Source organism: Crotalus tigris, unplaced genomic scaffold, assembly GCF_016545835.1.
Source record: "Crotalus tigris isolate CLP2741 ecotype Arizona unplaced genomic scaffold, ASM1654583v1 scf7180000018700.580195, whole genome shotgun sequence".
NCBI lineage: Eukaryota > Metazoa > Chordata > Lepidosauria > Squamata > Viperidae > Crotalus > Crotalus tigris.
The window spans coordinates 403,687-547,865 of record NW_024097154.1 but is presented as its reverse complement, the minus strand read 5'-3'; the positions used below and the strand labels follow the sequence as shown (position 1 = coordinate 547,865).

The 144,179-nt window shown below is 35.9% G+C and overlaps 2 protein-coding genes across 3 annotated transcripts in view; both read left to right on the top strand.

Moving 5' to 3' along the window:
* Window positions 1-19,871, top strand: part of EIF3E (eukaryotic translation initiation factor 3 subunit E) — a 20,241-nt gene extending 370 nt beyond the window's left edge. The window contains exons 2-13 of the mRNA XM_039355614.1: window positions 1,960-2,074; window positions 2,690-2,807; window positions 3,614-3,656; window positions 5,257-5,361; window positions 9,488-9,613; window positions 12,012-12,136; window positions 14,363-14,489; window positions 15,927-16,028; window positions 16,548-16,657; window positions 18,277-18,379; window positions 19,155-19,289; window positions 19,707-19,871. Coding sequence (XP_039211548.1) covers window positions 1,960-2,074; window positions 2,690-2,807; window positions 3,614-3,656; window positions 5,257-5,361; window positions 9,488-9,613; window positions 12,012-12,136; window positions 14,363-14,489; window positions 15,927-16,028; window positions 16,548-16,657; window positions 18,277-18,379; window positions 19,155-19,289; window positions 19,707-19,745 — 1,248 coding nt within the window. The 3' untranslated portion in view covers window positions 19,746-19,871. The remainder of the gene's footprint in view (window positions 1-1,959; window positions 2,075-2,689; window positions 2,808-3,613; window positions 3,657-5,256; window positions 5,362-9,487; window positions 9,614-12,011; window positions 12,137-14,362; window positions 14,490-15,926; window positions 16,029-16,547; window positions 16,658-18,276; window positions 18,380-19,154; window positions 19,290-19,706) is intronic.
* A 14,252-nt stretch (window positions 19,872-34,123) lies between these two features.
* On the top strand, window positions 34,124-143,157 carry RSPO2 (R-spondin 2). 2 transcript variants are annotated; one of them, XM_039355613.1, is made up of 6 exons: window positions 34,124-34,391; window positions 35,110-35,420; window positions 91,630-91,818; window positions 101,855-101,998; window positions 104,721-104,909; window positions 142,374-143,157. In XM_039355613.1, exons 2-6 carry the CDS (start codon window positions 35,327-35,329, stop codon window positions 142,481-142,483), a joined length of 726 nt encoding a protein of 241 aa, XP_039211547.1. In that variant the 5' UTR covers window positions 34,124-34,391; window positions 35,110-35,326; the 3' UTR covers window positions 142,484-143,157. The 2 variants fall into 2 exon arrangements, with proteins under 2 accessions (XP_039211547.1, XP_039211546.1); XM_039355612.1 differs by having other exon boundaries at window positions 34,124-34,595.
* The last annotated feature ends 1,022 nt before the right edge of the window (window positions 143,158-144,179 follow it).

The following is a 144,179-nucleotide window of genomic DNA, read 5'->3' as shown; positions in this document are numbered from 1 at the left end:
AGACTTCTACTAAATAGCCGACTGGGCAGATCTAGGACAACATGCAATTCCGTTACTAGGATGGGAGACCACCACGAAATCCCAAACCCGTTAGAATGAAATTCAGCTGTTTCCCTTCCCCTTCCAATCGATATGCTTGTACAGGTGCCCAGGAAACTAATGCAGTAAACTACCTGTTATTAAGAGGTTTCTTTTGAACTTGGAGCCATTTCTGTATAATGGAAAGTAAGGCTTTTAAAGTTTTAGAAAAGGACCGATTTGAGATCATCTCCGTCTATGTAATATGGAAGAAAAACTGGGGTGGGCACGGCGTCTGGATGACGCATCCGGCCCGTGAGCCGGCAGTTTGACACCCCTGCTTTAAAGCATCTGTTTCGTGATCACAGGAAAAGACATGGCTGCTTTAAAATGTTAGGACCAGGTGCCCAAGCATACTCATTTTGGGGAATTGAAGCTGAAATATTGCCATCCTATTATTTTAGTTTCCTAATTCAGTATGTTATAATGGATTTGTAATTATTACAGTACAGAAATAACTATACAAATCTTAGGATACTAAAATCACTAGGCTACCAATCAAATAAAGTGACTGAATTTCATCCTCAGTTAAGACTTTTATCAAAGATTCATATGCTATGTCACTTAAATACAAAATCTAATGCATGTTTCATTCTGAGTTATTTATATTAAACTGAAAATATGTTGTTTTATTAATAGAATATGCTATCAGCTGATTTTTTGTATTGATACATCTATATGTAAATTTAATGTAAAGACAAAATATAAAAATTTAGAATCAGAACTATGTATGAAATTACTTGTGAATCACTGCAAAAAAAGTTTTCCTATAATGCTTACAGGTTTTAGGCATTGTTTAACCACAGGAATATATAATGAAATAGCTCTTTCCCCTGGAGTTGTGAATTTCCAGTGTGAGGCCATGACAGCTTTCTTTCTTTAGTCTGAGAACTAATATAAGGACAATATAAACTAATAAATTGTAATGTTCCCTAACTTTGTCCACCAAAATATGATTAGTGCTTTTTTTGGATACAGCTTAAACCCTGTGTGTTTAATTGAAACTGTATAGATTACATGTGATATGGTAATATATTAAATTTATATACCATTTCAACAATTCAGGAAGGTTCACAACAATCAAAGAAATTGTACAATAAAATCAATTTTTAAAAGATAAAAGATGGCAAGCATGATGAAGTGAAGGGACTTGCTTTACAGTTTAGAAATAATTCTTTTGATAAAAAACAATCATGATGGATGACTTGAAACTAGTAAGTTAAACTGAAAGCATGAAGTTAATTGCTCAGGTTTCTTGATTTTATAAATAAGATTAGAGAATTTTGCAAATCATGCCAGCTAGTTAACTCATAGGACTGTAATTGCATGTGGTATCATAATGAGTTCCCTACTAATGATTTTGATAACTGTCAGAGTCCAGTTTTACTAATATCAGATGTTGCTTCTTTATGTAATATGATAGGGATGCACGTAAACTAACACTACAGCATTGTGGCATCACAACACAAGGCCAGTTTCTTTTTTACTTGAGTCAGTGTTGTATACATGTCCCAAAGGGGTAGAGCTTGTAACATTGCTTTCAGCATTCTGGCAAAAGCAATAGCTATGGATACTGCCCAAAGTGATGAACTTGAGATGAGCAGCCATATAAATTGAAATAATAAAAATTAAATAAAGAAAACTGGTTAGATCCAATGTTAAATTAATGTATTTTTATTTGATCTATGTGATTTCTAAATTCTCTCCTCTTAATGTCTCAAATCTTTAAACTTGTAAAACAGATTCATAGTATCTAAATAACAGCTGGTTCACTGTTAAACTCATTGGACAAAAGGTTATAAAACTAAAGAATGGTGTGTTTAAAGAAACCTGAAATTAAAAGAAAACATAGGAATTCTTTCACACATATTATTTTTCCAGATATATAATGAAAAGGAACTACTACAAGGAAAACTGGATCTTCTTGATGACACCAACATGGTGGACTTTGCTATGGATGTCTACAGAAATCTTTACTCTGATGATATTCCACAGGGTATGTGATTTGCTTTTAAACAGAACTGTTGCAAAATCTGTAATCAGTCTTCACAGTTCAAATGAATAAAATTCATTAAAATCTTATAGTAAACTTGCAATTAAAAGGTGTAGAAGAAATATTCTATAAATTTTCCATTCTACAAATTTTCTTATTTATATATTCATTTGCATTTCCATAATCTTTGTGTATCTCCAATTGGGTACAGGTAGTCCTTGATTTACCATACCAGTTTCTGCTAATGCTAGAGGAACTTTAAAACAAAACAAAACAAAACAAAAAAAACTTTGGCTCAGTCTCAGATTGCGGTAATTCATGGTTTACACAGAAAACCAAGTTTTCAAATTGTGTTCTTCAAAAGGAAATACAGTAATAGTTCCTTTCTTGAAATGAGTGTCGCATTTTACCAAGCCCCAAATAATAAAGTTACATCAAGCTTGTATACAGTGTATCTAATTTGATGTTAAATGGTAACATACATGTATAATCTATAAATTTTTGACATTTATGTTTTTAGTAAATTGAAAATAGTTGTGAATGATGGAATACATAGTATTATATACGTATGCTTAGAATTAGAGTTTGCATAGATGACCCAATATATTTTTCATTCAGCCTTACGTGAGAAGAGAAACACAGTAGTTGCACAGCTACAGCTGCTTCAGGAAGAAATGGATCCAATTGTTAAAATGTTTGAAGACAAAGAAACCACACTTCAAATGCAGTCCACCAGGTAGTATTTCTACACATGGTTTTCTTTTGTTACACACATGAAATGTGCTGCTTTCCTTCAGTTAAAGCTTTTTTCTGTGGGTAAGCAAAGTGAATCACACTTAATTGAGCAAGGGTTTTTAATAAATATGCTTAAAGCTTTGGATTAAATTTAAATTTAGACAGCTAGCTTGGTTGATTAGGGTGCTGGCTTAGAAATCAGAAAATTGAGTTCTAGTTCTCCCTTAGGCATGAAAGCCAGCGAGGTGACTTTGGCTTAGCCAGTCTCTCTCAGCCCAACCCATTTGACAGTCTGTTGTGGAGAAAAAGGGGAGGAACAAGAAGAGAACTAGGCATTTTTGCCACCTTGAGTTATTTATAGAGTAATAATGGAGGACTAAAATCCAAATCACTAAAATATTTCTGATTATAAATAAAATAGGAAATAATGTTCAGCAGATTTTATTTAAATTGTGGGATTGATTTAAAGATACACAAGCAATGAAATTATAAGCTTGTATCTGTTTACCCATAAGAGGAAAGTAGTTAAGATGAGTGCACAGAAAATGTTAATTATATTTAAATATTTACTTAAAATGTTAAGTAAATCAATCCAATTTGTTTATATCCTGTCAAAATATGATTAATTGTGGTTTGTTGCATGGGTCAGTTCATCATAGTTAAGTGTTAAACAAGGCCACACTTGTTTTAAAGGAATAGACTCATTATCCATAAAAGGTGTAGAATGAATTAACTTTTAGTTAATTTTAATTTTTGAAGATTCCTATCATAGCCAATTATAGATTCATTAATTTTTATTTATTACAGGGATGGTCGGGTGCTATTTGACTACTTAGCTGAGAAGCACGGAGTATGTATTTACTATTAAATCTGTAAAACCAAGTTAAACTTTTATTTTTGTCTTGTTCTGTAAATGCAACTTGTGATTCTCAATAAAAAAGGAACAACATTTATTTAATAGTGATATTAAATATTCCTATCATTGTGATTACTTGTTATAAATTTAAATTTTATAATTTAGAAATTAAATTATTCTTGATATTGGCAAATAATGCCTATTATTGAAATTCTTTCAAATTATGATTAGAAAGTATTGAAATAATTGCTTTCTGAGCAGGCTGTAGAACTAATTAGTATTCTGAAATAAAATAATAAAAATCAGAATATAAAATAAACATTCCTATCTTCCATTTCAGAGGTAATCTTCTAAATCTCTGTCATTAATCCAATTTACTCACTTAAAGTATTCAGGATTATTCTTGCAAATCCTTTAAACTCGGTGGTAAACCACTTTCCAGGCAGGTTTTTAAAGACTACAATTTGCAAAAAATACAGACAGCCTGTAAACTTTAGTAAATAAGGATAAGTAGGTAAAGCAAAATAAGATGCCCTCTTCCAGTAACAGAGCATGAATAATTCAGATTGAATTATTACCCTAATTTATTGTGCTCTATTATCTGTCTAAGTAAGAGACTTGGAAGTTTTAATGCAGGAATACTCAGTATGTTTAGTTCATTTTAAGGAAAATAAATTAGATCCCAGCCTAATTGTTTCATAAAGTTCTTTTTTGCTGACCAAATAACTCATTGATTGAAAGTGTAATTATGTCCCATTCTGGACTTTGTATAGTTAAAGCTAGTTTCTATACTTGGTAAATTACTCTCATTTTGGTATTCCAGTATGTGGCCTATATGTGCAGCTTAATAAGATGATTAGTCATATTAAATGTAAGAGAAGTATAACAATTTTGAACATTTTTCTGTTAAAAAAATCATGCTTAATAAAGCATAAAATGTATTTGGGAGAATCTAGTACAAACTCAGTACAGATAGTCCTGGATGTACACCCTCAATTGGGACTGGAATTTCAGTTGCTAAGCGATGTAGTCATTAAGCAAGTCAAATAACCAAACCAGTTTAGTTGGATGTTAAGCGAATCACATCGTTAAATGAATCTGGCTTCATCAATTGACTTTGCTTTTTGGAAGCTGGCTCAGACTGTCGCAGATTATAATCACGTGACTGCAACACGCTGCAACTATCATAAATTCAAGCCAGTTGTCAAATGACCAAATTAGTATCATGTGACCACAGAAGTGGTATGATGGTCATAATTTCAAGGACAGGTCATAATTTATTTTTTCTAAGGCTGTCAAAACTTTGAACTATCCTTAAACGATTGTAAGACAGGAACTACTTGCAATAGGTTTCTATGTTCAGTCTGAAGTAGCAGGACAATGTGATGTGATATTGTCATTGTTTTGCCATTGTATATTGGGCTTTGTATTTGGGGTTTTATTCCTGTAGGCTGCCTGGAGTCACCATGAGGAAGTTAGGTGGTCATAAATTTCCTAAACAAACAAACAAATATCCAATTATAAATTTTTAAAGAAATGTTAAACCTTAAATATTAACCTTTTCTTGATATTGCTTATTTTTTATGTTTTACAGTTTAGACAAGAATATCTAGATAGTCTTTATAGATTCGCAAAATTCCAGTATAAATGTGGTAATTATACAGCAGCATCAGAATATCTATACTTGTTTAGAGTATTGGTAAGTATCTTTGTAGTATGCTTTTAAATTATGGTCCAACTTTCAACTAGATCTTCTAGACGTGGCTGTATAATATTAAATTCTACATAGACTGCACTTTAATTTAGGGAATAATTCATATGGGGATGTCTATTTTTGAGAGGATATTGTCATTTTATATATTACAGAAGTTTTTATTTCACTTTCTAACTTTAGATGGCTTATATTTCTAAACACTCAAAAGTACAGTTCATAATATCAGTAAAGTTTGTCAAATGTTTGTCTGCTACTTTTAGCTTTTGAGAACCACAACAGCATCTTCAGGTCTGCATGTTTAATTCTTAAGAGAAGTCTGGAAATTTTGTATTTCTGGCTTGCCTGAATAGAAATACTACCTTTGCTTTAAATAGAACAATTTCTATAGTTAACTAAACTAAAATTTTAAGTTTTAGGAAGCTTGATGGTTATTTAAAAATGTTCTTGATATAGTTAAAAGTCAGCACTGACTTGATGGCTGATATCAGTATAAGTTGATTACCAAATAAATAAACCTAAGGATTGTGCATGTTTGCATTTGATTCCACAAAGGTTTTCAGAGAACATAGAGCTAACTTTTTAAAGCAGGTTGCATTTTTTCCTGGGATTATGTGATTGCAGACAAGCATATTGAGTTAAATCAGAAGCACTGCACAGACTCAATAAGTAGCTATGCAAACAAGAAATAAAGATCAGTTGCGTAGGCTTATTATATCTATTCTTCAGGAATATATCTGTAGATTGTTTGATACATTTTGTTCAGTGATTGTATGTATAACAAAATTTGGTTTAAATAACATGGCAATACCTGTGGTGATGTTCCTTGTTTCCTAGAGGAACCTATCTACTCCTAGCAATGTCCATGCCCCCCACCCATCTCAGAAGTGCCAACTTCCTGACTTGCAAATAACTATGATTTTTAATATCATGAAGAAAACTAAAAACATAGGTATCCATCTTTTTAGTGTGGATTTATGAGTGTGGGTTATTGATTTATTTCTGATATTTCTGGTTTTCACTTGTTTACTTTTTTAGTACAGTAAAGTGTCATGTTAATTGGATTTTAGTTTTAGCAGACTTTGGATTCAACAAGTTTCTGTTCATAACTGCCCACAATTAACTAATGAAACTCATTGTATTGGAAATAATGTGGAAGATTTATTTCTGTTTCTGTTATATGCATGGAAATGACCTTGATTGATACAAATGGTGTTAATAATGCAAATAACATCTTTGAATATTTAATGGGTGTTTAATAGTAATGGGCATAGTACACAAAAACATCCAGAGGTTTACTATATGATCTATTGTGACTGTCTAGGGAGATTCTCAGTCATCTTGATGACCTGCACAGGAAGCTGACTATTTATCATAGATGGAAACATTTCTAAGAACAACATGTTTGTGTCCTACCTGTGTGTTTTCTGGTTGTTGTGATTCCGGCCTTGCTTTAGATTGACACTGTGTTTTGACTTGAATCCTGCCTTGGAAACGCTGGATTTTTCTTGCCATGTCAGCTTCCTAGTGGATTTAAGTTTGCCTGATGGATTTATTTTGTTTGAGAAACTTTCCAGTGCTTTGTGGAGTCTCTGGCCATTGCTCTGTGGACTAACATTGGTCTGCTCGTGCTTGTGGCTGGACTTAATTAGGACAGTGCTAGGTTTTTTGGTGAAGGGAATTGCTGGGGAATATTAATAAACTCACTAAACCACAGTTATGTGTGTATGTGAATGAGTGGGGCAGCACAGTTGTTTACAGATAAAGTGAGGCTAGTAAAGAATACCACTGAATTTAGCAGTTGCTGTTGAAAATTTGTTTGAGTTTCTTGGAAATCAATGTCCCTGTAGTGGACATTCTGCTGGGGTGTGTGTGTTTGTGTGTGTGTGTGTGTGTGCATATAGAACAGCTATTCTGCTGACTTCATCCAACGTCATCACCAGCAACAGGCGCCATATGCTGTAGATGATAGGCTTCCAATCACTACTACTAGGACCACACTCCCCCATATCCATGGAATGTCAGAGACGGCTGCAAGAATATTATCTGAGCATAACATTAGAATGGCGCATAGACCCAATCAGACTCTCCGAACACGGGTAATGCGCCCCAAAGAACCCTTGCCTATGAGTGAGATGCCATCAGTGGTATATCAAATTAATTGTAATAATTGCGCATGCAATTATGTAGGTGAGACCACGAAGCGTCTTCGGACGAGACTACATGAACATCAAACACCATGAGCAGCAGTCCCAAGTGTGGGCTCACACTGTAGAACACAACCACATGTTTAACTTCACTGAGGCCAGGGTCATTGCTCATGATGCAACAAAGGGCGGCCGTCTGCTAAAAGAGGCATGGCTATCCAACAAGCATTCCATCAACCGGCATATTGAACTGTTACCAGCTTATCAGACATTACGCCGGCAGATATCTTTAAATAAGAAAACTGCAAAGATGAAACAGCCACAGATCCTCACTAATACAAACAGGTCAAAAGAGGATCATATCCCTTCCTCAATAAACTTAGGGTCACAGCAGATGATTGAGGGGAGGCAGACGGTGCCAATGAGTGACAGCAGGGGATTTGGAGCCAACATGGACAGCAAGAAGGTAACAGCCAGCTGAAACGGCATCGCATATGCAAATGCCAGAAAAGCAGTCTGCTCAGGGCAGAATACACACTCCACATGGGCAGGGCGTGAGGAGAGGAGCAGGGTGCCTAAATTTAAAGAGCTGTCAACAAGTGCGACGGCAAACAATACAGCAATTAACTACAGGGGGGCGGGAGCTGAAACAATATAGCAATTAACTAATGAAACTCATTGTACAGGGGGGCAGGAGCTGAATAGACCGATAACACGCTCATTAGCCAAACGCTTGGCCTTACAGAGACTATAATAACATGATTCTCAATCCTGGCTAGAACTTTGACAATGTCAGCAGACACTGACGAAAACTAAGTTTTTGAATAAATACTTCAGTCTCGGTGATCTGTGTTTTAGTTTTTGAATATGAATATACATGAGACTCGTATCTTCAAAACTATTTTATATAGCAAAATTTGCCATTAGAGATCTTGTAATCTTATAGCGGGAAAAATAGCATTATGTATGTGCATTTAAACATGGATGGACAGATGATTCCCCTAGTTAGATGATTCCACTAAAGGACATCTATTACAAAATTTCTGAAGTGCATCTGTATCAATTTTTTTTATGTCTCTCGATAACAATATTTAGTCTGTTGAAGAAAGATTTAACTGTTTTTCTTTGAATATCAAAGCTTATGAAAAAATACTGCTTAGGATAGAAGTTTAAGCATTGGATAGTGCGTTTTCTTTTTTACTGTATTATTTCACATCAGTATTATTTGAATTAGTAATGTCCTAGTAAACTCAAATTTTATATGCATTTTTTCATTCTAAGACACGATGTTATTTATAGTCTAACATGGAAGTTGCATCTTTTTTTCCAGCATTTTTTTTAAAGTTAGAGAAAATGTAAGAATTGATCAGAAATGACCAAGAATCAAAGTATACTTTTTGAATGATGCTGCATTAAACTCTGTTATCTTTATTCAAAATGAGAAACATAAGTAGAATATTACAAGTGCCATTATATTACATCTTGGTTGAAAATTTATAATGATCCAATCAGTTAAACAGTTAGTGGCCTGTTTTCCTGTCTAGATTTTCTTCATTCTGATTAGGAAATATTTTCAGTAGAGTTGAGGTTTTACTAGTTAAGCTTTAAACCCTTTTAAATTACTGCGTGAAACCCCAAACTACACTGAAGTATTGTTAATGAAAAGATCATTATTGCTTGAATTGAAAATCCTGTGCAGAAGCTGTGGTTGCCAATTCTCCAGGCTTTCCTGTTGTTTTAATCTCCAGCTGAATCTCCTTGGAAATGCCTACTGCTGATTGTTTCCTTGAAAATCAAAACTGATTTGCTAAATGAAACACAGCCCATTTTCCCCAAATTGTGGAGCAAGTATGTCAATGGCATATTCTCTCTCTGCTGGTGCCAGCAAGTCTCTAATCAGAATGTTTGACCTAGAGAAATATTAAATTATTGCGGTTATTGTAATCGGATTCACTTATTTAAAACAGGTTCCATCAACAGATAGAAATGCTTTGAGCTCACTCTGGGGAAAGCTGGCATCTGGAATTCTGATGCAGGACTGGGATGCCGCCATGGAAGACCTTACAAGGTTGAAAGAGACAATTGATAATAATGTGAGTTTGTTTTTGTTTGCTTCGGGGGAAGACACCTACTGGATGTTGACATATTTAATACCAGCTCATGTTTCCCTCAGATATATTTTTGTGACTATGCTCTTCAAAGTCTGTTTCAGAGAATGTTTTCGAATTTTTACATGCCTGGAAAATGAGCTCAGTCAGTTAATTATTGATAGCCACTCTTAGCTGAAAGAAGGTTGGAGTTCTGCTTTCAGAATTTCAGGGCTAGCTCAAGTAGTTAGTTACCAGGAGGGTCCAAAAGTGTAAAAGAAGTATGCATAATAGTGCTTTCTGTTCCCATACTGCTTTTGTGCTTGGAACAGTATTGGAATTTTTTTATCTACTTAGAGAAGCATACCAAAATGCATTGTATAGGTAATAAACTGCTGTTATAGGTGAAAACAGAAGATAGTGCCAGAAAAGAGATTATAATATATTAACTATATATAAACTCAATCGAATCCTTCAAGATAGACAAGTATTTTGGAGTCGAACAGGCAAAGAGCAAGTAGAATTAGTAGGCCATACAGAATAAAGAATAGGAACAGGATAAAATATATTTTATCTTTAACATGTTATCCTTTCACACTTTCAGAATAGATTACAAATCAGAACATATTTCATGGTTGCCTTCTATTCCTTTTGGGGCATGTTAAGCAAAAAGAGTAGATCTTAAATTTCTTAAAACTTCAGGTCCATCAACAAGTTATAAAACTTATTTTTCAAGGTGGAAGAATAAAACACTTCTTTAAAAATGGAACATTTTCCCTTTTTAAAAAAAAAACTTTAAAGTTAATGCCTAGGAACGTTGAATACAAAGTTATTTTAGTTTAAACCAAGGATGTGGGCTATTTTGGGTAAATATTTCCAAATATACATCTTTGAAGATGCCAGCTGAATTTTGTTGTCCTTACCAAACTATCTTTTTAATTATTAATTGTACTTAAACGTATGGTATATGCTTTTATATGGATTCCAGGGTTGTTTTGTAATGATACAATTGCACTTCACTAAAATTTTTGAATTGGTTTCAGCAGTGCAGTCAAGCTCTTAGTAAATGTTTCTTCCTCTTCTCCTGCTATATATGTCCCTGAGGACAGTACTAGCCCTAGTAGTGTATTCTGGATCTCTCTGCACTCTGGCACACTACTTGTTTCATCCAAGCTGACCATCTGTATGTACTGCAGATAGCCCAGGCATTAGCATCAGAAATCTAATATTCTGTATCATTATCTTTGCGATACCTCACCAATGACAGAATGCAAAAAGATGTTATTGATTTTTTCTTGGCACTGAAGATGCTGATACAACCTCTAACACATTTCTGGAAAGTTTCTCAGTGTTCTTGACAAACCCTCTTTAAAAAATAAAAAAACTTCCAGAGAAACAAACCAAAACAGCCTGAAATTAAGCACTTCGGGGAGTAGAAGACATGTGTTAAATGTGAAAATGGATGCTGTTTGGCTTCCATTTCAAACGTTAATGTTTTTGCTGGTGTGGGAGCTACTCAAAAAGTACACCATGTAAAATCTGCCATTTTATCACCAGATTTCAGCAGCATAATCTTATGTTAGAGACCTACAAATGGAGTCATGCGAAGTCACTTATGGCTTGTTCATTTCTGCCATTAAGAAACTAATGGGAAAAGGGGCTCTTGCAATGGCTACTTGGTATTGGTTTAGTTATTTTATAAATTACATGGCTGCCCATCTCATATACATGACTCTGGGCATCTAACAATAAAAACACAATAAAAACAGTTAAAAAAAACAATAAAAACATCAATAGCATAACATAGCAGCCAAGAACATTTGTAACATGCTACATTAATTCAACCATAGAGTATGCTCCCATATACTGCCAGGACCTCTGTCTGTAAGACAAAGTCAAGTTTTTAATGCTTTGTGAAAGGTCAGCAGAATCAGAAGAAGTGTAATCTCAGGGGGATGATATTCCGGAGGCTCTTGTCCTTGGTCCCACCACAAGGAACTCTATGGTGGAGGGAAGAGACCATTCCTTACTTGCCAGGAAATAGGTAGACACCCCTGTGCTGGTTTCATTGCATAATGCAGAGTAGGGAAAGTAAAGCAGCAATAGTCTGTCCTTACAGTGAGGAATATATAGTATGTGAGCAAAATAATTTTAACTTGCAGCAATGTTCATAACTTGCTTTTTGTCACAATTTTAATATTAAAGGTAGAACATAAGTCAATTAGTTGCTTGCATTTTCTTCAATTGGAACATATTGCTTGGTACTGCTGAACACAGGGAACTGTTAAGAAGACCAACTGAATACTCTCTCTTAAGAAACATTTCTTTGAGTCCTTAGCTTCCAAATATCAAAACACAAGGTTTAATATTTAAATAATTCTAATTTTGGAAATCTCTTTTTCAGTCTGTCAGCTCTCCGCTCCAGGCTCTTCAGCAGAGAACATGGCTAATTCACTGGTCCCTCTTTGTTTTCTTCAACCATATTAAAGGCAGAGATAACATCATCGATCTCTTCCTATATCAACCTCAGTGAGTTATATTAAACTTACAGACAACATGGGTATAGAAGTTATTCCACACCTGAGCATATTAAAAGATTTAATGGGAATAGTTAAGAGTTATTGTATCTTTCTCAGATTGTTTAGATCAGGGGTCCCCAACCCCGGTCCATGGACCACCACTAGCCGTGGCATGCCAAAAACCGGTCCGCACAAACAAGCCAAGCCCCATCTGCGGGATGCAGGCAGCACATAAAACCATGCACCCTCTAGTCCGCAGAAAAACCTCTCTCCACAGAACTGGTCCCTTGTGCCCAAAAGGTTGGGGACCTCTGGTTTAGATCATGCAGGAAAAAATAAGTTTTCAATATATTTAGTTCTCAAGTCTGAAGTTCAGTTCAAAATGTTATCGAGTAACCAGTGTTCGTGCTTGTTGAGAATGCCGAACGTTGTAATCCAATTCATCTGGAGAACATCAGGCATGGGGAGCATGTAAAGAAGAATGTGCACTTAACAACATTTGACTTGATTATGGTATATTTTTGCAGTAAAATGTGCTATAAGATATGCATATTTTAAAAATAATTTACATGCACTTACATGAACACAGCCCCTCTCTGCTATTCATAAAGCAGCCCATCTTTTTTCTGGCTTCTGGGCATCCTTGAAAAAGCTGTTGATGATGATGCTGTAAAGGAAGTGACTCTTAATACAACTTTTAAACTAGCCACATTTTTTTCAGGCTCTTTTAGAAGCCTTGAAAAAAGTTTAATGACTAGCAGATATGTACTATGTTGGGCAATTCCAAAGAGCTATTTCTGAATCATTTTTACATTTTCTATAATCCTGTGGCCATTATTATTATTTTTTTAAGAGGAGAGTAGCTTTTTTATTTTTAAAAAAATGCAACTTTAGTTTAGCATAGGGTATAGATATATTTAATGTCTCTTACCAGAGGATTTTTAGTAATAGCAATCCCAGGGGACTTCCAAGAGATTCACAAAATTCAATTTGGGGCCACAGGGTTGTCAACAGCAATTTTATAAAATGATTTGTTCTCTTGTTCTCAGAATGGTTGAGTTTATACAACGGACTAGGCCAAAACAAAGCAAACTTAATTATTGCTTAGCATATCAAGAAACTGTACTAATAGTTATAATAATAGTTCCATAGTAAGGGACACTTAACTATTACTGCTGCTACTAATGTTAGTAAGGAACACTGGCTCATAGAATATTAGTAAATATATGTAGGGTCATGCCGAATACATATTTGAATGCCTCTTGTCAGGAAACAGTTCTTTGTTGATGAGCAAAATTGGTTAAATCCATGCCAACTTTGAAAGCTGCTAACAAAGCATTTCATAGATACTTCTTTTAAAAATAGCTGAAATTAGCAATTGATCTTTATCTTTTAACTTGAAGCTTTTTGCAATAATGTGATGCAGGACTCAATAAAGAAATATTACAGGTGAAAAACCTTTTAGTAGCATCTGGTGTAAACACAGAAGATCATTTCTCCTCTGCTTTGGTTACTGAAACTGTATTACATTTAAAGCTATCGATGATTTTAAGGAACACAGGCTATCAATTTCATTGAAATTGGGTAGTGATGTAAGTGTTTCATGAGGTAATGCACTGATTCACTGCCGTTGCACTATGTTCCAAGGGCATATGATTTATCATAAGTTGTGGCCATTATATCCAAACAATATGTATGATTTCATTTCTAGATTGAACATACTCAGTTACTGTCCTCCAAATAGTTATAATAAATTATTATGTACTATATTGTACGTAGTAAATATTTGAGTCATTCTTCTATCTGTAACTTTGTTTGCACAACGGCACTGAGCTCATATTTTGTGCCATAATTCATTGGCATAATTCATTATTAAAACTAGTGCACATTTTGTAGGCTCTGACACTTTAAGGGTTTTGAATGGAAATGCAACTTTCTTTAAAATTGTTCCAGTACTGTTATGTGTGCTGCATTTTAATTAGTTTATCATGGGATACATCTTTAGGTCTATAGAAAGTTTTAAGTTGGATTTGAAGTCCCAATTTTCTGATCATTACCTTAAAAAAAATCTGTTTCAGAGACTCAACTTGTCTGCTCAGTGCTTGCTTATTTAATCTCTAAATAGCCTTTGTTTGGCTACCATAAATATGTAAATAAATGGGATTTTTCTGGGTTCATAACAAATAATTGCATTCTAAATATTTGCTATATCTAAATAATACTCTTATTTATTCAGATATATTAATGCAATTCAGACAATGTGCCCACATATTCTTCGATACCTGACTACAGCTGTGATAACAAACAAAGATGTTAGAAAAAGAAGGCAGGTATTGAAAGACTTAGTCAAGGTTATTCAGCAGGTAAGGAATATGTACATTTTTACAATTACTGTGGGTTGCTCAAGATTTGTTTTAAGTTACTTTAACAAAAAATAAAATTTGAGGTTTCTGTGCTATAGGCAAATAAAAAGTCTTCTTCAGTGTATTTTTAATCAAAGGGGCCTTTACATTTACAACATTTGTATTAAAGGTAATGCATTAGTTTTACTGATTTTCATTGATGCATGTCCTTTAAAAATGCATTTAGGTACATACATTTTAGACAGGTGAACTAAAAGGTAGAAGCCCAAAGAAGCCATTTAATGTGTGGGATGACCATTAATAAATAAATAAAAACAGCCCCAAGGTGCCCTAGAAATTGTAACCTCAGATTGTGCCGCTTTCTCCCTGATGAAGTTTTTCTGTGCATGTCTTGTCTTTTCAGCAATGCATATTTGAACAAGAGATGATTTTGGGGTTAAGGACTCAAGTCCTAAGAGGAACACCTCTGCCTTAACTCAATTAAATTAGCCCTATCTTATCATGATTTGTTTCAGTTTACATTCACCTAGCACCAACTGGTTGAGTATTACCTCCAGATAGATATCCATATAATTCCTATCATTCCTACAGATGTTTATAGATGTGCTGCATGGTAAATGAGGGTATTGTGATCAAATACATCAAGAGGATTAGGTTACAAAAGATTAATGTGCCATATTTTTATAGTAAGCAATGCTAGATGATGATGAAGAATTAATATATTGCAATGATTCTGGGTGGTTTGCAAATTTCAAAACAAGTAACAGTACAAAAACAGAAAACAAAAGTAGAGGTCTTTTTTTCCTATCTAACTTGAATATAACGTGTTCTCTTGCTATTGATACCAGACCATTCTTTAAATATATCAGAAGCTAAGAAAGTGATGTTAGGATGTAATACCACTGCAAAATAATCATTTTATTTATTTATTTACTTGCTCATTATACAACATTATAAAAAAATCATGGAATAAGGCATGAAAAACCACTTTGGTATGGTTTCCAGGAAACATACTTAGAAAAAAAGTCCATGAAGTTAGCAGATTTGAACAGTTAAATTCATTATAAAGATAACATTGTCAGCTGTCCAGAATCATGAATTTGAGATAGGCAACCAAAGAAATTGAAATAATGAATAAACAATATATTTGAAAAAGAAATATGTGATCTTAACTGAGAGGTATATAATTTAAAGAGCACAACCTAAAATTAAAGCTATCCTGATAATGCAAGCCTTTTTGTGTTATGAATTTATAGCAAACCTCACTATAAATGTTTGTAAGGACACTGATTCATATTTAAACGGCCATTTTACCTTAGCAATACTTTAAAACTGATTTACTTGCTTTGCTCTGACTTGTGTTGCTATAAATCATATGGGCATTGAATATTTACATATGTGCTTACTATATTGTACAACTACTCTTAAAATATACAGGAATCTTACACCTACAAGGATCCAATAACTGAATTTGTAGAATGTTTGTATGTGAACGTTGACTTTGATGGAGCTCAAAAAAAGCTGAGAGAATGTGAATTGGTAAGAATCTTTTAAAAAAATATTTTAACATTTAAAAGCCAGTAAATATACTCTAGTTATATTTTCTCTGGATGTAGATACATATTTGAAGAGTTGTGGAAAATGACAATTAAACAGTAATAACAATTTGATGTCATTAAAATGGGATTTTTTAAAAAAAGATTTACAAAATTTATCCTGTAACAAAAGAGCACAAAGTTTTAAGTGGTTAAATTCTGAAACCAAGTCAGTAGCTGTCTTTATTTAAACTTGAGGTTAATGCAATATGTTTACAATGTTAAATTGCTTTATCCAAGACTATGTGAATAGATATCTCTGAAGCTCAGTAGTATAGTGCTTCCAACCTTTTATCAGAAGTCAAGGAGAATATGCTGCAGTATGGTTTGATTACCGTATAGAATTCATTTTAAGTTTTGGGTTTTGCATCTTGGAGGGACATTGTCATTTAAAGGAGGTACTTGCTTGCAACTAGTACATATAATCTTGGTTTCCCCCATTGCTCTGTCCATGTCTTAACAGGTTCTTGTGAATGACTTCTTTTTGGTGGCTTGTCTTGAAGACTTCATTGAGAATGCACGACTCTTTGTGTTTGAGACTTTCTGTCGGATTCACCAATGTATCAGCATAAAGTAAGGAAATGTGAAGTACATTAAAAATGTTAATTTCTAAAATCAGATAAATATTGTGGAGATACTTGATTAGTAGCTGAACTATCAAAAAAGAAAAATAGGTATACTCAAATAATCAGATGATTATAGATGATTCTAGTATTGCCTATTGGCTATGTTTCAGATAAGCTGGAAGCTTACAAAAATAACCTTTATAATTCTCAAATTAATAGAAAACTAAATAAAATGCTAAGTTGTTAAAAAGCCACAGAAATGTCATCTGCATAAAGTGTGTTAATAGGATGTCTATGGAGATTCTCAGTCGTCCAGGTAATGGTTGTCCCAAAGGTGCTTTTAGAGGAGGCAACTGGACTTTCTTGTTGTTTTTTGTTTGTTTTTTTGAAGACATTTTGCTTCTCATCCAAGAAGCTTCTCCAGCTCTGACCAGATGGTGGGGAATGGAAGGATTTATATTCCTTGCAGACAGCTGGTCATGTCTGCAAGGAATATAAATCCTTCCATTCCCCACCATCTGGTCAGAGCTGGAGAAGCTTCTTGGATGAGAAGTGAAAGAAGAAATCCAGTTGCCTCCTGTAAAAGCACTTTTGGGACAACTATGTTAACAGGACAACGAATGCTATTTCATATTACAGAGAACAAGATATTGGAATAAGTTTAGTCATGAAGTGACATCTTTGTAAATCTGGCCTAGTAGTTAAAAGCCTTCTTTTGACATTCTTAGGTCTCAGAACAAGTGATCTGTTAAAGCACATGAAAGAGATTTCTAATGCTTTATTGCTTGAATTAATACAAAACCTTCCTTAAACCAATTATTTCACCAGAAGCAAGATGGACATTCAGCAGATTTGTTATAGTTATGTGTTATTTGACTATTGGCTAAAACTATCTGGTTATCCTATTAAAACAAATTCCTTCACCTCTCACGAATATTTTTAAAAAATACTTATACACACACACACACACACACACACACACACACACACATTTACGTTAGCTGTACAACTCCAGTGGAGTCTGGGCGACAAATATATAGTCTATAGGATAACATCTAATTTGGTTTCACTGAGTATGATCTATGAGTTATCTGGTTTCTCTAAAAATGTGGATAGACCAAATTGGACTGCCTTAAGATAAATTGGATGAGCAACAAGATACACTTGTTAAGTTAAGAAATAACTGCTTGTTTTTATGACTACCTTGCTGTTTATTTTTCATAGTTTACTTGGCAAAAAAAATATAGGATTACACTGTAAATTTTAAAGTATCCTATTAAAGATCTGCAAACAAATAACTCTCCTTTAAGATATAAGTGATAGATCACTTTTCTTTATGGTACATTTAGAAATTTTAAATTATATTCAAATGTATAATTTAAGTTTTAATCTTTAGATTTTCTGGAAAATTCAAGTTTGATACAAAGGAACTTTGCCTTTCCATGTTTCCATCTTCTCTGGTTGATGTTGGTTCAGGATTCAAAACCAAACTGACAACAATGTAGGAATTGTGAAATAGAGTATTTAGCTGTTCAGCATAAATCACTATGATTTCAACTCAGGAAGTAGTACAAAGATCAAAATAAGAACAAGATTCTATTTTTTTTTAAATTTCTCTTTCTTCAGTATGTTGGCAGATAAATTAAATATGACACCTGAAGAAGCTGAGCGATGGATTGTGAACTTAATCCGAAATGCAAGGCTAGATGCCAAAATAGATTCAAAATTGGTAGGTTCCATGTAACACTGTAATCTGATTTAAAATGAATTCTTAAAACTCATTAGTTACTAGAACACAAAGAGTTACTTGTACTTTCTACTCTCTTTATGTGTATTTGATTCTGAGATGATTAGTATATGGTACCATCCTAAGATGAATATATAGTTAAGGCTTTGAATGATTTAGACAGTACTATGTACTTTATAGCTTTTTTCTAAAAATACAAAAAATGGTTGTCTCCATAAAAGAAATTAGTCATTAACTAAGTATCTCAAAAAGTTTGTTGCTAAACTTTGGCAACGAAGTGACAATGCTTGGGATATAGAGTTTTAGGGTGTTTGGTTTGGGGGAAAGAAGTCTGAAATGGGAGCTGATTGCCATAAGGAGACTGCCCATTCAATTCCCAGATTTTGTTTTAATGATTGCATGGTCTAAATTTTAAAGGAAGCCATATATAAGATAAAATGAAGTAAGGAATTAATACATTTGGGACAAGGGGTCAAGGTGGAGGTGAATGCTAAAATTTATTGATCTAGGTCGTCACAATGGTTTTTTTCCTAAATTGAGGAATCATCTGGCTATGCTTTGAACATTTGAGAGAAAATTACTGAAAAGTACTTGAACCTTTAAGGTACAATGTACTAATTTATAAAGAATAGCTTAGGTATTAATTTCTACCCATGAAAATCTATAAACCCTCCAGTTTTGAATGTGAGCTCTGCTGAGTATTCAACCTGTAATACCTTTGTGAAGGATTGTAATAAGTTTATGGGATTTCTTTAAGGGCCATGTAGTTATGGGGAACAATGCAGTATCTCCTTATCAGCAAGTGATTGAAAAAACCAAAAGCTTGTCTTTCCGGAGTCAGATGCTGGCTATGAATATTGAGAAAAAACTAAACCAAGGCAGCAGGGCTGAGGTAAGCAGATCTTTTAGTGTCTTTTTCAAACAATATTAAATGCAAAAAAGGAAGACAGTCTATAAGAAGAAATTTGGTCCAATTATCATCCTCAGTAATTCAAAGACATGTAAGTGCATATTTCAGAAAGATCAGGTGAAGAATTAAATTAATTGATACAAGCAAAATAAGGAAGATAGATGGAATTAATAGCTGAGTTTAAAAGGCAAAAAGTGCACATTGCAAAGGAATTTTGTCTGTCTTTTTTTTTTTTTTACATCCACTTCTTTTTATGGGATTCATGGTTGCCTTCTTTTGGAAAAATGTATCTTTTGATACACAAAGTCAACATGCTCTATAGCTGTGCTTATACTTGTTTCATTAATTAGGAATGAAAAACACTGTTTTCTAATTTTTATTTTTACTTTTTTTTTAAAGGCACCTAACTGGGCTACTCAAGATTCCAGCTTCTACTGAAATATTTCTAAAAGCAAAAGAAAACTTTCATTTGATTAAGATTTCAGTTATGTGCTGTTTTGAAAAGATGATAATTATGTAAAGTTTGCAGTACATATTAATCATAATAAAACTGGCTACTTTTAATTGCTTGGCTATCTTTAATTGAATTTGTGAAAAGGTTTTATTCAGGTCAGCAAAACTAGTGATTTCTTGCTTTAAAAACCCAACTGAAATTTAAAAGAATTACATAAATTTCAACTGTGAAAAGCCCATTGTGATATTTTTTTTAAATACAACACTGCTAATATTACAAATTTTCTCCACTTCAACTTAAAATGGTACCCATATTTTCAGTCAAGAATAGTCTTGCCTCAGAGATAATCCAGTAGATGTTTCACCAAAAACAAAACAAAACAAAAAAACAAAACAATCAAGGCTGATACAAGTTCTGCATGAGTCTGTAGCCAAAAACAGGTTGCAATGTTCATTTTTATTCAGGCTACCAATTTTGTGACACCATCTTTTTGGCTACTTTGGAAAAATAAATGGAGAGTACTTCTGTCAGTAACAGTTGTAATAAATGGCAACTTTATTTTGCTGGCTCGTCTCAGAATAGGGCAAGATTGGAGGACAAAGTTTCCATACAGCGGAGTCTATCTTGGGTGCCAGCAGTGCTTAGTGAGCAAGCACCAATTTTAATAACTTAATTTAATTTTAATAATTTAAAAAAATTAATACCGATTTTTCTATAAGCAAAACTTATATAAAGATTTTGTCTATGGCAATTTGTAATTCGGTTTCATGAGAAAAATAAGGTGTTTTTTTTTTAGGTCATTAAAATATATGTTATAGACTTCCAAGTCAGTTCTTTCTGTCAATGTTGGATTGAATACCTGATCCTTTTGCTGCATTAATAACTTAAAATGCACTTCAGAATTAGTTGCTTTGGCAAAAATAACGATCTAATAGTATACGTGCAATTAGCAACCTAAAATCTATTACATGGGTGTGTGTGGGTGGGTGTGTGTTCATGTACACCAACTCATAGTCATAGTTCTAGGTTGGATAGTGTCATCTAGAGATTCGATTCAAACTTCATTCCTTGTATAGCAAGGTAAACAAGAACTGAATCTGACTTTATAGCCCACAGCATTAGCTGCTCATTTTTCTGCAGTGAAGCATGTTAAGAAACTGGAAATTCCTCAGTCATTTGTAACTAAGCGATAAGATAGCTAGTTCCAAATAATTCTAAATTTTTCAAGATAATTACCTAAGAATAATTACAGGAACTTGGTAATGAATAGTAGAAACAAAAGTGGAAGCGTAAAATTAACAGAAATTTAGAAGAACAAGTGGTAAGCTGGCATATCTATTCACAAAAAGCTTGAAGATGACCCATTTTTAGAGAAAAAAAACTGCTACGGTTTGATTTAAAAGAAGAGTATGTAACTTTGATCAAGGGCTCTATTGAACCAGGTAAGTTCCTGTTTTATTCTTTAGCCAGCATTTTTTTTTCTCCTGTAGTAAAGTAAACAGCTCTGGGAAAATCTGGATATTATTTTATAAACAGATGTCCATATAAAGGGAGAACTTTGCAGTATAATTATTCTATTGAAAAATTTCTTGTTTCTAAAAATATTTAATTAAAAAATCTGTTCTTTTTTAATAAAGAATTCATAGCATTTCATATGATATCTTCTCTTTTTTGATCCACAGTAACATCGAAATTAACCACAGAAAAACATTGCTTTTCCCCCTTTGTTTTTTGTTTGTTTGTTTTTAGAAAAATCTTCAAGGGTATATTAGATCTATATATGGCTCTGAGGTTGCAAATGGGGTATTCTTTTTTTTTCTTTTGTTAGGATACATAAAAAGATTGGCTCAATATAAGATGTTAATTTGAACCTTTTAATTCATGAATAAAAAGCATTACAATTTTTAATGTGCTTTTGAAGCCTACACCTTTCAGTTTGTTTCTAAACGTGTGAGATGACAAGACAGCTGTTATCTCTACTTAATCAATAGAGACACAACCACAAAACAAGTATGTAACAAACACTTCAGAAATAATAACAGCTATGTTTTCTGGCAGCAAAAAGAATTAGGATCCCTGTTAGGCAATAAGCCTACTGAAGATTTACAAAATAGTTTATTTTTTAAAAAAATTTTTTTAACATAGTATCAGGCAATATGATTTAAAATCCAATAGACATTGAAGCTGATGTTAGTAATTTTACTTTATCTGTATTATAAAGTAATAAGGCAAATTAACATGCAGTGAGGCAAAAGCTGAAGCTTATAAGGACAAGAGACAGGTAACTGATACTTACTGTTTGTCAATATAAAGTTTTGGTTGGCTCTTTTTTTATCATCCGGCTTTAACTTTTTGCCTTCAGGAAAGGAAGTAGAAAAAAGTTTCATTTATTTAGCCATATGGTTGAAAGTTATTTGTGCTAGTATCTATCATTAACTAAAGTATAGAAAAGTTCTTTTTAAAAATATCCCTGTCTTTGCATGCAGCCCATGGGATATTCCAGGGTGATTATTCCTGTATTTTCAGAGTACATCTCTGCCCCCATAGGGTTTGCTCAGAAAAACTTTATAGAGGTGGGCAACACAAGGATCAGTACAATGACCTTTTCTATTGGACCTTCTTCAGTAATAATCATACTTCCATACATTAGGAAGGCTATGTTGCTCACCTACCTGTAAAGCCCATTCTAGTGGGCTGAGGTCTGAAATTATTTATTGCATTTTTATCCATTGCAGTTGCAAAACTCTCAACTGTTTATAGCAGTAAAGCAATTAAAAAAATAAGTATGGTAAAAGTAGAACTTCATGACATAATTACATAATTATAAACAATGCTTTTTAATTATTTGCCACTATAGTTGAAATGATATGGAGAAAATCTGTGGTTGCTAAGAATTGATAATGTAATGGCATGTAATCACAACACAATATCTACAGGTGTACTAAAAAGAAATGATGCTCAGAATCAACGTGAGAAATGCCAAGATATCCCCTCTTGGCATTTGTGTTGAATAACTTTTTTAGTGGAAACATTGTAGGTTGTCTACGCAATTTAAAGAGCTGGCCTAAAAATATTTTATCTTTTCTGCATCAATATATAAACTCCAAATATGATAAAGTAAGAAAAGTTTCATGATCATATTTATTTCTACATGAAAAATCTGATCATCTGTTTGATAAGAGTTTTCTGTATACAGAGATTTGTTTATTAACATGAATTATTTTCCTGAGTACATAACGTTCTTTGTATTTCTGTACACTGTCTGGATGTATGCTGGAGGACTGGGATAAACTCCAGAGAGATCTTCAGTGGGAGAAAGTAATAGTCCTTTATGTGAATAAAATACCATTTTGTTTTATGTTGAGTGTAGTTCCATAAGAAAAAAAATAGAACACCTAAGTATTGCATTGCTTTAGAGGAAGAGGTCAAAATCAATGCATATCCATTTATTATTTAAAATGCTAGCAAAATGTTACTTTGAAATGGAGACTCCTATAAATGGTACATTAACACTGGATGAGTTTAAATATTGTAAATCTTAAGTTGCATACTCTACAAATGGCTTGCTTAACACAGCATACTGAACCATAAATTATAAACCACAAAGCACATCACTAAAATTAAGCTAGTTATTGCATCTCTAAATTGATCTGGTTATGTCTGCAAAATTGAATGCATGAAGGAAATTATTTCAAAAGGCAGATCTACTTTAAGACTGAGATTGTGAAATGTGCTAAATAAGTAGTGCCTGTATATGTCCAATTGTGGTTTATTCAGTAAATCATGATTAAGTTATGCTTTGATATTACATGGCTGCTGAAAAGGAGAGCAGTAACTTTAAATCTGCTGTAATGAACTAATTAATAGTGAAGACTAAACTTAGAATCACTAAAAAAGAACATGAACAATCTCAAAATGTCTTTGGAACAGTGATTAATACATTAGTCAATGCTCAGTACTGTTAGATGTCTGGCACAGGAAGAAACTCAGTAATCTTTTCTTCAAAGTGCATGACCTTGCTACCAGTGGTTTTAATGTTCTACTGAGAATTTATTCAGAGCAAAAGAAACTCTTACAAAGCATTAAATGTTTCAGAATAGAGTATGGAACAGGCTATACGTTTTTAGAGAGTGGAGGGTGGAATCTTTTATGCTCTCTGAGCTGTTGTTTGCTTGAAGACACTGCATTACTAAACTAGCTAATATCAGTGTTAATGATTTGTAGACTTATACTCTTGCTTATATGCATTAACATGCCCAGTCAGTTTTTATGAGAATATAGTTTCGTCTTTGTAGTTCCTTGATTAGAGTATTGTTTTTTTTCAAGACAAGGCTAAACTACAGTTATGGACAGATCATAATATACAGAGAAAAAAGGAACAACTGGAGGACAAAGAAACTTACATCCCAATAAATACCAACCCAATACAGAAACTACAACAAATCAAAAAAATCCTCAATCACCCAACCAAGAAAGGTCAAATTACAAAGAAAAAAAAGGGAAAAAGTGGATAAAAAATAGTGGGTCCATTCTCCCACACATCTATGGAAGCCTAAAAATACACAGCTCAATATACATCTCATCCAATTGAATCCAGGGATCACTAGCCAAAGCTTTAGTTTTGGCATCTCATTGAAGAAAGGAATATTCTATCAATTCTTCATTACAATGATTCTTTCTCCTCACACACGCACACATCAAAGATCTAAGAACAGAAGATGAACTTGATTTCATTTGATGACAGCACTACATCCAGACAAGAACTAGAGAAGAATCTATTACATCAGTACAAAACAGCACATCCATTCTAGTCATATACACCAAGTGAAATACTCTGACTCATGGATCTTACCAATCTTTCCATCACTGCCTACTTTCAGTTTAATGGACAACTATACCAACAAATTAGAATCATATCCATCGCCACTCTCAAGATTCATAGAAAAAACTGATGCAGCATCTAGAAACAATAGCACTTCCACACATACAACCAAGAGTATAAATGACACCATTATAATAAAAAAAAAAACTATAGAAGACATATGGAACAATGGACATCATCTTTGAAGGAATAACACAAGGAAGAAGAAAACAATGCACTATCCTCCCTGGATCCCTTATCAGCAGAGGTAAACTATAAACCAAGTCTGTTGGAAAGCAGTCCACACTGCCATTGTAATTTAAAAAGTAGAATTTACCATTTAGTGCAGCGGTTCTCAACCTATGGGTCGCGACCCCATTTGGGGTCGATTGACCATTTCTCGGGGGTTGCCAAACAAGGCGATCTGCCATTTTTCCTCCTCGGGGGGCGGCGCCGCACATGCGCGGCACGTTTGTGTGACGGGGGTCGCCGTTACACAAACGTTGAGAAGCACTGATTTAATGAGTTGTAGAAAAAAAATCTGAAAAGGTGCTACCAAGTTCCTTCTCATGTTTAATAGATTGTATCAGCCAATTATATTTTATTCAATACATTATGATTAAGCAAGCCATGGCTTAATACAGGGGTGTCAAACTCAATTTCATTGAGGGCCGTATCAGCATTGCGGTTGCCCTTGGGGGGCTGGGTGGGTGTGGCCAGGGTGGGTGCAGCCTACTGGGTGGGCGTGGATGGAGTGGGTATGACCTACTGGGTGGGCATGGCCAGTTCTACATCATTCGCGTCAAGGGTGCCTGTGGGGGCCTGGGCAGGAGTGGGACAGATCTGAGGGTCTCTGGCAGAAGGGGGTGGGACTGGGGCAAGCGCCAAGGCATGGTGCATTTCCTCATTCATCAGAAAGGGTGACACCTCCCCAGCATGCACCAGGGGGCGGGACCAACATGGCAGGGGCTGGTTCCTCGCTGTTTCTGGACAGCCTTGTGGAGCTAGGACTGAATGTGTTTCAGCATAGATGGCCACCACAAAATTGTACATTGGCTCCCAGCCGGCCTGGGCCAGGGCCAAGGCAGCGGGGCTGTTCCCTTACTGTTTCCAGGATGGCTTCGTGGGCCACATGAAACCACTTTGTGGGCAGCATCCGGCCCCCGGGCCTTGTGTTTGACATGTCTGGCTTAATACATTGTTTTATACAATAAAACCAGTAGGTTATTTTATGGATCTGAGCTGTCCAATCATTTGCTCCTGCTATTTCTCCATACGATCTGAAGGCAGATAGTATTTTAGTGCTTATATATTTTGGGGGTATAAATCAAGTAACATTTGTAAGGCTGCATGATTTATAGATACAAGCGTCCATGTAATGGGAACAGGAATTAAGAAGCAAGCTTTTATTTATTTGTATTCCCCCTTTATTATTTTTTACAAATATCTCAAGGCAGCAAACACATACAACACACCTTCCACCTATTCCCACAGTTACTTTATCAAGAGTGAAAAGTAGACGGCTAAAAAAGGAAGAGGTAAAAACCAGCAACTCCTAAGTTGCATTAGCTGTCTGATAGTCCTTCATAAACCAATTTTTCTTTCGAGCCAATCTTTAGTCATTCTTCCTATGGGCATCATAGAATCTAAGCAAAGACTTCTATTCAATTGTTATCACAGTGTGTAGCTTATCTGCCAATTCTCTTCAAGAGTACAGATTTGTACTACATGGAATATATGTTCCAGCTTGAGACTGAAATGCAGTGCAGGCTATCAAAACCATTGCCTGCAGCTTCTTAATTTTCTTGAAAAAAAGAGAAAGAAGTCAAAACTTCCTTCTTAAGCTAGCTATCAAAGACATATATAATGGAAAAAATATACCTAACATTATAAGGGATAAAATACTTGCAGGGTGTTTGAAACAAAAATGAAATACAGAAACATTAAAATTAAAAAAAAAAACATTTACCAAGAGAATCTTTGCCATACATTCAGGGAAGCAACCTTGAAATTCCAGGGCTGCAGAAAACAGAAAACAACCAAACAAGGAGAATATCATGCATATTCAATCAAACACAAGGCTGCCTATTTCAATTTATACTGACTGGTATAAAGCAAATCTGAAAATTATTTAAACCAGAAATGCCAAAGCTGTAACAGCTGAATTTATATATGTAAAACAACCTGAAAAGCTGCAGTGTTCAGTAAGCCTTATCTTTACAAACCCATTCTAACCTAAAAATAGTGTTAATCTAATGGTAGACTAGAAGGATTTATCTTGCATAGTAGACCCTAAATATTTGCAATTTATTTTTTGTCTGAACCTATCATAGTTGAACAAACCATGACTTAAAACAACTACTGTGTGAAATTAAATGGACAAGGACCTTTATTGGTACCAAACCAAGTCAATCATACTATGCTAGGATTAGACAACTTTTCCCATTGAGGACCTTATTCCTGTGAGACAATATAGTAAGGAGCCAAATATATCAGTTTTGAGAAAACAAGGCCCTCCAAATCAGTTTTTCCACCTTGTAACTTTAAGATGTGTGGACTTCAAATGGCTGGGGAGTTCTGAAGTTGAAGTCAACCCTTCTTAAAGTTACTAAGATTGAGAAACGCTGTTCTAGACAATTTCTACATCCTGTATCATTGAGTGTTTGTGGCTGACATAGATTTTAGTTCACCAACTTCTGGAGGGTTCCAAGATTCTCCATTAGATTCTTTTTTTCCCATTATTTCTTCCGGAAAAAGGATTGGATCAGTTTAAAATTCAGCTCTTAAGTACTACCAGCGATACCAGAACGTTCCCCAACATGGGATTATCTAACTGTATGTACAATGGACAAAGTATTCATAGCAATGGCCAGGATGGCAAGGAAGCTTGGGAATTGGAATCCATGCAGGTTGGGGAAGGCAATGCTATTTCTGGGGAAATGAGACAAGCTTTCCTGATGTACAGTATTTGAATCAAATGCAAATATAGAGGACAAATGGCACTGACAGGTCTAAACACATATTTTAAAAGGATGAACAGGAGAGCTATTTTCTTTCTATCTTTAAACTCTTTCACTGAAGATGAATACATGATAATATAAAATACATGCTTGCAAATCATGTGTTGTATTTAGGGGAATTACATCAGCCATTAAGTTGTATTTTATATTGGTAATAAATCAATGCCTCATTCAGATGTCAGTGAAATGCATGGTATAATTTTGAATTGTATATTTCTTTTAGAACTTACAGGGATTTTTTGGGTTTGGTTGGTTTCTTACTATGTTTAGAAGACTGATTCTTAAACATTAATATAATTAGTGCCAGCTCAAGGTATCTAGCACTCCTAGTCCACTATGACTGAATCTGCCACCTCCCAGTGAGGTGAAGATTTGCATCTTTAAGAAAGATTCAGAAGGAGAGTGCCCTCTAGGTGCCCCAGAAACAAGGACTGCTTGGCCTTATGCTAAAGCTGGCTCTGACTAGAAATCATGATCATTCCTCAACCCAAGCAGGTTAGATCTCCATAAAACATGGTGCTGCTATCATCCATGATCTTTTCAGTACAAAAGAGATTGAATATTTCAATTGCCATAAGATTGGCATTGGGTAGGAATCCATCAGTGCTACTTTTTTTAACCTGGTTGCATTGTAATAGAATCATAGTTCTCTGTAATAGAATAATAATCCACAAATTGTGGCTAGCAATGGCTTACTGAATAAATCACAGTTGGATGTGGTCATGCAACACTGAGCCATAAACCATGGTTTAACTTACCCAATTTTACACTTATTAGAAATTTGCAAACTGCAATGATTGGGACATACTAAACATGCTAAAACAGAAGTGAGCAAATAGGGAATAGAAAACAAAATATGGCTAAGAATGAAGTGTAAATCTAGTGGATTCATATTAAACCATAATATGGATTGTTGGTTTTGGTTTAGCATGTGTGAATCCAGCCAAACATGGTTAATTCTAAAAACCATGGTTGTGGTAATCTACCCTGAGATTTATGAATAGAGTATGAAAAAAAAATTAAGTTGATGATATGGAAATCTGAGTGATTCTCTACCATCACAATGAAATATTTTAAATTATTATTGCTCTCTTAAAATGTGCTAATGATAAGATTCTTCTAGAAATATATTAGCAGGCCATCCAATAATTCTAAATACTTTGTCAAAACATTATGTCTTATCAAAGAAAGTACCGTTCATTGTGCAAAACTCCTTTCAAACTCCTTTGAGGATTATCACTTGGCAGAAATGTACATTTCATAGTCCCGAGGACTATTATAACCATTGTATTGCAAGGCAAGCCCCACTTTGGCATGGGCAACTCCCATGCTTTAAAGTACCTTAGGTACTTTCAGTTTGAATCTTCTTGTTAGGATAATGTTGAAATTTATATTTAGGCATGCATTTATGACATGGAACTGTGTGTATAGAAACAGTTTTTCACATGTACTGACTTTATGCACAATAAAGTGCATAAAGTGGATGTGGCTTCCAACAATATTAGGAGGAAAACCAAGTTGTGTGGCCCATACTTCCTCTGTCCCCATTACCTGAAAGCTTGGGCAAACAGATAATCTTTTATAACGCAGGTGTGATCCAAGATTAAGGCCTGATTTACATATTTGGCCTGATTTATACTTTGTTCTAAGGGATGATTTAACTGTAATTATAATACATAACAGGCCATAAGTGGAAGGAAAGATAAATAGAAGACAACTAACAGCAAAATAGATGGATTCAGTTACAATGATGATGGGTGCACTGTGGAAGACCAGATTAGGGACGGGACCTCCTAGACAAAAAACTATGTGGTCACTAAGAGTCAACTCCAATTTGACATACATAATCATCAATCACTTTGGGTTCAAAGCAGAGCAAATCCCCTTATAACTCAACCAGAAGATCCTTTCCTCACTTCATTTCCTCTAGATCAGGGGTGTCAAACTGTTGGCCCGTGGGTCAGATGCGTCATGGCAAAATCGCGCCCACCCCATTGCCAGCAATGGAAAAAAAGTCACGATATGTTGCAACACATCACGTGATGTTGTGAATTTGACACCCCTACTCTAGATGAATGGACCTCACCTTTCATAATTGCCAGCCAGCAAGATTACCCTTCTGAAGGGCACCAGGTTGGGAAGGCTAGAAATACACTTAGGGATTCATTGGATAATCCCATATTTTTTCCTGCCATATAAATATTAGTTAGAATATGATGCGACATGTGATGTGACACCCAGAAAAATGTGGCATACTCCATTTAATCCTCCAGGGAAAGATTGAAGGCAAACAAGGTCCAGGCAGAAGAACATCATGGCTCTAAAATCTAAGGGACTGGTTTGGACAAAACTCAGCAGCACTTTTTCATGCGGCTGCTGATAAAAATAGGTTCGCCAACATGATTGCCAACGTCCAATAACGGATATGGCACAAGAAGTATAAATATTGGTCAAATCACAGTAAACCACAATTTTGTTTATTTGGTTTTGGCTCAGTGCAATCCCATCCATTCTGGTTCGTTATACAGACCTTTATGGATGTTTGACAAATCATGGATTAACATGATGTTTAAATCTAGACTTACAAATACTTTGTATCAAATCTCCCATTGCATGGCTTGTGCATCTTTTTTTCCCCAAAATAAATACTATTTTTTTCATCTTTTAAATTTCATGTTAAAGGAAGACACAGAGTATTATATAACATGGAACAAATGTATGTCTGGTTGGAGACTAGAAATAATAGAGGAGAATAAATATGGAAAGGTCAAAAGTGAAAATATGTGTATAATAATGTATAATAATAATAATATGAATTATTCTTAATAAGTAAAACATGAAGGAAGAAAAATGTAAATAAGAAATAACGGGGCTATAAGGACAAATATTCTAAAGAAGAATAAGGGGGGAAATGTAAATAATAGATTACCATTATGCAATTGCTGTAAAAGAAAGGAGGAGTATATATTGTGTGTGTATGTGTGTTATGTTTTGCTTTGTTTTGTTTTGTCTTGTTGGTTAAAAATAAAAAAAAATCATGTTAATTGATTAATTTTATCATATTTTAAATATTTTATTTGTATGGCTGTAATAATTCCCCCCCCCCAAGACATGTAATCTTTTCATCATGATCCTGTCAGACATTTTTCAATGTCACAGCTCCCTCTTCTGAAAAATAACCATGATCCTTCCCCCCCCCCCAAAAAAAAACCTCCAGGAAAGTTACTAAGGAATATCATTAGCTTGGACAAGATGAAAATTTTAAGCCCTGCTTTTTGAGGATTTTAGAGGAATGAAATTTCCTTAGCCTCCTTTCCTCCTCACCCCTCCTTTTTTTTTGATGGAGTTTTTCAGAGATTTTAAGAATAAAACACTTAAACTCCCCAAATACAGAATGGTATACTTTTTGTGCTGTTGAGTTAGTGATGGCGGAGCTATTATTGGTTATGTAAAGATCCATCTTGGAAACTATTAACAGTATACCTAAGGCTTATCTTCCTCTTAGTCTGCATTATTTCCTTTGTTTTTATTTTTTCCTTCAACTGAGCATTGCTTAAATAATCAGGGCCTTTAAAGAACCAATGGTAAAAAAAAATATCTGACATTGTGCATTAGAGTTTACTATAGTTAGTTATCCACCATTCTTGTCAGAATAAAATGAGAAATTTAATAAATTCTTAGGATAAGACAAATTATCAAACTTAGCCCAAATTATATGGTGAAATTGTTCAACTGGCTTAAGGGAGACTAGATCCTGGCTGTAAAGTTCACCATGAACTCTGAATCAGCTACCCTTTCTCAGCCCAGCCATTTTCATAGGTAGAAGACAAAATTAGGAAAGACAAAGTCAATAAACTTCTAGAAGAAAGTGAGATATAAATGTAATAAATTTTAAAAAGTATTTTATTAGGACAAAAAAATAAGAATAGCACTGCTACATAATAAACCAAAATATTTATCTAGTCCAGAATACTATTCTTCTGTGGCTAATCAGAAGTTCCTGAGAAGCCAATAGGCAGGACAAAAATTTGTCATCTTTGCTTCACTGTCAGCAAACACTAGTACAATGATGGCGAACCTTTTAGAGACCGAGTGCCCAAACTGCAACCCAAACCCACTTATGAATCGTCGAGTGCCGGCTGGGTGTGGCCCATTGGCTGGGTGTGGCTCAATGGGTGGGCGTGGCTGCGGTAGTAATGGCAGACTGGGTGGGACTAAAAAGTTCAATCAATTCCAACTTTGCAATATATTTTTTTTTCCCGCGAGAAGTTGAAATTGACTAATTGAATCTTCTTTTTTTTGTACACGGTGACAGAAATCTATAGTGAAAAGGTTTTATAAAACCCAGCTGAAGGCTTAGGCCTGGGGCGACAACATGCGTGCCCACAAAGAGGGCTCTGAGTGCCGCCTCTGGCACCTGTGTCATAGGTTCGCCACTACTGCACTAGTATCTGAAATTCCTTTATTGATATTGAGGTATTATGTAAGCTAGATTCACACCTTGCCAAACCACCATTTTGGAATCATCATCCATAGACTAAGCTGTCTTTACTCAACACACTGCAGCATATTGAACATACATACTTAGCATAGTGTAGGAACTAAGTCATAATATAATGGATATATCATAGCACAATATAAATAGCCTTATTTCACGTCTATTTGTCAAGTTCCTTTGCAAATGCTCCTGTTTGGTGGACATCATGTTGATATAGATCTTATAGAAGGGAATTCCATAGATGCTTCTACATTTCCTGATATATTTTTCCTTATCTGTCTCAAATTCTTCACCATCAACATTACTTAGGTGATTCTGGATACTAGCTTTTGTTGTGCTTTGTTGAATTTGGTTGATCTTTAAAAAACTAAGCTAGTCCTCAGATGGAGACTGCCATTTGAAAAGTCACTAGAAGCTAAAGCTAAAGGTGATTTTTCAAAAGGCAACTGGACATTCTTTGTTTTTCTTAAAGACGTTTTGCTTCTCATCCAAGAAGCTTCTTCAGTTCAGAACTGAAGAAGCTTCTTGGATGAGAAATGAACTGTCTCCAAGGAAAAAAAGAAAAAAAAAGAAAGTCCAGTTGCCTTTTGTAAAAGCACCTTTGGGACAACTATGACGGAATTACTGAGAATCTCTATAGACAACCAGAAGCTAAGCTTTACCTGAGGAAGTCTCAAGTTTCCCTATACAGTATCTTTGTTATATTTCTATTATGTTCTTTTCTTCTCAGTTCCAAATGCCAAATATCAATTTCTTCATCAGGAATATATTCCAGCTCTTAGATCAACTGGGTTGCATCTCTCCTTTTCCCATTTTTACAAAGGCTTGTTGGCAGTTTATTTATTTAGAAAATTTATTGGCTGCCAATCTTACCTCAGGGTAAGCAGAACTGCACCCAGGACTGTTAGGATGGCTTTCCCCAGATATTATATTATCAGTAATGCTCCAGTTCCGATTAATCGCTAACATTTTACAAAGCACACAGCTAACTCTAAAATTCACATGTTGTAGGAATGGATAACATGAAAGGAAGAAAAAGTACCAGCTGCAATAATGAATACAGCTGACCTCCTCTGGCTATAAAATATACCAATAAGTAAATATATTTGTGGTTTTTATTGATTGTTGTGTGTATTTATGTGTTTCTGTGAGATGGGCATCCGTGACTTTAGCTTTTGCTCCTTTTCGGCTATCTAAGGCTACCAGATCTTAAGAAGTTCTGAACTTAAGAAGAGCTGAAGATGGATCAGACCTTACATTCATCTACTTGAGCATCCTGTACCCCAGTAGCTCCTAAGTCCAGGCTGGAGAGCCATTAAGCACCTTCCAGCAACCTCTTATTTTAAATGAGCTGACTTCCAGCTAATAACCGAAGACATCAATATGGGACATTGCAGGAGAAAAGCAGGATCCATTCATGGCAGATCAAAATCCGAAGAAGTCCACATTTTATAAAAAGGCTTGCAGCTCTCCCTTCCTAAGAGGCTTCCGTTCAGCTACTCCATGCATCTGAAGAGAGGAACCGTGGGTCGTGAAAAGTTAACGCTTCCTGTTACTCCTATGAGGACTGGCTGGCCATGGTTAGCTTGAGTCTCCAGGAAACAAGCCAGTCCTCTTAAAGCCATCCGTGCCGGCTACCAGGAGCACAGCCGACGGCAGCCCGTTCCACAGTTTTAAAGCTGCGCTCGAGGAAATATGGCATCCACTGATGCGGAGCCTCTCTGCGTTTGGACCTCTCGTCTAGTCCTCGCTTCGCTGCTCCACGCTTTGCGCTTCGAGATGCTCAAAGGCGGCCCCCCGTGCAGGCTCGCCGCCTCCATATCCCCTCCCCCCAAACCTCCGAGAGGGGCGAGAGAGACGCTCCGCGGTTGAGTTCCCGGCAGATCGTGGCTGCCCTTCGCCCACCTTCGGGAGCGACCCGGCTCGGAGGCGTTAGGAAGGCGGAGAAGCGGGCGGCCTCTCCGCGGCGGTAGAGCACAGCGCCACCTACTATCCGCCGCCGCAATAGCCGCGCGTGAGTGGCGCTCCTCGCCGAGCTGCTTATAAGAGAAGGGGCGCGAAGAAGGAGCCCGCAACTCGCCTCGTCTGCGGGAGCCGCACTTCGCTCCTCGACTCCCCGCCCTCTCGCCTCCCCGACCTGGCTCCTGTCCTGCGAGGGGCGCAAGGGCGACCGCGAAACCCCGGCGTGCCTCGGCAGTGGGGACGGGCGGCCCCTCTTCGCCCAACCGACCCACGTGGTTCCCGAAGCCGGGTCGGTTCGCGGCAGAGGAGCGCTCGCTTACCTGCGGCGGCTGGTGCTGCTCCCCGCGGCCGTCGCTCCGCCGGCTAGCGGTGGACGGGGAGGAAGACGCCACCTGGCCGGGCGGGAGACGCGCCGCGCCGCGCTGCTGCTCGGGCGTGGGTGCCTCGGTTCCAGCCCGGAGGCGTCTCCTTCGGGCTGCGGCAGCATTGGCAGGTCCGCTATTTCCAGCGCTTCTCGGACGGGGCGAGCGGCGCGGCGGCGGCGGCGGTTATTCGAGCCCCTCGGAGCTTCCCACGTATTTTAGCGGAGAGTAACCTTAATTTAAACCAGCGGGGTTTGCGCCGAATCCACGTGCACGGGATTACCGCTGCCTTGGAAGCGGAGGCGGCTTCCCGGGGTCGGGTCGCGCGCGGTCCTTGCCTCTGGCCGGGCGGATCTGCGGACCGAAACCAGACGGCACCGCCGACGCTCGTTGCCCTACCCGGGGTGTGTGTAAAACTCGCGGGGCTTCTTAGCCGCCCGGTCGAACTCCGAGCCTCTAAGGAGGCCGGGCAGCCGGAGCCCCGCCGAGTTGGAAGGGGCTCCCTCCTACGGCGCGCTTTGCCTCCTCGGAAGTCCTCCCGGTTGACTCCTGGGGCTGATCCTCCGGGCAGTCAGCCAGGAGTTGCCGTCTTAAAGCCACGAGTCTGTATGAATGTCGTGTTCTCAACCTCTCTTGCGCTTCCAGATCGGCCGGAGATGCTCGGAGTTGGCCGGACTCGGCGAAGAGGCTCGGCCGGCGTGCGAGTCTGAGCGGCTCCCCGCGCCGTCTCCCTTTTCGCCTGTCACCTCGCCGTCCCGAGAGAAGGGAAGGAGGGCGGCCCGTGACTCCCCAGCGCCGCTACCGGCGGCCGAATCTCCGCTTTTTCCCTGCCTGGTGAGTCTCCAGTTCCCGGAGTCGAAGGATGCAGTTTCGCCTCTTCTCCTTTGCTTTGATCGTCCTAAACTGTATGGATTACAGCCACTGTCAAGGCGGCCGGTTGAGACGCGGCAAGAGAGGTGAGCCACCTCTTCCTCCATCTCTGCCTTTCTCCATCCAACCGGCAGCTCATCCTTCCTTCCTTTGGCCTGCTTATCTCCCCTTTTAACTGGAATAGGTGGACTCTTCTTTTTAAGCTTTGATGTGTGTTTTAAAATTGGGGTGGGCTGGGTGGGAAGTGGACAAGGCTCCTAGAAGTTCTTTTTTCCTCTTTCATGGAGAAAGAGACCCTCTCCCCAGTCCCTTCCTTTAAAAGCTTCCCACCACAAAAAGGGGAGACCCCACATAGATAGAGGTTGTGCAACTTATTCTGCTCTTACTACTTACTCCTGTTTTAAGATTCTCTGTGGCTCAGCCACAAAACGATACCCCAAAACCCCAGAAAAAGTTAACAACCACCTTGTTGAGAAAATGTATTCTCTAAACGTCCTTAATTGCATTTGGTCCATCTGATTCCAATACCGCAGTCCTGCAGTCCTAATCTCTGGCTCAGGCTGAATCATATACAGTACAGTTTGCTCTTGCGCAAATGAAGCAAACACTAATAGAAAATATGTGCCAAGTAAATAGCCAAGCAGGTGCCATAGAGCCTTTACAGCCTTGCCTCTACCCCCCCAAAATTGGGATTGCAGGTAAAGATGTATGCCAAAGATGTATGCTTCAGGTTGAAATGAGGGATACTTGGTGCTCTTTGATCTTGGTTGTTTTCTTGCAGACATTTTATTACCCAAACTAGGTAACATCATCAGTGCTACTGTATGCTTGCCATTGAAATGGAATGATTTATCTCTGCCGTATGATCTGTTGTAATTATGGACATGTCAAATAATTATTTCCCCATATCCCACTTCCCTTTGATGCTTCTTGATCCTTTTGATATGTGTTGCAAACTGAAATGTAGAATAATATCTGAGGCTGGTGGGACTTATGGAATTATGGGGTGACAAGGATTCCAAGTAAATTTGCATGGCATTTGCATGACCATGAAGAAAGTGCAAGCCCCTCACAGAGGCAGTGGAAGCTCATTGCTGATAATGATTTTGCCCATCCTGTACTTAATTGCATATTCCCATTTTCTGTTGGGAGATCTGGCAAAGGACAAGGTTGGCTAGAATCCTGAATTAAATTGTAAAATATTCTGCATTTGGGTACACCTGTAAGAAATAGAAGGCTTCAGATATGAAAATACCATGAAGAGCTAATCTGTGATATTTTAAGAGAGCATTCGCAATATTGAGCATCATTTTGTCTTAACTGTGCTATTAAAAGCAGACCTTTCCCATGTTTTTTTTTCCTGAGGTCCTATTGATAGTTTTCCTCTGGGTTGTGCAAGCAGAAGATGGTCAAATTGGTATTTGACTTGAGAGTCAAAATGCTGAACAAACAGAGAAAGCAAATCCTCTATGAATGATAGAACTAGTAACTGTTGCCTTCTGCAGATGTTGCAACAGAATGTGGCATGTGTTGATTTTTGCACTTTGCTTCTCCATTGTATTTATAATTTCCTATTAAACTTTGAAGACTCCAGTCAAGCTAGCCAGTTAGTTGGATATAAAATTTATTATTGGTTCTGTCTATAAACTAGTGACTAATATCTTTATTTGCTAAAGCCAGGCTGAAAGTGTATTCACTGTTCTGTTTTTCTGCTGCTGCTGCTGTTTATTATTATTATTATTATTATTATTATTATTATTATTATTATTATTATTATTATCATCATCATCATCACCACCACCACCATTACTACTACTACTACTACTACTACTACTACTACTATTATTATTATTATTATTATTATTATTATTATTATTATTATTATTATTATAGAACTCAGTGCTTTGCTATCTATGTCACTTTTCCATCAGGACTGGCTAGCCAGCAGTTTACTACTTTATCATTTCCTACTTGCTTACGCTACATCCTAGGGTTTGACCCACTTCCTTACACTTTTAGGCTTGTTTTACAGTTGGGATAAAGGGAATATCTACTAATAATTCAAATAAGTTCTTTATGTCACAGTATTAAGTAGACAATAAAACTGTCAGGCAACTTCTCTGTAATGGCTCTTTTCACCTTCATTCATGTAGTTGTCTAGAAACAATTTTGAACATGAACAGATGACCATGTGCAACTGGATGGTAAAAACAGCAGTGACATTAGACCACTGCAGAAGCAAAATTCCACCTCCCCTTGCTATTTTCTGAAAGAGAATTTAGTATCAACATTTCATTCTAAAAGAGAAAATAATGTTGGTGACATTTTCATGATGGTGATGTTTTTGCACTGATTGAATTATAAAGTGGTCTGAGGGCATGTATGAATAGCCTGTTTGTGCAGTACAAGCCTCTCACTGATGCCCTGTAGCTACCCTGTCAGTTCTTGCACTTCAGTTTAACTCCTGGGTGGTGGGGTGGAGAAGATACATGAACAGCCAGGGAGACTTCAAGTGATGTCCAACAGGGAAGCTGCCGCAGTCCCATCTACTAAGTTCCATAGTCAGATAGGCTCAAACACACCAGCGAAAAAAGTTCTCAAATACCTTAAAACATTGGTAGAAAACAAATAAACAAAAATCTTTTCATGGTGAGGGAAGGTTTTTAAAAAATTGTAAGGCAGTTTGTAGTATATCATTAAACGCAAACAGTTCTCTGAAAGTATCTTTGACTAAAAATTGCATTTGTTTCTTGCTGTTTAGACATTAGTTGCCCTTAGAGTAGGAAACCCATATCTTTTCACAAAAAAGAATTTTCACATTGCAAAATGTGAAACAGAAAGTATGGGTTTTTTAAAGCTTCCTGTGTCCTTTAAATTATTCACACTGATTGTAAAAGTGCAGGCTACTTTATGATGGGATATAATATATGTTTACAAGGTCCTTCTGTCCTAGGATATTCATGTGGATTATTTAACAGTCACCTTTGGAGACCTGCAGTAATAGGTCATGTAGGCTGCAATGTCTTGCATTTTTTCCTTAAGATATCTGCTATATTGGAATTCTAAACCCATAATTTTCAGATTGACTCAGCAGAACAAACTGAAAGTATCCTATATTTGAAATACATCATAAAAGGGAGTCTACTATGTTTATATATTTCCTGGAATCAAGTTTCAGTTGACTTATTTCTGATTAAACACATCCAAGATTATAGTGTTATATTTCTAAAACAATAAAGCCACGGTATCCCAGCCCTTTCTATGAGTTGTCCAATTTATGAGATTACTTGTTATTGATATTAGACTGTTTGAATGGTCCTCCCTGCTGAAGACTGAAGAAGAGAAAGTTGTTCCTTTGCAATATTCTAGAGGAAATATTGCACACAAAATAGGAAATATTATCACAAAACTTTAAACTCAATTGGGCAATTGGCATTTTCATTTTGTGTGTCACTGGAAATGGAAATCATGTATTCCAATGATTGTTGGATTAACATCTCATGTAATAATGAGGCCAAATGGTTGTTAAATTATTTTCTTCTAAACTTAGTTGAAAGAAAAAATGTAGTACCTATGGGCTATGAATGTGCTCTCACAACAGTATATAATACATAAATTGAAGGCCATTCGCTCTTTCTCCTTGATTAATTTTGAGCCCGATAATGTTATGGGTTGATTAGGCCTTTGAAGTAATAACATTTTTTGACTTTGATTAAATTTGTGGGCAGATGCTATGAAAGCCTGTTTTAAATCTTGATCAGTTCTTTATCAGTTCAGTTGTTTTCTGCTAAGTTTTGAGCATGGGATCATTTGCTTTGTAGCTATTATGGTTACAAAGCCATGGGCTAGTTTAGATGAGGCTCCCAGTAAAGATAGCCACAAAGAGGAACTCAAACTATTCTTGATTATTGGATGCTACATTAATATGAAGTAGAAAAAAATGTGTCTGGTTAGTTTCTGGGATCTTATATCTGAAGTTGCGGTGAGACTGTGTTGCTACTACTTCTGTTTAGATGGCCTGAACAAGGCTTGTATTTGTTCAAATAAATCTTCCTTAGCAGCATACTGGGACTTTAGGAATGACATAAGATGACTTAAATGCTGTTTTGCTAGAACTACATTAGTCAATAGTGGGATGAGTTAAGAGTTCAGTTTAAAACAGATATTCATAGAAGCAAGGTAATCTTACGGCACAATACCATTGATATTTTAATGTTTCACTTAGTAATATATTTCTGTCAACAAAAAACTGCAGCTGGTGGAAGCGGCAGAACATTGCGACTTGCAAGTCTGTGTAGATCATAATGTTATACTTTTTATTTCAGTTGATCTTGGAAAAGGTTTGTAGAAACTATATATTCAATTTCTTACTTCATAAAGGAAATCTTGATTAAAACATAGTGGACATATAGTCCACCAATATTTTTCTTTGTTGGGTATTTCCAAAGCTTGACAGTACAATTTTCAAACCAGGTTGCTGTTTTATTTAACATGAATATCCCCAACTTGATGTCCTCAAGGTTTACTGGAGTGTGACTTCCATCATCTCCAGCATAGCCAATGAGATGTAAATTATAATAGTTTTTTTTTCCCCTCTTTAGAAAATGCTTTTCTTTCTTTCCATCTCCCCAATCCTAATTCCAAACTAAAGTTATTCAATATTTTATTTTATTGCAAATGACAGCAATTATACATTTTTTCTTTAATGAGCTGTGCTTAAAAAGAAATCTATATGCTGTATCTTTAATTAAATATGGAACTATTGTAGACCTCAGGCTAGACAGTAAGGGACGGTAGTAAAAAAAATCCTGCATTTTACAAGCAGGTTTAAGAACCGTATTGCAAGAAAACTGAAATGAATAGACATCTAAGCCATGTTTTGCAAATTATCCCCCTCCTTCCTCCCATCTCACTTGGAAAAAAAAAATCTCCATAAGCTGGTTTTAATTGATGCCATGTTCCCTGGTTGATCTTAGATGAGCAATTGTGCTTCTGGGATGAAAAGCTGGTCTAAAAGCAGTTGTATCCAAGTTAGCCTCTTGTTGGATGTTTAGCTGTTGGCCAAATAGAATTGATGTTGACAATTGACTTATCCGGTGTCTCTTTATAGTGTCAGTCTGGGCATTTGTTACATTGAATTATGTTAAAATGTGATGTGTTTAGCTAATTTAAAGAAATGAGCTTGAGGATGTTCAGGGCTAATTTGAGTATATAACTGGAATTGTGTGCAAATGTTAAAATGAAAGAGTAAATTTCCTGTAAAAAAAGCTCCTCTACATATACTTGCATGCATACAGATGCCCCATCTGCAAAGAAAAGTGTGCGTAATGGGATTTAGATCTACCCTGGCATACCACTGGGTCTTGTGTCCATAATGACTTTTTCTAAATGAAATAGCTTTCCTGGCATAGAGTAGCTCCTTGGAGAGGTCTCACCCAATTAGGAAAGGCAAGTGTATCATTTTTTTTGAAGTAAGGCTTTTAAAAAAGCATCTATTTATTTAAAAAACACAAAATATTGGAATATGAGTGGATTGGTATGTATGTAAAGGAAAATGTTTTTTAAAAAATATTATTCTGAGTAGTTATGGTGGCTTCACAATGTGCAATTTCTGCAAATAATCCTTTTTGTTCGTGCTCTCAGCCATATATTGGAGGGATTTTATTGAATTTGTACAATGTGTCGAGATATAGTTATATGGAGAGTTCACGTACATGTTATATTTTTTATGCTTGGCTGCATCACAGCCAAAGAGTCCTAGTTCAAGTCTGAATAGAAGGAAGTTATTTTTGGATGGTGAAATTTAGGATACGAAAATCCTAAATAGAGAAAACACTACTTTCTCACTGCTATTTTAAAACTTACTAATCCCATCATAGTTTTTCTTCCGAACAGGATTTCAAACGTATTTTTAATTTGTAGAAAAACAACACGAGAAGAAAAGGTTAAGTGTTCTCCTATCCTTTGGAAAGCACCTCTTCTTTCTTTCTTTCTTTCTTTCTTTCTTTCTTTCTTTCTTTCTTTCTTTCTTTCTTTCTTTCTTTCTTTCTTTCTTTTCTGTTCTTTCTTTTCCTTCCTTCCTTCCTTCCTTCCTTCATTCCTTTCTTTCTTTTAAAAAAGCAAGACTCTTTTCCATACATTAGGGTAGTGTTCTCCAAAGCGGTCAAGGGTTGATGGAACTATCCATTGTTCTCTATTCATTTACCATTTGTTGCTGTTGTTAGTTGTTGTTTTTAGTGAAACTAGTATTTCATTATTTTCATGTAATAAGTGGAAAGTGATGAACAATCTGTAGCTTCATGAACAGGAGGATGAGATGAAGAATTAGGAGAGCCTTTCATTAGCTCTCCTACTTAGATCTTTTACACATTACACTTTTTCTAGAATCATCAGGTCTTTGTCTTTGGGTGATGGGCACTTCCAGTTTGTTAAAGCATGGACTAGAATTGTAGAGATCTTCATGTGTGGAAGCTCATAGGTAAATTCAGGCCAGACATCCTCTTTTAACCCAGCACAATTCACAGACTCGTTGTGAGGAAAAATATGTCACTACCTGGCTCCGAGAGGAAAGGAGAGATATACCGTAACAAACATACACAGGCAGGGAATGTTATACGTCCCATCTCCTAAGGAGGTCCATATAGCGCAGGGGTCTTCAAACTTGGCCCTTTTATGACTTGTGGACTTCAACTCCCAGAATTCCTCAGCCAGGCATACTGACTGAGGAATTCTGGGAGTTGAAGTCCACAAGTCATAAAAGGCCCAAGTTTGAAGACCCCTGATCTAGCAGGACCAAGAAGAAAGGTCTTCTCCGGAGTGGCTCTTTACCTGGGGAACATCATCCTCATTGAGAGAAGATTACCCCCCCCCCCATACACTTTGACATTCTTTCCCAAGGCTGTGAAGACATGGCTTTACCAACAAGCCTGGGGATCCCAGAGTGAGAGGAACCCATCAAGTGGCTCATTTCATTGTTGTCACTAGGAAAGTGGGAGGTGATCACTTTTTAATTGCTGTTGTATTGGGCTTTTATCCTTGTAAGATGCCCCGAGTCACTGAGAATGATATGGGTGGTCATATACATTTTAATAAGTAAATAAAGATAAATGGAAGGCTGCTTCAAGATGCTATGTTTCGATTCAACATATAGTTTTACCTAAAACAATAGGAAACACACTTGCCATGAAGCACAAAAATAAAACATTCAAAGTTATATATAGAAAGAATACAATTACTTCGGTTTTATAAAACAGTTTAAAACTCCTGCATTTCAAAGGACTCTTCTTCAGTCTTGGTGTTTAAGAGCCAGGAAAAATAAAGGGTTAGGGAGGAAGAAGGGAAAAAAAGTGGCTGATCGGTGAACCGTGCTCCAATTTTTTCTCACCATCTTGCCTGTTGAAAGATTTCTGGAAACGGAAAGGTTTCAGCTATTTTGTAAAATGTCAATTGGCCTAATGTAAGTTTTGGCTCTGTGGATTTTGGATCATGCATGGAGTTTCTACAACTAGCATTTCTTGATTTCTCAGGAGGTTTTACATATACCGATCTCCATGATACATACTGCCGAAGCAGACTGAGCAATTTCCCCCTCAAAATTAGTTTTATAATGGGTTGGTGATTAAATAAAAACCTGCTTCCAGCAAGGGAAAAAAAATAAAATAAGAGGCATAGTACATGGAATATGGTGTCATGGTCAGCTGAATCCAACAACTATGGAACAAAACTTCTAGGATTTTGCTGAATCCTTCAAAACTGACAAATAAGTTTGGCATCCTTACTGCACTGAAATTGGTTTTTCTGTTTAAAAAAATATTATGTGGCAATTAGAAGCCACACTCATTTAATGTGTCAACACAAGAACTCTGTGGTTTGGCTTTTAAAATACAAAGTGGAATATAGAGGGAGACATTTTGGTACTGGAAGTGAATTTTGACTAGTCTGTTTGGCTTGCAAAGATGGAAACACCCACATTAATTATAGATTGTATTCTATTTTCACTTACCTGCATATAAACCTTAATAAGGATTAGTCTTGTTTTCCTATGCCTATAATCACCAGGCACTAGATTAATATGTAGGACAGTCTATAGACCAGGGATTCTCAACCTTGGCAACTTTTAAGACTTGTGGACTTCAACTCCCAGAATTCCTCATCCAGCTTTGTTGGCTGAGGAATTCTGGGAATTGAAGTCCACAAGTCTTAAAGTTGCCAAGGTTGAGAACCCCTGCTATAGACTCAGATCCTAAACCTCTAGATTTGCCTGTGTGCTTTTTAAGCTTACTGATCTTTGCTGCTAATCTATTCCAATGTTCCATTTACCCTACTGCCACCATTACAATTTAATGCACACCTCTTTTTGTTGTTAAACACAGTTGCAACAACATCAGACTCTTTATAGTGAACAAGCAAAGCATAATTGATGCTCTTAAGAGGTCATATTTCTTGAATGTCAGGTTGGGCTAAGTTACTGCATCTTGATGGAGCCCAATGCAGTTTTAATGATGAGGAGGCATTCTGCCTATTTTGATTGAGAAGCGAGAATCTCTTCCTCCACGGGATAGCTTTGATCCTTGCTTGCTTTCATTATGCTTTTCCAGAGGGTCTTTTGAAGTGTTTACAGTTAAAAATGATAAAATAATAAAAAATATAAAATAGTTTTTTTTTCCCTTTTAGGAATAGAAATTTCATAAAGGGATCACTAAGTTTTACAGAGGGAGATTCAAACTTAAAATGAGGGATTTCTAGACCTTTTAAATGGTGGAAAAAGCTCTTGGAGTACTCAGTCACTAGAGATTTACAAACAAACGTTGGATAGCCTTTTGACTGGGATGGTTTGAGAATTCCTGACCTGGGCAATTCATTGGACTAGAACAGAGGTCCTCAAACTTGGCCACTTTAAGACTTGTGGACTTCAACTCCCAGAATTCCTCAGCTAGCATGGCTGGCTGAGGAATTCTGAGAGTTGAAGTCCACAAGTCTTAAAGTGCCATGTTTGAGGAGCTCTGGACTAGAAGGCCTTCAATGTCATTTCCAACCCTATGAGACTATTTACCTACAGGTAGTCCTTGACTTAGGACCACAATTGGGATTTGAATTTTCATTGTTAAGCCATGTGATTGTTAAGTGAGTCATCTCACAACTGCATCATGCATTATGACCTTTTTTTTTTTTTGCCATGAAGGTCACAAATGGCAATCAGACGATACCAGGATTCTGCAACCATTATAAATATATTCTGTGGTTGCCAAGCGTCTGAACTGTGATCACGTGACTGTGGGTCACTTGCAATGCTCAAATGTGTGAGGTGTGGTCATAGGTCGCTTTTTTCAGCACTATTACAGCTTCAAGCGATTGCTAAATAAATGATTTGAAATTGAGAATGAGCTTTATTTCATTTTTAGGTTAAAGTTCCCTCTTTCTGGCAAGGAAGATGACACTGGAATGATTAAGAGAGATTTCACAGGAAGCAATGAATTTCTGTAACCTCTCACCCTTCCAAATATAACAGCTGATCACACCATCAAGGAAAACAAGGCTGATGCTCCTAGGGAAAAAAAAAAAAAACTCCAGTTAAAGTTTGGGAAGTTTTGCTGATAGGATTTCCTTTTGAATAAGCAAGATCGTGGCCATAGGGGCTGTGTTAAGTGCTTGTATGAGAGTTTGATTTTTGTTTGGCTTCCATTAGTTGTCAAAGACTCTGTCCTCCATTCCTGTAGGTGTCATGTATAAGATCATTATCACACCAGTGTTTCAGCTCAATATTAACAGTGCTGCAAGTGGGAGTATTAGCCTGAAAATGTAGCTTTTCTCTCCCAAACTAGGATTTCAAGATCTATATGGGTTGAAAGCCAGCAGACCAATTATGAAGAAAAGCCATCCCCTGACTCTACTCTATTTTGATTGCACTTTTCAGTGCTTGCTTTCCAAATTGGTTAATGCACTGATGTCTTTATGAATTCCTAATGCATTATTGGATGAGGGTTGCCTGGATCATTTTGCGGTCCAGTGGTGATGCTTGGGGAATATGCAGCCTTTTGATTGACACATCTGGTTGCAGTTCAACAAGTACTTTCAAAGAGCTTTAAGATGCTTCTTTTAATCCTCCTGTGACATGAAATCAAAATAATAGTAGACTTTGTTTCTGTATCTATAGATCAACCATATCAAAGGTGTGATAGCAATGAGTTCCTTGCTGAGACAGAAAACTACACTTTGAAGAGCTTCATTGAAAGTGATCTCTTGGGCTGCAGATATGAATCCAGAACTACAAGTGCTTTAAACCATAATATGGCTCGCTTAATTTTGACTTAGGTTAATGTGCAAACCCAACCGTTATAGTTCATAACTCATGTTCTGTGGTTTAGCATTATCCATGCATTTTCACATTGCAGTTTATTCATTAAATCATAGTTTTAAAACCCTGGCTTATTTTCTGTTTAGTTTTGACAGGGTCAACTCGGCTCCTGTGGTTTATAGGCAATGCTTTATATCTTAGCATAGGTTTCTCAGTAGTTGTTGTTGAGAGTTTGGGGAGCTGAGACTCCTCTATGAGAAGTTTGCTCAAACTGGGAAAAGTGAGTTTGCTGTTATATGTGAAGTAGGCTATTGTGGCTTCTTCAGCAAACTGATTTCAACCAATAACAGTTACGTATTGAAGTGCATATCTAGTCACTGAAAGCCAAATTAGTAAAGTATGGGAGGATATGCCTCCTTTGTGATGTGTCAATGATTTTATAATTATCATGTAAAAAAGTGTACCAAAAGTCAGACCCATAGGCCAATCAAATATGTTTGATTAATTAATATTTGTAATTAAGACTGTTTTTTCAGAGGAATTTAGATTACATAAGCTTTATTGTCATTTTAGATTACATAAGCTTTATTGTCATTTTAGATTACATAAGCTTTATTGTCATTTTTTCCTGTGGGCACAATGGCACACATTAAAAATGTAATTTAGTTGCTTCCTTTTAAAGTGTACACAATACATAACACGCATTTAAAACATGCTATATACAACATATGTACATACCTACACCCTTACATATAAATAACATAGAAATATTAATTAATTAATTACTGTTCATCTAATGCAGGGGTGCCAAACTGCCGTCCCGCGGGCTGGATGCATCATAGCGAAACCGTGCCCACCCCATTGCCATCAATGGCAAAAAAAGTCACGATATATCGTGACAGGTCACATGACGTTGTGAGTTTGACACCCCTGATCTAACGGAAGGAGGAAGCTTTAGAGTTCACAAGGTTAATACTGTATGGAATAAAGCTGTGACTGAATCTGGATGTTCTGCTTCGGATACCATGGAGACTCCTAGAAGGTAACAAGGAAATGTAGCGTACCTAGGTATATTCAGAGATTATGCTTTAAATAAACAAGAAATTGTTTAGAAGACAATGGCAACTATTCAAACATTTGATACAATACATATGAATTCCCTATGGGTGAATGTCTATGGAGATTGTCAGTCATCCTGGTCATGGTTGACCCAAAGGTGCTTTTTTCAAAAGGGAACTGGAATTTCTTTGTTTTTGGTTGAAGATGTTTCGTTCTCATCCAAGAAGCTTCTTCAGTTCTGCCGAAGCTTCAAGCAAAAACAAAGAAAAGTCCAATTGCCTTTTAAAAAAGCACCTTTGGATCCCTATGGTGACTTTTAATACAATGTGTACATTCAATTGATAGAGCTTATTGAATCAAATGCATGTGGAATAATATTATGTTTCTTTTGCCTTGTGGTTTTATATATACTAATATATATTTTGTTTCACTTGATTTATAGAATATACTCCCACCAGGGAGTTGACCAATATATTAAGCCAGAAATCTTATTTTACAAACAATAATGGCTGAATTCAGTTGATACTGGAAGTTTTAAAGAAGAGACTGGACAGCCATTTGTCTGAAATGGTATAGGCTTTCCTGCCTGACCAGGGGGTTAGACTAGATACCTCCAAGGTCCCTTCCAACTTTACTACTACTACTACTACTATATTCAGTTACGATATACTTCTTTACTTAGACCAATCAAGACTGATAGTAAAGGATTTAACTTAATATCTGAAGTCTGTAGGGTCTGGGTGGAACAAAACAGTTTGAGACTCAACCCAAGCAATATAAGTTAATGAGCTGAGCTTTATAACTGAAATCAGAACAGTATTGAGATGATGCTATTTCAGAAAAGCAGGTTTGCAATTTGGAGATTTTTCTGCATTTTCATATCCTGCAGGAACAACACTTTGAAGCTGTAGCAAAACTAATGTAGAATTCTCAGACTTATTCTCTCGCCAACTGAGAATATAAATAATACAAAGAGAAATAACTCAAGGTGGTGAACATACCCAACACAACTTTCTCCTTCTATTGTTTCCACAGCAACAATCCTATGAAGTGAGTTGGCTTTCATAGCTAAGGTAGGATTAGAAGTCACAGTCTCTCACTTTTTAGCCTGATGCTTTAACTACTAAACAAAACTAGCTAACTTGCACATTTGACTTGCACAATTCCCAATGAAGAATGATTGTGCTCACTGTGAAACTATATTAAATTTTAGCCCATTATTATTTCATATTGAACAATTTGGAAAGCCCTAACGTACATTAGCTAATTGAGGGGTAAAGTGGCTATATTATATCAGATCCACCAAATGTCACCAGCAAGCAGAACAAATGCTATCTTAGTACTATGTCCAACTCTGAAACTTGATTTAAAATAGTCCAGATTATCACTTTCTTCCAGGATACTCTACAGTTGCAATCTAATCACCTTCACAACAGCCTTCTCTAGAAAAAAAAGTTGTGGACTGAACAAAAATTGTCCAGAATAGTTGGACCCAGCAAAGATCTCTTGAAGAATGGATTCACCACCATCTCATTCATGCCTCTGAGGACAATCCCCTTGTTCAACAACAGAGAGTATAGTATGAATGCTTCAAAGCATCCATGAGGGACATAGGTCTAATAAACAAGTGGTCATTGAATATAAATGAATGTTTAAATGAATGCGTCTTTTACTCAGACTGTTTTGGTGGCCAAGGTTCAAAGCAGATGTCAAAGATTATGTTTCATTCTGTCATGTCTGTCATCAGACCAAGGCTTCCATTGCTAAGTTGGCTGATTTGCTTTAACCATTCCCCTCTCCCCAGGCTTTTGTGACAGATTCCTTGGATTTTATTACCAAATTCCAGATGTGCATGGCCATTGATGTTAGTGGATCGTTTACTAAGATAGGTCATTTTTTATTTCTTTCATAGAGCTAGCATCTATTCTGGAGGCTACCCAAAAGTCAGTCTACATCATGTTTCTTGATATTAAGAGTTAGTCAATCACCTCATTTTGGATTGTGGCTCTCAGTTTATGTCAATGTTCGAAAGTCGTCTTCTGCTTGTTTGAAAATTAATTTTCCATGTTCTCATTACCTGGAATTGGATAGGTAATTAGAGAAGACTATGCTGGATATTTGGTTTGCTCTTATTTCCTATCAACAGGACAGTTGGTCTATTGCCATTTGCAGAATTTGTGTTTAACCACACTCTGTATTCCTGGATCAGAATGTCTCCATTTCAGGCAGTTTAAGGCTTTAACCCTCTAAAAGCCCTGCCTGTAAAGTTACCCAGAAGTCTAACTTTCTGCAGGAAAGACAGGTGGCACAGTTTATTTTGGCCAAGGCTGCATACAAAGCTACAGCAGATCCTTCCCTGCAGGTAAACAGATTGGATCAGATCAGCTTTTGCTTTGCAATTGCCTACCTCAATGAAAGTACATCCTGAGTTCCACCTTTCTCTGCATGTGTGGGAGGGGCCTCCCTGATCCTTATTGCACTGCCTCCTTGTTCCTGTTACATTGTTCCTACCCCACAAGTTCACCTAAATGTGAAAAAGGAATTAAAGGTGGAGTGTATTTTGATTCTACAGGCAGAAAGAGTAACCTTGAATATTTGATACTTTAGGATAGCTATTCTGAGTCAGAGTGGACTTGGCAAGTAATAGAGGATATTTAGGGATGGATATTCATGCTTGTCTACTACTTCCATTTGAAATAAACCCACAATGTCTCCGTGTAATGCCTCCAGACTTGCTAGACCACAATCTCCAGGAAGGTGACTCCTTGCTCCTGGCCACCTCAGTCTCTCCAATTGTTGTTGTTGGGCAACAATGAGGTATAATGGGGAACTTCATCTAAATATTCCATTGTAGAATTATTACCTTAATGAGCTGCCTGGCCCATCTTCATATGAGGGAAGGAGAATGGATTTTGACAGGGGAAACCGCATGATGTAATGCCAGGTTGACTAGAGAAAGGGGAGGGAAATGAGTCCATAGAGAAAAGATAACTAAGTCTTAAGAAAGGAGAAAGCACGCAAAAGAAACTCAGACATTTCCATGTTGTTTGTGTCAAGCGTAAATTAATGTAGAAAGGCTTTGACAAGCTTTTCAAAACACTGTTGCAATACCCCTTAGCTGCATCAAAGTCCATTCCAATGGCCACTGCTATTTTCTGTCCTTGCCTAGCTCAGAGCAGATGACAGCTCTTTAATATTTTTTACCAGGGACATCTGGGAATGGTATATGTCACCTCTTGTTCCATAATGGAAGTAGAGCACTTATTTATTTTAAATCTGAGCTGCTTAACTTGAAAGTGTGAAATCCTACAATCCTGGGGTCTGTCCCTTTGGAAAACATTGCTGCCAAATTGTAATTTTTAGTGTAGGATAAAATTTAACATAGCCAATAAGTAATGCTATTCACTGTGTTTATCTTGATGAGATTTAAGTATAAATGAAATTGATTCAGAAGACAAATTTAGCTTTTGATTATGTTTTAGGGGGGGCATGATGGCTCAGTGGTTAAAAGATGCTGTGGTTGTCAGCTGGAAAGCTGACAGCTTGGGTTCAAGACCCAAACCCGTGCAACCGGTGAGCTTCCATTACTTGCTCCAGGTCCTGCCCACTTAGCAGATCGAAATGTGATAATAATAATAATAATAATAATAATAATAATAATAATAATAATATTGGAAGGGACCTTGGAGGTCATCAAGTCCAACTTCCTGCTCAGGCAGTAGATAAACACGAGTAGTTAAAAAGGTACCACTTTGGTGGGAAGGTAACAGCATTCCATGACTTGGCATATAGTCGTGCTGGCCATATGACCAAGGGTCTTTGGATAACTTTGGCTCCCTCAGCTAAGAAACAGACATGAGCACTGTCCCCTAAAGTCGGTTATGAGTGGACATATTTACATTTACCTATGTTTAAGGAGCAATTCCACTCATCCTAGGCGTGGCCTTCAGCTTGCAGAAAGCCACACACTCCTGATTTACTGTAAATGATGTATTTTTTAAATCCTTTCTTTATAGTATTGTACTACTCAGAGCTGCTTAGAACATATTAAACTAGCAGGAGCTGTAAGGACATTAAATTTCAATAAAAATACCACCAGACGGGAAGGCAGCAGATCTGCCATAATCTATCCATAAAACAGCAGATATTTAGCAAGAAAATAGCTGCCAGATTATAAATGTGTATACCACTGGCTAAAAAACAGCCAAAGAGAGTATGATCTGTACTTTAATGGGATGATGCTCCACAATGTTGGGACAACTGCTGGAGAGATTATCTCATGTTGCCATGAAGAGGTTTTAAGGTAATCAGACATTTTGAAATGTACTTGGAAGCAAATTGGCAACTAATAGACATCAACATTTCAGAAATTCCCTGCTTTATTTTGGAACAACTGCAATGGTACCAGCATAAATAAATGTATCTGTACACTGAGAACTCCTTCCTTTCTCAGACCACTTTCTTTGAACATTTTAATAGTAATGATGATGCTTCTTGAAAATGATATTTTGGCACTCTCGTTTGTTATTCCTTTCCAAATTTCCCTCCATCAAAAATTTTCAGGAGAGGGAAGAGAGAAGGGACTAGCAAATAGTCATCTTTATTTGACATATTATTGAAACATTAGCAGGGGAGCAAAGACAGACTTTTCCATTTTCTCAACTTGAATCCATTGATGGGTCTGATCTCAGGATGTTCCTTCTTAATAGCTCTTAAAGCAGCCAGCAAGTGAAGCCTAGGCCGTGTTTCAGCCAGCTGTAAATTGAGGCTCTTTGGATAAAATAGCATTAGGCCGTGCTACTTAAACAGACTCTGGACAGATGAAGGAGGAGAGGAAGGAAAATATTTGAGATCAACTGGATGTGGTCAAAAATGTATAGTCAAGGCTAGGGCTGAGCTACATAGTCCCCGGCAATTCAAGGAGGAAGGATTTTGTCCTGGATTTTGTCCATGCTACATTTCAAAGGCCTAATTTGAAAAAACACGTTTAGTTGTGTCTATTGTTTTTCAAAAACTAATTACAGAGATGTTCAAGGAGGAGCAAGTACACTTCATGTTTGTCCTTTGTTGTTCAGTTCTAAAATACAGCTAATATCCCAAGATGTTTTATTTCTGCTTCTTTACTTCCATTGTTCACTAACTTCAAAATGTTTCTTTTGTCCTCTGCAGAATCAAATCCTCTACATAATAGAGTATGTATGTGTGTCTTTGTTTTGTATATAAGCATGGATCACGATTTCTCTGGTCACAGCCCAAATTTGGAACATTTGGTTTAATTTAGCTGCCCTGTTTTGGCTACTTATGTTACCCTGCATTTGAGTTTTTACAATTTACCCACCAGTTTTCTTTTCCCCGGCTCTTCCAACCCTGCTGGCGAGTGAGCACAAATCTCATCTTTCAGATTGCCGTGCAGAATCTCCGTCTTCATTTCTAAGTGTTTCACATGCAATTTTCTAAATGCAGTTGAGACTCAGTGGTGTTCTGATGCTTGTATGTTTAATTACTGGCGCAAAAATGTCATAATCTTCACCATAGTTTGATTTTATTCTTTTGCTAATAACGTTTATGGTATTGTACATGTTGATGGAGATATATATTGTTTTGAAAACCCACATTCATCCTATGGCTTTCTTGTCCTTGGGTAGTTCTGTTAAAATCCATGCTTAGATCCTTTGGGCAAGGATTTCATTTCTTTCCAGGAAGCTTCCTTCTGTATCTTTGCTTCCACTTTTGATAGGCCCTATACTCAGCCCCATAAATTGGGGTCAGGCATATCCCTTGCTCTAGCTCAGCGGTTCTCAACCTATGGGTCGCGACCCCATTTGGAGTCGATCGACCATTTCACGGGGGTCGCCAAGCAAGGCTGTCTGCCATTTTTTACCCCTTTTCCGGTGGGTGCCTTACCTCCCTTGGGCTGGACCAGTTGGTGGCCCAGCCGGTAGTCGGCCTGCTCCGTCTCTGCCGCTTGCCAGCTATGCCTCGGCCGGCGCAGGGAGCGGCACCATGCATGCGCGGCGCTCCCAGGCAGGGAAAGTCCTCGACTTATGACCGGTTGGGTAGTCCTTGACTTATGACCGGTTTAGTCCTCAACTTACGACCGGTTTAGTCCTCGACTTACGACAGGTTGGGGTCGCGGCATTAAAAAGATTGAGAACCACTGCTCTAGCTCTACAACACATTCTTTCAGGTGCAATTTCCTTAATAGATTTTTCAGTTCTTAATTCTAGCTCTGAGTACAGTTTCGATTGTGTACAAGTAGTCTTTGTTTAACAATCACAACTGGGACTAGCAACTTGGTTATTAAATGAAAAATGGTCACTAACTGAAAAATCACATGACTATGATTATGATCTTATTTCAGTTTTTCTTTGCTTTATACTCCTGTGACAGTCATAAATACAAAGTTACTTTTTCATCACTGTCTGCAAATTGTGATTATCAGCAGATTTAAAAAAACACAGTGGACTAGTAATTTGAGACAAAAGGCAGACAAAAGAAGGGAGAAAGACACGAACAGGAGGCAACAATTAATATATCTCTATTATCAAAGGATAAAGAATTTTCCAGAGATATTGGAAATGATACTGAGGGTAACCAGCATCGACAATTACATAGAGAATAGTCTTTGGTTACTCCAGCCTTAAACTTCTTTTTGGATATAATGGCGGTAGAATAGAGATGGAAAGTAGAATGTCAGGTGAAAAGGTCTGTGAGAATGTTGTTGAGAGACAGGATGAGGAAGAATTGTGCACTAGGCAATGGTCAAGTAAGACGGAACTTAGCCTTCAGAAAGAATGTGTGTGTTTCAGAAGGGACCCTCCCTAGTTTCTTGGACTGTAAAGGTAAGGGGGGAGGTGCCCTTTCAGTTTTGTAAAATTCTGTTGCTTTACCCTTACAACACCAAGCTGGCAGGAATAGCCAACACTCCAGAAGACAGGCTTAGGATACAGGAGGATCTGGACAGACTTGAACACTGGGCGCTATCTAACAAAATGAAATTCAATGGTGAAAAAAGTAAGGTTCTATATTTAGGCAAGAAAAACCAAATATACAGGTATAGTATAGGGGGTACCTTGCTCAATAGTAGTAACTGTGAGTAACTTAAATATGAGCCAGCAGTGTGCTGCAGCTGCCAAAAAGGCCAACACAGTGCTGGGTGCATTAACAGAGGGATAGAATCAAGATCACGTGAAGTATTAATACCACTTTACAATGCCTTGGTAAGGCCACACTTGAAATACTGCATCCAGTTTTGGTCACCACGATGTAAAAAAGATGTTGAGACTCTAGAAAGAGTACAGAGAAGAGCAACAAAGATGATTAGGGGATTGGAGGCTAAAACATATAAGGAACGGTTGCTGGAATTGGGTATGTCTAGTTTAACAAAGAGAAGGATGAGGGGGGGACATGATAGCTGTGTTCCAATATCTCAGGGGCTACCACAAAGAAGAGGGAGTCAAGCTATTTTCCAAAGCGCCTGAAGGCAGAACAAGAAGCAACGGGTGGAAACTAACCAAAGAGAGAAGCAACCTAGAACTAAGGAGAAACTTCCTGACAGTTAGAACAATTAAACAGTGGAACAACCTGCCTCCAGAAGCAGTGAATGCTCCAACACTAGAAGTTTTTAAGAAGTAACTGGACAGCCATTTGTCCAAAATGGTATAGGGTTTCCTGCCTGAGCATGGGGTTGGACTAGATGACCTCCAAGGTCCCTTCCAACTTTATCACTATTATTATTAATACAGATAGTATTAATCCTTGTGGTTGGTGCTTCTTGGCTACCTCAAAGGGCAGTTAGCAACTGAGCCTACATCTGTTCTTCACCAAGAAACAATAACAATAAATTTGGTGGTCCCAAAAGTACTTTTCAACTGGACTTTCCTGATTTTTCTTTGAAAACATTTTGCTTGTCATCCAAGAAGTTCCTTCAGTTCTCTATTGATCGAGACTCTCCATAGAGTCTTGGTGGGTTAAGAGATATATCCAACAGCAACATAATAAACTTCATATTATCTTTTTAGCAGTGCAATGCCTACATGGCTGTACATCTCTGAGCTACCTGTATGCTGGCTCTGGATATGGGTTCACTCAATCAATATTAGAGAATACAGTCCCCTACATATATTGCCAGGATATCAGTGTGGAAGTGATCTATCAGATCTCAGCACTGATAAAGAGACACTAATCCCTGTAGGACATCACTATCATATGAATGTTGATTGTGTTAAATTTCAGTCAGTTTGACTTTTAAATTGTGATACACACATTTTCTTTATGTGAGAAAAGAATCTAAGTACACTTTAAAAACGTGATTAACAGTTGGAATCCTTATCCAACCTGTCCTTAGTTGTTTAGCTTTCAGAGCCAAATTGTACTAGAGGAAATTTGCTACATCAAATGTCATCTTGTTTGAATTTTTCTCCGATTTCCTCCAAAATGTACTTTAGAGTATCATGGCCATGTGAACTGTGTCCCTTGCAGCTTCTTAGTAGATAAGCACTGCTTTATATTTTATTACAACAATTTGACTCCTGATGTGAATTTGGGACTCATTAATTGTATAATGCAGTGCATTGGAGTTGGGAAAATACAGGATGCAAATATGTTCTTCATTAGATGCTCTAATACTATCCAGATATAGAGTGTGCATTCTGTAATGTGGTAGTCAGAATGTAGTAGGCAACTAGCAAATTGTTGACAAGGATCATCTGTTGTTCATTTTATTCTGGAGTCTGAAGGAAAAAAATAACTTGACGTTTGAGTGCTCAATATTGCTTGTTGCTGCTTATGATGACTCAATGAACAGAGTGGGAGTTGTCTTCCATATCAACAATAGTTGCCATAGTATAACAGGCTTGCAAATCAATTTCAGGGCAGCCCAACTGCTCACATAGAAATGAAGTATTCATTGAGAAGAACATAATTTTTTTTTAATCTTCTTTGTAGTGTTTCCCCACAAGTGCAGCATTCACTTTTTTTAATTGACTAAGTGTTGATTCATTTGGTTGAGGCAAAAATTGACTGACCAGGTTTGCCTGAGCCTGATGTCCTGGGCTGAGAGAGATAGACTGGCTGGCCCAAAGGCACTCAGCCATCTTTCATGACTAAGATGGGATTAGAATTCACCATGTACTGATTTCTAGCCTGGTGCATTTACCACTAGACCAAACTGGCTCTCTTTTGACAGGAACAAATTTGCTCCCTGTGAATTTCACATGGCTTGTTGTTGGCAACTGGCATATCTTTTGAAATATTCATTGTTGCACACCACAAGGAAAGAGTCATTTCAAATATTGGAACTGTGTTTCTAGAGACTGCTTGAGGAAATGTCTCCTAATCATAGTATACTATTAACCAGCAGGTCTATTAAATTGGCTGTAATGGGAATAAATATCTGTAAAGGTGGTTCTGACATAATGGACTGGATATGTCATCACTGCCATTTCCCACGGAAGATATTGTGTATAATATCACAGTGGCTTCCCCACAAGGAACAGGAACTGTTGAAGAACTGTTGAAGAACTGCTCCATTTCTGATCAGAAATATGGTTACGCAATATCAAGTGTTCAGACTCAAATTCTTTCCAGTGTATTTGCACATTGGCATCTGGTACTGAGAAATTTAAAGCCTTTGAATATTCTGAAGACTTGGAATAGTTGGTGACTCCCTCCTAAGAGGAATAAAAACTAATATGGGTTGGCAATATGCTGGCTCGTGAAATGTGCTGTTTTCTGTGAGCATGGATCAAGTCTCTGATGCTGCAGTTACCAAGACCAATTAAGAAGGAAAAAAACCCACTCCTTTTATTATATAATATATACACGGATGGTATCCAAATAGTTTCTAAGTAACCAAATTTACAGTGAATAGTAAAGATGTAGGCTCAGTATGTGGCAGCTGTGAAAAATTTCTATCTTAAGGATCATTAGGAAAGGATTGAAATCAGAAAATAATAATAATAATAATAATAATATAGTAGAGAAATAAAATAAAAGAAATGTATTTTTCTTTTTCCTACTTTTCCTACTTCTTTTTCCCCACACTTTCTAAACTTTAAGTTTAGTTTGTATTAGTTTTTTTTACTAAAAATGTTAATAATTTTTTTTTAAAAAGCAAAGGATTGAAATTAAGATGGCCACAAATTTTAAACAAATTTGTGATGTCTACATTTGGAATACCATGTACAGTTTTTGTTGCCATGTACAGGATATATCAGAGGCACAAAAAGTGTAGAAGAGGAGAACCGTAATGATTAGAGAACTCCCAACACCTTCCCTGTGAAAAACGATTGGAATATTTGGATCTTTTTATAGTTGGAAGGAAGATGATTAAGAGATGACATGATTGAGATATATAAAAACACGAATGGCCTGGAGAAATAGGCAAGAAAAATGTTTTCTCACTTTTGTTTTTAAAGTATTTGGACAGGCATCATCCTTTGAAGTTGATTGGAAAGAGGTGTAGAATACTGCAGGTCAATGGCTGGTGGAATGATAGGGAATAGCCTTGAAGGTCAGAAGGAAGAGACATTAGCAAGATAATGGTCAGATAAGTGGCGCTTGAGCCTAGGCCCAAAAAATAGCTTGAGAAAATGTCTTCAAACAAGCCTCTTGCTAGTTCTGGGGGCGCAGTGGTTAGCATGCGGTATTGCAGGCTAGCTCTGCCCACAGCCAGGAGTTTGATCCTGACTGGCTTAAGGTTGTCTCAGCCTTCCATCCCTCCAAGATCAGTAAAATGAAGACTCAGATTGTTGGGGCAATATGCTAATTCTGTAATCTGCTTAGAGAGTTTATAAGTATATAAGCCTAAAAGCTATTGCTACTACTATTGCTATAGTTCACACAAAGATAATGTTAGGGAAATACATTCAGGCTTGCAAGATTCTGCTACAATAGTGGTTATGAAAGTAATAACTATAGCTTTATAACTATAGTGGATAAATGAAACCCGGGCCATATGCTATTAGTTTCTTAATCTGGTCTACCTTGATGGAATGACAGTCGGCTGTGTTATCCTTGTTACAGACTTCTGTCATGAGATGAGGTTCATGTCATAAAGAGAAGGAAAAATGTATTTTGCTGATCCAGTATGTCATGTTTTGGTTGAACATTAAACTGAATTCTGTGGGGATTGAAGATGGAACCTGGAAATAAGAATTTCATTTAATGCAGTGGTTCTCAACCTTCCTAATGTTGTGGTGACCCCCAACCCTAAGGGGTCTCCAAGCGCACACCGATGCCGTCCACTCACCACCACGCCCGGGGCTCAGCGTGCCTCACTTGTCCTCGCCTCACTTCCGAAGGTCGCCGGCTTGCCCGGCTCCAGCTGGCCGGGGAGGGGGGGCAGGAAGGCCGCTCCACCAGCTCTGCCCAGCCTGGTTGGAGAAGCACCCAGGTGAGGAGAGGGAGAGAGAGAGAGAGAGAGCCAAGAGGGCAACAGCTCTGGCAGAGCTTAGTTCAGCCTCCTCCGTGGAAAAGGCCATGAAGCAGTGCAGTCTCCCTTAGGAGATGCTCGACGGAAGCAAATCCGGCGCTGCAACGACCTCCAGCTTGAAGCCATGCGGAGACGGATAGAGGAGCGGTGTCTCGGTTCCTAAGACCATCAGAAATATGTGTTTGCCGATGGTCTTAGGCGACCCCTGTGAAAGGGTCGTTCGACCCCCAAAGGGGTCGCGACACACAGGTTGAGAACCGCTGATTTAATGCAATATGAAAGTACAGTAAGTTGCAAGGATAATGAAATTACACCAATTAAACTATGGGGAAAAAACTCAGGAAGAATTTTGACTCATGAATTTGGTGATATTGTTGGTAGTATTTGAGTTAAACTATTATAATAGTACTATTACTGAACAACTATCTAAACTTTGGATGGTTAGTTTTTAAAAACAAACTGTAAATTTTTACAATAAGTATAAAGTAATAATGAAACCAGACATTTTAAAGAGCTGCTTTATACCAAATTATACAGGGAATGCTTCTGATGTGACATGATTGTACGTTGAAGAAGCAGGATAGAATATTGCTGCTTTTGAATTTTGAGGTTGGAGAAAATTTCTAAGAACAAAATACCTAAGAATTCCTTTTCTTAACTAAGAAAAGAAAGAAAGGGATAACAGAATAATTTGATCCAAAATTCTTACTTGAAGGACAAACAGTATCCTATTTTGGACACAATATGCTAAGAAGTCCCTAATGATGGGAAAGGTTAAAGGAAAGAAGACATGATGTCCATCAGCCATGATAAGTATACCATTGGCAGACCTGGAGGGCCAAATTGGAGACAGATATCTTGGACAAGGTTTATGTGATTCTTATGAATCAAAATCAACTTGATTGCACATAATCAGAAATCATATATGTGCTGCAAAAAAATCTCTATGATCTGTAGCTGAATTCATAGTTAGAGTTCACTATATGCATGCATGAAAGGCATGTGTTGCCCTACTTGATCTATTCTTAATTCTGTTCTCCTGTTTTCCTATTATCTACACATTATGTTTGCATTCATTATTCCTATGGGTCTAAACCTGTTCAAAATGATATTAGCCTACTATGGTAGTCCAGACAGGAAACATAAACAGGTGGATTAATTCTACTTTATTGTGAATTACATTAACCAAAAATTGCAAGTCTGAAAATACATTTCTTCCCACTCACTTTTACAAAACTAGAAACTAGGAAAGTGTGCTAGATTGGATCTATGAAGGAGATGATATGATGGATTACAGTGAAGAGGCAGTTTGCTGGGAAGAAGAGAGCACATTCCAAAGATTGGTTTGAGACAAGAGACAACACAGCATGGAGTTGGATCAGAAACAGAGGAGGAGATTTAGTATAGCCACTCCCTAAGATCTTCCAGGATATAGCTGTTAGACTTAGAGTAATATATGTTTAGTCTGGCAATATTCTGTGTCTGTATAGTACAGTGGTTCTCAACTTTTTTAATGCCGCGACCCCCAACCGTTCGTAAGTCAAGGACTACTCAACTGGTGCAGCACCATTTGCAGAATGGGACTTTTGGCAGGGTCAGCAGGGCAGAGACAGCCTGGACAATTCCTATTGGCTTTTGAAAGCCAATAGAATTAGACTCTATTCAAGATAGTCTATTCTATTGGCTTTCAAAAGCCAATAGAATAAAAGGGAGTAGCACAGCTAAGGAAAAGGGGGAAAAATGGCAGACTGCATTGTTTGGCGACCCCGTGAAATGGTCATTCGACCCCAAATGGGGTCCCGACCCATAGGTTGAGAGCCACTGGTATAGTATAAGCAAATGGCTATATTGGCTGAATTTGTCTGGGCCTGATAGAAGGGTTCCTTCTGAGATGTTTGCCATGCCCACATTCCTTTTGTGAGCTAAACTGCCTCTTGTCCAACCATTCCCCTAGCTATGGTTCTTCTCCCTGTCACCCATGGGCTTTTCCATGTGCCATTACAAATGGTGATGATATATTCCTTTCCAAGCTGAGATCAGCTTTTGGATAGGATTATGAGCAAGGGTTTTTTACTTGTTTTATGGACTCTTCCTTGCCTCTTCTCACTGCTTCTCTTATGTTTACTACCAGGCAGAGGGAAACAGGTGATGGTACTTGAACATACACCTCTTAGTTCATTTTTGAAACCTCCATTGTCTGAGTTATTTATTAGCCTTGACATAAAGAACATCCTCCAAATGTCTGTCAATGGTTACCCAAACTTAACTGATGAGTAGAAAAGCAGATTGGTGTCAGATCCCTGAAGATAAAATTGTACAGAACATTCACCCACATCCCTTGGCTACCTCATAATTAATGCATGAAAGAAATATCAAATCTAAATTCTCTTTGAACTTCTTGAAGAAGAACTAATAGAAAAAAATTAGGTTTTTTCTGTGCAGCATTAATACATTCTATGTACAGATGCTCTTTTTATTTATTTGTTTTTATTGAACTATGATTAAGAAACATAATCGTGATTAATTCTTTTTATGATGTAATGTTATCAGCTGGATTTACGATCTCTGCTAAACCTGTATATGTAGATTGTGTAAGATGACTTCAACTATGGTAAAAAATTAAATTCAGGTCTTGTATTCTTCATCTGTATCACCCTTAACTTATGCAGGTACTCCATAAATTCCTGCCGGCTCAGGGATTCTGGCAGTTAAAGTCCACAGGTTGGAAAGGGGCCATAGTAACACACACCTGCTCTATAAAGACTCAAGGACCCATGTTATAACTCCTTAGCTGCTGAAACACCCAGAGAAATTCTGATCATTTTTATGTACAGTACAGTTGCTATCAGATCAGTATGATTCAGTCTCCTTGAACATAGTTAAATCTTGTTATATTGTCTGTAAAATTACAATTGTAGTATTTTATCTTTGTTTTTTTAATGTGTTTTTGTTTGTAATTCTGGAGTTATACATATATATCTCTATCTATCTATCTATCTATCTATCTATCTATCTATCTATCTATCTATCTATCTATCTATCTATCTATCTATCTATCTATCTCACTAGGGTGGGATAAGATAGGATACATACACACGCATATATCTATTCTATCCTAGATATTCATAGCTTGTTGAGAAGGAACACAATTGTTCTTTCTTGAAACAAACTATTAAATGCAATGCTTTTTTTCTAAAAAAAAAAAAAAAAAAAAGGTGCCAGAACTCACACACGTCATATAACCCGCCTTGCCTACCCTACAAGGTTTCATCCAAAAAAGGTGCTGGAACTCCATTCTTGGCGTTCTATGAGAAAAAAAAGCCCTGATTAAATGTAAGCAGAATACAAAACAAGCACAATACAATCTGAATACTATTAAGAGAGCTATCATTCAGTAAAAATTCTGAAGTATGTTTAAAACCATTATTTTCTTACAATACCATTTGTTTTGCTTTTGTTTCCATTGCCCTAATGAAAAGACAAAAAACATAACTTTTCTCAGTTATACCATAGCAAGAACTACAGAGGTTGCAATACTGTAAGGAATATGTGAAGGAGAAGAACATGCAGAGCTGAAAGGCAGAGTTATTTATACACATCATAACTTTTGAGTCCTTGTGTTGCCACAGGAGATCCAAGTCCAGTTTTCCTTTAATTCCATTGTCCCTTATTTAGCACTTATTTAATGCTGACAGTCAATGAGATTCTTGTGTTTAGCTTTGAATATAAATCATCTACGCTGTAACTTTATGAATGGTCCTGATTCTTTGTGCCTGACTTGATATGGCACATTCTGATAAACTGTCAGAAAAACCTAAGATAGGTGATCCCCTATACTAAGTAACTCCATTGAATCAGAGCCTCCTGAATGATCGAGAATTGGTTGGGTTTAGTCTTGTTCATGCAAACCAATCACATTTTAGGCTAACACAACATCTGAAGCTGTCCTTTGATAAATATGTAGACATAGTATCATGCAATATTCAACAGAAAGCAGACATATATTTTTGATTTATAAAGTGACAGACTGTCTGGGACCAGATTATCTGCAAGGTTATCTTTTATTTTACAAAACTAGCCATCTTTTTATATCATTTCTGGCATATATGGTTTTGTAATGCTCTTGTCTAAGGAATTACTAAAACTGGACACATTAAATAGTCATGCCCAGTCCAGTTCTCCACCAGTATAGTGGTGTAACAACTTCATCACTTATTAGATGCTGCTGTTCTGTTCACTTTAGCATTGAGTGGAAGATGTGTTTGCTTCTATTTTCTTATCAAAGGTTTGATAGATTTTTAGGCCATATACAGTATTAGCCTTGTGAGATTTTTGCCTGTCTCTAACACTTTAGGTTGCCTGCTTCTAAAAACACTAGTAGTCATTTAGGGCTTTAATTACTTTATTTGCTAGTAGTGATGAAGCACAAATGTTGTCATAAGGAAAAACTAAATGGATCAAACCTTTTCTAACTGTTATTTTGCATTTTATCCAGTGGAATTGGAGAATCATTTAACTTCTGCATCATCAGTGTAGAAACTGCTTGTGTGAGACATTTTCACATTTGAAGTGGTTTAGCAGAATTTATCTCTCCATTGTGTTAAAAACTGTATTTAGGTCTTAGGACTCCACAGTTTACATAATGGTCAACCCGTTCTTTGAAAGGTACTTAATAAGTTTCAGTTGTGCCTTCAACAATAAACAAATGTTAGATGCTAATATTCTGTAGCTTAAATAGCGCCTCCGTTTATGCTAACTGGAATTGAAGAACAGATGTCTTGCTATAGTTTTAAATCTTGATTAGATGTGTTAATAATTTTATTCTTTGAGATGCTTCCTTGAATAAAAGAGCAGTTCCCGTGCTCTTTTATTTCCAGAAAAGTGGGTTGCTATAGAGTTTTGAGGCAATAATAACAACATTGAATAAATGTTTATAGTCTGTAAGTCTCTCAGAAATATCTAGTATGTTCTGTGTTAGACCCAGAATTGTGCTAGTGTTGGATAACCTAGAAATGGGATAGATGGGTGGATGGATGGATGGATGAACATCTAGTCTTAGGAACAAATGGGGCATCTAACTTTAGCATGGCCTGCCTGGCAGTTACATAGCTTATCTTGACAGATAAAAAAGCAATTCTTCCCCAGCTATTGTACCCATGCATATAACTTGTTTCATCAATGTGAGAACTACTTCATGCAAATTCTTGAGAGTTTGAATGCTGAGTATCTAACTATATTGGCCTGTGATGTGGTTAAAATATGGTTCTATGTGAATTCTAATTAGGTGGAATATCAAATGTATAATAACAAGAACTGTACTCAATAAAAAAATCTGTCCTGGGAATTGCAAGTCACAATCATTTGGCATTTGCTAAGAAGACTAGAAGATCATGTTGAGGACAAATTAATGGGTAAAAATGCAAATGGCTGCTGACATTGCTGGCAGATTTTGCTGATGAGAAACAGAGATATTGTTCAAAATTAGACTAAAATATTGCCATTGTTTGGGAATAAATTTTCCCCTGTTATATTTAACTATTTTTAAAATCATAAATTGTACTTTTGTTTTTCTTCTTGTCTTCTTTGTTCATATAGCTTCCCTCCTTCGTTAAAGCATATCCATCTGATTTCTTCCTTTGTTGCTACTGTTTCTGCTGAAAAATGAACAGAAGTGTATGGACATGAATGAGTGATATTTGTTAGAAGAGCAATTTGTGAGTGAGAGACAAAAATAGTTGGTGTATTCCAAAGGGAAAATCAGCCTTGTTTTCTTGGTATTTTAACTAGTAGCTATTAATCCAATGAATATACTGTCAAAGGCTCAGGGATTATATTCATTCAGGGAATATACAAGCCAACTATTTTTAACAAAAAAAGGACCCTACAAAAATATACTGTTCAGAGTCCACTGGAGTTGGGCACCTTATAAACTCAAATGAAGAAAAACAAACAATGTTCTTTTTTAAAAAAAAAAAAAAGTTTTTATTTTTCATTTATCAATTACATAAACAACAAAAAAAATTTCACATTTGACAAAATAAAATAAATACACATAGGTGTTGCTTGCCCACCCCCCCAAACTGCATCCACCCTCTCTAACACTCTCCCTTACTTCCCTCCTCTTTCTCACCTCCCCTCCCCTCTCTCTCCCCTCCCCCTCTCCTCTCACCATCCTACTTCCTCCCTAACCTTTCTCTTCTACTCTCATCCCTCTTCGGATACAGTGCCGGGGAAATGCCCAAGCAACATCTCTCTCATAAGTTGTCCCATCTATTATCTTACTTTAATCCTATTGTCTAACCTACTTACCCACCCACTCACCCCCCACTCCCCTCCCCCCACTCCCCAGAACACCCACCCACCCCCAACCCCCCCTCCCCCACTTCCCAAACAAACAATGTTCTATAATAAACAGTGATATTATATCCTTTTTCTTTAGTTCTTAGAATAGAACAGAATAGAATAGAATAGAATAGAATAGAATAGAATAGAATAGAATAGAATAGAATAGAATAGAAGCTGGAAGGGACCTTGAAAAATCTCATAATTTGCTCTGGAAGTTGTGAATAAGATTGGTTTCTTTAATATGTAGGGATAGAATCTGGTGAGAGTATGTTTGCATTTGAGAAAATAGAACAAAAATAAAAACCAAACATGATCTTTATTTCAATTTGATTCTTAGGGCTGTGGGACTAAATGAGAAGTTCTCTCCAAATGTTCCTGCAGATGTAACAATTTCAGTATTCTATACTCAGTCTTATAATTAGAATGATTATGTTCTTGACAAATCCCACAGATTAAGAACACTACCAACAACAAAAATATACATATAAAAATGATGGTGACTCATGAGAACATTTGAGTATGTTAAACATGTGGTTGTCACTTATGAATTATATGATTCCTGTGTGAAAGATTTATGGTTGCAGAATAGCCATTAAATACCATATATAGATACTCAAGAGAAATGGTTTGTTTGGTTCAACTGTCAGCTTGGGTTCGTTGTATGTTTGGGTCTATTGTTTAGATCTTTATTTAAGTGTGATTGGTCTGGCAGGAACAAACACTCTATCTGGTTGTGAAATGTACACCATCCAGACCTGATCAGGGATGACAATTTTTGTATTTGCCAAGAGCATCGTGCAAAACAAAGGATTGTTGTGTAAGGATTATTCTTACTCAAGATCAAGTGAACCATCATCAAAGTTGTGGTATTTGTTCAAGGAATAAGAAGGAAACACTATACTGAAAACAAGGAAAAGAGGGTAAAAGAAAGCAAAACTTTTCATAACCAGGACAAGACTAAAACTTCATAGATCAATAGCAGCACGTTTGTTTTGTATCAGTATCCCAGTATCTCTAGTAAAAAGTTCGCAAGGATGAAAAAACACTTTGGCTAAGCTTAAGGAAAGAGTCGCTAGTGTTAGTAAGCCAATTTAGAGTCTTTTAAATGTGTAAGGAGAATAAACCTCCAAACTCAGCCAATAGGGTTAAAGATGATCAGAAGTTACTCAATTCGCATTCTCATCACACCTGGAAAATTTCAAATTGGAAAAGTTATTCCCTAATGTTTTCCAATGGTTTTTCCAATGTTCCCATATAACTCCCCAATAAAGATGTTTATCAGGATTCATAAATCTGAACCATTACTTTCAAACCAGTGAGGATAAGTCATAAAGTTTCTAATGAAGATCCTAACATCATCAGACACCTTAGATTTCACTTTCTTTGGAACTTTAGATTTGGAAATACAGTTCAAAATAAACCTTTGAACTATATATTTCCTTTCCTTTCCATCTTCCACTGGCTAATTGTTCTCACTATCAGCAAAATGGGTTGTTCTTTGGAGCAAATATTGGTTTGGATATTGAGAATTTTTCCAAGGCAAGACCTTCTAATGGGATCAAATAAGGTGATGGAACAGAAATAAAGATGTTGCCCAATTTGGCACTCCAAGAATTGTATGTAAGTCATTCAGTATGAAATTAGATCCATGCTAGAGATATGGAATGAGCAACAGCATATTTTAAAATATGCAACTCATTAAGGACCATCATTGTGAATGACAATCATCAAGTTGTTTTGTCTTGTTTAAGGTACTTCCTTGCTTACTGTGTCATGAAATGAGACTTGTAAAAGAAATGATTATACTATAAAAAACAGGACCCGTGGCTAGTGAAAGTTTTTTTTCCTTTTTCTCCCTTAAGCAGCCTTTTAGAATAGCAAAAATATTTTTCACACATGCTTGTTTTGAGACATTGAAAGAATATAGAATAGCTACTCTTTGCTAGCTGCTGTACAGTCCATCTGATTGTCTCCTGAAGGTTTCCTGGCTCCTTCTTGTCTTGTTTTTTCTCAAATGCTTTCTTAGCAGTGTTGGTCTTTTTGTACAGATTTTCTATGTATTCTTTTCATCCTTTTCAAAACACCACATACCATTATTAAATCCTTTCCATGCTTGGAAAGGCAATGTTGGAAAGTGCTTGTGAGTTCCAGAATTTTTTTGATTTTTTTTCTTCTTACCTCTCATTGGAAATCCTCATTTACCTCTTTCCTTTTCCTAAGATCCTTTGGACCTTTCCTTGGCTCTTTGCAGGGCTATTTTTCTCATAGAACGCCCAGAACAGAGTTCCAGCACCTTTTTTGGATGGAACCTTGTAGGGTAGGCAAGGCGGGTTGTATGATGTGTGTGAGTTCCGACACCTTTTTTTTTTTTTTTTAAGAAAAAAAGCACTGGCTCTTTGTAAGGCTGATGTGATCTTTGTTTCTTTTGGACTCTTATATGCATTCTTGCTTCCTGTCTTAAGTCATTTTCACTTTTTTCCACAATTCCTCAGACTTTCTTTCCACAAGGTCCCAGGTTTTCGATTCTGTTTCTTTCTTTGATCTTATATTGTTCGTGAATAAAATTTGAAGTTGTAATAGAATAACAGAGTTGGAAGGGCAGTCCAACCCACTGCTCAAGCAGGAGACTCTATGCCAGGGGTGTCAAACTGCCAGCCCATGGGCCGGATGCGTCATGCGGAAGCTGTGCCCACTCCAGCTCCAGCAAGGAGAAAGAAGTCACGACACATCATGTGATGCGGCAAGTTTGACACCCCTGTCCTATACCATTCTAGATAAGTCTTTTTTTAAAAACCCTCCATGATGGAGCACCCACAACTTCCGAAGGCAAGCCATTCCACTGGCTAATTGTTCTCACTGTCAGGAAATTTCTCCTTAGTTCTATGTTGGTTCTCTCCTTGTTATATTTATTGTTTCTTGTCTTGCCTTCTTGTGATTTGGAAAATAGGTTGACCCTCTCTTCTTTGTGTCAGCCCTTCAAATATTGGAACATTTCTATCATGGCACCCCTAATCATTATTTGAGATTGGATCCGTCTCAGTTTTTTCCAGTCTGAAATGTGTTTCTGTGATTAGCAGCTGATGGTCAGATCCACAGTCAGCACCTGGTGGTATTTTGCAATTCAGCAGGGAACTTTTCTGTCTGTTGCTACATAAGATGTAATCCATTATTTATTATGGTTGTTGTCCAGAGATGGGGACCATTGTTTATATTGCTCAGATAACATATTATGTAATATATTAAAAACAAGCAGCCCATTTTCTACCCAGAAGTCTATTGGCCATGCTCCTGCATCATTGAGGTTTTTTAGTCTGAAATTTCCAACACTTAAGTTTGGTTCCTCTCCAACTTTTGCATTAAAGTTGCCAATCATCTTCAGAATATCCTTCTTTGGTATGTGATATATTGGATATAATTTTCCATAAAATTCATCACCTAATTTTTCAACTATTGGTGCATAGGCCAGTAAAATCATGGAATTCATTGGACAGGTTTGAATCCTGATGGAAATTATTCATCATGATGGTGTCACATGTGTTATGCATACAGCAATATATTTTGGGAATGATAATTGCAGCTCAGTATTTTCTGTTTCATTTTCTGAATGAAGTATTTTGAATTTTCCTGTTTGAAAGTGTTCCATTCCATCTATTTAGAATAGTTTGATTATTCCTAGATTCAAGTAGTTTGCTGTTATTAACTTCTTTATAGTACTGCAACCTCTCCTGGGGCTGGTTGGTCATAAGCCCTGTTGATATATTTCATTTTGGCCTTGTTCCAGTAGTGACTTCACTACTAACTGCAACAAGGAAGGGATTGGATTTTTAAGGCAATCCATATTTGCACTGTCACAATGCCATCTTTGGATTCCTGTACCATTCTGCAGAATGCATTCTCCTAATAGTTCACTATATCCCATTGATGCTACCACTCGAAGTCTATGACTGTTTATTCCTCAAAATATATACACTTGTTTCTCTGATAAATTGCTTATGTGCAGGTCATCCCATTGTATTTGTTGCCTTCGGAGATATTCTGATTCCTGGTAGATGTAAAAAACCAGATCCAAATGTGAAGAGTTCAGTTAGCTACTTAATTGCTTATGCCTATTTCACAGGAATCTATCTTCCTATAGTCTGCAGTTGGACCAGATAAGGCTCAATGCTATTCAAGCAGGGTTGGATCTTGCCCTCTTGTGCCTACATAAAGATTCCAAACTAATTCCCTGCTTAACTCCTCCCTCTGGCTTGGCCAATCTCTCTCTGACATTCTCTGAGCTAAGGAATATGGGGATTCTCTCTTTTTGCTAAATTGTTAATGCTACTAGGGCCTATAAGGTTTTAAAAATGACTGCTGTTTATTTTTTCTTTATTATTGTATCTTTAAAATTATTTTAATTTTGTGATTGATTGATTTCATTATTTGTTATAAGTTGAGAATTAATGGGAATCAGAACAGAAATGTTAAAATAAATAAAATAGTACCCTGCATGATTACAGGTAATGGGGTGGAGAGAAAATTACCGTGATCATTTGGTCTTCTGATAGATAGAATTCTTTGTTCAAAATTATATGTGTACTATTGGTATAATCATCAACCAATGAAAGCTCAATGTTTTTAAAGTTTTCGTTGTCTCAACAAGTTTGTCTACATTTAAGATGACAGGCCAATTGATGCCATTGGCAGCTTTTACTTTGGACAAAATAGTATCTGCCAGGAGAAAAATTAGGAAAACATATGCATGACACTACTATACCGTTCTTTCTCAGTAGTAATGCATGGTTGTGAGAGTTGGACCATAAAGAAGGTTGAGTGCTGAAGAACTGATGCTTTCAAATTGTGGTGTTAGAGAAGACTCTTGAGAGTCCCTTAGAGAGCAAGGAGATCAAATCAGTCAAACCTAAAGGAAATCAATGCTGACTATCCTTTGGAAGGACATATACTGAAGCTGAAGCTCAAATACTTTGGCCACCAAATGAAAAGAGAGGACTCATTGGAAAAAGACTCTGATGTTGGAAAAGGTAGAAGGCAAAAGGAGAAGGGTATAGTTAGATATTGTCATTGATGCAATGAACATGAATTTGGCAAACTCTGGGAGACAATGGAGAACAGGGGGCCTGGCATGCTCTAGTCCATGGGGTTAGCAACTGAACAACTATATCCTTCATGTTGCATCTAATTTGTACCTTGCTGAAAGCAAGAGAACAAATTAAACTGTTCACTTTTATTGAATTTTTTCTGGTACTGCATGCCAATTTTAGAGTGCTTTTTGGGGATTATTTGTCCTTCTGGAGGAACAAGAAAAATAAGTTAGCATCACCGCATTGCCAACCTGGAGGCAACAGACTTGTTTTTTTAGCTGAAAGACAGAATTGCCAACAGGAAGGTGCTTGAACGGCTAGGCTCATTCCTATTGTACTACTATATTGCTGTACTGTGGTTTGTTTGGTTTTGACTGTGTGAAATATGCAAACAGAGGAACTGTGATTAAATCAACAAACCATGGTTAAAATTGTTATTTACAGTGATGAATGAATTCAACCACAAACCTTAAGCAGAATGTAACAGGAAGAAAAATGACAAAATCCTTTCCCTAGGATGATCTGCAAGGAGTTTTTCTGTGGGGTTGATGGCTATTTTATTGGCAAGCATACCAAAGATATAGCATGGCCGTGGTCTTGTAGAGTAGCAGTCCCCAACCTTTTTGGCACCAGGGTCCAGTTTTGTGGAATACAATTTTTCCATTGACTTGAGGAGCGTGCAACCTAGATTCCACGCATGCACAGTTTTGCTTGCCTACTGCTCACCTCCAGTTGTGTGATCCAATTCCCAACAGGCCATAGACCGTTCGGGACTCTCTGTGTAAGATGCCACTTTCATTGATTTTGTTCATAACCTGGTTACAAGAATGCTCTAGTCTGTCATGCATTGTTTATTCTATGTCTGGAACAAGTTTATGTAAAAGCAGCAGCAAGATTTTGGTCTAGCATGCCTGACTACTGCCATTTAATAGTTGCTGAATGATTGAGCAACTGTTTTACTGTGAAGCACCGTTTAAGGCTGTAAAGAGATTGGAAACAGTAAGTCTTAGATAATGTCATATTCCAGGCAGATCTGCTTAGTCATTGCAGTCATCAGACGTTTCCTTGAAAATGTCACATCTTGTAGTTATTTATTTTGAATTAGCTACGAAGAAGACCTTTGTTGCACATTCTCCAGCAGAAACAGAACATGTGCTAATGTTGTTCCAGTTCAATTACATAAGTGAAAACGCAACTATTAATTTCTGAATTTGATATTCCATGCTGATTACTTTATATTTCTTGATATCTTTTTATCATTGTATACTGCTTTCATTGAATTAATGTTGCATTCTGTCTGGAGATGCTTTACGATGTGATAGGAAGTGATTTGTGTTTGAATGTGTGTGTGTGTGAGAGAGAGTCTGCATTTCCATGCAGATGTTTGCACACACTTGTACTGTAGTACCTTGGTACTCATCGTTAATTGGTTATGGGAGGTGCGATGAATACCCAAAATGATGAATACCAAACAAATTTTTCCCATAAGGAATAATGTAGTGAATCATAAGGCAGCCGACACCGACAAGTTCTAGCTTGTGCATTGAGTATAAATTTGATGAGTTTCAAAGCAATTGAGTATGAAGTTACATTGTATTTGTAAATAATAGTAATAATTATATGCACACCATTGTGAAATCACAGCTGCCAGTTCTTTAGCTGGTGTTGGCCTTCATGGAAATTTTGTCAATGGGCAGATTTTCTAAGTGCCATCTGTATTTTTTTCTTATGGTACCCAGTGTGCTTATAACCACTAAAATCATCACAATGGGTTTGTGCCCTAATGTTTCAATTTCTATTTCAAATTTCAGATGTTAATACTTTATGATCTTCTGCAATTTTTGTCTTCTATTTCACTATCCCCCAGCATTGCCTATCAGTTATCCCACTTTCTTCTTTTCATTTATAATAATTATTATTATGGTCCAGAGCACAGTCAGCCAGATGTTTTAGATTGGATTTGGCCTTTTTATCCACCGTTCTCCCAATTATTATTATAATTACAATTATATTACATATACATATTATAAATTACACATACATAATAATCTACACATAATTATTTAATATATAATATTGCATAATTCTACTAATTATTTAATACCTATGTTAAATGTATATAATTGTATAGTTTAAACCCAAAATATGTGTGGGAAATACATACACACTCTGACCTGCATATTTAAGTGTGTATGCTATTAACATTAGTTACCTAGAATGTTGATAATACAATGAGCAAATAAGGTTTGTTGATTTTCTCTAGCATACCCATACCTGTGGATGGATGTAAAGAAAATATAGAAAATATACTGACTTCTTGTGAAAAACATTCTTCTTTACTGCTGATTAAACTTCTTGTACTTTTCTGCAATGTGCTCAAACTGTGTAGAGCATTTTCGCCCTCTCTCTATTGCTGGTGAAGGTTACATTTAAAAAAAAATAGTGGCATAATGCAGCCATTCAGGGTTGCACCACAAGAAAGGAAGGGATTTAATAGTCTCCATATGTATGCTCTTAGTAATGGCAGGATAAAATTTTGCTGTACCACATAATGGTAAACCATGAGTGCTATAACATCTTTAGGGGCTTTTAAGTGCCTTCTTTTATAGACACCCTTCTATCCAAGATTAATTTACTCAAGATTTAAGCCAGCAGCAAGTAGGCAGAGATCAGTTGCCTTGTGCAACTGAAATGAACAGCTCATAACTCCTGAAGGAATTAGCTCTTTTTTTTAAAGAGGCAAGAAAAACTTTGCACTCGAATGTGATTATTATTAACTGTGCTTGAACAAAGTTATTTGGAATGCCTCTGAATATAAAGCCAATTCTAAGGGAAGCTTTTGCTTATGATGATTAATCAACAAGGAGTAAAAATATATTTTGAAATTGGCATTATAAATGCTGCATTAGGTTGGGGTGTCAAATCTGGCAATTTTATTTGCTTATGCTGAAACACATCAGCTCTTATTGGCATTTTGCAATTGAAGAATTACATTGGAAGGAATCTGTTTTCATTTTGTATATACTTATTTATCACTTTGTTCCATTCCTTATTGTTTTTTGTATTAATATGACATTTTGTCTTAAAAACATAAGACAAATTTAATCAATGGCTGAAGATATAAATATTCATATGCAATATTAAATGATGAAGAAATTATTAAAACCCAGCTAAAAGATCCTGAAAAGTTCTTTTAAAACATTATAACAGACATAAATTAAAAATAAACTTCACGCAGTAAGAACATATCACCTACAGCAGATAATAATCAGAAAACTCTGAAGAATTAGGCAGACTCTGAATTGTAAGAAATAAAGTTAAACAGCAATTTCTACTCAAATACTATTTAATGACTTCATTCTTGCTGAATTACTTTGTTAGAAATAATTTTTGAAATATTGTATCTTAAAATAATACTTTATAAAATATCTAGTACTTTTGGGATAGAGGTCCTTGGTGCGTGCTCTCTGAGCTTGATTATTTTCTTGCAGATGTTTCATTTTCCAAACTAGGTGACATCATCAGTCCTAGTCAATTGAGACTGGGTCTCAAAATCTGGACAAGGGTGACATTTGAAATTTAAGTTCTTATTGGCACAGATGCTAATAAGAAAGTTTTCGTTGGCTGGAAAAATAACTAGGTTTGAATAATAGCAGTACAGCCAGGAAAATGGGGCCCTTAACACATTCAGCATCCCAGGCATGGGAATATATCCAGTTTTTTAGGACCTTATGAAAGAAGGGCTAATAGGGTTGGGGTCATTCTAATCTCTGAAGGGAAGATGTTCCATAGAGATGTTCTTTAATATTTATTTCTTTATAGAATCCAAATGATCAAGTCCAAAAACTATTATAGACAAAATGAAAAAATATGACCGGACAGATATCTTGGCATCACATATCTATGGAGATTCTCAGTCATCCAGGTAATGGTTGTCCCAAAGATGCTTCTTTAAAAGGCAACTGGACTTTGTTTTTCCTTGAAGACGTTTCACTTCTCATCCAAGAAGTTTCTTCAGTTCTGACTTCAGAACTGATTTCAGAACTGAAGAAGCTTCTTGGATGAGAAGTGAAACGTCCTCAAGGAAAAACAAAGTCTGGTTGCCTTCTGAAAAAAACATCTTTGGGACTTGACAGCACATGGTTCCTTTTTTTCAAAATACAAAATTAGTGGTATTTCTACCATTAAATACTGTGTGATTTATTTTGAATGGAAAGATAATTTTGATGCTGTGAGATAATCTCTGTCACTTTGGAATTTACGGACAAATAGAGGTCTTAAAATTTTTAATCATCTTTTGGCAATCAAGAGTTTAAAGTATTTCAGTTTTTGCAAGAGGGAAACAGATTGTTTAAAACTGCAACATGGCAGCATATTCAATTAAAATATCTTCTGATTTCACAATTTGGTCCAGCATTGAAATCTGTTTTGGATTTTTTCAAATCAAACCATGATATAATATTTTTAAAATTAGTTATTTGGAATCAGGATTTGAAATACTCTTTAATAATAAATCAGCGGTTAAGAGTCTTAAAGAAGGATTTTTCCAAAATAAAACATTCTTGACTTTGGAAAATACCACAGGACTGATAAGAGATCTCAGGACACTTAAGCACTTTCTGTCTTTTCCCCAAACTATAATATTACACAGACTAGAGTTTGGTTTGCTTACAAATATTTTCCTTTTCCTTACTTTTTAAAAGAACACCACTGGAAGATAGTGGAGGACATAAAATTTACAGGTTAATAACCAGAAATTATCAGGGCTTTCAAATTGAATGCTCTCAAGTTGGGGCATCCTAACCCATAGATTGTACAGTTTTGCCCATAATTTGCTATTAAAGAAACAGACTCTTCTTTCCCTTAATAATTATTAGCTGTTTATTTGGGGGGGGGACTACATTTGTATATACACTTTGGATTAGGAAGGGGGGACGTAGCCATTCACTTAAATATGGTCTAAATACCTAATGTAGGATAATAAGTGGAGTGTTTGGGTATATGCAACCTCTTTGTTCTTTGTCAGCCTGATACTTAACTAAAATTCCTGCAGGTTGATTGATTGCTTTTATAGCAGTCTCCTCTTTCTTCTCTGCTCTTTAAAGTAAGCTAGAAGTAGATATAAGAGCTAGTGTCAAGCAGTTTTACTGGTTGTGTAAACTGCCCAGATAGAAGACCTTCTATGGACCAGGAGACAAAGCTGGATCTAACTAAAATGAGTTAGTATTAAAATTAGGCAAAAAAATTGCCAATGGCTCCAATACTAATGGAACTTAATAAAACCTTTAAATTATTATCCCTATATTACCAAAATAGGTTTTATTTATTTATTAAATGTATAACCAGGCCCTCTCACCAGTGTTGGAGACAGTGTTTAAAGTTCTAGGATATGATCTGAAGAGAAGCAAAAAGTAGTTTTTCAGTCTTCAACATTTTTTTTTATCTCCTTCACATTCTGTGCTGCTACTTCTTCTTCCAATTCCATTATATCCAAGATGCATAATTTGATCGTTAACTGGAATGGAAATCTTAAATAGTTCCTTTCCACAACAAGGAAATAAATGGTGTTTGCCATACAACTGCATCTGACCTCTGACAAATATAAAACTAGAGGTGAGGCACATGATATGCAGACAGCCAAATTACTTTGGGGTGCTACAATGCCCCCAAACTCAGTTTGATCATCTGTATAAGAGGACCAACAATATTTGTTTTGCAATATGGCTTTTCTGTTTTGGTAATCTCCATGTACTCATACGTTGGGAAAACTGAAGATTTCATCTTAGCTAGTAATAATCTTTAGAAATAATGAATTAAATACCATTTTAGCCTAACCATAACACTACTGTAATTATATGTTAGTGTCTGAAAAGGGATTAAGTTTTATTACTGAGATTTGCTATTCCTTGTTAACATGAGGAAACTATAGTTGGAACAAGTCTGAACATTTTTTCCTAATTTTGGCTAAAATAATATCCACCTCTGTACTTATCAAGCTTAGAATTGTAGATGTATTTCTTTTACATCTGTATTTGAATAAGGCATATTTTTGATGAATTACTATTGTTGATCAGATTTTCTCATTTGTACTGATTTCTATGTCAGCTCATTAGCTATGTGATGACAGGTATCAGCAGTTCTATTTTTCTTGGTGCATATCTTATTAATTTTGTGCAGAGACGTCCTTTTTCTTTCTACTAATAATGGAAATGTGTTCACTTATTAAATACTTACTATGAGATTTTCCTACAAGGGTTTTTGTAGAAGATTGAGATTTTACAGCCTGCACATTTCTTGACTCAATTTGGTTAAGGCACCAGGCTAGAAAGACTGTGAGTTCAAGTTCCACCTTAGCCATGAAAATCAGCTGGGTGACCTTGGGCCAGTCACTCTCTCTCAGCCCAACGCATCTCACATGGTTGTTGGTGTAGGGAAAATAGGAGGATGAAGGTGTGCTGGATATGTTCACAGCCTTGAGTTTGTGAAAATAACAAAGGTGGGATATAAATAAAAGAATAAATGAATCTTTAAAAGATTCTTATGACTCATAAGAATGCTGTTCTGCACTACAAATTTTAACATTTGTGTATCTCTATTTTTTATTTATTTCTGTAGTGGTTCAATATTATATATGCCTAAAAGGGCTTTGAGACAATCATTGTTGTTCAAATTGTGCCTGTTTGGTATCTCTCTATGCCCTTATATCCAGCCAAATTTTATAGGATCAAATTTAAAGTGTGTTCAAAACCACTTCGGCAGAACCAGTAGCTATTTTTTTGTTGTCCAGGCCCAGAATGGACTTCCAGAAGTGGCATCTACACAGAGAACTGGCTGTTCACATATTTGAATCCCACTACTGTTCAAAACCATTTTCATCGATATGCCTGTAAAATATATTATTTATTTATTGTAGATAAACTGCATATGCACCAGTTTTTAACAATAAGGAGTGGCTACAAATAAATGTTTTAAATGAATAAACAACACATTTTTTTTCCCTTTACAGACTTTGTTTCATTCTTTGGAGGGTTGAGTTTAATGTAGATGCAATGGGGGGGGGGGGAATCCCCAGAGTGGAAGGCATGACATGGCACAAAGTTATTGGGCCACCGTTGATCAGAATGTCTTTCCAAGAATAAAGGACTCAACAGTCTTCCTGCTGTGCCATGTTGATGACATTGATTATATGGCATTCAGAAATATTGATGGTGTGCAGAATGGTGGAATCCTGCAATGAAGCTGAATGCACCTTCTTTGTTTCATAAGAGCCGTGTGACTGAAAGCCATTCCATGGGACAGTGGTAATTAGATTCATGTTTAATGTGTGGGCAAAGGAACTCCTTGCTGTGCAAGCTTAATTCCCTTTTATTATCGTTGTGTAATCTGAGTAGGTTCTAACTAGGAGTTCTTTAAGCATTTGGGTAGTTGGATTTTACAGCTATAATTTAGACATAGTTACACATTCCTCTGACAGGTCACCACTTCCTGTTAACATATTCAGCCCATAAAATGCAAGGATTTGGGGCAGTAAATTGTCTTCTGAGCTCCTAAATTTTTTTCAACTCTCCTTTCACTAAAAGAAATCAAAGCTCTAGCCTTATAAGTACAATTATTGAAAGTGATAGATTTTATTCTATTATCAGTTTTGCTGATTCTGTAATTATTTTGATTTCTGTAATTTTATTGAGTCACATTTCTTATATTTAAGAGGAATTTTGGATAGGTTAATATTTTATCATACCAGTTTGTCTGCTGTTTAAAAGTAGAGGGAAAATGAATGAATTCAGTAGTTTGTAATTATTATTATTATGAATTTCATCTAGAATTGAGTTAATTATTCAAAAAGCTGAGTTTAATCATTCAGTTTACCAGTGATTGCATTACTTTATGGCACAATTATTCAAATAGATAAGGTAACAAGGGTAACTATAGTTACATTCTTATGAATATAAGATCCAGGTATGGAAAACATTATTTCAAACTATGCTTCTGTCTAATACTGTACTCTCCGTTTTGTTTTTCACAATGCCTGGTTTTTTGCTTTTCATGTAAAAATGAATGTTTCCATAATAGTTTAATAGGAGAGAGTGCTTCAAAATATTTATTTCTTAGGCTTATTTTAGTTTCTCAGCATCTGATTTAGATATAGTGGGTTTTTTGTTTCTTTTTTTTTGTAATTGGTTCTTATCTAAGTGAAAGCACGTTTCTTTATACACTTTTTTGGTAAAAAAATCTTTATCTGATCCTTGTGCATTTGAACTTGGCCTTCTGCGACAAAGACACGCTTGTTTGTGCCTTCATGGAATTTAACAAGAAGCTGGTGTTTTGGAAGTGAGAGCATCTTATTTCCTAGAGTAAGGCAGAGTAAAGTAACTTGTAATGCATATGTGATCGCACGGAGAAACTGAACACATAGGGACCCACTTATGTCATCAGAAAGCCAGGAAATTAAATTTTAGAAGGAAAAGCTCTTAAGTCCACAGTAGCCTGATCCCTATAACTGAAATGTGTGAGATCAAAGTAGGATCATGCTACCAAGCAAAATCTTAATGTGTGCCAGCCATGGATAGTACCCATTCAATGACTCGAACATTCCTTCTTTCTGTTTAGAGCTCATGTAATCAGCTTTTACAACATAAAAATGCAAGGCTATTTTATTAAGTCACAAATTAAATCAACTGCAGGGGCACAAATACAAACTTTACACATATGCATAAATGTAAGGCCATAGCCAACAGTGGCTTCCCCAGTTGGACTATAGGTACTTAGTGATAATATTTTAATTGAAATAATTTAGACATTTTCAATTTTCCATGAATTTATGCTATGCAGTCCTTCTTTATAGCAATGTTATTAATTGTGTCAATAACAAAATATATAAATTCATCCAGAGGTCATCTAATTTAATTTAATGTAATTCTTTGTGACTAACCCCCCCAAAAAGCAAAAAAAAACCCTTATGACAATCTTTATGTCTGTAAAATTGGAGAATGTAGACTTTATATATTCTTCCTTCCAGAAGTGAATGTTTTCAATATTATTTGCACATTAGTGAAAAGTACCATTCCCATATATGAATGTCATCTAATTTATTTATTTTTGTGCAAATGTATATGTTTGATTAAGTAAACAAATGCCTTTGCTCTGGTTACTACAAAATCACAAGAATGTTTTATATTTTGGTATAAGGAATTCTAAACCATTGTAGAAGCCTAGAATTGGAAGGGCCATTTAAGCTTTTGGCTTCAACTTCTTGATCATGTAAGAATCCAACTAGAAGTAATAAGAAAAATCCTGGACTGTGCTGAGATGGACAAATTAACAAAAGAGATAAAAGAAAACGAAGACACAGAATATTATATAGTATGGAACAAGTTGTATGTCTGGTTGGAGACTAGAAATAATAGAGGAGAATAAATATGGAAAGGTCAAAAGTGAAAATATGTGTATAATAATGTATAATAATAATAATATGAATTATTCTTAATAAGTAGAACATGAAGGAAGAAAAATGTAAATAAGAAATAATGGGGCTACAAGGACAAATATTCTAAAGAAGAATAAGGAGGAAATGTAAATATTAGATTACCATTACGTAATTGCTGTAAAAAAAGGAGGAGCATATATATTGTATGTGTATGTGTGTTATGTTTTGCTTTGTTCTGTTTTGTCTTGTTGGTTAAAAATAAAAATTTAAATAAAAAAAAAATAATCCAACTAAGGCATCCTTGGCATAGGGCTATCTAAGTTTTGCTTAGATGCATTTGGGGAGATGTTCATCACCTTTCAGGCATATCCTCCCACACCTTTGAGTCAATGGACATTCATCTGTTTTTTTCCTTTCTTCCATGTTTACATAATGATCCTGTCTGGCTTGAGAATCTCTAGTTTCTACCTTGCACTTTTGGTCCTTGTGATTTTTCTATATCAGTGGTTCTCAACCTGTGGGTCGGGACCCCATTTGGGGTCGAATGACTATTTCATGGGGGTCGCCAAACAAGGCTGTCCGCCATTTTTTTCCCCTTTTCTTTGGCCACGCCCCTGGTACCCAGTGATGTATAAGTGGTTGGGGGTCACCACAACATGAGGAACTGTATTATGGGGTTGCGGCATTAGAAAGGTTGAGAACCACTGTTCTATATGATGTCCTTTTAGGTATTTGAATAATGCTGTCATAAACAAATTCAATTTTCTTTTCTCAAAGTTAATTATTTCCAATTCCTTTATATTTTTATAATACTTAGTTTCCAAACCTCTGATCATCTTTGCCTGTCTCATAGTTTGTTTTAGTTGCTTTAAATTCTTATGAACATGTGGTGCCCAGAACTGGACATAAGACAGGGTCTGACCAAAGAACAATACTGCACAATAGATTTGTTTTACTTCATATGATTTAGGAGGTATACCTGTGTTTATCTTTTTTATATGATATGGATAAATTTATTTTGTGACCAACTATTGTTCCAATTAATGCGAAGCCAGTTGTCCTCCATTATATTTTTGTGCATTTGTCTCTGTTAAATATTTTGTTTTTTTCCTGTCCAAATCTATTGTCCCTGGTGCTCTCTGAATTATTATGTGAATAATTCTGAAGGGTCCTTGGTGTTCTTTGAACTTGGTTGTTTTCTTGCAGACATGTCATTACCCAAACTAGGTAACATCATCATGCTAGCACTAAGGACCTTTCATTTCAACCCTGAGCAACAAATATTCTCCTTTGTTGGATAATTATGAATTTCATTTCTATCATCTGGAATGATAAGTATTCTACCCAGATTAGTGCCAAATTTGAAAAGCTTTGCCTCTATTTCCTCACTGAAGTCATTAATAAAAAAAGTTGAGAATAAAGAGCTCTTGCAATTTCCTACTCATTATCCTTCACTCAACACCACTAAAGATGTTACCTAGTTTGGTAATGAAACATCCAGGAGCCAAGCAGCAAGCTCGGAGGACAAACCTTTGCCTAAATCTACAACTCGAGCTACAAATATTCCCTGCAATTTCTAACCATCACTCTTTCTTATTTTATTTTAGAAATTATTTAGAAACTTATGTCTGCATAACTCTACAATGACGCTGGGTGATGTAGAGCAAAAACAATAATAGAATAAAATTAAAAGAAAACAAACAGAAAAAGCCCCATCCAAATGCCATAAGATACGCAACTGTGAAATGATGAACTGCTGTATAAAATTCTTGAGATAATTTTCTATCCTTTCAATTGTCATGTCACCCAGTTTGCCTTTATTTCATTTCCTAATCTGAAACTCATACAGATCTTTATCAGATGTCTTGCTAGAAACAGATCTTTTATGCTTGTCACATTCCTAGAATTTGTTAACAGATTTGCTTAATTAATTACAATTAAACAATGAGATAAAGTTAATTTAGCAATATCGTTTTCAATGTTTCTTCAGACCAGTCTGCTTTATAATTTTATTTAAAATGGAACATCCTTTTTTCCTCTTTTTGAGCTATGTGAGGCTAAAGCAGTGATTTATAAGAGCTTATCAGTATGTGGTGAGCCAGGCTATGACATCAAGACAGAACATAATTTATTTACATGTTTGTCATGTTTTATGAATAGTGGAGCTGTATTTTGTTCACCTGGATTTAGGGATTAGATAATGAAGTAGATTCACAGATCTGCACAAAGTTATTCACTGGACTAGATAAGGAATAATAACAATGTTAATTATCATATATGAATGATCAGAAGTCCAGAGAAGCAGTGATACTTCCTCTTCTGAATGGTGTCACATTCTTCCAAAAGAATCTGGAATGCAATTTGGGGTTCTTTTGGACCCAGATATCTCTCTAATTTAAAACATAGAATCATAGTGCTGGAAGGGAGGTCTTCTAGTCCAACCTACTGCTCAAGGCAGAAAACCTTATACCATCCCAGTCAAATATATTCCCAATCTATTCTTGAAAATCTCTAGTGATGGAGCACCCTCATATCTGGGAGGCAAATAGTTCTATTGATTAATTGTTTCCTAGATTGATTACCAGGAGTGACAGATGGCTACCTCCATCAGTTTTGAGTGATGTGCAGGCTATATACTTTCCTCCTTCACTTTAGTGAAGACTTCAGGAAATAACATGGAACTGGTATCCACACTGAATAAACAAGTATCTGGCAGAACAAATCGGTGTCAGGACTTTGGAGAGCTCAATGCAGTAACCCATGAGCTATGTTACCTCTCTGTATAAGAGCTGTTACTCCAGTACCTGCCTATGGTCAACTGAGATCTTCAAAAAATTTTTTTAAAAAAGCAAGTGATTCAGTTTTAGGTTGCTGATAGGAATTCTCTGAGCCTTTTTGAAAGATGAGACATCTTTAGAGCTAAGAACTTATGAAAACTATGGAAAGTCTGAACCTGAGCTTTTAAATAATGGAAAAGGGGCATATTTAGGCCAGGGAGGCATAAAGTTCCATTAGGCTTTTGTTCTGAGGTACATAGTAGTACTGTGTATATGTTTATAGGTTTCAGGCTTAACCATTTTAATGCATGATATGCATTGGTATGAGATTGTCTTTGTGTCTCATCTGGAAATTTCAACTAATACAGAATGCATAACTCTAGATTTCAGAGAAACCATAAAATGATTCAGGATTTTCATCCATATTTTCCACACCTTTTTTACATTTTTATTTAGGAAAAAAAAATAGCAATAAAGAAACACTACTTCCCCCCCCCCTCTCTCTTTTAAGTAGAAGAAGCACTGTCAGGTTTTCATTTGCTTATCAGTATCATATTAGCAGGGAATGACTGCTTGGACTGCTTATAAAAAGCTTGTTATTGTTTATGAAATGAATATTGCTTTTCAAATTTGGCATGACTGATGTCCTTTTTATTTATTTATAAAATCAGGCTGAAATTTTGGTTTGGCCCTCCTTGTGTCTAATCTGGGTGCATAAAAACTGTAAAAAAAGGTAATGAACATGTTATTAATTTTCACTTTAGCTGGACTGCTGAAATCCATGAAGAGCTTACACAGTAGAAGTATTTTCTTAAAGTTATAAGAATCAGAAATGAGACTTAGCTTCTACTGTATTAGAATAGCTGTAGAGATGAAAAAGTGTTTAAAGGATGATGATTTCCAAATTTTCTGAGTGTGGTATGATCATAAACAGAACACCACATACTCGATATAACAAAAATTGAAAGTAAATTTGATAGATGTGACAATATCCAGGGTCAGCAGAAAGGAAAAAGAATGAGAAAAAGACAAACTAAAGAGAGATCTAACTATTCAAGTGAATAAATTATGCAAAAACTATTACTTATAGTTATTAGTTCATTAAGCAGAATAAAAAAGCAGGTTAATTTTTTTTACAAGAGCTAAACATTTTGGCCATAATAATTTCAGATTTACACCCTGCCCCCAATTTTTATAACTTAAGACATTGCTTGGATTATTCCTAGATTCTGAAGATTTACAAAGAATATTGTGTATTTCTTTGGTTTGTTCTTTATATCATATTCTTTGATGAATAAAAGTATGGTAATACAGTATAATAGTTGCTATTGTTAATATTATTTTATAAGAAATGAAAGAGGAATATGTTGGATGCATGACAAGTGACAAAATGAACAAGACTTTCAGTACTGAGGTACAAAATAGGTGGACTAATGACACTTCATACTCAATTAAATGTACAGTACTGAGACCTTTTGCAGCTGAAATTTTCTTTTGAAATTTCAATTGGAGTAGGCTATACCTTCTGGTGTGGCATCAAAGGAGAGTTTACCAAATGTTGAAAGAACTTACTAGAGAATAATAGACTGCACAAATAGTCCTTATATTCTTCCCTGGGGTCTGAAGTATGGGGTTTTTTTGTGTGTGTATATATACGTACAGTAAATCATCTGTTGACCTGTGAAATGCCATAAATTGTTGGTCAAAATAATAATGCCGACTAGAATTGAGAAACTAGGCCCTTGGGAATGTTTGTGTGATCTATAATCAGCCATCACTAAGTTAGTGCTTTCCAGATGTCTTCATCTAAGATGACTGCTCTGCCCATCGCGCAAGACTGTTGGCTGAGGATGATGAGAGATGGTGTTCCATGCATCTGGAAGGCACCAGTTTGGGGAAAGTTGATGTATAGCTTTAAAGCAAAGCTTTAGATCTGAAAGAACTACAATGAAATGTGTTTTGTTTTCATTCTTAAAATAGTCAGAACCTATCTATTCCTGAACAGCTGTGATCAAGATGTTTCTCCCCATTAGTAGCAATTAAGCTTACTTCAGTGCTGAATTATCTGGTCTCCTCTTTTTGCAGACTGCTTCATAAAGTGCTCTTCTCCTACACATTGCTATCATACAACATGAAGGTTTGTGGAAGATTTGAACCAAAAGTGATAGTGTTGCTGACACTGTTGTTTGGTATTGCAGTGATGAACTCTTGCATGCAGTGGTCTTATTGTTGTAAATACAATTTGACTTGATGGACATTAGCCTGTACTTATTACAATATTTGGAACTATTGCAAACATTTGGAAATACAACATCACTTCCTTCCCTGCCTTTATATTTATTCTGCCAATACTTCATGCAATAGCCAAGCGTAAAATAAGCACCTCTCCTCCCTTTTTTTGCTTTCCCAAAATATGGGGAAAAGATACAAGCCTGTGAACTGCTCCACCTCTTATCCATTGGCTGTCAAGTACTTTTGCTTTGACACCCAATAGATCTCTCCCACTCTTTCCATTCTGGCTTTTAATAGGCCGAGCTACAATGATTCTTGCACTATTCATGATGAATAGTGTGTGTGTTCATGTGCTAGTGTGTTCTTCAAAGGTGGAAGATATGAATTTCGACAGCCAGCTGCGTTACATGGGAAACATATGGCGTCGTGAGGAAATTGTAGTTCCCTTACGAAGATAACTCATAATTTATTTGTGATATTAAGTTAAGCTGATATTTGATGCATTGCATCATGTTCCATCTGTAAGCGTTTGGAAGATGGTGGAAGACTGAGTAAGAGCTATGATGGCTACCAGCATTTTTCCCAGTGCTGTAGTGACATGGAACGTGTAACATGGAATATGCTATTTATTACAGACAATTATATCATTGCTAGTTTATTGTGTGCCATTAGCTCCATTCTGACACTGTAAGACCAGAAAGTAGAATTAAGCATGACTCAGTTGTGAACTGTAAAGCCTATACTTTACCTCTTTCTGGAGATCCAGATAGACTAGTTCAGTTTGCAAAGCTTCCTTACAATGATGATGTAAGATCTTAAATGAAGATCAGACTCAAAGATACTTATGTAACCAGTAAATGAAGTTCTGTGCAGAAGCAATATTCAGAGCAGAGCATTCTGACTTGTCAGTTGCCTGTCATTACTTCATCTAGAAAAAAAGGACAATTTATATTCCCTCTGACGGTTGTATACCTTGCACTGTGTATAAGTAAATTTTCTGCAATAAAACGTGGCATAATTTGTATAATAATGTAAAACAAGCAACCCCTAGCCTAGTGTGCAGTATGCTTATGTGATCTTATTTTGGCTTCAAAATGTGTCTTTCTTCCTGTTTTTTTTTAATACAGGAATTTTAATACATGTACAATTGTCTCTTGTCCATCATAGTCATTTTTTACCTCTTGTTTTGATTCATGTCAGCATACTGTAACTTTTCCATCTGTTGTACATGCCTATAGTGCTCCCAAGCTTGGAAAACAATTTGGAATTTACCAGCAATCATAATGTGCTGTTGATTGGGATGTATTTCTGTGATAATTCAGTCCAATTCTGGTTTTAAAGACAATTTGGCTGTATTGTCTTCAGTTGGAGAGAAAAATAAAAAGTGCTTTAAAACTCTCTTGAATAACTTCTCAAGCTCAGTCATTTTCTTCTATAACCAGGTGTTTTCAGGAATATACTTTTTAATATACTGAAATATAACATTAATGCAAATGAAAGAGCCCAAAAAATTGGATAGTTTTCCATTTCTATGCCAGATGTTCTCACTTAATATAAAGAATGTTTGTAAGGGGATCAGATTTTTTTAAAAATATCTAAGAATTTTCCCACCTGTTTTTTTAATCAAATCCTGGATCTAAAAGATTGTAAGATTTAAAATATTCTTTAAACGTAGATTTGAAATGCCCGCACAAATCTGCACTGGTTATTAGATTTATACCTACTTTCAGTGGAGATCTGCACTTGTTTATTTAATCCAATTTACTAGTTGAATTGGATTGAATGGTTAACATTCTTATTATATTCACAATGATTCTTATAGGCCAGGGTTCCCCAAACTTTCTACCATTCTAGACTGGTGTGGGGGGATGGTTCTGTGCAAGTGCGGCCAAGCGTGCGCATATGCATGCAACTCCACTTGCACGAGCAGTGGTCACACATATGCCACTCTTGCAAATGGAGAGCACATGCACACAAACACACACTGCTTATGCAAAGGGGATGCACGCGCACATGGCCCTGCTTGCCCGCCACTTCTGTGGCCTGGTTCTGATTGGCTCAAGGCCTGGTAGTGGGCTGTGGCCTGGGAGTTGGGGACCCCTATTATAGGCAACTTAGTGTACTATAAAATAACAATAACAGAGTGGGAAGGGACCTTGAAGGCCTTCTTGTCCAACTCCCTGCACAAGCAGGTGACCCTACATCATTTTGGATAAATGGTTGTCCAATCTCGTCTTAAAATCCTCCACTTATGAAATAGAATAAATAGAATCATTGGTCTGATGATGTTTTGACATTGTGTTTGGCATTCAATTTTTGGAAGGGAATGGATTATTCACTATCTTTATGTGCGTATGACTCCATTCTAAGAATCAGAATATATGTGATCCTTGAAAATGAATTTCCTAGGATCCTGCTAGAATATGGAAAACAAAATTTCCATGATAAGGTTTTACATTCTACAATTTTTTTTCATCATCTCATACCCTGAATGGTCAGGCAATCCTCCACTTACAATGACAATTGAGCCCAAAATTTCCATTTTGTAAGGCAGTTGTTAAGTGAGTTGCACCCCATTTTACAACCTTTTCTGCCACAGATGTTAAGTGAATCAGTGCAGTTGTTAAATGAATCATGTGGTCGCTAAGCAAATCTGGTTTCCCCATTGACTTTGCTTGTTAGAAGCCAGCTGGGAAGATTACAAATGGCATCACATCAGTGCAACAGTGATAAATACCTGCCAGTTGCCAAGTGCCCAAACGTTGATCACATGACAGAGGGGATACTGCAATGGTTGTTAGTGTGAAAATCAGTCATGTGTTACTTTTTTCAGTGCTGTTGTAACTTCAAACGGTCACTAAATGAATGGTTGTAAGTAAGTAAGGACTACCTGTACATTATTATCAGTGCCTTAAAGAAAGTTTAGAAAATGATGTATTAATTGAAGGAAGTTATCTGATTTTTCATCGTTCCTCCACAGTCATGTGTTACTTTTTTCAGTGCTGTTGTAACTTCAAACGGTCACTAAATGAATGGTTGTAAGTAAGTAAGGACTACCTGTACATTATTATCAGTGCCTTAAAGAAAGTTTAGAAAATGATGTATTAATTGAAGGAAGTTATCTGATTTTTCATCGTTCCTCCACTTTTAAACATCTTTGAAAAGGCCAGTTTTGCTTTGTCAATTGCTGGCAATGAAACTTAAGAGATTTAAGACTTATGGAGTGTTCCTTTTGTAGGAAAATATAAATAAAGTTGACGTGACCCTTGTTTCCTTTAGGAAATAGGTACTTAGAAAACAGCTTGTCTGTACTGAACAGCCCATGTTTTTCAAATTTTGAACCTTTTGAGTCCTAAGTGTTTGGAGTGAACTGTGAAGTGTACATAGCATATGTTTTCAAGGACACTTTTTTGTGGGATTAACATCTCAAGGGGTTCCCCTTCCTTTTTCTTAGTAATTATAAACTATTCTCATTCTGTACTTACACTCTTAATTGCTGCTGCTAGAGAAGTAAGAAGGAGTTCAGAGGGAAGATGATTCCAAAGGGAAAAAAGCACATACATTATAGATTGACAACATTTGGCTTCAAAGCAATAATAATTACACTGGAGTGAAAAGGATGGGTGTTTTAAAGTGATTTCTATCAATATGTCTTTGATATTGGTGAAATACTTTGAACTGAGAATGAATTAAAAAAAGGGGGAGAAAGTGCAGAAATACTGGCTTTTCAAAAAAAAAAAAGATATGGGGAAGGTATCTTGATAGGATGATTGTGAAAACCCTATTGAAAAAACCCATGTTTTTTCCATTGATTTAATAATCAAGGATAATGTGTATTTCCTGGTCTGTGAGAAATCTGTCCCCCCCCCCTCTTGCTTATTCAAAAACCTTGGCATCTAAAAGCAAGTGTTTCCTGATTAAAATAGACACAACTTGAATTCTCTGTCTCGCATCACACTCAGACACACAAACTAATATATGAACAGTATTCTGAAAGACATCTTACCCTTAGCTTTATTTTGTACATAAAGATCTTTCATATGTAACATATATTATATTAATAATGCTAAGGTACAGCTTTCCTAACCTAGTACTAGTTAGATATTTGGGAAAAATCAGTGTTAATTTTTTCTAGTTTACACATGTATTAAAAATATACAAACCAATGATGTGTATTTGTCTCAGATTTGTGATATAGTTAGTAAGTAGCACTGGAAAACATGAATTGGATCAAAATCTGAAAAAAATCAAACATTCATGAACACGAGGTATAAATAGATTCATTTTTTCTTATTTCTTTGCAAAGATATATTTATAGGCAAATTGATAAAATAGTTTTGAAAGTTAGGCACCAAGTTACATGCAGATTGTAGTGCAGGATTATATAAAAAGAAAATAATGAAGGCATATCACTCAAATTTGGCAGGTTCAGAAAAATGAGAAAACGAAAGAAAACCAAATTCACTTGATTGATAATCTCAGAAATGCCAGATGTTTTTTAATTATTAATTTTATGTTATTGTTTTTAGGCCCTGTACATCTGGGCCTAACTTTAAATACCATTCATCATGGTAATCATCATTCCCTTAATCAGCAAATGTATTTCCAAATGATTCATTTTGGATAAGTCATTAGAAATAGAAAATCAGAATGTTCCCTTTTCTGTAGAATAGAAACTCCATCATTTGTGACTGCAATACTCCAATACTCGTGATAGCTATATTGCAGGCTAATTCTGCCCACAGCCAGGAGTTTGATTCTAACCAGCTTATGGTTGAGTCATCTTTCCATCCTTCCGAGGTCAGTAAAATGAGGACCCAGATTGTTAGTGGCAATATGCTGACATTGTAAACCACTTAGAGAGTGCTGTAAAGTGCTATGAAGTGATACATAAGTCTAAGTGCTATTCCTATATTTCCTTCTCCTGCTTTAGGAAAGAGTAAGTAGGTTGCATATGATAGGACAGCACTCTAGGCTGATAGTAGAATGTATAAACAGGTCACATCTAAGGTAATATCCAGCCCAGAATTGACTATGCTACCTTTTAAAAAGTTTCATATTCATCAACAGAACACATGGTTTCATGTAAAAGGTATAATCATCAAAACGTGACAGCAGGAAAGACTCATCTATAAAACTAGAGGGTTACAGCTGACCCTGTGGTGATAAAGAGATAAACTGAACCAGAATAGAATATATCATAAACTGTACAGAAAGGCAGGCTGGTTTAATTAATAACATTTTGGATCACACAATCAGATAATAAAGTTTATAAGAATGATTAATTCGCTGGGGTATAATGTCTACATGAGTGTGGTTATGAGATATGTTCATTCATTAGTCGCAAACATGTACTGAGGTTTCCTGATTGGTTTCTTTCCAAGAGGTGGGACCTATGTGACTTCTAACCCATCAGTCTAAGAAGTTTGTTTTATTTTACTAATGAACAAAAGAGAAATACAAATACAACTGCAAAAAGGGCTCAACACAACCTCAACATGGATAAACATAACAATTAAAACATGGAAAAAAGAAAGAAAAGGCCTGGAAATTATGTTATAAAAGAAAGAAAAGGTCTGGAAATTATGTTTTATAAACAGACATTTCCAAAACCTTTGAGCAAAATCTTCGTCTTTGCCTCTTCACTGGAAAAAGATTACTTCAACATGGCTCAGCAATCCAGTACTGCATTTCAGGTGTAGACCGCTCCGTCCAGTGTAATATTTTAGCCCATTCCCATATCCTATGCTCTTATTTATATCTTAAGAGCTATCAAATGCTGGTTATTATGACCAAGAAGAACACATATGCTTTAGCATACAGCAAGCATTCCAAACTTGTATTTGGAATCTAGTTGATAGTGTAACATTCAGCAAAAATAGGTCATGACAAAACTATGAGAGTTAATGTTGCAGTTCCTGTATTACATTCCAACAAAAGGAAGATTATAACCAATTCTTACCCAGTTTGATACTAACTAAGTGTATCTTCTCAAGGCAGGCCAGTCCTTAGAATTTAGGACCAGCCCATTTCAGAGCAAAAAATCAGAGCATCAAAACTGACCTTCAACTTCGTTACCAAGTAACTAGTTTTCTTAGAAATGAGCCCATAGGATGGCAAAGTTAAGCATACAATCCATTTTAAAAAATTAACAAGAAGATTAAACGTAGCTTCAAATAATTTTCAATCGTATCTTTCTTATCTCTTGAACCTGAAGGAGCGATAATTAAGAGCAATGTTCAAAGTTTGACAAATAATGTATCTAACAGGATTTCCTCCCAAGAATTATACACTTCAATGCTTTGTTTAATAGTGGTCACAAGAGTTAAGATGCTCTTTCCTTTCTTAAATAATATAATTGGAGACCTAACCAGATTGCTTGAAGTTCACTAAGTTGATTCTTGATCTGTCTTTTATACATTCTTGTTATATAATTTGAAGAATTTAAATAGAACATTCTATTCTCCACTTCCAGCATTTGACTGTTTCAGGAATTTGGGTGTGGATTGGATTGTCCCTTAATTTTTATTTGCTTCAAATCACAGAAAGGTCTGTATTTAATGGATTTTGATTTAATGGGTTTTGGATGCACTGGAGAAATTTGAATCCATTCTGACATTATGGACAAGATTTTATTCTTTCTGGAAAAGATTAGAAAAAATCTGGGAAAAATACATGGACATGTTAGGAGTAGGTATGTGTGTCTTTGTGTGTGTGTGTATGTGTGTGGTGTATGTGTGTATGTATGGGGAGGAGCCAAAGTCCATTAGTTGTGTTTGGTTCTACTAACGGTAATCTTTATTATATTTAATGAGCGCATTTGAAGAATTTTGCATTTAGATTTATTCCTCCTATATTTATACTGTTATTTTAATATTTAATAAATCAATTGCAATAAAACCATCACACATACAAACTTTTTATTGTAGCAAAGTAAGTTAAAAGTGGACTTCGTAGTTATATGTGAAATGTTACAGTGACTGGTTTATAGAAATGTTCTATATTTTTGGACATTTTTATTAATGACTTGAATGAAAAATGGAAGAAATGGTTAGCCAGTGTTTAGATGATAACATGACAGTTTATAATTTTATGAAAATAAAATTGAAAACAAGAAAGTTGTGTTAAGTTTTAAGAGAAAGACATTTAGTAGTGGGAAGGGCAACGATTTGTCCAAAGGAATTGGAAATCAAATGCACAGAGCAAGAATTGGAGCTACTGCATATGATTTCTGTACTTGGAAAAAAGACCTTGGAACAATAGTTGAACACAAACCGAACATAAGAAAAGGCTAATGAAATTTGAGGCTTAACAAATATATCATGGGAATAATATTTCTACTGTATTCTGCATGAAGGTTTTAACAAAAGAATTCCATCAATCAAATGCTTTAATTGAACAGGGACTTGGATCTGATGGCCTAAATACCAATTTACAATGTGTTGCTTCTATGTTATATTAAAACTGTGAGAAATTTTTTATAAAATATTTAATAATAAAGAAACCCTGTCTGATCAATGTTTCTTTAGTTGTTTATTGTAAACAAAAAAGGATGATCCTGTATGATTACTCTTTGATTAATATTATGCTTTAATATTATCATTTCTCTTCCCTTCTCTTTCCTGTCTCTGGAAAAAAAATCACAGCAAACTATGGGCCAAATCCAATTTGCAAAGGCTGTTTGTCTTGCTCAAAGGACAATGGATGCATCAGATGTCAACATAAGTTGTTCTTCTTTCTACGAAGAGAAGGAATGAGACAATATGGAGAATGCTTGAATTCCTGCCCATTGGGGTACTATGGTCTTCGAGCCCCAGACATGAACAGATGTTCAAGTAAGTTTTCTCTGCTTAAAGTTTTGAAGTCTAAAATGCACTCACTTATGACTTCATTTTGCAAATATTGAGTGCATAAAAATGAAACTTTCATAAATGATTACAACACATTATATAATTCTAACAGAACCTTCAATTATATCATATGACACAATATATACATTTATTATATTTATCTATCTCTAACCAATGTACTTCTTGTTTTTGTTTTGTTTTGATCTGCTATTGTGTAATTTTTCTTTCTTTCTTTTAGAAGCTATTGCTATTCTGTTTTAGATACTCTTGATTCATGTGGATTTTGGTTCTAATTCTACATATGCATTAATTTTGGGGTGCTTCTCTTCTTACTTTGACGATTTCCTTGAGAAAATGAGAATTGGGGAAAAATGTAAAGTGAGAGATGGACAACTGAAATCATCTGAAATTGAGACGTTATGCAAAGAAATCCATAGATAATTTTAGTATACTATAAAGGACAACCAGTGATAAATTCGGTTGTCTAATAATTGGTAGGATGAACTCCAAGGAAGTAAAATACAAAGACCTACAAATAGAAATAGAATGACCGTGACAAAAGAAAGCAAAGGTAGTACCAAAGGTAGTAATAGGCGCCTTGGGTGCAATCCCAAAACAACTGGAGCACCACTTGAACACCGTCAGCACTGACAAAATCACCATCGATCAATTGCAAATGGCAGCTGGACTTGGAATAGCTTACATCCTGCAACCAAATTAATGATAAATTGGATTGTCTAATAGCTGATGGGATGAACCCCAATGAAGTAATTTCAAAGCTTTGATTTAATTAGATCATGCTATCTTATATATTTACAGACTTTTCCAAGCAAATCTCTAAATGTAATAATATTAGCATAACTAATTGATTTCACCATGTAACTACATGTACAGATGGTCCTGGATTGACGACTCTTATGACAGCCTTAGAAAAAGTCACATCTGTATGTCATTTTTGGTCATTGCACTACCCCCAAGGTCACTTGATTACAATTCAGGGGCTTGGTAACTGATTGCCATTTACACTCCTGCGATTTTATTTTGCCAAAAAGTGCCCATTGGGAAGCTGGATTCACATAACCATGTGATTCATTTAAGAATACAAAATATATATATGGTAAAATTGCATCCAAGTTGATTTATGACTGTAACAACTGAAATTCCAGTCCTAATTGTGGTTGTATGTTAAGGATTACCTGTAATGTATAGGTACCTGATAGATACCATGTTTTCCTGAAAATAAGACCGGGTCTTATTTTGTTTTGCTTCCAAAAGAGGCACCAGATCTTATTTTGGGGGATGTCTTTTATATTCACCTCTGGCAATGATAACCCCACCCAACTGGTCCACTTCTTCTGGGACTGAAGGAGCAGCTTCATTCTGCAGTTGCATTTCAGCTTGCATTTTGCAGTCAGGCCTTTCCGGAAGGCCTATGCAGCTGAGTACCAATCCATAGTTCGGTTCTCGGCTGCAGAGGTCTTGCAGAACCGAGCTATGAATTGAATCCATAGCTTGGTTCTTGGCTGCATAGGCCTTCTGGAAAGGCCTGTGACTGAGAAATGCAGGCCTGGGGATGTTGTAGAAGAAGTGGGCTGGCGACAGGCCTGGCTGCAAGGTAAACAGGTGCGGGGCATGTGGGGCAGCTCCACCCCCTGCCCTAGTTTGATTTTAGGTATGCGCCTTGCGCCAAAACTAGGGCTTATATTAGGCCCACCCCCAAAATCAAGCTAGGGCTTACTTTCGGGGTAGGTCTTACTTTCAGGGCAACATGGTAGTAGCTTATTTTAGATTTAACATCTTCCTGGCTCCTTGGGCTCCCAATATCAGTTCACTATTAGGAAAACTTAAGGTGCTAAATATAATCATTAAAGTATCTGAGCATAAAACGCTGTTGGAATTTTCTATTTCTGGACATTTTGTCATTTACATTAGAAATTGGCTAAAGCTTGACAGTGATTTTAAAATGTTAGCTAAGATAACACTGTAAATAAGAGCAGCAGAGAATCACAAATGGGTTTTCTTATTTTCAATAATAATGAGGACGGTGATGATTATGTACATATATCCTTATCTCATCAGGTCAAAGTAGCTAGTGAGAATATAAAAAAAAATCAATATCCTGCCAGATTCCTATTTTAATGCAGAAGATTCTTAAAATGAATATAAAATTGAAACCATAGAAATTCCTTTTAAACTATTGGACAAGGAACTTGAAAAAAAACCTGGAACTTTGTTATTGTGTATGCTGATTGCAATGAGAAACAATTAATTTGGCCATCTATAACATCCCTTTCTTGGTTTTTGTTTGAAAATGTTTCACTTTTCATCCAAGAAACTTCTTCAGTTGTAACTTTGTTTTTTGTTTTACGAAAAAACAAAGCACCTTTGGGACAGCCATGACCTGGAGATTGAGAATCTCCATAGACTTCTGGGTATCTTGTTTCTCAGTTCTGAAATAGCTTGGTTTCTGGAAAGCCCAAAAGGTGAAGGGCAATGTAAATTTTAAATTAAAAATGCCCCATTAAATAATGAAAAAGGTATCTAGGGAGGAATGAATTGGATCAAAAATTCAAATGTGAATTATTTTTTAAAAAAGAAATGAGAAATCTATTTACCTTCCTGTTCTTGCAGACATTAATTTAGAAATGCCTTTTCTAAAACTCAAGAGATTAGAAAGCATGTTAGGTCCATCACATATTTGCAGATATGATACAGAAATGATTTGCTAATAACTACAATTTTTATCATTTGATTAATTCAAATACAAAGAAAATATGCATAGGATTTCAGCCAAAACCCCCCACAAATGTTTGGCATTTCTCTAACTATACATATTTAACAATCTTCTTGTAAGTATTAATATTTGAAGGTTTCCTGGATTGTGTCAGTAAAATATCCATGAAATCTCCCTGACTTTAATCTCTCTGGATTCAATTTAGATTTAATATAACAATCTGAGACAATTTTATATTTGCAAAAATGTGGGATGATACCTACAATACATGCCAAAGGAAGCTTACGGAATATTTAATGTCTAGCATTTTTATTCATCCTCTACTAACTGCAGAATGTTTCATATCTTTTTTTTTTAAAAAAAAAACACACTCTTTTTAAAGTTGTTTTAGTCTTTGTCTCTTTGTTGCCAAAATTCTAGTTGCATTTTTTTTCTTTTCCTTACATTATGTTTTTGTTTGCTTTTTAATCAGCTTCTTTCTTCCTTCAAACTTCTGTTGTGGTTTGGAACCTATCAAGGAGAGAAAAAAGTCAACAAAGCTTATCCCAATTCTGCTTTAATGAAAATTATAAAACCATCTTGTATTTCTTCTGTTGGTATGACTTTAGACATTGTAACATAGAACAATATTTCTAATATTTATATTTATGAGAATTTGAGTCTAATTAAAGGATTTTCCTTTGTTTTTGATTCAGATGTTTGATACATGTGGTTGAATTGGTGAGGTGGAGTGGAAAACTTTTCTCTGTTTAATTTTTCCACTTTTTGTACATTCATTAGTAATAATAAAAAATGCCAATTTGCAAATACAATATTAGGTGTATGTGGCATTTTTAAAATTAGCCCTTTTTCAGTTTTCATTCTTAACAACTATACGAATTAAATCATTAATTTCTAAGCAAGGTAAAATAATGTACATGTCAAATATTTAAAATTTCAAATAATTCACCATAAATGATTCGGGGCTGTTTAGTGATTATAGAAGACTGAATGTTTATCAGTGTATTTACTTAAAAAAATAGAGCTTGAGGGGATTGAATATTTTCCAAACTTAACTCAAAATTTTCCAATTCAGGTAGCGAGTATAAAGTAGCCTAATTTACATAGAAAAACATCTGATTCAAGATATTCTGGAAAGCCCACATATAAATGTAAATATAATAACACTGTTAGGTAGAAATGGGCTTCTTAGCAGGTATTGGATTCCTTTAAAAAAAAGCTGCTATAATCGGAAGGACCCATAAAATATTAATATGATTTTAATTTAATCAAATAATGTTGGCAAGAATGGAATATCACAGCAATTTCCTTCTGTGAAGTTTCATTAAGGGGCCTGCCTGAGTCAATAATTTGCATACTATACAAAAGCTGTTTAGATATCTGTCCATGACCAAAAGCTTTATAATCCTACATTTTTTTTAAAAAAAGGAAGAATCCTGCTATGATATGATACGAGCATATTAACCTCATTAGATACAGCCTCTGCCTGCCTGCCTGCCTGCCTATCTGTCAGTCTCTCTCTCTCTCTCTCTCTCTCTCTCTCTCTCTCTTTCTCTCTCTCTCTCTCTCTCATTTGTCTGTCTCTCTCTACCCATCCGTCTGTCTCCTATCATCTATCTATTGTCTATCATCTATCATATATTATTGATAGTAATTGTGTATATGCAACTACTCCAAGACACGCACACACATATTTCACATCCATAGAAGGTTTAGATGATAAATCGCTTTCAAATCAAGCTCAATTCCTGGAGACTTAAATGGACATATCCATTTAGTTCTGCATATACTGAAATAGTTTGCTATTGCATTCGGGAATAACTTATGACTTTCCAGTCTACGGTACAATCTTGATTTCTCAAATACTTTCCATCCTAGTGCTCACCAGTTTAACTTTCTAATTGAGTATAGCAAGATGCTGCCTAGATGATCTTAAGGCTCAACAACTGCTACTTGGCTCAGCTGTAACGTCTTTTGTTTTTTTTTAATTCCTTCCCAACTGTAACAATTTATTAATAATTCATGCCAGAAGTTGAAATATTAAAAATTTTTGCTCACCTCATTTAATGCCAAAGCTGCTTACATACCTCTGCAGGTGCTATTAGATAATAACAGTATTAGGGCATTCATTTTTTCTCACTGGGATCTAGCTCACAAGAGATTATTCCTTTGAAAAAAAAAATTCCATGTGCCAGGGCTATATATATCATCTTTAGATTAGAAAGTATTTTTTTTCTTGAATAAATAATAAGGTCATGGCAATTGCTCAAAGCACATGTGTAGTTTGAGTGCAAATCTCTTTGTTTACATTCTGCAATAATCAGGGTCTCTGATCATGTACAATTGCACGCATCTTCTCTAAAAGTGTAGAGCTTAAGTGTCTAAATCAATCAATGACTACTAGATACAGATATGCTTACATACATTCCTTGAATGTACATGCAAAGTACAAGATTAGAGATTGTTTTTTTATTCAATTTATTACTGGCAACAGCAACTTTAAGAATTGCTATTTACTTCTGGGATGAGCTAAATTAAGAAGCATTTGTTCTGGCTTGTATTATTACAGACAGTTGAAGCCAGCTAGAATATCTGGAGAATTATTTTTTTACATCATTTCAATTGTCCATGCTTTCTACATGGAATCCAATGAATACAATAAAGCATTTTCCATTGCAATAGAATTTTAGTCTATGAAAGTTTTTCCCAGGCATGAGCTTTTACTATTAAATGCAAATTTAAAAGTATATAACAAAACTGAGAAATGCCACATTACAGGGCAATATGACCATAAATTAATTTCAAGAAAATTAAAGTCTAGGAGTTTAAGTTTGATAACTCTTGAGTAAATTGGGCAGATTGCCAAATCCTAGTGAAAATTATGTAATTCTATGCATATTTGGTTGGAATGTTACCCATAAATGTAGTATTATAATGTCAAATGTTTGGATTATTTTGATGAAATTCTTTAAACATTGAAAAAAATCTTACGAGAGTTATCCATTTATGTAAATGTGTTTTGTAGTTCTATCTCTGTCTGCATCAAAATATATGTCATTAAACTCAACAGGATTAGACCTTTGGTACCATTATATATGATTGCACTAACAAATTATGGTCAAGTTTATATGCAATAGCCTCCTATCAATAAGTCATATTTTTCTCCAAACAAAATACTTAAGTGTATACCTGTATGCTCTGTCTTTGTTCAGTCTTCCTCAAATAACTATCTGAAATCTTAAGTGGTGACATCGGTTTATGAAAAACCTGGAAAACCTCATTTTAATCCCTACTTTCTTGCCAGCATGCAAAATCATCTTCTATAACATTCATCTACATAATTATTGCTATTCTTTTATATACAGTATACATAGCTTATCTGTGTCTATATGTACAAACTAATAAGAAAAAGGAAAAAAATATCAAAGAGAAGCTAAAAGTGTAAGAAGGAAAGAAAAAGAAAAATCAGCAAAACCTTACATTCATTTTTTTTTCTCTTTTATGCATACAAACCTGCACAAGAGGTTTCAAGTCAGCAATAAATGTAGATACTGTCTTTTCTCTAATCCAACAAGTCAGTTTGGTCAATCTCAGCAAGTTCTATCATTTTTACCAAACATTCATCCAGTGTAGGTATTGTCCATTTTTTTCCCATTTTTGTGCATACAATAATAAGTTCACTGAAGTTATCATATACAAAAACCAATTTCCATGACTTTTTCCCTCAACCGTTTGTCCATCAGTCCCAAGAGAAAGACTTCTGGTTTCAATTATATAATAATCTTTAAAATCCTCTGAGTCAGTATTTGCATTCAAAATTTTCTAACTTTTTTTTACATCCCCACAAAGCATGATAAAATGACTCTTTTCGTTCACATTTCTAATATCAATTTGAAGTGCCTTTATACATTCTAGACAATTTCTATAGTGCAAAGGTACAACATTTGATAAAAGTTTTCTTTAACATAACATGGTGTAAATTTAAATCCTTTGAAACACATAATTTCCCATTGTTCAATCTCTATATTATAACCACAATTTTTAGCCCACTTTATCAATTCTTTCACTTGTTTTTCTTCTGTTTCATATTTCAATAACAGTGTATACATTTTAGCAATCACATGTTCATCATTTGTACACAATTCTATTTCATACTGAATATTACTATGTTCAGTGCAATAAACTCTTTTGTTTACTTTAATTCTTTCTGGTAAATAAGAAAACCATTGGTAACTATATCCTTCTGCTACCAATTGTTCTCTTGATTTTATTTTGTATTTCCCTTGGCAAAACTCTAGTATATTGTGATATTTTAGCCATTTGTGTTTGCGTATTATTTCTTGTCTATAAATTGCCTCTTGTGCTGAGGGCCATAAATCTACATTGTTGCTCAGGAATACATTCTTGCAAACTGTTTTCAACCAATCGGATAAAATGGCTGTATCCCTCAGTAAATTTTGTTTCTTTAAATATTCTTTTACTTTCTCCAGAGAAATATCTTGTCCTTTAGACAAATTGGAATAATATTGCTGAAATGCTTTTTTGCATAGCCACATTATCTGTTAATTAATTAATTAATTAATGAGACTTATATACCGCTTTAAGTGCAAGCACTTTCTAAGCGGTGTACACCAGTAAGCAATGTATATATATATTTACATTGCCCCCAACAATCTGGGTCCTCATTTTACCTACCCCGGAAGGATGGAAGGCTGAGTCAACCTTGAGCCGGTGAGATTTGAACCACTGACCTGCTGAACACAGTCAGCTAAAGTGGCCTGCAGTACTGCATTCTAACTGCTGCGCCACCTCCAAAATAACATTTGCTTTTTGTATTTTATATGCTTTTCACTTCCTTGGCTTGTGTACAAACTCAATTTTCTTTTGCATTATAGAATTCATTTTTTATTTCCATTTCTCTTACTGTTAACATAGACAGCTGACACTGTATAAGCTTAATTTGCTGAGAAATACTTACGTTGCCTGAAAATTAACTTCCAAATAATTTTTAAAACAGTAACTTTATCTAAATTATTTTTAAATAATTATTTTGATTTATTTTTGCAATCCTCCATTATTGCTTTTTTCATTAATCTCCATCTAAAACAACTAGACTTCCTTTTATAAACCAAACTCATAGGTTTGGTTTATGCTTTCATAATTCTGTTTTATTTCCCTTGGTAGCCAAATTCTCTGAAATCCAAATCATACCTACTTTTAAAAAGGATCTATATGTTACAGAAAAGTAACATAAATGTAAACTTTCCTGAATTGCCATTTTTCTGTCTTCATATATCAGACAACCCCAAATTGTCCATCAAATTAAAGAAAATCTTTGATATTTTGCCTTGAGTGACTTTAATATTTTCTTAGAAGTCCTCTCCATTTGTGGGGAGATCACTTCATTCCATCCCCCATCATAAGAAAACCTATTAGTGTGTCCATAAGTCCTTTATAGAACAGCACTTTGCCCTCATTTGAGGCATAAATTCCCAATATCAGAGTCTGAGCCCCATGTACCCTCTTCATAAAAAATCTTCTGTGGTTATTGTTCAATACAAGTTTGGTTTTAGTTGGAAGTTTATGTACAAAACAATTCTATTTCTTTTTTTAACTTCCTACCAAAATCTTCACCCAAATTTTTACAAGTTAAACAGGTTATGCCCATTTTTCTAGTATGTGTCTCTTGTAGGCAAATTATGTTTTATTTTATTTTTAAAATAATGACTTTTTTCTTTTATGAGCATTTGCTCCATTTATGTTGCACATTAAGCATTTGTAGTAATCAAGCTGAACATTTAGAAAAGTCAATACTTTTAGCACTTTGTCCAGTATCATACCTTTCAGTTTCCTATTGCATCTGCTGTGGTTTTTGTGTATCCTCATCTGACATCTCCTTGTGAATCTCCTTGAGTTCTTTGAATTTTTTTTAGAAATTTTCTCAACTTCTGGACAGAATTCAGTCAGAATCTTTGGTGTTTAGAAATGAGGACATCACCTTTCAATTTGCCCATCAAAATGGAATCTTTTTCTGCTTTAGTCGATCACTCAAAAACTACTCTTTTCTCTTATACAATGTTCTAATCAGAAATTTTTTAAGCACAATCACACATGTATCGTGGATCTTCAGCCTTGTTGCAAAACCTGATCTCTTGTCTTCTTCCTGCCAAAGTTTATCAGATTGGAACATATCTTATTTTTGCAAATCCTGTATTTATTCTACACATTTTATCAGTTTTTGCCTCAATATTCTCTTCATCCCATTCAACAAATTGATAAAATTGAATTTAAACATCAAAAATAATTTTACATCAAGAGACTAAGGCCAAAGTACATAATTTGTACAACGGGCATTATAGACTGCACTTTCTGATTTACACAGCCTGTTTCCACAAAATTTTGACAAGATGTTTCACTTTTAAAAGTAAATTTATAATGGGATATAGCAACACAAAGCCATAAATCCCTCTCAAATTATAAATGTTAAACCACACAACAGGTTAGGAAACATAACAACTTATATCCACCTATATTTAAGAACAAGTTGCCTGATGCATATTGTGACAACTGCATGTGGAAAGGGTTAACTCTTCCTCCCAACCCTTTGTTTATAAATGTCTACATATATTCTGCATATGGATGATTTAAAAAAAACCCTATTGATTTTAATGGGCTTTAAAAAACCAACCATGCATCCATGCGGGGTGTGCATGAAATGTTTATAAAAGGATATCTATGAGAAAAGGAATAAGATATTTGTTCCACACATGTGATCTGAAATGTGTGAACCATCTGTGCATTTATTATAGGGTAAAATAAATCTGGAAGAGCTGCCACACATATTTAAGTCATGTAAGCACTTATGAATTGGGCAAACTCCAGTATTATTCAAGTCACTTGGGAATGGGAAATCTGATTGAAGTATCCAGTCCATCAGACTTCTCCAATCTGATGATCTAGCTCAGTGTTTCTCAAACTTGGCAACTTTAAGAAGAGTGGACTTCACCTTCCAGAATTCCCAAGACAGCAGCTTCTCATACTGGCTAGGGAATTCTGAGAGTTGAAGGCCATTCATCTTAAAGTTGCCAAGTTTGATAAAACACTGTTCTAGATGTTTGGGGATTCTTAAATCCCAGCATTCCCTTTGGGCTTGCTGGCTAGAGATTCTGAGACCAGTCCTATGACTATAATTTGAGAGACTACAGCTAAGTATTCACATATTGCTCCCTTCTGCATTATATTGTTTCGAAGTTACCAATTTCAAATGCATGTATTTTTTCTCTTCAGGATGCAGAATAGAGAACTGTGATTCTTGTTTTAGTCGAGACTTTTGCACCAAATGCAAACCTGGGTTTTATCTCTACCGAGGCCGTTGCTTTGGGGAATGTCCTGATGGTTTTGTCCATTTAGATGAAACTATGGAATGTGTGGGTGAGTACTTATACATTATTTCTGCTATATTATCCTTCTTATATTATATTATGCCAAAACAAATAGACACAAAGATATTTTTTCCCTGTGCCATCACTCTGCTGAATATTTAATTCTTACAGCACTCTCTCATCTTCTCATCTTTTCTCATCTTTCCTACTATCCTATTGGTTTCTTATGATTTATCAATTGTTGTTTGTAACTTATGATTAATGATTGTAACTATGATTTATGATCTGTGATCTATTAATTGCTGTTTATATGTACACTGTAAGCTTATGCACAGGAGACAAATTTCTTCAGTGTTCTATTCTATTCTATTCTATTCTATTCTATTCTATTCTATTCTATTCTCCTGCATCCTAACCTTATATATAACCTTTTGAATCTATTTTATTTTCTGCACCTGAAAAAATTATAGAGACTGTTTATATGTAATCTGTTTCCATTTACAGGGAGTTCTTGTTTAGTGACCATAACTGATTTTTGTGAAATGGTCTCTAAGTGACACAGTCACTAAGTGAACCATATGGCAGAGAGAGAGAGAAAAAGGGAGAGAGAGAGAGAGAGAGAGAAAGAGAGAGAGAGAGAGAGAGACTGTGAAGATTGCTGATTGCTGCTGTCTCATTCAGATAAACTTCTGTGCCTGACTATTTTTTTCTTTTTCTTTTTTATCCCCTCGCAGAATGGAGAGATTGCTAAAACAAAATATCTTTTCCCTAGCTACTTTTCTCACAGTGCATTGCTCCCCTAAAAGTGCTAACTTTAACAAGCTAATCCCTGTGTCACTTTAATTAGTTGATTACAACCCTTTTGCATTTCAGCTGCTTCCTGAAACTGACCAGATCTTAGTCAGTTTTACACTGAAGGCTTTTGTTGTTGTAAATGCAGGCATTGATTGTGAAGTTACTTTTTCATCCCTGTTACCATTGTGAATGGTTGCTGTCTAAGATAGTCACTAAACAAGGACTACCTGTATCTGTAAAATGTCAGTGCTTGCTTTCTACTATGAAAATAGTATTAGCATGAAAAGAAGTCTAAGAACAGCCTTCTCTATTGCCAGCAGAGAAACTCCACACATATATACACACACTAGTTCCTTTTTCCTGTATAAAAGTAATTACATATAATCCTAGAGTAGTTTTATGCCATGTTGTGTGTTTGCTATACAAATAAGGTCATCAGCTATTGGTAGATCATCTTCAAGCAGTGATGGCAAGGATATCAGAATAACAATTCTTTTCTTCTGCATTCTTTGAATTATTGACAAACATGTTGGTATGTATGTATGTATGTATGTTTTTTTAAGTAAAATAATTATCTTTTAATAGTCCAAAATCTAACTGGATGTTGATATAGGTTTATAAGTTTATCCATTACCTCACTGTATTAAAATGTTGGCTATTGCTTGGTGCATAAGCTAAATGGAAATGGCTAATGTGCTATAATAAAGTTAAACAACACAATTCATCTGTCTGTTAATAAATCTAGAATAATGGATCCCAGGGAAATATCTGTTTTTGAAATCTGATGGCATTTCTCCAAATAAATCATAAAGATGCTCTGAAGACTCCTGAACACTCCTGCGTTTGGTTACTTTGCAATTTAAGAAATATTTCATTCCTTCAAGTCGATTTTGACTCCTGGCGATGATTCCCTGCAGTTTTCTTGGCAGTATTTTTCAGAAATGGCTTGCCATTCCCACCTTCTTGAGGCTCGGAAAAGTGACTGGCCAAGGTCACACAGCTGGTTTTGTCACTAAGGTGAAGCTAGGATTTATCATCTCCTGTTTTATAGCCTGGAGCTTTTTACTACTATAACAAATTGGCTCAAAATTTAAGATACTGCCAAGAAAATTGCAGGGAATCATCTCCAGGAGTCAAAATCGACTTGAAAGAACAAAATATTTCTTAAATTGCAAAGTAACCAATTACTATAAAATAATCTTCTTTGTTATTGTTAAGACATTATTTGTGATAACAGTAAACTATATTAAATCTTTATTAGGAATAATAAAAAAAATCTTTATTAGGAAGTTATCTAGATGTGGCTATTAAAGTATTTCATATATGTTAATACATTCCATATGAATGTTCACTATAGTAACTGAATTCTATCCTGATTTTGTTGGTGAAAATGGTTATTAAGTGCCTTTTTTGGCTGCATGTTTTTGAGAAAATTGGAAAATTACATAACAGGCATTAGTTCCTAAGACTAGTTAGCAAGCACGGCTGAAATTTAATGTTTGCCCAAGTATCTGAAGATCTTTAGTGTTCAATTTTATTTTTCATTTTCTAAGATTTGAAATTGAAGAGTGGCATATAAATTAGCTTTGCATCAACTATATCCTTCTTTGAATTTCCATTAAGTTGCATCTAAATTTTTCCAAGGTTTCAAGTAAAGGTTTGAAATCAATTAGTCAGAATAATTCAATAAAGTTAATTCTAGAATTTTTCTGCTCTACTTTGAGTTAGTGCTTTAAAATATTCCCATAAAGTATGACTAATGATAAGATGAATTATTTCAGTTAATCTGAATAATTTGAATTATATTTTGGCTATATTTCTTGTTTTCTTTAAAAATTAATAAATGAGAGATTTAGAAGATAGCTGTGCAATCCATGTTAAGCCTATCCAGATATTAATAAATAATATATAAGGTTTCAATTTCTCTTGAATTCTTTATTAGCTAGGGTCATATATTCGTGTGTTGGTTTTTCCAGAAGGTTGCCAAGTGGGCCCCTGGAGCGAGTGGGCAGTTTGCAGCACAAATAACAAGACCTGCGGATTTAAGTGGGGTTTGGAAACAAGAACAAGGCAAATTGTTAAAAAGCCAGCAAAAGACACGATACCATGTCCCACCATTGCAGAATCCAGAAGATGCAAAATGGCCTTGAGACACTGCCCAGGAGGTAAAATGAACATTTTTTTTTCTGACTAAAGCTGGCTTTGCTTAACTATGAGACATTGAGTGTTTTCCTTTATTTTTGCAAATCAAGTACTGAGGCTCCTTTTCTCTAAATCAGTGGTTCTCAACTTGTGGGTTGGGACCCCATTTGGGGTCGAATGACCATTTCACGGGGGTCGCCAAACAACACAGTCCACCATTTTTTCCCCTTTTCCTTAGCTGTGCTACTTCCTTTTATTCTATTGGCTTTTGAAAGCCAATAGAATAGACTCTCTTGAATAGAGTCTAATTCTATTGGCTTTCAAAAGCTAATAGGAATTGTCCAGGCTGTCTCTGCCCTGCTGAGTCCGCCAAAAGTCCCATTCTGCAAATGGTGCTGCACCAGTTGAGTAGTCCTTGACTTACGACCGGTTGGGGGTCGCGGCATTAAAAAGGTTGAGAACCACTGCTCTAAATCAAGGGTCCTCAGACTTGTCCCTTTTATAACTTGTGGACTTCAACTCCCAGAATTCCTCAGCCAGAGTGCCTGGTTGAGGAATTCTGGGAGTTAAAATTCACAAGTCATAAAAGGACCAAGTTTGAAGACCTCTGCTCTAAATTCACATATGCTGAAACATAGACTGTATCTGAAGAGGTAGAACAAAGGAATGAACTTTTGAAACACCCTACACAGAATCTTGTTCTGTAGTAATGTAAGACAAGATTTTGTTAATAAACTGCAAGGACTTATTATAGCCCAAATCTATGTCCATGTGTTCAGAAATACCATGAATTCAGTGACACTTGCTTCCAAGTAATTGTGTACAGCAACTTTCCCCAAGATGGTGCCCACCAGATAGATCTTATTATACCTCTTCATAGCTTTGTTGATTTGGAAACTTACCTAGTGTAATTGCAGATCTAATTGGGCAGCTTTTTCATGCAATGTGATTTAATAGTCAGATGACATACTTTGTAGTCCATTTGTGGTCAGGGATAGATTGTTCCTATATGTTGCTGCCTTTTATAATTAATTATGATTTGACTGGATTTTTTTTTAAACTTTATAAAATTAACCACCTATTTGCTCTCTGCTCATTCTTGTTAATTACAGAGAAATACTAAGGGATAAAAAATTAAGGAGAAGTGTCTGTTAAAGATGAGGGTTTTTTGTAACTTCCTAATGTTCTTAATTTTATAAACTCATAGCAACATGCAGTATAAGTATTAGTTTATATAACCAAAGACACTAATAAAATGGGATGGATTAAACCAAAACCAGGAAATAACCAGGAACGGGGTCAAGTGTGTGCGTTGTGACATATGCTTTCTATTTCAGTTTGTTTTGTTTATATTTCATTGGTACACTTTATGTGGTCTGCTTTAACACACTAGGACCCATTTATTTAGTTCCATGCAGGAGGAATGGGTTTACTTTGATCCTGTAACTGAGCAATCAGACATACTTGAATGTGGATTAGGATAGTTTATAGTATTGCTTTTGTTTTTTGCATGGTATTATAGTTGCAAATGCCTTTTTTCATTTTATTATTCTCGGGAGCATCTTGAAAAATCACACTAGAAGCCTGAAGTAGTCAACTATTAAATTTACTGATGGTTTTATGGATTTGCTTGCAGTAAAGACTTCTTTTCATTTTAGTATTAAGCAAACTTTTTAACATATTTCCCAGTATCATCTTCCTTCTGCCTTCTTCCCTATTCTTCACCTGGTTTGTCTTTCTTCTGACATGCAAACTACTTGATAGCTAGGTCCAGTTCAAGCAAACCAGGAAGGAAATGAAGGTGTGTGTGGGACCCATTGCCAACAACAGGTTGATGAAAATAAAAATAGAAGTGAAGAGGCCCTAAAAAGAAAATGGGGAAGAGAATATATTGTCTGGAATTGACTTAGTGACTGCTTAATGACTTCTACCACATAAAGCTTAGAACTTTTAACTGAGATTCACAGTTGTCATTTTGAAATATTTTGGCCCTTCCGGTATGGACCCAGTAGCCACCCAAAGATGCATTTTTTCACGAGGCAATTGGACTTTCTTGTTTTTCTTTGAAGACATTTCGCTTTTCATCCAAGAAGCTTCTTCAGCTCTGACTGGATGGTGGGGAATGGAAGGGTTTAATTATATGTGGCCCATTTTCCATGCAGAACAATATTCCTGATCAGTGCTAGAAGACACCTAAATGAGTTGAGTTTGGATTATATAATGAGCTTTTCCCAATTTGGTTGCTTCTGGATGTATTCAGATTTCAACTTCTAAAGGGCACTAATTTGAAGAACACTGCCTTAGTCATAGACAATAGAAAAAAATGTTATTTTTTCAGCTGCTTTTTCAATTAATTGAATTTTAAATATCCCCAGTCTTACATATTTTGGAATGGTGCCTCAAAAAATAGAGGAAAATATGATGATTTAGTGATTTGTAATTAATAAAATTAAATACTTCTTGAGGGACAGGCCATATTTCAAGTTGTTACTGCAGTCATCAAGTAGGTTAGGGAATTATTAAAAGTAGTTAATAAAATGAAAAATGGATTTCCAATTGCTCCAAGTTTTTCCACACTGATGATTTTTGGATATCACCCAGAATTGGATTTTCTTGAGAAGAAAAACACTTTAATGAGATTAATAGCTTAGCTGTGTTAATAGTTCGGCTTTTATTGTTTTGAAAAATTTCAGCTTTTTTTGATTTAGAGCTAGCTCAAAAACCTGTTTTCCAATAGATGATGTTTTTATGGTTTGGAATGGATTTCTCTGTTTTGCAAGTGTGAAGTTCAAATTTAACATGCTAATAAAACAGCTGAAGAATAATCATCTGGTTTGGGATAGCCTCTGCAGCAGTAGCCAGTTTATGTAATACTTTTGCCATCCAAGTGAATATCAATTAGTCTGTTGGTAAGAGAATATGATGAAATGGTGACAGGCAGCAAGGAGAAGCTTGTGCTGCTTAATTTCTATTATGTATCTTGCTTTTTCACATTAAAACGTGTTCCCACCTGGGAAAGGTGACACTGTAGAGGATAGAACAGAAATTCAAGTCAACATAGGTAAAGAACTGAGGAGAGAACACATTGCATACAAAGGGTACTAAAGAATTGGTAAGTAGTTGGTAATCTTAAAATCCCTGAATGTAATTGTTGAGAATCAGAAGTATCAAGATTAGAGAAGAACTAATGTTTTTCCATCTTTAAAAAAGAAAAAAAAACGGACCCAAAAACAAAACAAAACAAAAACAAAAAACAAAACAAAACTGCAGACTGGTAAGTATCTGAGAAAATCCTAAAAAAAGAATCTTTACAAACACTTTGAAAGAAACAAAGTGATTGTTAGGTTTGTTACAGGTCATGACAGACAAATCTTACTGAACTATCTCTTCTTTTATATTCAGTAGACCAAAGGAACACTCTGGATGTGGTTAACTTAGATTTCAAAGTGTTTGACAAAGTTGACTATAGTCTCCTCTTTGATAAAATGGAACAATTTTATCAGAGCTGATGGTCCCACTATCATGGATTCACAGCTAATGGAACAACTGTATCCAGCACATGTTCTTAATAATTCTGTGTCTACATGGAAGCAGAAATCCTGTGTCTTGGATTTAGCATTCTTCAACAATTTCCTAAATTATTTAGATGAGGTATAGAATGGATGCTCATCAAATTTGCAGATTACTGAAAGCTGAGCAGAGATACTAGTGCCTAAAAACGACTCTCTTCAAAATGATCTTGAATTTATTTATTTATGAGACTTATATACCGCTTTAAGTGCAAGCACTCTCTAAGCGGTATACACCACTAAGCAATGTATATATATATATATATATATATATATATATATATATATATATATATATATATATATATATATATATATATATATATATTTACATTGCCCCCAACAATCTGGGTCCTCATTTTACCTACCTCGGAAGGATGGAAGGCTGAGTCAACCTTGAGCTGGTGAGATTTGAACCGCTGACCTGCTGAACACAGTCAGCTAAAGTGGCCTGCAGTACTGCACTCTAACTGCTGCGCCACCTCGGCTCATTATTGGACCTTATCCAATACAGTGCAGTTCAGTTGGAAAATGTAGGCATCTGTGTTTGGGTAGGAAGAATCAAATGTACAGAAACAAAATACATTTTACCTGGTTTGGCTGTAGTACTTGTGAGAATGATTTAGGAGTTCTGGAAGACTACAAATTAAACATGAACATATTGGCTGCCCAACTCCAGTGGACTCTGTCAGTAGACAGTTACTAGACTCGAGTGTCTAGAGACTGATTTGCTAGCAATAAAAAAAAAAACAGCATTGGATTACAGTGACATGCCATAAATCTTCACCTCAAAATCATAATTGATTTCTCATAGGAGCTTCATATAAAGTTTTAACAGTGACAGATTAGAATTCTTGGGGTTTATACATAATCCTCTATCATTGTCCTCTGCATTCAGTTGGATAAGAAGTGAGCCACTGGGAGAGTAGTCCCATCACCCCAGCTGGGGGCTGACATCCATGTGAAAGTGTGCCATAAGCACAGAAACAGTATTTGATAGTTTGAACAAGAAAATTACTTATGTCAAAGTGAAAGTCATCCCTCAAGCAGTCAAGCCAATTTCCCCAATAAAATAGAAGCAGATTGAAATGAATTACGAGTATGTAAGTGCCATCTATTTAACTATAAAAAGTGTTGTAGGAGTTTAATTTCCTTAAAACCTAATCCCTTTCTCAAAGTTCTCTAGCTCTTTTCTCATACTTCTTCCCTGCATTCCTTCTGTGCATGAGGAGTAATGAGAGCTTTGCCCCCAAACTCTGCGCATGCGGCAGATTGATATAAAGACCTCTAAGCTGCTTAAGCTAAACATGCCTAGAGCTTGGGACAGGCATTTTTGTGAAGGGTTTTTTTTTTACAACAAAGAACAGTTAAGTGTATTAGTATTTCTTAACTGTAAATACCAGGACCAGTTGCTTTGTGCAGATGATTGATGTATTGCAGGAGCATGAATAACATGGTTCGTGATCACCTGGAAAGTTCCATACCACTGTATGTTCTCTGATATGAAGAATCCAGAAAATTAATAGGAAGCAATGGCACCTCCTCTAATCCATTAAAATTTCCTTTGAATAGAACTCTGTTCCTAGGGACCACAAGTCATATCGATGCAATTTTGTTAGCAGCAATAGGGAAAGGACTTAATGTTTCTTTTTATGGGATGCTTTTTAACTTCCGAATCTAGTTTGAGGATTTCCTGGTGCATCCATCTATGCACCAGGTCAACCCTGTTGACATAGCCAAGGTCAGGTAAATGCTGCAATGTGTTGACATCTCTAAACTCCGATGCTTTGTAAAAACTACAGGTTTTTTTGTCTATAACAATAGCAGTGGTTATTTTAAGTTGGCTACTGAATCAATATTGGAGTCAGTTTTAGAGTAATTTGCATCTGCTCTGAAAAAAAATGGGAAAAGAGAAATAGCCCCAGTGACTGCTTTGGTTCTTGACAATCGCTTTATCCCTGGACAACTAAGTTTTTAGAGTAGTGATATTTATGCTTTGTTCAGGCATCACCAACTTTCACAAAAGTGATCTCAGTCCTAAGCAGTGGTGGGATTCAGCTGGTTCTCACCACTTCGGCAGAACCAGTAACTGATTTTTTGTTGCCCAGACCCAGAATGGACTTCTGGAAGTGGCATCCACAGAGAGAACCGGTTGTTCACATACTTGAATTCTACCACTGGTCTTAAGCGTACAATGTTTTCAATTAGTTACATTGCAATTTCTAAACAAGATTATTTTTTATCTGTGATTTTTTTTAGGTTTAGCTAAACTTCACACTCCTTTTTTACAGTACTTATAGCATGCTTTTAGAATTCTAAATAACCTAGTGCTGAAAAATGCCAGCTATCTTTGCCACATAGTAACTCCAAATGGCAATAATTTTTATGAAAAGCAAAGCAATATGGCTTTCTTAGGTCTAGTAATATAAACACTTCTCACTCCTGAGAGTCACCAGCTGAATTCAGAATGAATGAGTTGCCTACTAAGAATGTCGCCATCTGACAATTTGAGGACAGAATGAAAAGCACTATTGATGTCTAGAGTCTTTAGCAAATGAGTCTGTGGTTTTAGAATCTAAATCTTGTACAGCCTTCATAAAAAGTTGCACTTTGATCTATCACAGGTGGGTCCAGCCCATGGGCCTCATGTAGCCTTGGACAACTAATAATGAGGTCCCACAAGATTGTAAACTTGTAACATTATTGTATGCATTTATATACATTAGCTATATTGTGTATTTTATATGTGGATAAGGCAATTCCTTTTCACTCAATGTGACTTAGCAAGCCAAAAGATTTATGAAATTGTTTACTGGTAATATTGCTAGACTTCAGGTAAGGGGCTATAGAATACGGGCCCCAAACCCTAATGAGTTCTGCATCTATGTGGAATATTTATAGAACAAAATCAATTCAGATTTCCAATACTCCAGCTTTGTTAGCCCATATTCTAACAAAAATTCTGTTTTCTATTTCTATTTCTGTTTCTAATAATTGAAAATAACTGAGAATCTTGTTTAATTCTGTGAAAGGATTATAATTTGTTTGTTTGTTGTTTGAATTTATTAGCCTCCCAACTCCAGTGTTCCCATATAGTTTGGCCAAAGGAAACAATCATTTCCTTTATGCCCTTAATCTCCTACATATTTAAAACTTCTCAGGTTTGTATAGATATAGTTGTTTAAAATGTAGATTTGACGTTTGGAATGATTGCATCTGACATTAAGGATTCCTTTCTGTTTTTCATTTTTGCTCTTAATGGGTTCAAATTTCAGCATAACACTGAAAGAGTATTGTTTTTACAAAAACACAGTGCATGAAAATGTGCTCGCTTTTTACCACAATTTTGCAAAAAATGCACATTGTTACGAGCTTTTCTCCAAATGTAAACTTTCTTGCATGTTATTTTCACTATATACTACATCTGTAAATATCTTACCTAAACTATGCATCTTTATACTTTGTTTAAATTGCTTCATGAAACTGGAAGTAATGCAATTTTTTAAAATTAACTGTTTGATTTCACATGTTACTTTCAAAGCATGAGATTTGAACATTTGCAATAAAATGTGATTTAGAAGATGTTCTCCCCATATCCAGAATGAAATTATCTATCTCGATGAAGGCGTAGGGCTGCTCAGTGGCTTTATAGTTCACTGCACCTTGTTAGGATGGTTTCAATTTATCTGATGAAGTTGGAAATCAAATCAAATCAGATCTTAGTTCTGGTATGCAAATGGTACTTTATAACTATATCCTGATAGAACATTTTCCTGTCAGTAGAGTCAGATTTCTCTTAGGTTTCACTTGAAAATAAATGCTTGAGTGTACTCAAAATAAAAAAAAACCCTCATAGTTTGATCTTATCTGCTAGAACAAGAAAATGGCAATGAGAGAAATATGAATTTAAGGCTTCATAATCCTTTCAGCATCTCTCCCTGCTTGCAAACTTCTGTTAATTGGATTATCTGATTTAAGACTATACAACCATAGATGAAGTATCAAGTGATTAAGTTCTCAGTTATTTATCTACGTTAATTAATAATTTCATGGCATATCATATAGAAGGAAAAGGTTCTAAGGTATTTCAATAATGTGCATGACACTGGCAGTAATTTCTTATTTTTTCTGTTTGCAGGCTGAAAAAAATTGGTTAAGGGCTCTTGAATTTCAATAATTTATCCAGAAGTTAGAGTATGTATTTTTTTTCTAACTAGGTATTTGCTTATGAGAAGCCACTTGCTTATGAAAGGTTCTACTGAAAATATTCTTTCCTTTGGAGTAGTTGGGTTGAAAGACAATATGTAAGATATCAGAACCAAAAAAAGAACTCCTTTCAGTTAGGGCTAAACACCGGTTTCTCATTTCACCATTTTGAAGTATGTGTCAGTCTGGGTCCTTGCCTGAACTTATCAATGTTGGGCGGAAAAATACTGGAAAAAAAAAACCCATATGCATAATTATCTTATATTTGTCCCTTAACATTTGTATTTTGTTACAGAGGTAGTCCTTGGCTTATGACCACAATTGATTCCAAAATTTCCATTGCTAAACAATGAAACAATGTTGCAAAATGTGGCAAAATGAGTGAAGTGAATCTGGCTTCCCCATTGACTTTGCTTGTCAGAAGGTTGCAAAAGGTGATCACATGACCCTGGGACATTGCAACCATCATAAATACATGCCAGTTGCAAGTGTCTGAATTTTGGTCACGTGTAAGTTGAGGACTATCTATACATGTTTTCTCAAATACATATGTTGCCCAGGTAAAGTTTCTGTACAACATATTGCGTATTTGTGCATATTTTTCTTTGGTGAACACATTAATATATTCACCAATATCTGAACAGGGACAATTTCCACATATGGATTCACAAGTAGCTTCAAGACTGTTGGAAGATTTTGTGTAAAGCATCTAATTGAATTAATTTCTTCTCTATTCTTAATTATACTCACAAGAAATGTGTATGATTATTGTATGTTTATGTATAAGGGGTTTCATATAGTCAAGAACTGCTGTCTTATTCACATACCCTTGTTTTTCCTCATTATTTTTCCTCCAAAATCCTAATTTTTCAGATTTGATTTTGTTAAGTTACCTCTGTGCAGAAAATAGACAAGAAACAAATGAGCAGAGGTGCTGATGAGAATTAGCAGTCAAACCAGAAGGCAGATTTAAGAGAGAAGCCAGAATTCAAAAGCAAAGAAAAATCAAGAATTTGAGGACACACCAAAAAAACCTTACTGCTTGAGCAAAAGTCAAATTAAGCATTGTAGTGGGGAAAAAAAACCACAACCTCACTCCAAGGAAATCAACAGTTGCAATATGTGAAACTTCAGTATACAATTACAATTTCTTTCTGAATAAGAGCATCACATTTGAGAGGGGAGTTTCAAAACTGGATGTGGATGCAGGGGTCATTTTTGCAAATCATTTCATAATTCAAAGAATTAAATGGCTATGGAAAGAACAAGTTGAATCATAAGGAAGCGATTTGCTCTGCTAACAAAAGAGAATAAGTTATGTTGGATTATCAATTGTGCTTTGCTGTTACCAATTTCTGGAGGGGATGGGCAAAACATTACTTCCATAAGGAAGCCAAACTTCTTTATTCCGTAATCAGAAAACGTAGCTGGCATTTGATCTTTTTTAAATCACACTGAAGCAGATCATTGCAAGAAGTTGATGATAATGCTGTCCAGTGAGCCATTATGAAAAAAAGAGCCCATGTTGAACTTTTTTTTTCCTGAGGAAATATATTTATTTAAAAACATAAACTCTTGCCACAGTGGAGAGCAGAAACCATGGACAGAATGAAGTCCTATTCCTCCTGCATCTCCAGGCCTAAATCAGCTCCAGATGGTTGGGAGACCTTTAGCAGATGTAAAGCATATGCAAAAGCTAGAAGGGGGAATAAGGGGGAACCCCACTGACTTAAGTGGAAATCCGTAGTGTTGGCTGTAGCTTTCGGTTTCATCCTGCATTTTCCATTGTGCGTTTATATGTCTTTCATTCTCCCTCTCATTGTATTCTTATTAATGTTAAATCAAGCAACCCAAGAAACTTATTATTATGTAGGATAAACTTATAAATAAAGAAGAAACTAATGATAATCTACAACAAATATCTCTTCCAAATGTCAGCATTTTCCCTACCTACGAAAAAGCAATTTTTTATAGAATCAAAGAATCAGAAGGAGCTTATTTAAGCTTCTAGAAATCAGATTAACACTTTCCTCATGGATGGTCATTCAGCCCCTGCTTAAAGAGAAGAGTACAAATAGTCCTCATTTAACACCCACTCATTCAGAATGACTTGCATTTATAACAGCATTGAATGAGCGGTACTTATTACCAATCCTTGAATTTACAGGAGTTGCAGCACCCCTGTGTTCACATGATTTTAATCTGAGTATGCGGAGATTGGATCATGATTACAACTTTGCAGCATCCCATGACCCCATGATTGTCATTTATGATCTTCCCTGTCGGCTTCCGACAAACAAAGTCAGTAAGGAAGCCAGCAAGCGGTTGCAAATGAATAAATTGATATCTTTCTGCCATTTGAACTGGGGATGGGATAGTAACCTGATTTATACAATGTGAATGAGAAATGTTTTTAGTTAGTGCTGATGCAGTCTATATTAGATATTGCTTTGCTGGTTTCTTAGATAATTTTTAAGGTATTGTTAGTCACCCAGAGCAATAAAATGTGTTGGGCAGCCATATGCTTAAATAAACATATAGTTAATTCAATATTTTTATTTGAACTCATAAAGGGCAGAACAATATAGGTAACTGGAAAAGTGAGCTAAGTGTAGTCTTTTTTCTCTCTCTTTCTTTTATGTATTTGTATTATGCTATAGAGCAGCGGTTCTCAACCTGTGGGTCGTGACCCTTTTGGGGGTCGCACGAGCCTTTCACAGGAGTCGCCTAAGACCATCGGAAAACATATTTCCGATGGTCTTAGGCAGGGCTTGTCAACCGCCTTCTCTCCTTCTCCCCCTCCGCTCCACCTCACTTGTTTGTGGAAAATATGCTGCTTGGCGGCAGTCTACACGAACTCTACCAAATGTGCCCTGCAGGGGGCGCATGAAGAGCGCAGGCGCAGAGCAAGGCCTCCCCCTCCCCAGAGACTCATTGTGCAGCAACCGGATTGACTTCTTCTCATGCATGCAGGTCAGAGAAGGGGAGGCTGCCGCAGCACCCAACTCCTGCACCCGTCAGCTGGCGACCCCTGAACTTGCGCTTGTCAGCCAGGAGGTCTGTGATGGCCGCCGGTCTCCTTTGCCACCCCGCCCATTCTCGACTCCTCCTCTGCCCGTTCATGTCGAGCCTGCCAGGGCTTGACAGGGAGAGAGGGAGGGAAGGAGGAAGGGACTCCTCCTCCTCTCCTAAGCTTCAAAGCACGATCAGCTTCCCAAGGGCACCACAATCCTCATGAAAGTGGGGGAGGGGGAGAAGCAAAGGGGGCGAGAAGCAGCATCCATCAGCATTGGTGACGAGAAGTTCCCCACAAACCTAGGGGAGAAGTGAAGAAAAGGAGCCCCCTTTGGGAGGAAACCGCCACCACCTTCTCCTTGGCTTTGCGCTCTTCTGTTCCTCGGCAGCTGGCTGCAAGCCTCTCCTGGCTGAAACTTCCTTTCTTTCCCTCCCTCTTGGTCTCTTCCTCCTTCCCTCCCTCTCTCCCCTTGTCCCTCCCTCCCTCCCTCCCTCCCTCCCTTCCTTCCTTCCTTCCTTCCTTCCTTCCTTCCTTCCTTCCTTCCTTTCCTTTGCCTCCCTCTTTGTCCCTCCTTTCCTCCCTCTTTCTCCTTGTCCCTTCCGCCCTTCCTTCCTTCCATCTTGTCCAGGATTGGGGCGAACCTCTACAGCTGATCCATGCTTTTGCAGAGCAACCAAGAAGCAGGTCAGCTGTAGCAGCTCTCCTTGGCTCCTGCCCAGCAAACTTGCTCGAGCTTTGCTAGCTTGCTAATTTAGCAGAAGCGCAAATCAGCTGTAGCCCGGCGTTGATCCTGGGGCTTCTGCTAACTTAGCAAGTGGCTTGTTTTCTGGCGAAGCTGAGCAAGTGAGCTGGGCGGAGCTCTCCTCTGCCTCTGGCAGCCTGTCCCCCTCCCCTTGTCCCTTCCTGGGCACGGAGGAGGGGAGAAAGGAAGGGACGAAGAGGGAAAGAAGTAAGGAACAATGAGAGAGGGAAGGAAGGAAGGAAGGAAGGGACAATGGGAGAGAGGGAGGGAAGGAGGAAGAGTCTAAGAAGGAGGTGAAGGAAAGGAAGGAAAGAAGGGACAATGGGAAAGGGAGGGAAGGAGGAAGAGACTAAGAAGGAGGTGAAGGAAAGGAAGGAAAGAAGGAAGGAAGGGACAATGGGAAAGAGGAAGGGAAGGAGGAAGAGACTAAGAATGAGGTGAAGGAAAGGAAAGAAAGAAGGAAGGGACAATGGGAAAGGGAGGGAAGGAATAAGAGACTAAGAAGGAGGTGAAGGAAGGAAGGAAAGAAGGAAGGGAAAATTAGAAAGGGAGGAGGAAGAGACTAAGGGAGGTGAAGGAAAGGAAGGAAAGAAGGAAGGAAAGGACAATGGGAGAGAGGGAGGAAAGGAGGAAGAGACTAAGGGAGGTGAAGGAAAGGAAGAAAAGAAGGAAGGAAGGGACAAGAGGAGAGAAGGGAGGGAAGGAAGGCAGGCACCCACCCCAGTCCCATCCCAGAGACCCACAGATTCCCCCCCTCCACAGGCACTCTGCAACCTAAGTGATCAGATGGCCACACCCCCTGGCCATTGATCACGTGACTCTGGGACACTGTGAATGTCATAAGTATGTCAAGCATCCGAATGTAAATCACATGACCCTGGGGATGCTGCAACAATCATAAGTGTGAAAAATGATCATAATTCGCTTTTTCAGTGCTGTTGTAACTTCAAACAGTTACTAAGCGAATTGTTGTAAGTCGAGGACTACCTATACTTTCCCATTTTTTCCTCTTTTTTTGGTCAAGTTTTTGATATCCCCCCGGCCAGCTGGATGGGGGTTGGGGGTCACCACAACATGAGGAACTGTATTAAGGGGTCACAGCATTAGGAAGGTTGAGAATCACTGCTATAGAGTGTCATTGCCTTTTAAAGTTTCATTCAGAACAATCCAAATATCATCTTTGTGTTCTTGCTGGAGTCATCTAGTTTTATTTTTATAGCAATAGCACTGCTTCACAGTGCTTTACAGCCCTTTCTAAGCAGTTTTACAGAGTCAGCATACTGCCCCCAACAATCTGGGTCCTTATTTTTACCAACTTGGAAGGATGGAAGGCTGAGTCAACTTTGAGCTGGGAAGGACTGAACCCCAGAATTAGCAGAATTAGCCTGTAATACTGCATTCTAGCCACTGTGCCACCACAGGTCATGTTTATTTTAATTTCGTAATGAAAAATTCTTGGAGTTGTCCAGAACAAAAGTTAGAGCTGCCTGTGGCGATTATACATTTGAAGAACATCACACAAAGCAGATGTTGTTAATCCATAATGACATGTTCCTACTTTTATCATAAACCTGGTGATTAGGTTTCTGTCTATCAATAATTACTTTTTCAATGTATGTAATCTGCTTAGGTATGTTAAACACTGTCAATTTTTCATCATGCAGTATTAGCACAATGTCCAGCAGCAACTCAAAGGCTTAATACAGCAATATTATGAGTTATAATTTTTGCAACACTCACTTGACAATGACATCATTTTTTAGAATAATACATTTTTCCCAAGCAAAACCACTAAGAAGCCTTGGATATGTATACGACTTTACTGTTTAATAAGATGTTTGATACTTCACTGAATCAGCCTGTTTTCTTTTAATGCAGTTATGTTAGCAAAGGTTCAGGGAGTTACAGATCTTCAACGATGTTAAGATTCTTGTTTGAAAGATTCATCCAATGATTTTTCAATGTGAAAAGCACAATATACAATCATGTGTATGCTAGCTAGATAAACAGATGCAGTAACTTTTCTCGATTTATAAAACATAGACTTTGTATCACAATAACTTTTATTTAATGGTAGACTATGTGCATAAATTAAAACACCATGAAATCTCTTTTCCATAAGAATATATCTTCTTCCTTTGTTTTTCCCCAGGAAATAAAAATCTGGCTCTATTCTGTCATATTTAAAAAGATTCCCACTAACAAAATAGCCTACTGATTTCAGTGATTCTGCTAAGAGTAGGATCTGGCCTGCACTTAGTTCTAGACCAGCTATTCCCATCCTTCCTGGCTCTGTGGACCGACAGAAGTGGCGGGCAGGGGGAGGGGAGGGGAGGGATGGTTTCTCATGCTCTCCCGCTGCTTAGGTGGCCTAGTTCCCAATGGACTGCAGCTCACTCTCGGGCCACTGATCGTGGATTAGGGACCCCTGCTCTAGACTTTAAAATTCTCAGGCCACCTCTGATTCATCCAGTCCAGGGTTTAATGTCAGTAGAATTTATCCATGATAAAAAAAAAATGTAAGTTTTAAGTCATGAAACATTCATTTTTCCTTCCAGTAAATGGCAGGAGCTCAGTAATCAGCTCAAATGGAGGTAATATCTACATGGATTTGATGAATAAATAAAAATGAAAGGTGCAAAATTTGTACTTATTTGGTGCAAACAAAGTGTTTTTAACTCCCCTAAATGCTATAGATTGTGCTCCTTAATAAGCTTTACTTTCCATTGTATCGATAAGCTGTCATTTAGAAACAAAAGCAAAGACTTAGCAGATCCATTTCATACCTTTTACTGGAATAGCTGAAAGTTTTTTCAGTTTGTAAACTTCAACAAGTGCAAAAAAGAAAAAAAAAAAGATCTGAATTTGGTTGTTTCCTTTAACATTGTCACAATTTCTGTTCCAAGCAAAATACCTTGGTAGAAGAAGCTAGGCTCTTTTTCACAGTGATTGCAATATATTGCTTTTTAATATATATAATTTAGTATGACGTATTGCACTCTCCAGGGTGAGGGGAATCTAATATGGAATTTCTGAGAACCCAGTATGGAGTCAGGCTCGGCTGGGCAGCTCAAAAGTGTCGAGGTATCTGGTTGCAAGGTTTTGGCTGGTGCAGCAGTAGGGCGCTAATGGAAGTGGTTACTTTATGGAGTGTCAGATTTATTATGAACTTGCTTGAAGGAGTTCAAGCTAGGGGCATGACTTCCAGACCCTCACGCTGGAGGAATTTTGCCAAATAGACTCAGGACATCTAATTTTTCCGTGCAAATCAATGAGCAGATTCAGCTCGAAGAGAACACAGTTCATCATAATAAATGATAAAAGTATCTATTTAAAAAAGCATTTTTTAAAAAAAATAAAGATAAATGTTTGCTGTTAAAAGCAGTGGTCATGCTATTCAGCATCGCTTGATGGGGAGAGACAAAACGTTGATCAGTTTTTCTCTTGAGTATTTGCTTGTCATTGCAGTTTGAAGAGCTGCCAATTAATTGATGAGCATAAGCCAGATTTTTTTTTCCAATATTCCAGCTATCTTTGAAGCTTATATGTTAATAAATACTGTTTGGATTTTAATTTTTTTTAAATGCTTGCTATTTAAGGTATATATGCAGTGGAAAATAGCCAGTACTATTATGAAACTCGACTGTATAAAAGCAACACATAAATGACTAGCAAAGTATTTATTATATTCAATAAATACATATTTAATATATAATATTTTAAAATAACTAATATTTTAATATTACAAAAAGTGGCAAAACTGGAATGGCATAAGCTGTGCACAAAATTCAGTTGCTGTTAACTGGTAACTAAACTGAGTGTTGAGATGCTTTCAACCCATTATCTTAAAAAGCTGTATCCAATCAGAAAGGCTATCACTGAAAAGATAATCTGAATTTTTATAAGGCCACATTCTGCAGTCCTCATTCTACAGATTAAGAACATTTTGATTGTTTTGTTAATATTATGAAATTACTCAAAAAATTTTGATATAAATGGAACAGTTCTACATCTGTAGAAAGAGCATAGGATATATAAGGAAATCTACACTTTCCTTTTTGCATCAAATATATACTGAAGATATAATCTTAACACATTATCTTTCAGCATTGGCATATATCTCCTTGAAAAACTCCCCTTTCTTTTTTTTCAAATTTTATTTATAATACAATTAAAAACAAACAAACAAACATTGGATTTGACATGACATTCCAGTATATACATTTTTATCAGATTATTCCACTTTTTACAATCAATTCTTCATCTCTACATATACATCTAAGTTTTATATACAATACTTGTTCTAAAATAACATATATTTCTATCTTAACATTCGTCTTTAATCTCTACTGTCCTCTTCAAATTCCTCCAGCGGTAAAATTTATCCCAGGTTTCATAATAAACTGATCCCCATTTATCTTTTAGTATCATTGTGAGCCTGACCATTTCCGCACATGCTAATATTTTATGTATTAACTTTTCCTCTGTGGGAATTTCTCTTCCATTTTTGCGCTAAGCCTAGCTGCAGTCAGGATGTGTAGCAGCAGGTAGATTGTTCCCTTGCCATATTTTTCTGTCGTTATTCCCAACAAGAAGAGTTCAGGTTTTAACTCTAAGTCCAATGTTAATATATCCCTCAACCAGTTTCGTGTCCTGTTCCAATACTCATGGATCTTTGGGCATTCCCACCACATATGGTAGTATGAACCTAATGCTGTTTTACATTTCCAGCATAGGGGTGAAATGTCTGAAGCCATTTTGGCTAACCTTACGGGTGGGAAATGCCATCTATAGAACATCTTGTAAAGATTTTCCTTATATGAGGTAGCTAAAGTGAGTTTCCTATTCCTTTCCCACAGTTCTTGCCAAATATGTAGGTCGATACTAAAACCAAAATCCCTACCCCAAATTAACATGGTCTCCTTAACCTGTTCTTCATACATTGTCTGATCTAAAAGAAAATGATATATTTTTTTAATCATTTTATCCTTGGGACCTAATAAAATTTTATCTAGTTCTGTTGGTTCTATCTTTATACCCCACTCTTTTTTATCTTGCCTATATCTTGCTTGTAGTTGGAGGGAGGACCACCATTCTTATTCTATCCCTGCATCTTGGAAAAAAAACCCTCCCCTTTTAAGATCCTGTAGTGCCTTAATTTAGGTAGAGTCAGGGCAACTGAAAGGAGCTGAGCATTTATTGGCTTGCTTCCCTTCCTGACACCACACGGAGTTTGTAGCAGTTATTTTTTTCTTTGCACCCTAGGATTGACCTCTCAACCTTCCGAATGGGAGGCGAGTGTCTTCAACATTAGGCCATGGCACCATTCAACCTGTATATCTCTTTATGGGATAATGAACATTCCTCCACCTTTCTTCATATCAGTAAGAAAACATCAGAAACATTCTGGATCATTCTAAACAAGAGTGTTATAATAAGAGCAGGAACTTTTGGTTTTTTTACCATCTATTTCTCCCATCTACATAATCAAAGGCAAAAGCTGAAGGTTACATAATGCACAAGAATGAATCATATAATGTGACTCATAGAAACATGGAAAACCGATGGCAGAAAAAGACATAGTGGCCCATCTGGTCTGCCCTTTGAGTTTTTTGCTTTTTTTCTTTTTAATTTATTATTTTTAACTGTTAATTCTGATTTATTTAATTATTATATTTTTTATTTATTTTAATTTTTTTGTTGGATGATGGATATGTGTTTATCCCAAAGAACATTTAAACCCACTACCTCCACTGGAAATTGGTTCCAAGCTTCCACTACTTTTTCTGTGAAATAATATTTCCTAACTTTACTTTGGTATTCCTGTCAGTTTCTTTAATATAATTATATTTAATAAGTTAAATGAGTTCTTAGAAGAATTTCAGGATATGTGTTCTACCACTACCATTTTTTCTCAGTGGGGAAGAATGCAATGTAGAGGTAGAAAAATAAGACCATTTTCTGTATATGTCATTTTGCTACTTGCTCTTCACAGCACTGCACTTTTCCCCCTCCTGAGCAAGTGTATGGCAACCCAAAATTAGAGAAAAAATAGGAAATTTGCAGAGTCAAATTGAGTGTGGAAGATGTGAGAGATGAGGCTAACGTTTTAGGTGGCTTTCATGTCAATAGTGCTGTTATACAGATCAAACTGGTAGACTTTGGTTACGAACTGAAGAAGGAAAGATGGTATCTGTGATCAGTACTGCTTGGGAAGAGGCTTTCTGCCAAGTAGTAAGAGCTTCCTAGGAAAGATATACAAGGCACATTAGGTATCAAAGAAATTTTCCTGGCCTAAATAGCAAAATAATAATAATTGATGATTGAAATAGGGTTTGAAGCTCACAAAGACTTGTAATAAAAAGATCTAATGGAAAAAACATTGAGAAAAAAAAGCATGGGGCCTGAAGTTGAATCTCATTAGAACAGGTATCAACAACCTGATATCATGTGGTAAGCAATCAGGTCAATAAAAAACTCTACATGTTCCATTCTTTTTTTATTATTTACTTCAAACTTTTGTTTTGTTTTTGGTTTTATATTGTCTTTGAATCATGTATGATCGTCTTTAATCTATTTCAATTTGTTTTCAAAAAAAGATTTATATTATAAGTTGCCTAGAATTATTAGGAGTTTTGTATCCTATAAACTGAAGGATGATGGATGGATAGATGGATGGAAGAGGAAAAGGAAGAAATGAAGAAAAGAAATAAATAAATGATGTGGTCAGAATTTTTTGTCAAATCTAAGTTATCTTTTACTGTTTACTTTTATCCTCAAAAGTGGAAGTGAGAAAAGAAATGTTAATTTTCCTGTAATGAAGTTCTGAGGTAATTTTTATTAAAATTATACTACTAACTTAGCAATTAGCAGGTCCCATTGACAGTAAAAAATATAATGATTTTGCAGAATATTATTCTACTTATTCTAATAATAATAATAATAATAATAATAATAATAATAAAAAAAAATTTGAAGGGACCTTGGAGGTCCAACCCCCTGCTCAGGCAGGAAACCCTACACCATTTCGGACAGATGGTTGTCCAATCTCTTCTTAAAAATAGTTGCTAATTATTTAATAGTTTCCAATATCACTACATTAATTAAAGAACATAGAGATTGTATTAAAAAAAATAGAGCATATAATATATTAATTTTAAAAAAATTGCAGAACTCAGCTTACAGAAATTAAATATCTATTAATAATGCAATATTATCTATATAATAAAATTCTTTTTTTCTTGGAAAAAAATAGATCTCTGATTGTCCCAAAGAGAAAAAAAGGTTTCCTCAACAATATCATCTTATTCCATTGTACTCTTAGATCATAATGAAAAATGTTTTTTGTTTTACTGCCCAATAATCAAATCAAGATCTTCTGATAAATTAGGATTTGTTATATATTCATATGTACCTAAGTATGGATATGAGGGAATGTGATGTTGTAGTTAGGATGCTGAAAACTTAGGAGTTCTCTCTTATACATAGACCCCAGTATGGTAGGTGATTTTGACCAGAAGTTAAGAAATAGAAACATATCTATCAATCTTCTCTGGCCCAGAATGATAGATTATAATCCATAATTTTTATGAAGGCTTTCATGCAGTAGATTGCTCAGGTTGATAATCCCGTCCTTCCTTCCTTCCTTCCTTCCTTCCTTCCTTCCTTCCTTCCTTCCTTCCTTCCTTCCTTCCTTCCTTCCTTCCTTCCCTCCCTCCCTCCCTCCCTCCCTCCCTCTACCACTATCTGACAAACTCTTAACTGTTTGCCGATGAAGGAACAATATAGCAAAATAACAAAAACAAAGACATTTAATCAGTGGTGGGATTCAGGTATGTGAATAACCAGTTCTCTGTGCGGATGCCGCTTCCGGAAGTCCGTTCTGGGCCTGGGCAATTAGCTACCGGTTCTGCTGAAGTGGTACGAACTGGCTGAATCCCACCACTGCATTTAATAGAGTGGAAGAATAGTCCTTAAAAGTGAGTTTAGAATTGGGATTCACAATTAATTTATTGTTCTAAAAACCATATATATTTCTAGCATAAACAATTACTAGAATCACTGAAGCCATTAAAAAAGAGGCCACTTCTCCATATTTTGTTTAAAATCATTATAGAAATACCAGCATAAAGCATTATGAAGAATTAGAATATGATTTGCAAAGGCCTGCCACAAAGTACTTTTACTGACATAGCAGCTTCATCAATGTTTATTCAGAAGTGACTCCCACTGGGTTGATGGACCCAGGCCCTTGTAAATTCTTTTATGATTACAGCCTAGGGAAAAAAAAAATGTGAATTCCAGCCTTGCAATTTAATCCATTGTTTCAGCAAATTTCAAATTAAGAGATTTTCTCTTTTTTTGAATTCATCCATTTAGCCACCAAAAATCTTCCCTTGGGGAGACAAATATTTCATGATTGTTCAATAAGGAAAATGGCATGGCTTAAAAGGGAGTAATTTAAAGGCTTCCAAACTGTTAAAACAGAAAATGAAATGATATATTGTTCAATATCTTTTTAAAGCTTTTGCCTGGTTTGGATGAAGATAAAACAGTCAAGTTTTATAAATGGTTTTTGTTTGTCTACTAACATGCTTTCCTCTTTAAAAATAAGAACTAGAAAATATGAGAAAAATGCAGTATAACTTCAGCCTTTTATTTGGACTCTTTATTATTCTTTGTGGCAGGAGTCTTTTTGGAACCCCCCCCCTGCAATTATTAGATATAGATTGATCCTCCTTTAAGCAATATTGATAACATATTTTGTTACATTTTTACATAACTAAATTGATTTAAAATTAGATTAATTACATTAAATTGTTTAAAGGAAGATCAATCCAGATCTAATAATTTAATATGTATGTGTGTGTGTGTTGGGGTGTGTGTGTTGGAACATAAGTTTGGAATTATGCATATAATTCTCAAAATTGGAAATGATTCTGTTTGAGTTACAGAATTCAATTCTGTACTATGGTATCAATTTTGATATTTGTAGTACACTACACTTTGGGCATCATGATGGGAAATTTTTAACATTAAAATGTCTGCAAAAGAAATTACTGACAAATACAATTTTTTTTAAATTATGAAATTTGGCAAAATTTCTTAGCCAGTATCTAAATCTGTCATGATCTTTTTCAGATTACAGTATGTGAAAAAATAATTATTATATTCTGCATTTAAACCACTGAACCAGTATGATACTGTTTTGGATGTCCATTTCTAGTAAATTTGTAGTTTTGCATAGCTACCCTAGTTTTTTAAATTCTGACTTTCAAAGGAAATTGATATTACTTTGCTGCTTGGAAACTTTTTTTTCATGTAAGGTTCCAGTGAAACTGCAGGATTATCCCAAATAGGAAGGGTTGCTTCAGAAGCTTTCCTATGAATATGCTTGTTCCTTTTGTCATTAAATTAAAAGTGTTAGTATTTGTGCTATGTACTGTATGCTGTCCTCCACCCCATTTCTGATGCTGAAGAAACCCCTGATATATTTGCGGAAGGATCTAGAACTATTCACAATAGCCACAGTCAACTCACTGTGGAACAATTCCACATGGGATAACTCAATGCAATAAACGTTATCCGCCATTGTTTCTTTGATGTTATTTCCAGTTTTTGGAAATAATGTCAAAGAAACAATGATGGATAACATTTATCACACTGAGTTAACTTGCATGGAATTATCCCATGTTGAGTTGTGCTATGGCAAGTTGCCCATGCCAAAATGGCTGTGGCAAGTTGGTCATGGCAAGTTGTCCGCTTCGTGGTATCCGAAGCAGAACATCCAGATTCAGCCAGAGTTTCATTCCATACAGCATTAACCTTGCAAACTCTCAAGCTTCCTCCTTCCGTTATATATTCAAGATGGACAATGTTTAATATTTATTGCTACGTATATGTAGGGATATGAGTCTATACATATGTTGTTCATAGTATGTTTAGGTGTGTGTCATGTATGTGTTTCACTTTGAGAGTGGGCAACTAAATTTCATTTTTGAAACTGTGTGCCATTGTGCCCACAGTATAAAAATGACAATAAAGGTTATCTTATCTTATCTAAGTCTGGAGAACATGAACTCAATGACAAGAACACGTTTAGTTTTCAGACACGGGACACTGCAAATGAAAGCAGAAATGGTTTGAATTCATTGGATCCAACCAGTCATTTTCCTATGAGAGAGCTCTACCAGCCAGAAGCTCTTCATATTATACCTAAAAGTTGATAACAAGAATTTCCTACTAGTAGCCATTCAATATGATGAATTTGAGTTTGCAATTTTCTTTAAAAAAGACAATTGTGAAATTAATGTCTGTAGAGTGTAGCTTTCTTGCACTTGCTTAGTCATAAAAAGCTGTGGGCTTTGGCAAAAATCATTATACTATGAAAGACAAAAATCACTCATCTTCACTATCTGTCTTGCTGTATGTCTATCATTCCTTGTAATCCAACCACTTCCTTGTATCTGGACTGTTAAAGCATCATATGAATAATAAGAAATGTGTTTCTTTAAAAGTACTGCCCTCCTTTCATGTGAGGTTTCATATGGTAATCAGCAAATTACAATTCCATAAAACCTGGTGATAATATTAGCAAAAGCAAACAATCAGTGCAACCTGAAATAGGACTACAAAATTTTTATGGGAACAAGAGTCACATTTAGAAGAACATTATAAGGACTGCTAGTGACAAACACAAAACAGCAGTTGGCTTTATCTTTTGAATGCATTTGATTGAAACTTTAATTAAAATTTAAGTGAAATGATTCAGTGCAATTAGTAGGAATATTCCAATGCGTTTTGTAGATTTTGTGCTGTGAAACTTTACAGCAACAGCAAAAGAATCTGGTATCGTCTTCTATAGTGTCCTTTCTGGAGCTACAGGTTTCCACATGTCTCAGTTTGTTTCAAATCTGTAATAAGATAGGAAGACTTGACAGATTGTCTCCTCCCGAATACAAGATCATTGGTTGTATAACTCAGACTTGACTGCATTGATAGACATCGGTTTTTCAAGTTTCAATAATATTTTTTCCTATCTGCTGATAGATTTCATGAGTTTTAAAAAGAATAATGTCCTCTAGGGAGTTGCTGTGCCATTCATGGAGTTCAGAAGGTAAAAATCCAATAATTTGCCAAGTCATCTTTCTTGCATTCATGAGATTCTCTTGTTATTAAACAAAATAGGTATATATCATTCCATTCCCAAAGCATTAACAGCCTTTTTAAATGAAACCTAGACATTTTACAAAAATAAACACTTGAACATGCCTTCTTTGAAACCATGTTTGCCAATACTTTTGCAAAATATATCTAGCAATAAAGAATTTTTGGATCAATAGGTTGCTTGTAGGTGGTTATTGGATCCACAGTCAAATTCGGCTCATAATACAGATGCAGGATAATTTAAAAAAATAACATAGGCCAGACTAAATGCAGCTGCCTTTTTATTTTTAATTGGCAAAAACCTCCTTTCCTGGGCTCCCTTTTGTTTTAAGGATAGATTTACACTGTAGCCTCAGCAATTGTGTAGTTGGAAGCTATCCCACCTAAGGAAAATTCATGGTAATGTATTTCATAATGGCTCCATCATGGAAATTTTTGGAACTGATTTTTCAAATGTGAGAGCCAGTTCTCATTACTCCCAGCTATTCTATATTTGGATTTTCTGGGCTCAGAAGGTTATAAAAGTAAATTTCCATGATATATAATCTAGATTTCTGTTATAGTAAAACTGATAAAGAGTTACTTCATATCTGCTTTCAAAGACCAAATCATACATTGTGCAATGCATAATATTGATGGTGCGGGCTTTTGACTTCAAAAACCAGTACCTATATATGTTATAGCATGAGAATCCTTTTGGTTTTTATAAACAAACAATCCAGATTTGATCCTTTTACATTGAAAGATACCTATTGTAGCTGTTACCATTTTTGATTTCTGATTCTTCATAATTTATAATACAGTGGTACCTCGTGTTGTTAATTGGTTCCAGGAGGTATAATGAGAACCCAAAAAGGATGAGTCCCAAACAAACCTTGTGACTTAGCACATCAGGCTTTGTTTCAATTGGGAATAACTTTCTGTCTGTCCCTTTTCCTATGTCAGTAACTTTCCCGTCCTCCTCCTTTTGGAGTAACCTTCCCAGCATGGCTGACTTCCTGTCCATTCTCCAGAGCTGCCCCCCTCTTCCTATCACAGCACATCGAGTACTAAGCAAATGCCAAGTTCTGAGACAAAATTTTTGCGTCAAAATGTGTCAAGTACCACATTCGATGAGTTTTGAGGCAGTCAAGTACCAAGGTACCACTATACTGCAATGTTGGTACAACTGTTTTGCTGTTTCTCATTCCTTGTCTTAATGTGGAGTGGAGAAATGCCAAAGCAGATGAAGTCACCTGCTTATAGGGCATCATTATCTAAGGAACTATCTATCTTCAGTACTTTCTGTCTAGCAAGTGAGTTCTCTCAATCATTTCTGTTACAGTAGCTGCCCACTGGAATAGCATATCCCCAGAAATTCATGTGGCTCCCCCATTTCAATTTTCCAAAAACCTATTCTCTTAGGCTTTGGGGTAGAGTGTTTGTGAGCTCTTCTAGCTCTTTTTTTTTGTTTGATGTATATGTTTCTCTCTACTTTCTTTACATACATGATCTATTTTTTCTATTTTATAGTTTCTTCTTAAAATACAGGTAGTCCCTGATGCATGACCACAAGTTGAGCCCACAATTTCTGTGGCTATGTGAGACATTTAAATGAATTTTATCCATTTATCCATTTTATAACTTATCTTGCCACTGTTGTTAAGTGAAACATTGAAGCTGTTAAATTAGTAGTACAGTTCTTAAGTGAATCTGTCTTCCTCATTGACTTTGCTTGTTAGAAGATCGCAAAAGATGATCGCTTGATATCAGGACACTGCAACTGTCATAAACATGAGCAAGTTGCCAATTTTGATCACATGATCATAGGGATGAAGCAACAGTCATGTGCCTAAAATGATCATAAGTCACTTTTTTTCAGTGCCATTGTAACTTTGAACAGTCACTAAGTGAACTGTTGTAAATTGAGGACTACCTGTATAAATCACCTAGGACATAGGTGCCCTCTAAATAAGTAAGTAAGTAAGTAAGTAAGTCATGGTACAGACAAGACACCCAAAATGTGACAGGCTTCAATGGAATAAAGAAATTGCTTTCATATAGACAACCTGTAAGGATGCATATTTTAAAAAAATGTATGAAGATACAATCATAAACAAAACTATCTTTTTTAACAATGCATATCCATTCAAGCAAGACTTACACGGAGTCACATTAATCAGGTTTCATATGTGGTGGTGGGGAAATAGTTAAGATGCATAATATTGAAAACTGAGTGAGTTAAACTCTGGCCCTCTTTTACTAGAGAATACATTAAGATGTCAGTTGATTGAATTTCTTTTTCCTTGGTTCCTTAAATGAAGAACTAATGCATATTTTAAGAATCAAATACTTCCTTGATACTTCATTTGCTATGTTTTGAAATACTTCTTTTACTTTCCATGAGTTGCCTTATAAAACACTGTGAAATTCAGTGGAACTAATGTCTAGTTATTGCAGGGAGCATGCTATGGGCATGCTTATAAGACTTACCTAGTCATAAACTGACTGCCATGGTAGAAGCACAGAGCTTTAGGTATACCAAGCTCAAAAGCAAACTGTTTAACCTGTTCCTGAAAAGGCGCTTTCCAACAGAAAAATGAGAAACTTCAGGCCCTTTGTAGGCCAAAAGGTAAGAAAAAAAAGTGCAAGAATTTTAGCCTTGATTTCACTGTACCGTAAATAGAGCTTGCATTTGATACATAGCAATCACTGGAATTCTTCCATAACAGCTTCATTTGATTTTACAATCAACCTACTTATCAGAGAAGTCCAGCCTTGAGTGCCTGCTTGTGCCTATTTCTAATTCTAGTGTTCCCTGAAATAAGCATTTATAAAACCTGCAAACAAAGAAATTCTGTGCTCTAGTAGTCATCTGGATTCTTGCAACTCAAATGGAAAGCAAATTGACAATGTTCCTCTAGATGTCTTCAAGTTCTTAGATATTTATCAGTCCAGATCACTGTTGCCATTTTTCTGCACAGTGAGGTGTACCTCCAAGTAAAGCGTTGAGTTGCCGTTCAAATAATTAACATCTTAATACATTCTCTAATAAAAGATGCAGTTGTATCTAATCAGTTTTCAAGATTCTGCAGTTTTTTTACTTTTCAACAGCATCCATGGAGTATAAATGCAACCCCTTAGCTTCCTGTGAATAAAAACAATACTAGTGGTTGTTATTGGTTTGGAATATTTTAACTTCTCATTTCATTTTTCCTTTATCAAAAAAAAAAAAAGATACCGAGTGGTCTTACAGAGGTGTTCATAGGCACTGCCTACTTCTAATCTAACCAAAGGACTAACTCTTTCTATACTACAATCACCTGTTTTAAAACTTTAGCATGATTGGTGTCTGTGGTGCCTTCTATCATTGCTATTTTGGGTCAATTGATCAGGTAAAAGATCTTTGTTCTTTTTAAAACACTATTGAATAATTTACATAAGAAGAGCATTTCTTTAAAAGAAATAAGTATACCCACACACACATTTTTGAGAGCCTGAAACAGTGTACAAGAACAATTGTCAGTACAGAGGATTTTGTGAAAGAGCTGATTTTATAATAAAAATGCAGTAGCTCAAAAGTTGATAAAAAAAGGTTTCCTCTGTACATTTTATTAAGCATATCTGTATTTTGGACAAGTATAAAAAATCCCTTTTTAATAATAAAAAAGTTTGGATGCTGAATGGTTGAAACTTCAAAGTCTAGGAAAGATTCTTATAATAATATATAAATATATTGTGTATTGTAAATATTGTGGTAAAAACAGACTCTGCCCAGGTACACCTATTGAAACTGTTCCAGAAGACCAAATTTTGGAATAACTAGTCTATAGTGGAATGATGGCCACCAATTTAGATGTCCTTTAACAGAGGTAATTCCATAAATTTTTCCATGGCTACCAGCCATGATGACTTTCTTACATTTAGGGTTAATGCCTACAAGTTTTACAAGTCTGTACAATAATTAAATAATCTTCACTAGATCCATTCCATGAAACTATGAAACAGATAGAGCCATTCAAATCTTGGCCCAACTAATTTATGGCTTCTTTGAGGTTGTCTAGGCATGCACTTCTATGTCCTGAAGACACCTCCACCAAGATAACTAACAAAGTAAATGATCCGTGCAGACCTACAATCTGTGTCAGTGGTAGGAAACCCACAGGCTCCATTGAGCATCCCCGTTTTACAGAGCCCCCAAATCCTCTTGTGACTGTGGCAAACCAAAAGAATGAATAGTTTTGTTTTTGACTACATTGATGTGGGAAAGAAAATAAAAGTCCCATTTAAGCCTTATAATAGACTTGTAACTTTAAAGTAAACTTCCAAAAAAGAAAACAGAAAACAATTGCCCCCCAATGAGGGGAGGAAAAAAAAATCCTGACTTGGCCTTCTTCAGAATCCATTCATGACCACTGAGCTTCAGGGTATCACTCAATGGAGACTCAATTGCAGCAACAAAAACAAAAAAATGTGTAGCTCAGAGGTGTCCACTCTTGGCAATTTTAAGACCTGTGGACTTCAATTCTGAGAACTCAGAAGCATGGCTGGCTGGGGAATTCTGGGAGTTGAAGTCCATAGCTTTTAAAGTTGCTGAGGTTGGACATCTCTGATGTGGCCTCTGTTCTAAACAATGCTTGACTTTTCTGCTGAATTGTATTTTTGAATGGCTGATATAGTGAGCTGTTATATTAAATTTTGGACTCCCCACGGGAGAATTCAAACCTTCATATTTCATGTACAAAATAGTTTTTCTTGGCTGTCACATATGGGTGCTGAAATGATTAATTTACTTTGTTACAGCTGGAGCCATTCTTGCAGGCAGCATCTCCAAGGATCGGATCCACTCTACACTTTTGGCTCTAGTTGTGGAACAGCTGTCTGCTCGCATCTTATTTTCTTTTGCTTTTAAACAGTATTGGGGGGGGGGGGGTCATACACAGAGCTCTGTGGCAAAAAAATGTCACAGGGATCAACAGTCTATGTTTCTATGCAACTTCCTTAGCAGTAAACAGTGAGGGAATAGATCCACTTTGTAAAAGTGGTAACAAACTGTATTTGCCAAATGGAAGTTCAGAACAAAAGAGATAAATTGCTTTGCGGGGGAGGGGGGAATTAGATGCCACAAGAGAAAAGCTAGGGTTTTGTTGTTATGTAATTCCCAGATTACTATGTAGCTTGTAGATAAATCAATTTAATGTTGTTTGTAGAATAGTTTCATTGTTGCTTATATTTTTTTAAAAAAACATTTTAAAGCTTTATTCAGCCAGAAAGCCTTGGAATTCCCTAGTTGTCATTTTTCTCCAGAGAATGCAGGATATAAATCCCCTCATACAAAGAGGTTTAAGGAAATCAGGCTGCCAAAGAACACAATGATTGGACACCATCAACCAGAGAATAGGAAAACTCAAAGAAGCAATGCAGCATGGAAGATGTGGAGAAACCTGGTCCATAGAAATGAAGACTATTTTGCAAAAAATAATTAAAATTTCTAGACTTTTCTCAAATGTAACAAGCATCTCAACCACAGATAACTATTACTGTTGCTACTTGCAAATATAATTTTGAAAGCTATTGAATATATTTATTTCAATCACCTCCATTGATTGAAGTGTTGGTAATGAAAGGAGAAAGAGATTGCCCTATATAATTCATAACATAGTTATTTTAGCTCATAGTCTTTCACTCTATTCTCACCCCGTAGTGTTGAGTCTTCAAATCTGCAAGGATTGCTCTATAGAAAATCAACTATTACTACCTTACTTTTTTTTTTAAGTTGGACATCCTGAGCTGTTTAGGGGAGTTCATAAAAATTGAAATGAATTCAGGTTGCACAGCAACAAGGCATATATAATAAAATGTGTGACCAGGTTCTCTGCCATTCTTTTCTGATGCATATTCTGTATATTATAAATATGAAACAATAAGCAAGATTTATTTAATACATAACTTAGAAGCTATGATGAATGTTTCGTGTTGTAGTAAATGTCTAGAACCAGGACATATGGATTAATGGTAGATTTTTAAAATTAAATAATAATACAAATAGATTCATGGTGTACAAATAATTTTCTTTTTCCTGTTCATTTTGTAAGTTGCTGAGGAAATTCATACCTAGTGATTAGGAAGCATACGAACTTAACTGTGTGTTTATTTGGTATATATTTATAAATTAGAAATGAACAGTTTCTTATGTATCCATAGGGAAACTGATTTAGATTACCTTAAGTGGTTTGGGAGGATTGTTTTGCTTGTTAGTTGGGTTTTCAGTCAATAATTTAAACCAACATTCTGCTTTCTCATGTTTCCATCCATATTTATTCCATTTATTCCTTCCTTTTTATTTCAGTGAGTACTCAAAGTGGCTAACAAAATGTTAAAAATAAAACATATATATAGAATTTGTTCATTTATAACTTATATATTTATAATTTATATTATAAATTATAATATAATTTATAAATATATAGCAGATAAACACACAGTCCTAAATTGAGCATAACCATTTTTCTAAATTTGTATTGACTTATTTTGGCATCATTGTCCAGTGTCTCAGGCCACATTTTCCAGATATAAAAAACTTTGATTTAAGTTTTGACTGAAGTCTTTGACATAAGATTTGAAAAATACTAAGCAATATGAAAAAAAATAATATTAAAATTATCTATTTGAAGTCTGGCAGAAGAGGTGCATCTTTACAGGTTTCTCAAACATGGAAAGAATTGAAATGAAGCATAGCTCTTAAGGGAATTTCAGTCTTGCAAGACTGATATAAGCCTTGTGAGGTAGTCCAGATAAGAAGTACACCCTAAGTTCTACTTTTAACTTTATTTTAAGGTTAAATTAACACAATCTTGCAAGTCTGAAAGTACATCTATTTCCCCTTACCTGTACAGTCCAAGAAACTAAAGAGATGTTTACTATGTCCTCATTCCTTCTGCAGATTCAGCTGCCGTTAATCCAATCAGTGTCCCATTTTTCTTGTCCCTCAAGATCATTCCTACATACAATATAGGCACTGTGGCTCACTGCTTAATGACTCAGGAGATAGCCTCAGCTCTGGCGGTTTGGATCCTAGTTTTGTGTGGAGGATGAGCTCCTGTCACTTGCCTCAGCTTCTGCCCACCTAATACTTTGAAAGCATGTTCTATGTGAGTAGATAGATAAGTACCACTTTGGTGGGGAGATGAGCTAGTACTCTGTGCAGGTAATCAAATTCCTGATGGTTCTGAACTTTCCCTGTTGCAGCGCCTACTTGCGAAGCAGCTCCGTGGATGGAGAGGGCCTTGGATGACGCTGTAAGAATTGCTCTTTGTCTTCTCTCTGGTAGGAAGCCAGCTTGCCCTTCTCTGGTGCACTTTGGGAAGCGTGCAAGCGTTTCCAATAACAGGACTGGTACCATGGCAAGCCAAACTACTGTAACGACACCATATGCTATTAATAATAATTCCTACATACCGTTACAGACGATGAATTTCATAGCCTGGAAGCAATGCAGGAGAAGCCTTATGTCTGTGTGCACAAATTTCAGCTTCCTAACATTGTGGGTATCTTTAAAAGGCCTCTCCTGTGGATTTAACAACCATATAGATTCATAATGAGAGAAACACTTCTCTTATACATGCAAGCCCAAACTGATAGACAGACATCACTGCTAAAGTAATACATGTTAAGTATTATTCCTCTGGGTCAATTCAAAATTTGGAATATAGATATTTTCTTCTTTTAAATTAAAAAAAAAAGTTGTGCTTTTTATTTTGGTTCCTTAAACATATGGCTGAAGTTCTCAGTTTATGACTAAACATAGTGATGTGGCATATATTAGTGACTTCTTGCATTAATTTCCTATCATTACTTCAGGGGCTCTAGATTTCCATTTCTTGCTTTGTCCTTACAGACAATAACTCTGTGGAATAGATTAGACTGTGATTCACAATCATTCAATGAAGTTTGTGCTTGAGCTGGATCCTTTCCTACTTTACTTGGTCCTCTCCTACTTTACCCCAAGAATGTAGATATTCTGACTCAAAATAAAAGCGCCTTCTTTTAAATCCAGGAGATAGATAACTCAAAAGAAAAGATCTTATAATAAACAAAAACGTATTTATTAGAAAGATTACTTGCATTCACGCTGTGGTTGATACTCCTGGAAAATACATCTTTGTCCATTTCTTTAGACCGTCTCTTTAGGTAAGAGAATGATGCTCTTCCATACCATCTTTATAACGACTCAGGCTCATTGTGTGACCTTCCATGGCCCATGCTTCTTACAGACAAAGATATTCCCATGTGGCTTGTGTCCAGGAAGTCTCCCAATGACCTTTGAGACTCCGCCCACTGACCCATCAACATACGTAGCATTTAACCCAATAACTGCCAGACACTCCAACACACTGATACCTGCTCTCTAGTTAGGGCTACATATACGTTCCAGAATAATAGATGTTAATTCTACAGGGCTTCCTCTATGCCCTCAGGTTCTTGTGACAAAACCTTTGTTCCCCTATATCTGGGTATATTGCTATTTCTTTATCACCAGTGTTCTAAAATTCAGCGCCCTTCCAATATGTTCTGATAATAATTCCCAAACTGCTTCACTTTTGTGAAGAGAAGTTCCAGCACATCCAGAAGAGTCAAACTGAAAAAAAAAATCTATGGGCTCTGGAGGCCAATCCTCTAATTTTTTTTATTCACATATATTTCTAGTTCCTGCAACACCTGTCAGTAATGATGAATTGGTTTCAATTTTCCTAAAAAGCGAAGTATCTCTGATTATTTTAGTGCTTGTCATAGTCTACTTTTACAGTACCAAAAAGTACCACAAGAGAGGCAGTCTAATCCAGTGTTTCTCATCCTTGGCAACTTTAAGATATGTGGATTTCTTATAAATGCTGGCTGGGGAATTCAGGGAGTTGAAGTCCACATATCATAAAGTTGCTGAGAAGCATTGGTCTAATCTATCTCACAGAATTATTGTTGGTAAGGACAAAATAGGAACTACGAATTGCTTATGAGCTGCTAGAGGAAAGAAATCAATAATATATGCCACGTCATCATGTTTAGCTGTAAACAGATATATTTCTTTACATAGGAAATGCCAGCAGGTTTTAAAGAAGGAGGTGGCAATGTGCCAGTAGATACCTCTCATTACATCCTCAGTATACTTTGGGATCCATTAAAAACAATAGACTCCAAAATTGGAACTCTGCCTGTCTCTGTCTTAAAATATATTTAAATTATGTCAGCAACATATCAGCAGGAGATTCACTGCAACCCCTAATATGGAACATTTCCCATTACAGGAAAGTTTAAATGTTGTTTTCTATAGGTGTAGAATTATTATTTTTTTAATTTGTGGAAAAAGTTTAAGAAAAGCATCCAAGTTTCCTACATATAGCTGTCTGCAAATGAAAAACTGGCTACAAACAAGCACCTTCCCAACATTCTGATGTTTTATAGATGAGATCCTTAATGGAGCGTAATCTGATTCACATTGTGGAAATTAAATTTTATAGGCGCCACAATTATTGGAGTTTTTCTTAGCCTTGTTGAGAAAAATCCACAACTGTCTGATAAAAGAAGCAAATGTGCATTTGCAATGTCTAAACTGGCACACGGCTTTGAACATTTAACATTTCTGATGGTTTGACTAAGAACCTGGACTATCTGCTTTTTGACTTATTTTTAATTTAGTGGTCTACTGCAAAGAAGGAACATTTTCACAGCTGTTAAGTAGTAGTTACTTTGGTTTCAAAGAAGTCCCTGAAAGTCTGCATGATAATCACAAAGCATTGGTGGTCATTGTCTTGTGTTTGAACAACCCACTTATTCCCCACAGTAGTTTTCTAGAGGTAATGATCCAAAATGGACTAATAAACCCTTTCATGGTGTGGCAGCTCTTTCATCTCCATCCTTGATTTTATTGACCTTCACTGAAGTTCTGTATGACTTTGTAGTATAATTGCACTTAAGGAACTATGTATGATCTACTGTTTGGTGGGAATATCAATTTAACACATAGGAACTAAAAGCAATGTTTTAAAGTTAGGCAATTAGTAAGTGTGGGAATGTTGAACATAGAAATCATTGAGTGTCCTTTGAAAATATGATATCTCTGAAGATTACTTTAAGATCTCTAATAATTTTTTCTTCTGCACAGCTTTTACCACTTATACCATCAGCCAGCCTTCTCTAAATTAGTGTTTTCTGAATATGTTATTGTTGCCATCATTTTGTGGCTATCAATATTTGAACTCCAGCACATCTGGACTAATCCAGTGTTAGGGCAAAACCTAGCTTAAATTCATTAAGATGTATCTTACTCCAAAAATGTTCCCTTTAGACTAAGTTTACTTCAAGGAGCAAAGGTTTCTCTTCCGTATCTCTTAACTTAGACAATTATTGGGTTAGAGTTAATAGGATAAGATTTCTTTTGTTTGGCAAGATATTTTAGCAAATCACTGCCAGTTTGGGTGTCTTACCATTCTAAGACCTTATTATGTGATTGTAAAATTTGAATGTTTATGCTTCATTATGATCTTAATTAATTTATTAAATTTATATGCTAAACATCTCATCTAAATGACTCTGAATTAGATTGTACTTTCTAATTTTATCATGCAACACTCTGGGAGTGCTTACATTTATGCTGGTCTTTTAATGGCTTATAATTATAATAGTTATTATAATAGTTTATTATTATGCATTCACTCTTAAAAAGAATAAGACACATATTCATCAGAGTATTGATTTTTCAACCGCAGTTTTTAATTAAGGGCCAATATATACTGCTCTGAAAATGCCCTAGCAAACACCCATTCCAGTAACAATGCCCCAGCCATTTAGAAGCACATAATGTATTGATTACTACAGTAAATTAAACATGTCCTTGTTTTCTGCCCATACATTCTATTCTGTCTGTGTATTTGAGGTTCTTGATTGGAAATAGACATATATGGCATTTCAAAATTGTTCATCAAAGATATGGAAAGACAAGGTGGCTGAACAGTTTATTTGAATGTATCCATGTGACAGCTGTGTTTTCCAACACACACTCGCAAAGGCACTGCTTCTTTAAGCAGCAACAGCTACTGAAAATTCTTGGTGGAAAGAGTTCTTCCTGATGTTTTCATGGAAACATGGGAAGCCATGGAAATGGAAGACTGCTGGAGAACTGATGACGCAAAGAAATATAGGCTGATTACCTCTTAACTAAATCAAGTTATTGATGAGCATCAGTACACAGATGAAAATATTTCTGAAATAATACATATTAAACAGGTAGAACTAGCAATGAAACTACTTGGTACACTGCTTGATAGAATGAGAGCAGTCCACCTAACCGGTCTTCAGTTTTGCAGCCGGGATAGAGTCAAGCCATCAAAGGAAGACAAGTTTGCCTTTTAGGAATTTTGCGTATGGTTTTTATTCCTACTTGAGCTTGTAATAATAATCATAATCATGAATAAATCCAACAGGAGAAAAATATATCCTTAGGTCAGCTACTGGATTTATTGAGATTAGAAATGACTCTGCCTTTCATTGTGCCACTCATGATTGGTTGATTCAGAAATGATTTATTTCTAACATCATTATATATAATTGCTTTACATCCTGAGAAAACCCAATATTTGCAAAAGAAATCCCTCTTATTTAGTCCTGTAAATACTCCCTCTTTCTCTTCTAAATATACATGAGACCCAAATGGCAGAACACTGATGGCTCACAAAGAAGGGAATAGAAGAAAGATAGAACCCTGTTCTAAAAGTCTTGTCTTCCAGGATACATGCATCCAGCAATTCTCAAATGTGAAAATTGTTAATCTATTAACAAATGTACACTGTGTAACTTCCTGCTAAAAATGGCTGATCAGCCAAAGATTCCAGGCATATCAAGGAAATGAAAGGCTAGTTGATTAAGCAGCTGTTCTGGAAAAATGGGTGGAAAAAGTTATTATAATGAACTTGAGAAGAGCAAATAGTCCTGGAGAAGAATCAGCTTGGTAGAAGAGGATATTTGTAGTTTAGGGTTGAACTGCAGAGTCCTTGGTGCTCTCTGAGCTTGGTTATTTTCGTGCAGATGCTTCATTACCAAACTAGTAACATCATCAGTGCTAGTAGGAAGCGAGGTATGCTCTCATTTGCTCTTCCTACTAGCACTGTTGATGTTTTCTAGGCCTTGAAGAATCAGCATGGTTTCTGAACAAATAAGATTACTACCTTTGAAGTTTAGCATATTTTAGTAGGCATCCCTTTGGCTCTCAGAGTTTTTTGTCATAATCTTGAACATATTTAATAGTGGTGGAATAAGAGGGAAGGAAAGAATTGATTGGTAACTGATAGGTGAACATGATTGAAAACTGGATAAAAAATATTCTGTGTTTTTGCCATCTGTGATTTTTGTTGAAGGGAGAAAGAAAACGGGAAAGACATGAGAGCATAAAAAAGATAAATGGTCTGATAACAGTACTGTGGGGGACAATCAAGATATTCAAATCATCTTATTTTCTATAGGAGATTTAAAAGTGCTTTTTCATTTCTTTTGCTAACGCAAAATGTTCTGAAACTCAGTAAAATTTGGCCGAGCTGTTTTTAATATAGCAGGAAAACAATTTGCACAGGAACTGCCCAAATGATGCAGAAATCCAAACAATTTCTATTTAAAATTGGATAAATGCTATTAAATTGATTCCTTGCATACATTGGCAGATTATCTTCCTGAATTTCAGAATAAAATAAATGTGAATACATAGTGCCCTCCGGTGGCTAAAAAGTATATTCTATGAAACTGTAGTTGCCAAACTACAGTGCAGTTATAAATCAAGGAAGGAAGGAAGGAAGAGAGGAAGGGAAGAGAAGGGAAGGGCAAGCATCTAAAATAGCTCATCTCCCAAACTGCCTACAACAGTAAACTATTCTAGTTGCTTTCCTGGCCAATGGGAAAATAAATAGAAGTGTAGCAAAGCTTTATCCATAATTTGCTGTTGTACCAGGGATTTCTGGAGAGAATGGGTGGGGTCTACAGTATGTATTTTCCCACATTGTGATTCACCTATCAAGGTTGTGTGTTGCCAGAACCACTAATAAGGAGGACTGATTGAATTATTGAATAATATAGCTACAGTAAGTATGTTGTAGGATAGTGTCAGGTTCTCCTGTGGACCACCGTTTCTGATCTGCATTTATATAACCAGTCTTTTAAATGATGTTTTCAGTTTGTTGCTAAGAATGATCAGTGATTCTATTGCATTTCAATGCTCTTAGAGTAAAGTAGAGATATTATATATTCTCAAAAACATTACTGGGCAGTTTGATTTAATTTTCAGACAGATGACGTGAAAATGACATTATAATGCTTCTAACTGCAAATGCACCTCAGTTTGAACTTCCTGCTTTATTAAGTTAAGAGGCTGCAATATAAAAAGAGAGTTCCCCAGTGAGAATTTATCATTGCATTGGCTATTCGACAGAAGATTTCTTTTTCCCATGCACAAAATTCTGGAATTTAAGATACAAGCAACATTAAATCAGTTGGTTTTCTAGACCAGATGTCCCCAACCTTTTGGGCACCAGGAACTGGTTCCGTGAATAAAGTTTTTTCCATGGACCAGAGAACTGATTTTTTTTTTTTTTTTGGTTAGAGCACCTCATTTTAAAATTTGTTCAACACATAATACATTTTTTCTTTAAAAAACAATGGCAGTGTGGCTATTCATCGGATGCATTTTAATATAAACTTTAATTGTTTTATTTATTTATTTGATCTTGCTTTAGGTTAGGTAGTTTATAGATTTAACTTGTATTGAGTCCTGTGAAATATCACATGGAATGGTGTAAAATTCTGTGTACTCTAACTCTTTTCTGACTATGCCTGTCTGACTCTCAAGGGCTTTGATAGTTTTTTTGTACATTTAATTTATATAGCTATCCATTTCAACCAATGACACTATGGGGCATATATCATAAAAACATTAAACAAACAACCAAAACAATACAAAATAAATATACAGTATATGGACTGTAAGTAAAACTATTGACATAGATGTTAATATAGTCAACATTCAACACATTTGGTTGCCAGGCTTCTAGTCATAATTGAAACTATAAAACCTGAATTCTCAAATAGTTGAGACAGGTGAACACTAAACCTTACTATATCACACAGTGCTTTTTTGAAAGGAACAAAGGTAAAATCAGTGGCCAGCATGGTGGGCACAAGCACACATAGTTTCGAGGCAACAACAACAACAAAAATGAACTTAAGTAAGTAACATATTCTTAGAGGATGGAATCCAGCAATTAGTTGACATAGAATATTTTAAAATATTGTCCAGCTACCGAGGACAAATTTTAGAATGTATTTTTTTGGGGGTGGGGTGGGATTCAGCTGTTGAGTACCTGCTAAATAACAACTATAAGAACAGAATAACTCTTCTCTGGACCAGTGAATCTCTGTACATCACAAAAGATTGTGAGTTAGTTGCTTTGCAAGTGGCTATAGGCACAGGTAATATAATAATAAAAACTGTGAAAGTCTTTCTGAATAAATTTGATGTAGATAGCTCTACCAGTTCAGTTGGAAAACCCAAAAAATTAGCCTGGGATTAGCCAGTGATTAAAAATAAAATTATTGCCAATCTTTTAGCTGTATCTTGCTCTATATATTAATCGGGGAGGGCATATCTATTATTCACAAGTGTCTTGTAAATGAGAGTGTGTAATCACAGTGATTTATGTCATTTGCATGATGCATTGTTATGCAGATGATATACATTGACTAAAATGATATAATTTGCTTTTTTTTTATTTAGGAAAGAGGACACCGAAGAAAAAGGATAAGAAGAAGAAGAAAAAGAATTTAATGGAACAAGCTCAGAAGCAGCACAGTTTTTTCCTAGCTACAGACCGAGCTAGTCAATAGAGACACTTGCCCAGGGCCCGTTGGTGATACATGTGGGTTGTTTTTTTAGTTTATATCTTGTTTTTGTTTGTTTTGCAAAATACACAGAAGCTGCTATTAGCTCCTGCATGAGGAAGCACTGCAATTCAGCTGCTCAGACAGCATTTGGACCTGGGGAAAGAGAAGAACATCCACAAGCTTGTTTGTGTGTGTTATTTATACTTTTATGATTAATGTGGTTCTTATTGTTCTCATTGTTCCCCAAACTTGGTCTCTCCAAACTGAAGAAAAGCACTGAGTTCAATCAGTGGAAGTGTGTCAAAAATGTCTTTTGAGGGTTCCCTTCCCCCTTTCGTTTAAATTTGGTGCCTCCAAGAAGGAAATATTTGGCTTCTTGGCACAGGACTTTGGAGACAGGAGCATCAGGACTGCATGGCACCATGGGATAAGTTCCTATTTCTACAAGGCGAATAAATTGGGAAGTTAGAATTGAATATTGTTTTTCAAACTGTACATTTTCAAGACTGAAGGATACCAAGAAGATATCTATAGATAACACACTTGGTCCTCAGCACACCTGCTATACTGGAACAGCTGTATAGTCAAACTGCTCTTGACTGATATATGAAATTATGGCTTAGTATTTCAGGAGCACAGTGGTTCCCATGTGTACATATCATGCTGTCTACATATAAATAAACCTATTTACATTAGAGGTTGGGTCTGTTTTCCATGTGTGCAGTTCATCATTTGAACACATAAAGATGACTGCTCAAAATGAAATATAATACTGTCCTTTATAACAAATCTGTCCAAGCTTTGACTGTTGACAGCCTGACAACATAGCTTGCTCTTATGAAGTTTAGTGTTTTCCTGACAGTGTGAACCTCTGAAATCTTTTCTTCAAAGACTATCTGCTGGCTATGATCAAGTGATGACATTCCATTCGAAAACAAAACCACTTTCTAGAGTTGAACCAAGCCATATTTCTCAATAATAATAATAAAAAAAATCCTGGTATTCTGTAGGTTTTTTTATTTTTTTTAACAAAGAAATAGACTTTAAGAAAAGGAATTAAAAGGTAAATAAGTTCAATGAATGAACTTGCAGAAATTGTAAGGAGATCTCTTTACCCTCCAAATGGTTGTTGAGCCACAGATGATGATGATGATGATGATGATGATGATATCCATTCAGTCATCTCTGACCCTCGGCAATTCTATGGACCTGGTCTCTTCAGTCTCGTTATCTTCAGATCTTGCACTATTTTTTGAGTTGTTCTATGCTCTGGCTGTTGTCAGTTTTGATGATGTCCAGCCACTGTGTTCTTTGGCCATTTGGTTTCCTTTTACTGCTAACTCTTCCAAGCATAATTGAATTCCCCCACACGACACAGCCAAAATAAGAGCCACAAATGTCCATCTGTAATTATGATAAGAGCCGAGGTGGCGCAGCAGTTAGGGTGCAGTACTGCAGGCCACTTTAGCTGACTGTGTTCAGCAGGTCAGCGGTTCAAATCTCACCGGCTCAAGGTTGACTCAGCCTTCCCTCCTTCCGGGGTAGGTAAAATGAGGACCCAGATTGTTGGGGGCAATGTAATATATATATATACATTGCTTACTGGTGTACACCGCTTAGAGAGTGCTTGCACTTAAAGCGGTATATAAGTCTCATAAATAAATAAATAAATGATGGCTAACATGTTTGGGAATTGGAA

Excerpts from the sequence above, each read along its gene's own strand:
- RSPO2 (XM_039355613.1), top strand. The coding sequence starts at position 35,327 with ATGCAGTTTCGCCTCTTCTCCTTTGCTTTGATCGTCCTAAACTGTATG. Across the intron at positions 35,421-91,629 it reads GTTGAGACGCGGCAAGAGAG|CAAACTATGGGCCAAATCCA; the intron begins GTGAGCCACCTC and ends AAAAAATCACAG. Across the intron at positions 104,910-142,373 it reads CTTGAGACACTGCCCAGGAG|GAAAGAGGACACCGAAGAAA; the intron begins GTAAAATGAACA and ends TTTTTTATTTAG.